The sequence below is a fragment of the Nelumbo nucifera genome, chromosome 4 (assembly GCF_055504915.1).
Source record: "Nelumbo nucifera cultivar China Antique chromosome 4, China Antique-T2T, whole genome shotgun sequence".
Taxonomy (NCBI): Eukaryota; Viridiplantae; Streptophyta; class Magnoliopsida; order Proteales; family Nelumbonaceae; genus Nelumbo; species Nelumbo nucifera.
Genome location: NC_142652.1, coordinates 5,799,116 through 5,937,538, shown reverse-complemented (window position 1 = coordinate 5,937,538; position 138,423 = coordinate 5,799,116). Strand labels below are relative to the sequence as shown.

At 40.8% G+C, this 138,423-nt stretch overlaps 9 protein-coding genes across 26 annotated transcripts; 6 read left to right on the top strand and 3 right to left on the bottom strand.

Annotated features, from left to right (window-relative positions):
- The first annotated feature begins 6,953 nt into the window (after positions 1-6,953).
- On the top strand, positions 6,954-14,103 carry LOC104591673 (putative inactive leucine-rich repeat receptor-like protein kinase At3g03770). 4 transcript variants are annotated; one of them, XM_088902968.1, is made up of 8 exons: positions 6,960-7,311; positions 7,603-9,445; positions 9,626-9,759; positions 10,156-10,399; positions 11,395-11,606; positions 11,703-11,725; positions 12,779-12,890; positions 13,477-14,103. In XM_088902968.1, exons 2-8 carry the CDS (start codon positions 8,095-8,097, stop codon positions 13,705-13,707), a joined length of 2,307 nt encoding a protein of 768 aa, XP_088759094.1. In that variant the 5' UTR covers positions 6,960-7,311; positions 7,603-8,094; the 3' UTR covers positions 13,708-14,103. The 4 variants fall into 4 exon arrangements, with proteins under 4 accessions (XP_088759096.1, XP_088759095.1, XP_088759094.1 ...); XM_088902969.1 differs by having other exon boundaries at positions 6,955-9,445; positions 11,398-11,606; XM_010250627.3 differs by having other exon boundaries at positions 6,960-9,445.
- Positions 14,104-16,869: 2,766 nt separating this feature from the next.
- On the top strand, positions 16,870-24,664 carry LOC104591674 (NADH dehydrogenase [ubiquinone] flavoprotein 1, mitochondrial). 2 transcript variants are annotated; one of them, XR_734295.3, is made up of 4 exons: positions 16,870-17,102; positions 19,893-21,366; positions 24,090-24,145; positions 24,320-24,664. XR_734295.3 is itself a non-coding variant. In XM_010250628.3 (3 exons), exons 1-2 carry the CDS (start codon positions 17,100-17,102, stop codon positions 21,351-21,353), a joined length of 1,464 nt encoding a protein of 487 aa, XP_010248930.1. In that variant the 5' UTR covers positions 16,870-17,099; the 3' UTR covers positions 21,354-21,366; positions 24,320-24,664. The 2 variants fall into 2 exon arrangements, 1 of the variants encoding a protein (XP_010248930.1); XM_010250628.3 differs by lacking the exon at positions 24,090-24,145.
- Positions 24,665-41,079: 16,415 nt separating this feature from the next.
- Positions 41,080-49,041, top strand: LOC104591675 (uncharacterized). Of its 7 annotated transcripts, none has more exons than XM_088886391.1 (10): positions 41,080-41,348; positions 41,453-41,556; positions 43,032-43,820; positions 44,213-45,381; positions 45,707-46,001; positions 46,116-46,319; positions 47,171-47,344; positions 47,854-48,051; positions 48,158-48,271; positions 48,500-49,041. In XM_088886391.1, exons 3-10 carry the CDS (start codon positions 43,107-43,109, stop codon positions 48,836-48,838), a joined length of 3,207 nt encoding a protein of 1,068 aa, XP_088742517.1. In that variant the 5' UTR covers positions 41,080-41,348; positions 41,453-41,556; positions 43,032-43,106; the 3' UTR covers positions 48,839-49,041. The 7 variants fall into 7 exon arrangements, with proteins under 7 accessions (XP_088742517.1, XP_088742520.1, XP_010248938.1 ...); XM_088886394.1 differs by lacking the exon at positions 43,032-43,820 and having other exon boundaries at positions 41,083-41,348; positions 44,213-44,299; positions 44,426-45,381; XM_088886393.1 differs by lacking the exon at positions 41,080-41,348 and having other exon boundaries at positions 41,548-41,688; positions 44,213-44,299; positions 44,426-45,381.
- A 2,447-nt stretch (positions 49,042-51,488) lies between these two features.
- LOC104591677 (P-loop containing nucleoside triphosphate hydrolases superfamily protein) lies at positions 51,489-54,088 on the bottom strand. The gene is made up of 4 exons (XM_010250637.3): positions 53,613-54,088; positions 52,688-52,828; positions 52,286-52,501; positions 51,489-51,967 (listed from the first exon to the last, which is right to left on the bottom strand). The coding sequence occupies exons 1-4, from the start codon at positions 53,967-53,969 to the stop codon at positions 51,815-51,817; spliced, it is 867 nt and encodes a 288-aa protein (XP_010248939.1). The 5' UTR covers positions 53,970-54,088; the 3' UTR covers positions 51,489-51,814.
- Positions 54,089-56,554: 2,466 nt separating this feature from the next.
- Positions 56,555-67,461, bottom strand: LOC104591678 (protein ROOT INITIATION DEFECTIVE 3-like). 2 transcript variants are annotated; one of them, XM_088902719.1, is made up of 8 exons: positions 67,264-67,461; positions 59,522-59,635; positions 59,071-59,204; positions 58,814-58,955; positions 58,490-58,695; positions 57,805-57,932; positions 57,420-57,652; positions 56,555-57,065 (listed from the first exon to the last, which is right to left on the bottom strand). In XM_088902719.1, the coding sequence occupies exons 1-8, from the start codon at positions 67,369-67,371 to the stop codon at positions 56,832-56,834; spliced, it is 1,299 nt and encodes a 432-aa protein (XP_088758845.1). In that variant the 5' UTR covers positions 67,372-67,461; the 3' UTR covers positions 56,555-56,831. The 2 variants fall into 2 exon arrangements, with proteins under 2 accessions (XP_088758845.1, XP_010248940.1); XM_010250638.3 differs by lacking the exon at positions 67,264-67,461 and adding an exon at positions 60,338-60,818.
- A 2,753-nt stretch (positions 67,462-70,214) lies between these two features.
- On the top strand, positions 70,215-71,684 carry LOC104591679 (uncharacterized). Of its 2 annotated transcripts, none has more exons than XM_010250639.3 (3): positions 70,215-70,354; positions 70,445-70,518; positions 70,617-71,684. In XM_010250639.3, exons 2-3 carry the CDS (start codon positions 70,489-70,491, stop codon positions 71,400-71,402), a joined length of 816 nt encoding a protein of 271 aa, XP_010248941.1. In that variant the 5' UTR covers positions 70,215-70,354; positions 70,445-70,488; the 3' UTR covers positions 71,403-71,684. The 2 variants fall into 2 exon arrangements, with proteins under 2 accessions (XP_010248941.1, XP_010248943.1); XM_010250641.3 differs by having other exon boundaries at positions 70,463-70,518; positions 70,617-71,547.
- A 7,537-nt stretch (positions 71,685-79,221) lies between these two features.
- LOC104591681 (U-box domain-containing protein 6) lies at positions 79,222-86,699 on the bottom strand. Of its 4 annotated transcripts, none has more exons than XM_010250643.3 (6): positions 86,383-86,699; positions 85,660-85,748; positions 85,139-85,324; positions 84,058-84,165; positions 81,245-82,416; positions 79,222-80,594 (listed from the first exon to the last, which is right to left on the bottom strand). In XM_010250643.3, the coding sequence occupies exons 2-6, from the start codon at positions 85,708-85,710 to the stop codon at positions 79,481-79,483; spliced, it is 2,631 nt and encodes an 876-aa protein (XP_010248945.2). In that variant the 5' UTR covers positions 85,711-85,748; positions 86,383-86,699; the 3' UTR covers positions 79,222-79,480. The 4 variants fall into 4 exon arrangements, with proteins under 4 accessions (XP_010248945.2, XP_010248944.2, XP_088760601.1 ...); XM_010250642.3 differs by having other exon boundaries at positions 85,660-85,745; positions 86,383-86,620; XM_088904475.1 differs by lacking the exon at positions 85,139-85,324 and having other exon boundaries at positions 86,383-86,520.
- Positions 86,700-110,078: 23,379 nt separating this feature from the next.
- CPI1 (cyclopropyl isomerase) lies at positions 110,079-123,570 on the top strand. Of its 3 annotated transcripts, XM_010250646.3 has the most exons (8): positions 110,079-110,217; positions 110,298-110,437; positions 114,654-114,737; positions 115,135-115,176; positions 116,258-116,368; positions 117,816-118,007; positions 122,201-122,298; positions 123,070-123,570. In XM_010250646.3, exons 1-8 carry the CDS (start codon positions 110,211-110,213, stop codon positions 123,242-123,244), a joined length of 849 nt encoding a protein of 282 aa, XP_010248948.1. In that variant the 5' UTR covers positions 110,079-110,210; the 3' UTR covers positions 123,245-123,570. The 3 variants fall into 3 exon arrangements, with proteins under 3 accessions (XP_010248948.1, XP_010248950.1, XP_010248949.1); XM_010250648.3 differs by lacking the exon at positions 114,654-114,737; XM_010250647.3 differs by lacking the exon at positions 115,135-115,176.
- Positions 123,571-130,477: 6,907 nt separating this feature from the next.
- LOC104591684 (Leucine-rich repeat protein kinase family protein) lies at positions 130,478-136,492 on the top strand. Its single transcript, XM_010250650.3, has 2 exons — positions 130,478-133,057; positions 135,563-136,492. Exons 1-2 carry the CDS (start codon positions 131,548-131,550, stop codon positions 136,210-136,212), a joined length of 2,160 nt encoding a protein of 719 aa, XP_010248952.1. The 5' UTR covers positions 130,478-131,547; the 3' UTR covers positions 136,213-136,492.
- The last annotated feature ends 1,931 nt before the right edge of the window (positions 136,493-138,423 follow it).

Sequence of the window (138,423 nt, the reverse complement as noted above, 5' to 3'; positions counted from 1 at the left end):
AATGTTGCCACATATTTCCAAAAGATACCAACAGAACCAAACACCCTATATGATTGCCAATTTATGATATTTATGGAATAATAGAAATATCTTAAACGGATTTATAATATTTTTATAATAACAATACTTTATATTGCTACCAAGGATGGGTTGAGGGCAACAATGTAATTATACTTTTGTAGATAAGGGCTAGCTGAGTCCGAGGGCTGATAGATTTGAGGGATTCAAGGTCCAACTTGAGCAAGATAACACATCAGAGGCCCTGGGTGTTATCTCAGGGGTGGAGACTCCGACATTCAAGTTAGTAAGTGCGTAACAAGGGGTCGGACAAGACCTAAGTAGAGAAGGCTTAGACGAGGTCACCAGCAAGTTGGGGAGCTTAGAATAGTAAAAGCCAAGATAGCTTACCTAGGGAGTGACGCTGCTTATTTATACTTGAACTCACCTGGAGGTTGTTAGCAATGGACGGGTAGGATGCAATCCGGTCCATGCCACGTATCACCATCCTGGGCCTGCCATGTGCGCCTACATCACTTTCCACCATAACCAAGCCGCTGGAGTTGCATTGCACCCTAATCAAAACCATTTTTTTTATTTTCTACTTCGTGGTTGATACTGCTTTTCAATCCAATCAAAACCCTCACGAGGCTTAATTCCGAGATTTTTTTTTTGGTAATAGGATTAATCCAAGCTTGAGTTCATATTTTTGGGCATTTCATTGCCTTTGCTTCCAAATATCCTCTCTAAGAGCCATAGAGGATGACTGTTCAGCCTATTCAGAATTCTTAGCCCCATCGTATAGGGGATGAATCTCGCCCATGGATCATTGCTAAATTCACGGGCAGGATGCGGTTTATAGGGAAGGGCTAATAATAGACTTTGGGGGGCTGTAATTTCAGATTTCTGCCGTGAAGTACAGTCTACTTCACCGAAAAACTTATTATCCCTTTCAACCAGCTTCCTTAGACGCTCTGTTCACACCATCGGAGAAGTCTTATCAAATCAGATAGAAGAACTCTCCGGCCTCATTTTCTCGAAAACTGTAAGTTTAAAGTTCCTCACTTTCTCTAAGACTTCGAAGTTCAATATTTTTTGTTTTAAGTTTGATTTTTGTGGTGTTGATAGGGAAACATGCTGGAGTTCACCCTATTCTCGCCATACTTCTAAATTAGGGCGAAAATGGAACCGGGGACCAAAACTCATCCCCCAGTTAACAGAGTTACGCATAGTTTGAAAAGGAGAAATTGGACTCAAAAGGGTGTCACTAATTTGAATTCTGGGATATTCACGCAATCACGCAGAGGCAAAAGCTTGTTTTCATTTCCCATGAATTGTTTGCCACTTTATGAAGTCCTAAGGAGTACATGAAATCTCCTCAAAGCAAAAATTGTGTGCACACTAAGGCAGCGTTTTATGTTCACGGGGAACTGACTCAAGATCAAGAGATGAATTTTTCTCAAAGGATAATGCTCTGCTCGCCGGGAGGGCTGAATGGGTAAGGACAATTTTTAGGACAAGTAATTAGGGATGGCAATTTTTACCATATCCTGTGGGTATTTGCCCCTATCCTCTCCGATGGGGTGGGTTTTTTTACTTGAAGGATGGGTTATGGAATTCTACAACCCTTACAGGTGGTACGAATAGGGTAAGGTGTTAGGCTAAACCCAATCATCCCGAACCTCATATTGCTGGAAAGCATATAAATTTTATGTGCTAAGTGTTAAATTTAATAATATTTTGAATTTTATATGACGGATAATTGATAGTTTATGTGTTTTCTACATATCTTAATCAAATAATTGGAAAATTTGTTGCTTATTTGTGTTATTTTACTTATTTATTGCTTATATTTTACAATAAATAATAGGAAATTATATGTAAAGTCTAAACCTAACCCGCCCCTACCCTTAATGTGAGGAGGGTAGGGTCGGAAGGGTTTTGCATATTCATATACGAAGAGGGTTTGGATTATCAAAATCAAACCTGTTTAGGGTTTGGGGAGGGCACCGGTTGGGATGTTTAGGAAGATAGGTAGGGTTTAGAATTTACAAAACCCTTCCCGAACCTGCCCCATTGACCAAACTGCTGATGTTCATTGCGTTTGAACTCTTTTATCAACTGAACTAATTTGAATGGCTTACTAGTTAGTAGTTATTAATTGCCAAGTACAAAAAACAAAGGCGATCCATTTAATTAAGGATGGTCCCACATTTGTTGTTTCATGGAAGTGAAGGTGTTTGGTTGTTCTCTTGCTACATCTTGTGGTGTCTATTTCTCAAAATCAGATTTGCTCCTCATAAAGCCCACCTCACACTAATCTCACATTACATTGTAGCCCTGGATTGAGAACATCTTCCCATGAATGGCAAAAATCAAGTATGAGAAATGTTCTTAATGCATGGCTGAAAGTGTTGTAAGATCAGTGTGAGGTGCTATATGTGAGGAGCAAATCTGGATTACTATTTTTCTCTTCTTCTTAATCTTATCTATGTATATTAATGAGAAACATTAAGCAATGCAGACTTCCTGGTACATACCATATTTTTGTGGAAAAAATCATGTGAAGGAATGAGAGATCCATCGTATGGACGCCCAAACCTCGCGGAATAAGGTGGGCGAATTTCAAAAAAATTTCTCTCCCTTCAACTGGGAATCGCATTCCCTATTTAGAAAATCATATTTTCAATGATCATTCTTGAACCATAAACTGAACCAGATCTGAACTAAAAGGAGTAGGAGAGGATTATACCTGATATGGAGAAATAGTATCCCCCAACGAAGGTGTTCACGCCCAAGGAAGGATCCAAAGACTGCTCTCACTAAAGATGGCGCAGTGCAGGATGGAGCAGAATCAACAGTATTCTTCTCAAAGAATTTTGTCCTTCGCAAGAAATAGTAGGATGGCACGTGAGCACAGCTTCCTATCAATTCTTTCTCAAAGAACTGATGTCAAGATCGAATCTTGACTTCTCCCACAACTGGAGATCGAACTGGATGTTTGGCGGCTACAAGAAGGAGGTAGCAAGAAAAGATCTTTGCAGGGATTGCAGAAATCTTTCTTCTCTAGTTTCTGCTCTAAAGAGGATCTGATTATTTCGATTCTTCTAAAGGTTGCCGCCCCCTCCTTCTTTTGTTAACCTAAAAGATCAGCTCCTAATCCAATTAGGAGCTGCTTATCCAAATCATATTTGGATAAGACCCCTTTTAAGTGATAGGGATAAATCCTTATCTTATCTGCAGATTATATTAGCTTTCTCCTAATCTCATTAGGAGGTTTCTAGATCTGAATCACATTCAGATCTGGACTCTATGAGTGGATAGGGTCAAGATCCTATCCTGTCTACTAATCCATCTCAGAATTCGCCCCATTATTAACTAATAAAATAGCCCAGTTCAAAATGGGCTTTAGGCCCATTAAGCTTATGTGCTCACTTAACCTTCCTAACTGCTGCCCAATTGGGTTTCCTTGTATGGCGTAGGATCCAAGCATTGATCTACACATCAGCCACATGGGTTCGGCCCAGCCTTTGTTACAAGGCTTGACCGAATACACTGTTATGGACAGTGCACCCCCTGAAACCCATCAAATGGGCTCTATGGGCCCAACGCTTACCCTAAGTGGTCCCTGGGCCAAGCCACCTTGTAACACCCAATGACTGTGGGCAGATGCAATATTAGCCCATCATGTATTATCCTCAATGGTCTTACACTCAACCTCTCAGCCCATAATGATCATACACTGCTCGACAAGAGAGGACCTCTCCCTCGGCTGCAAGGAACAATGTTGCACTTTCTACTTATATGGATCCCGGGAATTAAAACCTTATTGCAAACATTTTAGAAACCATAATATATATTTTTATATCTCATAAAATATACTTTGCAAAACAAATATCAACGGTTGAAATCGGCTGCTGACAGTCTTGGTTTCCATCAGTGAGAGTGCATCCCCGATAATTACCTTTGTCCGACAAAGGGGCTGATCCTGTCATTATGATCATCCACTCAGATGAATTCTCGGACTGTCCCAACATACCCAGATCTTGACCCCCGCTAAGGATCTCACTGAATGGTACATCAAAGACAGCCCAATCCGACACCTAGTGCAGTATCATAATCGAGTCTAGGGGTCGGGTGTAACTTTTCAGTTTTGCCCATCAATCTCCAAGGTCCAGGGCAATACTGGAAATCTGGGCCAGTTCATAGATTCAATTAATCCTACACTGTATGTGCCTAGGGTCTCACCCTGGCAGTTGAGACCGGCCACCCCAACCGACTTGGTGGCACCACAGTGTCAGCCTTGTCAGGATAGGTCTCCCCCAGACCGACCCACTGGCTGTAAACATTCTAAACTAACACGAATCTCAATAAGTGTCCAGTTTAAGGGTATTACACAGAAACATATTAAGGGAACATGAATCAAATATGCACTTTTATTCATTTACAATAAACTCATAAAGTACATCATTCTGATTAAAGCTAAGGGCATACAAAACTGTCTAACACCTGGTACAGACCATATTTTTGTGGAAAAAATCATGTGATTAAGAGAGGCATTTATCGGAGGAGTAGCTAAGGATGACAATTTATACCCTACCCAGTGGGTACCTGCCCCTACCATTCCCGATAGGGTAAGTTTTTTTGCTTGAAAGATAGGTTTTGGTGCAGGGATGAGTTTTGTGATTCTACAACCCATACGGGTACAAGTAGCATATGGTATTAGGTTAAACCTGACTCTCTCCAACCCGCTTATTATTGGAAAACATATAAACTTTATGTACTAGGTGTTGAGTTTAATAATATGTAAATGATAATTGATAATTTACGTGTTTTGTACATGTCTTAATCAAATAATTGAAATTTTTGTTTTATATTTGTGCTATTTTACTTATTTATTGCTTATATATGATAAAAAATCATATGAAATCAGATGTGGATTCTAAACCCAAATTGCTCTTCCCTAGAGAATAGGGCCGAAAAGGATTTTGCATTTTCATGTAAAAGAGGAGGGGAGAGGGGATTTAGATTCTCAAAATTCAATCCACTACAAGTTTTGGATAAAATACAAATTGAGAGGTTTAAGAAGATGAATAAAATCTAAAATTTACAAAACATCCCAAACTCGCCCAGTTGCCATCTCTAAAAATAGCCACGCTGCTTGTAATTTGTGGGCCAATATTGAAATCTATGCCTATGGAGACAAACGAATAAGCCAGCCCGGCACACTTGCGTATGGCCTATTCTCTCTTGTCAACATTTGGGTTCGTGATTTATTTGAAGAGAAAGATAATTCACACACATATTTTATTGTTTTTCCTCTATAGACATGTCAAATGGTTCGGCCAATCAGCCCCTCTTTACCCAATTACCACAGACACCTACTTTTGGAAGCCTAGAGCTTTTACATTTATGTATTAATGGGTAGGGCATGTATTGTAGTTTGTCCTTTGTTGCTTCATTGTCGGGGAAGGCTTCAGTACACAATGAATCAAACACATTCAATTATATAGGGTTTGGATCTGTATTGTGTCTCTATTATAAGTGAGCTTTGAGGTCTGTATATTTAATTATCGCATCAGGGCCTGGTCTACTAGAACCCGGTTCTAATCTAATCCGACACGCTGGACAGACAAAATAAAATGAAGTTATTTTTGTTTTTTATATTTTAGCCTCAATTGATCATTTGAAAATACGTGGTGAAGTAAGGAGTTGTGACTTATAGAGTAGAAAAGACAAACCAAATCCAAGTTGGTTCTCATTGATCTCTGAGTATTTTATTTGGTCACCATCCAGTCCTTCCTGAAGTTTCTTATTTTATTTTATTTTTTCACAACTGGTGGACAAAAATATTGCATTATTTTCCCAGAGCCTTCCTTCATCGTGTTAAGCCATAAAACACGAAGCTCTTCTCTATATGATTCTTTCACTTAAAAAACTGGAACAGCTGGTCCTCCATAAAATTTTGTTTTCTATTTATACCAGATATATTGTACTATCATACAAATCGGTTCAATACTCTTCGCTTGTTGTTTTTTCATTTTTTTCCTCCAAGTGATCGAAGATATTCGCCTCCCGATCTGCAAATACATGTGATGATTTGAATATCGAAGCAATTCATCCAATCAAAGGTTGTTTTGTCCGCGTATTTAGCTGATGATCATCTATCAGTTATTCCGGCCAAAAGGTTAGTTCCTCACCGTTGTATAGTCCTGACTCCTGAGTCCAAATTCCAAAACCGTTGTACTCAGAACAACGTAAAAATTTCCAAAAAAATAAAGAAATAAGAAAAAAAAAAAACTCATAAACGAGCAACAGTAGCTAAAAATCGCTAGAGGACATCGTTCTCATTGGACAAAAGGGCCATTGGGCCAACCCACAACGTGGTTTAGAAGTCGAAATAAGCTGTCAAATGGAGCCCACGAAAGGATACATGGCAACAAAATTCCTAAGAAGCCCTCCTGAAAATAAATGAATATCGAGACTCAATTTTTTGTACAAACGCCGATTCGGACTGTCGGAGATGTACGTGCCTCCACCTACTTCTCTTAATTGCCAATTGTCACATAATCACATTGAATGGGCCATGCTTTGAGTTTTGACCAAAAGTGAGGGAGTAAGAGAGGACCCCACAATCGCATCATCATCGAATCATTACGATTTACGACCAAGTCTAAGGTCCTGATTTATTGTTCACCTGTTAACGTACGACCCAGCGGAACCCCGCCCCACACCATTAAAGCAAATTTAAGCCTTGAGAGGCTGAGAGGGACTGGACTCCATTATTGTCTGCCGATCCACACTCGGATGGGCCATCTCTCACCGTCAATCGGATTGGGCTTTTGCCAATTGGACGGGAAGATGGACTGGATTGGTGGATATTTCCTCTTCCATTGGGATATAAAAGCCCTGAAACCAGGGGAATGTTGGCCATCTCCTCGGGACGGTAACTGAATATAAGAGAAACCAGTAAGGCATTTTCGTAATTAAGACTCAAAAGTAAGGGCAATTAAAGGTTTAACGACCGACTATTTTTCGTTTTCCTCTTTGCATACAGTGCCACTGGTCCTTCTACTACGAGTACAGATTCTACATTGAGATTTGAGAGAGAGGGAGAGAGAGAGAGAGAGAGTAGAAGCACTGAAGCAGAGTCTGTGTTGTTCTTCTACTACATTACATGAACCTACTTGGCTACTTGCATCAAAGTTAATAATAAGGAGCTCACAGTCTTCGATGCAGAAGGCCGCCATGTGCTTGCTGTAAATATCACTTCCTCAAATTCAAAGGTTACCGCCGCTTAGATCTCCTCTACAGGTTCGTTTTTTCTGTTGTTGAGATTTTCATCTGCTCTTCACGGATTGGTCTCTAACAGACGGACTACTGATCACAAACTCAGCGTCCTTTCTTCTTTCATGTCCTCTGTCCCCCTTCCTTTTTTTGTTTTATTTTTTGTTTGGTTTTTGGTATGCAAACTGCAGTCCCCTGTCTTTGTTTCATGGTGTTTCTGCTGAACTAGTTCGATAAGCAACTTTTCCGTGAACACGCTCTTTTGGGTATCCGAGGCGGGTCTTCGGCCATCTCTTACATTTTTTTCTTCTCCTACAGAGCTTCTGCTTCTTTTCTCCTCTGAATTTATGGACACCCAATGTTTTCTTGAGAACGAAAGCTCTCGGGATATTACTGAAGTATTTTGCTGCCTTTCATCTCCTGCTTCGTAGTTCTTGCCCAGCCTGATTAACGATCCAGTGGTGGGAACTGGGAACGGGCAACCACTCTTCCGAATGTATGAAGTAGTAAGACTATTTTCAGTTTGTTATCATGTGTTTCTTTCTTCAGCTTTCTCCCAGAATTCACGAAAAACAAAACACATCGGCTAAAAACCATTCTGTGGACCAAGAATCTTATCGATATTACTTGCAATATAATTCTTTCTGACACAGAACCCAGATTTCCCGTCTTCATGATGCTCCCACATCATTCATGTTTTTATTTCTAGGCTATTAGTTCTCTCGCCTTGTTTTTTTGGGTTCATTCTTACTTCCTAAGGCTGCTAAGCAAAACCAGAACTTCGTTGTTGCTGGACTTTTCCTTGGTCAAATGACACCTTATACCTTGTTTCTAACGGTATGTCTTCCATTGTTTTTCTTCATCCCTGCTACTCATCAATTGCAAACCTCCCAAATCGAAGTTCTACGGCAGCTTAGGAAACGCTTGGAATACCCAAAAGCAATGGAAGCTTGGAACAACAGCGGAGACCTATGCTACTTGCCGCCTTCTCCACAGTTGACGATTGTATGCCAAGACAATTCTGTCACCGAGCTCAAGATCATGGATGATAGGCCGGCCAATTTTAGTAACTTCCAAGGATTTGCAGTTGCTAATCAGACTCTATCTGAGGCTTTTTCTATGGATTCTTTTGTCACAACTCTGTCCAGGTTGACCAATTTGAGAGTTCTTTGCTTAGTATCTCTAGGGATTTGGGGCCCACTTCCGGACAAAATCCACCGCTTATATTCGCTTGAACTTCTTGATTTGAGTTCAAATTTTCTATTTGGTTCGATTCCTCCAAAGATTTCTGCCATGGTAAAGCTGCAAATTTTGACATTGGATGACAATTTTTTCAATGATACTGTTCCAGCTTGGTTTGATTCCTTGTCAAATCTGTCGATTTTGAGCTTGAAAAGCAACCAGTTGAAGGGTCAATTCCCTTATTCAATTTGCAGAATTAAGACACTCACTAGTCTTGCTTTGTCTCATAATGATATTTCCGGTAAATTGCCTGATATGGGTGGCCTAGAGAATCTGCGCATGTTGGATTTGCGGGAGAACCGGTTGGATTCCGAAATACCTGTGTTGCCCAGAGGATTGGTCACAATTTTACTAAGCAATAACTCCTTCTCCAGTAAGGTTCCTCTACAATTTGGTGAACTTCGTCAGCTTCAACATCTTGATCTGTCATTTAATTTGCTGGAAGGAACACCACCTGCAGAACTTTTTGCATTGCTGAATATCAGTTATCTGAATTTGGCATCCAACATGCTGAGCGGTTCACTTCCTTCCAGCCTAAGTTGCGGTAGCAAGCTTGGGTTTGTTGATATTTCCAATAATAGATTGACAGGTAGTTTACCTTCTTGCTTGAGCTCTTCATCGGATAAGAGAGTTGTTGAATTTGGTTGGAATTGCTTAGCTGTTGATCTTCGACACCAGCATCCAGAGTCACATTGTAAGGACATCCACGTGAAGGGGAAAGGGTCTGGGGGCCAAAATGTGGGAGTGTTGGTTGGTATTATTGGAGGGCCTGTAATTATTGTGTTAGTTTTGGCATTTGGGTTTTTCGTTTTGTGTAGAAGACACTGCCCAAGAGGGATATCAGAGCAGCACTTATTGCCAAAGGCAGTCCCAGATAGCACACCAGCAGGATTCTCCCCTGATCTCCTTGCAAACGCAAGTAATCACTAGTCTTGCTTTTCTTCATCCAAAACTCAGATATTGATGCATGATCTCATTCACAATTTCCAACATTTGAAAGTAGACTTCCATTATGAGTTTGTAAAAATGTTTCTTTGAATCTGGTGGAGTAACATAATTCTTTTTCTTTATTTTTCTCCTTTATTCTCTTGCTTTTCAGGACTTGTTTCTCAAACGGCAAAGCTAGGCACACAAGGTATACCGGTATATCGGGTCTTCTCTTTAGAAGAATTAAAGGAAGCCACCAACAATTTTGATCTTTCAACATTATTGGGTGAAGGTTCAACAGGAAAGGTACTACATTTATGTAACCCTCATGCTTCCAGTGTACTTTTTCTGTTATAGTACTTGTGTTTGTTGTTTGTTATAAGTTGCTTGATGGAGTATCAATCAGTAATTCCTTGCCTAAAAACAAAGTCAATTTTATAGAAGCTCATCTGTGAATAACTGCATGTGCACAATTCGTTCTCTTAGATGTATTAAATGACAAAAAAGGTCTTTTTGAAATAACTACACATGCTAGAAGCCAAAAAAAAAAAAAACTGCACATGAAAAAAATATCATTGATGACTTATAGGGTTCTCTTTTCTCAGCGACAATGATAAATGTGATTGTTGTTTGATTTAACTAGTTAGACTTTCAAATCTATCTCAAGAAAACCCTTTTGACTTATCACATTTTCTTTTCCAGGTCTACAAAGGAAGATTAGAGAATGGAGCCAATGTTGCTATTAGGTGTTTAACATTGTTTAAGAGATACCCAATTCGGAATCTTAAACTCCGGTTGGATTTAATTGCAAAGCTTCGACACCCACATTTGGTTTGCCTTTTGGGACACTGCATTGATTGTGCTGGACAAGATGATGGCTCAGTCAACAGAGTCTTTCTGATTTATGAGAATGTGGCTAATGGAAGTCTTTGCACTCATCTCTCAGGTCAGTCACTCTACAACCAGACATTGAATGCAGAATCTTTGGGGAAAATAAAACTCTTCCCAATAGATGGTAACCACCACCTATTTAATCGTGTAAAAGTACAAGGAAGCCTCCGTTTTGTATGTTACAGCAAGGTTCTCTTTAGTCAAATATCAAACCAGTTGAATTATTTAAGTTTACTCATCCTATATTTAATATTGGAATGACCGAATGAGAGAGGAACTAAAATTAGTCTAAGAGCCAGATGATTATCTGATCAGGTTGATGTTATGGGCCCGAGAATAGGATCTCGTCACGGGTCGGTCCATGGGGAAAATCTCCTGTTCTCCCTTGTTCCTCCCTTTTCTTGAAGAACCTATCTTGCCGCCCTAAAGGTGATTTGTTCAAGAGATCACCAACTCTCCTTTGCTCTCTTTCTTGACTGAAATTTTCGATGATCTTATTCAATGTTCTCAGCTCCTTAAATAGGAGATTACAAGAGATAAGAGTCCTACTTTTAGGAAGACTCCTTGCTAATTAAGAAGACTCCCTACTAATCTATCCTACTGAACTGATAAGATAAGATAAGACTCCCTTAATCTATCCTACTGAACTGATAAGATAAGATAAGACTCCCTACTAATCCATACTACTGAACTGATAAGATAAGAACACTGAATAGATAAGATTCCTACTAATCCCTACTACTGAAAGCAGATAAGGCAAGAATACTGAATAGATAAGATAGGATGAGAACACTAAATTGCTGCTGCTGAGAACACTAAATTACTGCTGCTGCTGCCGGCGTCCACATCAGTTGACCTTTACCTCATTTATCTTGACATCTTGACATCCTATATTTGTAGTCTATGTGAACCACAAATATAGATATCTGGTATTAAACTTTAAATTATGACTACAATCTTTTCAGCCTAAGGATACTAAGCATCCCTTTCTCCTAATTCTTTTATGTAGTGGGTCTACTTGATTCAATCTAACTATATCTATTTGTGCAGAAGATGATCCAGGGAAAGTTCTTAAATGGTCTGAGAGATTGGCGGTCCTAATTGGCATTGCAAAGGCAGTGCATTTCCTACACACGGGGATAATTCCTGGTTTTTTTAACAACCGATTAAAAACAAATAATATTTTGCTTGATGAGCACCAAATTGCAAAGCTAAGTGACTATGGCTTGTCCATTATCACAGAAGAAATTGACAAGCATGAGGTGAGAGCAATTAATGGTAGATGAATTGGTAATCATTGAACATAATTTTTAACAGCGAAAAACTTTTACTAAGACATAGTCTTCTTCGTTTTACAGGCGAAGGGAGAAGGCCAGAAATGGTAAGAATTGATACCCTAAAGAGATGTTATTTGTTATTCATGAAATGAGAAATCATCATGTCATAATTTTAGTTATTTTGGTTCAGAAGCAGAGAAAGAGATTTTTAAATGGATTATTTGCTTGTGTTTTTGGTTGGATCATTTGCTGTGCCATAAGGACAATGATTTCTATTGGGAAAAAAATGAGGAATTGATGAGTATTGAAACTGATGAAGATACAATGGATAATAGTTATTACAGTATGAATGTTTTTGTGTTAACTCCAGACAAACAATAACTAAGAAATTTAGGAAGAGAAAAGGAAAGGAGAGACATTCAGAATAAATATCTGATTCTAGGTTTGGATTCATTCATATTGTTGTTTTCAGTTATTTCCTGGACCAGAATTAATTTTGGCATTAAGAAGACGGTTATATATGAATCAGTTAAACACGCTTTGCATTGTAAAATCAAGAAATGGGGAACATATTTATCGCAATTTAGACATTAATCCCTTGATAAAACAAGAGAAAATATTAGAAACTTGAAAAGAAATAAATGAGAGTGTAAACACTTTCTTCCTCCCACTCCCCAATGAACATTCCAACTGAATTATTTTTTGTTTTACCCATAATAATAATAATAGTTCAAATATTAACAAAAGAACATATGTGACTGATAAAAATTTCAAAAATAACAATGTTTACATACAATACATGTCATGTGCTGAAGTAGTAGTGGTTCCTTGCGTGCATTCCATTTGAAGGAATCTAGAATGACTAAATATGAACTCTTAGTCGTACATGATTCGACATAATGTCTTCCCTTGTATATGGAATCTCCAAGTACCAGAAATATGATGGATTAATGTTTACTTGTATAATTTTTGGCATGTCTTTTTGACTGTTCAGAGAGTTGGATTACTGTGATCATCCAGTTGGATGTGCATGCTCAACTTTGACAAGATAAACATCCTTGCATTTTCTGTTTTGTGGGTTCTAAATGTTATAGGGAAGGTTGATTACATGATAACTATTTGACAATACCTAACTTTAGGGCTGCCCATTTTTTCAGTCATGGGACAAAGTTAGAGGATGATGTGTACAGTTTTGGGTTTATATTACTAGAAGCACTTGTGGGACCTTCAGTATCTGGAAGAGAAGAAGCATTTTCACTCAATGAAATGGTATTATGAAACTTTAATTTGAATGCTCTTTTTTCCTTCATTGCATATTGATATCGATATTGTTCGGTCAGCCCATTTCATGGATTTTGGATACATTGTGGTCAACCCCTTTATTGGAAGAGATAAAGGGGGCAACTGTCATGCAGGGAATACAGAGGGTCCAACTGCAACAGAACACATGTAATGTTGAACATGTTTTTTGAATGCATTAACCCCATTAGTAGTGACAACTAGATGGGGTTTTATTCAACTAGAGTCGATGGATCTAGTACCTTCTAATAAGTTACGAGGGAGAAAGGAGAGGCATTCAGGGAGAATAGCCAATTGGTCAATAAAACATGGGAGCTTTTATTTGATGGCTTATGCTTTACATTAATGACTAGACAAATGATAGTTCTCAGAACCCAGATAGTATACTGTCCATCAGATACTCTGCATATAAGAGAAGTTCCACATTGTTTGTTCCAAAAAAAGAATGGTGCTGCCACACTGGATATATACTAGCTTTTTACCTTTCTTGTAATTCTCCAGGCTATAAGAATTTAGATCTAGTGTTTATCCTGTCAGAGTGTTCCTTGTTTTGCAGGCATCATTTGGCAGCCAGGATGGTCGTAAAAGAATGGTGGACCCAGTTGTCCGCGCCACTTGTTCAGAAGAATCATTATCAATTGTTATCTCCATAACAAACAAATGCATATCCCCAGAATTGTCAAGCCGTCCCTCTTTTGAAGATGTCCTTTGGAACTTACAGTATGCAGCTCAGGTCCAAGCAACAGCAGATGGAGATCAAAGATCAGATGTTGCTTTGCAGACATAAATGTTTGTCCGCAGAGCTAGGCCTTAGCAACATCACCATTCATTTTAGAATCCCTATACCTATTTGGAGACTGAAGGTACATATATCATGTTTATGGGGTTCTACAAATATATAATTGTTCCCTGTATTTGAGCCTCTTATAGTACTTTGCCTTCTTATTATTTACCTCCTTTCTGGAATGTATCCTTGTTTATACCAAGTCTTCTTCTATACCAGCAATTTTCACTGTTGGGGCTTGTATTCACTATTGAAAATAATTAAGTCTTGGACTCTCCATGGTACCTTTTTTTTATCAGAAAAATGGTTAGTCCCTACTGTAATAGTCATTGATCATACAGTGACTCGATGTAAGTTTCAACTCTTATTAGTAAGATTAATAGAAATACGAAGTACATGTGAAAGTTTGATGCATGTGGGAAATTTTTATCTATGAAGGTGCCCAGAAAAAGGATATGTAAGCAAACAACATAATCAACACATGAATATGAAGGGATGCAAGAAATGAAAATTTAATAGAAGCACAATGTTATAATATTATATAATTTACTTGAAACTACATGGAATTTGTGTCTGCAATAACCCTTTTTATGAAAATCTCAGGATGCATAAAACTGGAGAACCCAACTCCGCAAAACTTGAAGCAATATCAAAGTATTTCACGGTGAACTAAAAATGAAAAGAAATCGATGTAATTCTGTTGGAAAAACTTTGACCAATCAAACAACCACGAACCACCTCAATACCACCTGACTGGTTACCACTCAACCCCTGTGTGGCAATTGTTTATTGTTTTTAAAAACAAAACCATACATATTGACCAACATTACTAAAAATTGTGGCTAAGAAATATAACACAATATATACACGAAACTAGGGATGCGGGTTGAGGTCAATTTTAATCCAATTCAAATAGACCTGTTATGGGTCGGCTTTTGTCTCTTTATGAGAGTCCAAGCCCGAGCCAAATTGGAAATTTGGTAGAAATACATATTGTATGCATATAGTTATGGGCAAATTTTTTAAAGTGCTTCTAAGGTTTAGGAAGTTGACAAATTCTATTGTCTTAAAATACCCTTAAATTTTTTAACAATTGTTATTATCGTTAGATCTTGACAGAAATGATAAAATGTCAGTTTTATCCTTCCATTAAATCCTGTCTAGAAAGGATATTTGTCGGTTTTATCTGTAATGGCTACCTCTACAACTTTCGACCGACTGTGGCAAACTGGCAATAGTGAACAAGCAATCAAAGAGAAAAAAGCTCGAATGGTGTATGACAGTGGCAATAGGAACTCCAAAAGTCAATCCTTGTCCAATCCCGATTGAATAAACCTGAAGTCAATCCTTTAGAACGGGTAGAGCCCTCTCCAAAGAAGCTTCATCTTCTTCTCCTCCCTCGCCACTTAAAACCCTTATAATTCCCCGCTAGGAGGAACTTTAGCAATGTCCAGAACTCCATCGCCCTCCACCTCGCTCACCAATCCATCATCCTCATTAATGTCATTGTCCTCCCTCAATAGGTTCGCAATTGGCATCACAATCTTCGAAGGCGAGAAACTCGAAGAACCCAAACCCAAAGCAGGTTGGACAAAAGGGACAAACACATCTTCCACTTCGCCATCCCTAATGAAAGAGATGCCGGTGCCTTCCCCTTCCATAGTCACTTATGTAGTTTCTTCATCTGGAACGCAAAAGATGTATGGCATTGGCAATAGGAACTTCGGATTTGGATTTTGAGTTGGTCAAGGCGAGTCAATGTGGAGAAAAGACATTGGCAAGACCAAAAAACCTTCAAGGATGAGATGCACCTCTTTTACCATCTACACATTTCATGCCCTGCCAGAAAGCAATACCGAGAGTGCTTCTCGACCAAAAATGGGAGCTTATTATCTACATCGGCTTTAGATTTGAATGCCATAAGTGAGAGGGCATCAGACGGAGGTACCGAGTTCAACATGAACTAAGTTGAGCAGAGAATGGGTGGGTAAGCCGTAGTAGATAGTAGTACTAGCACTACCTCGTTGTTTAGGTGGCGCCATCCCTCCACTCAATCAGTCCTCCATCCTGGTCTTCAAATGTTACTCGGAATAACCTCATCGACGTCATTTTGGTTACAACCACATTGTCTTTTTCGGCAGCTTCTCCTTTTCTTGGAACCTTGGGCTCTGTGAGATTGTAATGCCTTCCTTGTATACATTTTAAAAAATTGCCCATTAATCATTTGAGAATTCTTGAGCCCATTCCGAAAAATAATAAGGCCTAATGCTTGGAACCTAGGGTGGCCACGAGCCGAGCTTCTCATGGGCTATTTGAGTTCGGCTTGGCTCAGTTTAAACTGAGCTTCGAGTCAAAATCAAGCTGATATATAGGCTCAAGAACCTAATATAATAAATAAATATTTTTTATTATATAAATGCATACATATAGATAAACATATAAATATATAAAATATATATAATAAATAATTTTTATTATATATAATAATATTTTTATTTTTATGTATAATAGTAAATAATTTTTGTAGTTCCTATTTTTTTGTATGTAAAATGAAAACAATTTTTATATGTATAATAATAAATAATTTTTATAATTCTTAATTTTTTGTATGTAAAATAAAAAGTATTTTTCTATGTATAACTTTTTATTTTTAAAAAAAAAACATGACTTGTAGTCGAGTCAAGCCAAACCGAACTCAAACTTGTGAGCTTTGAACTGAGCTGAGCTCAAGCCTAACACAGTTTCAGCGAGCTGAACTTGAATAGCCAAGTATTCGACTTGAATCCACCCCTAAATATATTATGTCCAAATTATATATAATCTATCTGGCCCATAAAAATTAAAATCCCAACTCTAACCTTAACCCAACCTGACATTTTTGGAATTGAATTGGATTTAGATTTTTTATAGACTCCAAACCTAGAGTTCTAAAAGGGATTTAAAAAAAGCTGTTTTTATAGATGCTTTACTTCATTAATTTTGTAGTAAACAGTGATAGATATTATTCGGAAAACCAATAAAATTAAGAGTCCGGTAACTAAAGAGGGATTGCATTATTCAAAGACCAAGTCCGAAAAGGGCGAAGCACATAAGAGTTGCATACTCTTGTTGTTCCTTTTTGGGTAAGACATACTCTTTTTTATCAGAAGCATTTTTGTTGTTTACAGGGACAGAAAGGTAATTCGATTGTAACAAAGCACGCGAGCTCAACCAAAAACTATGCCCTCGTAGCCGTAGATGCCCCGGACGTTGGGAGCTGTTGTTTCGTTCTGGCATTCAGTCATTTTCTCTTTCTTTAGCCATTCTTGATCTGTAGGACGCTCACTAGAGCTCTTCCAAACGCTTGATTTTCGGAAAATTTATTTGCGAAGGTCGTCACTCCTCTTTGACGCTTCATGGTACGCAAATCTGCTATTGCTCTGCATCATCTGATTTTATCTTTTTCTTCAATATCCCTAGGGTTCCATTGTTACTATGACTTGATTTATTTCTCGAAATATATTTTGAATGCTCGTGGGCGTGTTGCATTTCTGATGGATCTGCTTTAGGGATAACCATCAGATAAAAAATTCGGGTTAAGGAATTGTCTTGTTTTGCAATAACAATTGATCGCTGACCTAGCACAAATAAAAACAGAATTTCTATGTGAATTATATGCAGGAGATTATTTCAGATGGATATCGGTGTTTTCTTTTCTTTTCTTTTTTCTTCCCTCTTTTGACTTTAACAGCTGCGGCCTTCCAATTTCCTTAGGCTCAGTTTGAGAAGGTTTTGAAATATGTACCGTAGTACAAATACAAGGTTTTTCACCGTACATATTTGTATTTGTACAGTTACCAAAGTGAGCCTTAGGTGGATGTTTCCAATTTTTTTCGCGGTCATAGGACATTACCACTGAGGCACTGGCCTTTTTTGCTTAGGTCTCACTGCATTAATTCATCTTCATTCAATTATTCAAATCACAATCCCCATTATCTAGATGCCTTTCTTCATTCTTAGAAGCTTTCAAGCTTACCCTGATCCTCATAATAATCTAATTATGTAAATGTGCATATAATGCTTAGATTGTAGCAGTGATCTAGAAAGTCAGCTTGGAGCATAACTAATAAGGAGATACTCTAAATGTTAACTAGATATGTCTAGGAATGCTTTGTGGAACAGATTATCAGAACCTTCTAAGTGTGTATACTGTCTATGCATTCATCGAAGGGACATGGTTTTGCATCTGTAGTGGTAAAGCTGCTTCACTTCCATCAATTCATTGAAGGAATACATACCTTCTTGTAATGTAGGCAGGTAGCTGTCTCATCTCTATTTGTAGATGTGACAAGGTATAAAGCATTTCTCAACTAAGGCTCAGTTTGGAAAGAGTACAAATACATACAAAATAACACAAAATACAAGGCTTTGCACCCTACATATTTGTATTTGTACTCCTTCCAAACTAAGCCTAAGCAACCAAGTAAAGGACATTTTCCTTTAAAGTTAAACCAAATAGATAAATAATTGACTGACTGACTGTACAAAAGTAAGCCTGTTCATTCACTTCAATATGCAGTTTATCCCTGCAATCAACAAAACTAAACCAAAGGGTCATTTGATCATCACTGAAGTGGCTGAACTGAATGACTTACTAATTTGTCTTTTAGTGAAGAAAACAATTAAATAATAAAATAATCAAGTATATGGTAATCAACCCAACTTCAGTTTCAGCCGTTAGTGAGCTCATATTAGTGGCTCCTATCCTGTTCTGCTATTCCACTTTTTTCAGTGCCATATGCATCGTTAAAATTTTTGTCTAACACTGATGAACATGAATCCTGAATTGTGTGTTTATTCCTTTCAATCAGATTGGTCAAAACTAAAATTGATTTCAACATTTAATTAAAGGGTAAAATAGGTATCAGATCATTCTACATGCTTTTGAAGGGCCAAAGTGACATGACAGTATACAATTACCTCCCCTCCCCCCCCCCCCTGTTTTGTGAAAATGTATGATTTTCATGGGGACAAGAGCAAGTGGAAGGATGGGCAGGTTTCAGATTCATGATAAAAATAAGTACATAAAAAATAACATCATGATTTAGAGTTGTTAGGTCTTTGAAATGTTGAAGAGAAAAGATATTGCATTTTCAGGATCACATTGACAATTTGATGGCATGGAGAGAGAAGGAGATCTTTCTGCAGATAAATTGTCCAGTAGAAGGACTTAAAAGTTTGAGTATGAGGCGACTTCAGGGAAGAAATAAACTGAAGAAAAAAATGAAAAAATGTCATCTGCTTGTGCACCAAAGGGAGGAGTGGGAGTTCAGATTTTTCTTTCATAGTTTGGGAAATGGAAGAAGGAAGAATTTTATAATAAAGCTTCTCATTAATGGAACTGAAACTTATTTGCAAGGTGAAATACACTGAGCTTTTTGTCTATCAATTTGAGTCTCCTCGACTCCTCATCACCTTTCCTCATTGTGATCATACATAAAGAAGTATTCATAACTTCAGGTCTCATAACCAAACAAAAGAAAGGAGAGGAGGGAAGACAAGATAAAGATATTCATTGCATTTGCATGTTTTTTCCCCTTTCTTTGCAACCAAATCCAAGATCAAGTTGCCTCTATCACATCTGATCTTCAGGAACTGCAAACACCTGAAATTAATGCTAAACAACTATATTCTTTCCACAAACCTGAACAAAAACAATATGAACCACCGCTAGCATGGCAACATCACCTTTGGATTAGTTGTCATTGATCTGATTTGGGGCATAATGTATGCTCTGGAAAAATTGACTGCTTTTTCTTATTTATGCTCTTGACATTGAAACAGATCTCTCAATCCCAAAAGGAGGCAAAAGTTATCCACTCTCAGAATTATAGCATTTTGAGTATTGCTTTCTTTAGATGATGTTTTTTTGAGTATCTATTGATTAGGTCATTGGTTTCCATTCAAGGGTCTTCCTCATTATTTATTATGTTGATTATAACATCATTATATTTATGGGTGACTACAATTTGACAGAAAACATGTCTCTTCATAGAGCACAATGGCGAGACAGGATTCATATAACTGATCCTAAATAGTTGGAATTAAGGGGCATTATCTTCCTTTTAACCTCAATGGCGAATAACCAAAATTTAACTGATATGGAATTTTCCCTCTACCCTGGATGTCCACTGTCCAATTTTTTGCAGGCTCCCTTCAAGAGCATTCTCTCCCTTCCTAGGGTGGCTCTAGTCCGTCGCTCCAGTGAGAAGTGGGACTCAATCTGCAGATCATTCAGTACTCAATTTGCAACTACCTCAAGCACTCCACAACCTCCACCTCCACCCCCACCTCCTGAGAAAACCCATTTCGGCGGCCTGAAAGATGAGGACCGCATCTTCACAAACCTCTATGGGTTGCATGACCCATTCCTGAAGGGTGCTATGAAGCGAGGTGACTGGTACAGAACCAAAGATTTGGTGCTTAAGGGCTCCGATTGGATTGTAAATGAGATGAAGAAATCTGGTCTCCGTGGCCGTGGTGGAGCCGGTTTTCCATCTGGCCTCAAGTGGTCTTTCATGCCGAAGGTGTCTGATGGCCGCCCTTCTTATCTTGTTGTGAATGCTGATGAGAGTGAACCAGGAACATGCAAGGACAGGGAAATAATGCGCCATGACCCACATAAATTACTTGAAGGTTGCCTGATTGCGGGTGTAGGTATGCGGGCTACTGCTGCTTATATCTATATAAGGGGAGAATATGTAAATGAGCGTAAAAACCTTGAGAAAGCAAGGAAAGAAGCTTATCAAGCTGGATTGTTGGGAAAGAATGCATGTGGGTCTGGCTATGATTTTGATGTTTATATCCACTATGGAGCTGGGGCTTACATTTGTGGTGAAGAGACAGCATTGTTGGAGAGCCTTGAAGGAAAACAAGGGAAGCCGAGGTTGAAACCTCCTTTCCCAGCTAATGCAGGGCTATATGGTTGTCCAACAACGGTTACAAATGTGGAAACTGTGGCTGTTTCTCCAACCATTTTGAGGCGGGGACCTGAATGGTTTGCTAGTTTTGGTAGGAAGAACAATTCTGGGACAAAGCTATTCTGTATCTCAGGTCATGTGAATAAGCCTTGTACTGTTGAAGAGGAGATGAGCATTCCATTGAAAGAATTGATAGAGAGGCACTGTGGAGGGGTTAGAGGTGGATGGGACAATCTGCTTGCAGTGATACCAGGGGGTTCTTCTGTTCCATTGATTCCTAAGCACATATGTGATGATGTATTGATGGATTATGATGCACTCAAGGCTGTTCAATCAGGTTTAGGGACAGCTGCTGTTATCGTGATGGACAAGTCAACTGATGTTGTGAATGCAATTGCTCGGCTCTCTTACTTCTACAAGCACGAAAGCTGTGGGCAGTGCACACCCTGCAGGGAGGGAACAGGATGGCTGTGGATGATCATGGAGAGGCTGAAAGTTGGGAATGCAAAGCTGGAGGAAATAGACATGCTTCAAGAGATCACAAAGCAGATTGAGGGACACACTATCTGTGCATTGGGTGATGCTGCTGCTTGGCCTGTGCAGGGTCTTATCAGACATTTCAGACCAGAACTGGAAAGGAGGATCCGGGAGCGTGCAGAAAGGGAGTTGCTGGAAGCTGCTGCGGCTTGAATTATTCACTGAGGTTGGTTTTGGACATATTGCATTTTGCATTAACAAGACAACTAGCTCTCATTTTCCTCACTGGATAGGTTGAATAACTGAACCAGTCTACATTTCCTTGCATGGGTGTTAGTGGTACATACAGGTAATAGCATATTATATGGTTTGTCTTGGATGTAAGCCATAAGCTGAAATGGTTTGTGATTGAAACCTCTCTGTTCTATCACAATTCCTTGGACCACCAGGGAAAGAGTGGAGTGAAAATGGTCCAAAACATGCCTGGGTGATGGATAGTATGTTGCCAATATTTGCAATTGGCCTGTGAGCTATTTAGAGGTTATTCCTCTTCTTGGAAAATGCCATGGACCTGAAAACCTTCATCCTATCCCAAGTAGTAGAGAAGGTTGAATTGAATCGTTAATCTTATAATAAATTCTAAGATCATTTCTACTTTTTTTTTTTCAGAAACTTCCAAAAAATTGAAAATATATAACTAAAAACTTAAACCAACAGAAAATGATTTTATCCCATTTTCAGTTCATACCCATCATTTAGGTCCAACCTACCACCAAGTTTATCAATCATACACTAGAAGCAGTAGTTGATATAACCAATTTTTATTCCAAAACCTATTAATTCACCTATAATGCTTTTTCCTTCAATACACACATGATGGAGAAAACAAACCCAAAATGATCTTGAAATTGGTCTTAAATAATCCAAACTAGTAAAGTTCTTAAAACAACACAATGTCAATAATCACATTAAATGCAATTATCCTAAAGTTTGAGAAATAGTCCATAAAGGTTTTCAGGGAAGGATTCAATGATTTGAGTTAAAGATCCTAGAGGGTTTGTGATTTGAATTGTGAATCATATTGTAAATTATAAGATTTTGACAACTTTTTTGATCTCCTGATTGGAATTTCTTCAAAATCTATTCTACATGCTTCTCAAGCTTAGTATGCCATGGGTTTCCATACCAGACATCTGCGGTACATCTGGTGCTTCTAAGCTGTTGACACCTTTGGAAGTTGGAATAACATGGATGGATAGCACAGGGAATCTGTTTTAAGTCCTTATTAAGCCTCAGTCAAAGTATATGCTTCAGTCAGGGACATTTCTTAAATGGCAATGCATCCACATAATTTACCTTTTTGTGGTTATTGTTTATGACTTTATGGGTGTAAATATGTGTGCAAAGCATATGTTGCTTATCATCATCGTCAACATTATCTAAGCCTTATCCCCAACCATATGCGGTCAGCTACATTAATCCACTTTTGTTATTCCATTCTGTTTAATGCCATAGCCAACATCACTTTTTGGGAATGCTCTAGCATATCCTTTCCCATATGACAAAGTATGTGTTGCAAAGCATACCTAGTATATAATAAGATAGTGTCCTGGATTTTGTTGGTGAGAGTGACAATGGTATTGTCCTTGTAGATACAAGATGATTGCATATAGGATCAGTTGCCATTGGATGAGATGCTTCTGTAAAATCAAGGATCATCATAAAGCATTGATTTGGAAAAAGGGACATTCTCATACTAGTTGGTCATACATAACCAGTACTTTACCCTAATCATTGACTGTTTCCACATATATTTTGGAGATTCTTGCCATGTAAGATGGCATGATTACCAAAAGGTCCAAAACATCCCATGTTAAGAAACACAAACACCAGTGTCATTCTCATGATAGTTGGTCATACATAACCAGTAGTTTACCCTACTCATTGTCTGTTTCCACTTATATTTTGGAGATTCTTGGCATGTAAGATGGAACAATTACGAAAAGATCTCTAAGCTTACTTGTTAGAGTATGATTAGTTTGCCTCATCTAACCACTAAATGCAAATATTCAAATACAGCATTAAGGCTTCGAGGTAAATAAGTAGCAGGCATATCCTTAAAGGCAATATTTTATATAATTATCCTCTGTAGCAGAGTCTGAAACTGGTATATTCATCAAATCAGAATTTAAATGATGAAAGGGGTTTGCAAGATTGTGATTCAGTATTGTTGGCCAGGGCATCAGGGCCATGCGTTCTTAGTCACCGCATAAGAAAAGCAAGGTTATTAAGATCTAGTCTGAACAGCTTGTTCAGATGGATCTCAAGATCAGGAAAAAAAAATCTGGCTGATGCTCTTGCAAGGAGAGGGTTATGTAGGGCTGATTTAGTGTGAGGAATATTAGCTATTTGAAACTTTTGTCCCTTCCAAGATTGTTGTCATTTCTAATTCTCTGCCAAACCAACTAGCAGGGCCCCACCTTTTGCTAATGAGATCTTGGACATACAGACACATCAGGAGGGAGTCAATGGAATAGCTAGGGAGTTAATAACAACTTTCTCATGGACTAGAAGATACGCCAACTGCCTGGTGGATGCTCTAGAATGGGACCGACAGAACCAAATTATGGGGGGTGCGGGTTGGGTAGGGCAGTTCTAAGTTCTAACATGTAAACTGTAAGAATAAGGGTAGAAGAAAGGTTGGGGTAGCAGAGGAAACATTGTAGAGGTTCTTGGTACAAACATAACTTATATGCTATTCTTTTCTACAAATTAATAAAATCAGTATCAGTTATTGATGTAAAAAAAAAGGCTTTTTGAGCCTTGGCACTATGTTTCTTTATGTGAAATTTTCGTCTAAGTTCTGTTTCCCTTCTTTTATCAACTTGTCTCTAAAGGACATTGCTATTTTTCCTTTATTAATTATTCCATGACCTTGTTTTTGGGCAGCTATTTTCTCCCTCAAGTTGATCTCGTAATGTAAACATCTAAAAGCACGAGTCTAGGTTAGTCAGGTTCACCCTTGGCAAAACTTTGCAGTCTTTGCATTTTGGTTGCCCTGGCTCTATGGTGCATTTCTGGTCTTTCCTTATCTGAGGGTTATCTGGACATCTTTTTTGGATAATAGCTTCCAAATTCCAATTGGCTTTTCTAACAAATTATTGTTATCCTTTGTGTAGGGAAGTAATAGATGTGTCGGACACTGGAATAAAGTTGAAAGAAACCGTTCTTTCAAGAAAAAGTTAATGTAGATTTCTGAATATTTGAAGATACCGATATTATGCTGGATGATTCATCTAAATCTTAGCTGTGATTGTGTTTATTATATCTCAAAGCTGGGAGCTACATTTGATCTGCGCTAGCTGAGAATTAACCAGTGATCTCATTTCTTGTTTGAGTATTAACCACCTGAACCTGGTAAATAGGAGGGTTTGAAAATGAATGTAACAACATTTTGAAAACCTTGGTACATTTTGTGTCTTCTCCCTGTAATAAAATCGTCTTAGCTCCAGTATTCGAACCAAGTGGTTGGGTTAAATCATGAAGTTGCAGTAAAACATTCTTTAATACACAATCTTCGATACCAAGGATTATCTGATTTGGTCAATTTTGGACCCATAAAGTTGCAAGCTTAAAGCACGAAGAGCTATTAAGAGGATCTGCCGATGACCTAGTAGTCGAGATGGTCACATGTACCCACCTTCGATTAGGAGGTGTGGGCCTCATGTGACCCTGCACCGACTCACCCGCGATTCCTCTATACCAGGCTTTGGGCTCGGTCCATGAACATTTTACACTTTCGGGCTTTAGCTTTGGGTTGGGCCCATTCAAATTTTGGCAAAAGTTCAATCTTAGCTGGCCATCAACAGGTGGTGGAGTTTGACCTGAAGAACCATGGTTTTTATTTAAGTCGATTTTGAGAAATTGACAATGATTTTTTTTTTGTTTTTTTTTTCATTGGATCCAAATCTTCACTTGACACGTTGGATGTCATGTCATCCTTTAGCGTCTGTTTTGTATTGATGCTGTTGCTCCAGAAAATGGTGACACATTAATGCCATGTCGTAAAAAATGGTGCTCTAAGAAATGACAATATGTTTGGAATTGTTTTTCTATAAAAAATGGTGTTCTAAGCCATGCTCTCGAAATTGAGGTGTGGTCTGGAGTAATGTCGAATTTGACGTTTTCTCAAATGGAGTTTGCTGCCAACAAGGATGTGATATAACAGTGACATTGACTTCTTATAATGGGTATCAGTGCTGAAAACAGATATAAAGCATTGGTATCAAACAGAAAGTGTTGTTGTTGTTGCTCTAAGAAATGTTCTACCTGGCGGCAACGTTTCCAAACAAACAAACAAACAAACAAAAAAGATATTGTTTTTTTAGAAAACGTTACTTCCAACTCACACATGGTGTTATATCTGCAGCATCAATGCCTATATACTTAAAAAAGTGAATCGGCCAAGAATTGGGGAATCACCGAAAATGCTGATTCCTCATTCAAGCCTAATTCCAATGATTTTTGAGAAATTATTGAAATTGGCCAACCAAACGGCTTTCTCTCTCATCATTGATGCTTGAGATGCTAATTGCTAATTTGGCTTTGACGTGGAGCCTGAAAAATTGGCAATGTTGCCAAACATCACCTTGAAATAAAATATTAATATTATAAGTTTAAATCTTTGCATTCTCCTTGTGTATAATACAACCCTATATAAAAAGGGGAAAGTACGAATACACATGATGCAGAATTCTGAATTCCAGCCACCCCCTACACTAGCCCTCTTCCCCTATAAACCACATCCTGCCCGTGAATTTGGTATAAATTCACGGTCAGGATGCATTCCCCCTGTACTTCGTGGCTAGTAAATTCTGGGCTGATCGGTACTTCTCAATGGTGTGGCAGGTATTACTATTGTGCACTGGGGGTGTACCTTGTTTTGAAGTTAGAGAGTATTTATTTGTTGATGGCGGCTTGAGGCTATTGCAAACTAGCTAAGCATTTGGGTTAGGTGGTTCTTTTATCTTCAAATATGTGGCGGGAAAGATATTATATTGAGGGGTAAGTTACAAAAAACCACATTGTACCATGGGGTCAGCGATAAATACCCCTTATACTTACATTTGAGATAAAGACCTTATTAACTTTTACATTGCACAAAATTCCTTCATTAGCATTCCATTATATTTGGATAGACCTTTATTTTTATACTTTTAATAGTATGTGATGGTGCGCAATCCGGCAGGTTCTAGCTGTCAAAGATCTTGCCTTGGGCTGGAGCAGAAGGTGCCTGAAACGAAGGGGAAAGAGAGTAATCCCGAGGAAGGACCCGGTGAGTATGCTCCGAAGCTCAAGTTAGTATTTTCTCAAAGGCAAAATAAAACCAGATGGCGCAAAGTTCACCTACCTTGTTCTTGGGGGGTAGAGAGTCTTTTATAACCACTTCACGCACTCACTCCTAAGCTTCTGTCAATTCGGGTATGATCACCTCTGCTAGGGCAGAACCGCCACTGCTCTCTTTGTTGGAGCCGTCTCTGTAACTGGAGATGGCGGTGGTAGGTGGCAGTGGCAGGTGGCCGTTGAAGTGCGGCTGTCAAGCGTCAGATCCCAAGTCAGTTAGGTGCGCCGCCCCTGGATACGGACTCTTTTGGTGTCAGGTACGGTGCAGTTTGTTTAGTTCGGCATCCTGGAGGCGAAGTGCTGGAGTGGTGTGCGAGGTTAAGTCTTGAGTTCGGATAGAGGTGTGGCCCGAACTGCCATGGGGTAGGCCAGTTCGGGTTGTTGTCCTTTGTGTTGGTAAGGCTCGAGGTCTAAGGGAGAGCTCGGGTTCCTTACGAGGAGTTCAGGCTCCTTGTAGGGAGTTCGGACCGCTGGTTCCTCCTTTCGGAGCTCGCGCCTTGGGCGTGCTGTTGTGCCGAGCTGTTGCCTTTGCCACGTGTTGAGTGGTTACGAGGTCGGGCCAAATCTTTCTTCATCAATTGCCCCCCACTCCTCGCGCAAAGGGACTTGCCCTGGTGCCGGGAGTTCGCGAGGCGGCGGGTGGATTTGTCCCGTACTTCGAATTGGTTGACTGATAGCGCGAAGTGTGCGTCCGTCAGGATTCTTCCGGGTTTTTTGAACGCCAAAAAGTTGGGAAAACGTGCCAATCCGTCTATAAATGTTGACAGACGTGACAGCGCGCGCTTATTTCAAAATTTAAAAAGCGCGCCGCTGGGAGACGTGACAACGGGCATCTTTTCAAATTTGAAAAAACGTGTCGCTGCCGCCTTAAATGCGAGGCGACGTGTGCTGGCGCTCTTTCAGTTTCAAAAGACGTGCAGCCAGTCACGTCTCGGTCTCAGGAGACATGCGGCCAGTTACGTCTCGGTCTCAGGAAACGTGCGGTCGGCGTGACTGCGGGCCGTTGGATTTTCTTTGATCAAAACTGTTGATTTTTGACTACTGTGGGTATAAATAGTGGGGGACCCCAGTCGCTTTGTCACTCCTACGTTTTGCTCCTTGAGCTCGCGTCCAAGCCTTTAGCTCGCATTCAAGCCTTTAGCTCGCGTTCAAGTTCCCGTAGTCCGTTGAAGCCTTTCTCCGGGTGAGTACTTTCCTAGAATCCATCTTCTCCTCCCGATGTCTAGCTCGGATAGCTCAGACAGTTCTTCAAAGGGGTTAGATGCAGGTTCTACGAACCGAGTTGCATCCCCTGACAGTCCTAGCGAACCTGAAGTAGAGCTCGAGGAAGAGTTCGAACCCATAGGCCGAGTCGCCTCGGGTAGTTTGGCATCCTCCTCTCGTCGAGGTCGGACGTTAGACAAGTTTGGGCCCTCGGCCATGACGCCTGAGGGGCTTCACTCCCTCATTACCCAGTTTAACTTGCCTAGGGAGTACACCTATTTTATACCCTCGGGCAGTTTCCCTTGGGAACACGGTCCTGATGAGATCGTGATATTCCGGGAGCAGCTCACTGCTGGGTTGCGCCTTCCTTTCCACCCCCTCATTGTCGAGGTCATGAACCACTTTGGCGTTACTCTCGGCCAGCTTCACCCGAATTCTATTCGTAACTTGGTGGGGACAATCTCCCTATTTTGCGAACAGATCTTGCCCTTAGACTTGGAGATTTTTTCTTCCATTCTGATGCTTAAGAAGCAAGCGGGTTCCGTTCCTGGGCGTAGGCGGGCGTATTACCTGTCTCCTCGCCCGAGTTTTAAGCTTTTGCACGATCTTCCCAACAAGGTCCCGGCGTGGAAACGGGACTACTTCGGGGTGCGAAGTGCATTGGGGTGGCCGTTCCAAACCAGGTGGGGGATGGCTGCCCCTGATGCCGGTGTTACGCTTGATAAGGAGACGGCGAAGGGCCTTCGGGAATGGGCACGACTTGGGCTAAAATGCCACCATTATCTGACGGAGGCCAAGCTCATTGAGGCCGGTCTGAGTTCGGGTAGGTTTCTTACTCAGAGGCTTACCTTTTGTTTTGCTTTGTTCTTTCGTTTTCCTGATGCTGAGCTGTTTTTGCAGGTGTGATGGACTCAGAGAAGACTCGTTGTGGGAATCTGTTTCACGCCATGAAGAGGAGGAAGCGAGTCACCAAGCGAACTCGTGCCGAGCTGCCCCGGGATGCGGAGCCCGAGGTACCAGACTATCCGTCAGTGGATCCGCCCAGGGAGCCCGAGATGGCCTCTCCAGTACAAGAAGCAGTAGGGGCCCCTTATGCCGAGGCTACTTACACGGGGGCTCCCGCTTACTCTGAGTCTGCTTATACCCGAGCTGGGCCTTCAGGCTCGGGATACCAAGGCGAGTTCAGGAGTGTGTTGTCGCCGAACTACGCTCTTCAGAAGAGTAGGGAGGCCATTTATCCTGAGGAGGTCGCGGCATGGACCGAGCTCCCTCTGAACCAGGTGGCTTGTCGTGCTGCCACTCATGCCATGGTGGTAAGTCAGCGATTTTCTTGTCGGGCTCTTTGCTTTTATCTTTCTTGCTATCGTTTTTTTGATCATTTGTTATATTTCCTTTTGGTAGGTGAATTCTTCTATCCATGCCTTGGCGGCCCAAGTGGAAAGGAGCTCGAGGCAGGCGCGAGTTGCCGAAGAGGCTTCCCGTGCTGCCGAGGCGGCTTCTCGAGCTGCTGAGGCGGCTTCTCGCGCTGCTCAGGCCAGGCTGGCGAGGTCTTAGAGAAATACCGAGGCCATGGGAGTTGTGGTGAAGTATATGGCGGACCTGAGGCTGGATTTGCAGCATCAGGTTGAATACCTTCAAGAGGACATTAGGGAGAAGACACAGATATTTTCTCAAGGCATCGATGATGCCAAGAAGAAGGCCGTTGATGAATACATCGCCTCGTCGCACTTTGACGACCTGATGGTGGGCTCGTACAGAAGGTGCTTTAAACTAAGCCGGTGGATGATCCGGAATATGTACCCCGAGCTCGATATCAGCGCTATAAACACTTCGCGCATTACTCAAGAGATGGCCAACGCTACAAATGCTGAACCGGACTCTGAGGATGAGGCATGTCCTTCGGGTGTTGTTGAAGTGGCTTCTGATGATGACGAAGTTCCTTCGGGCCTGTGAGCTCGATATGTATATATATTTATATATATATATATATATATATATTTTTGGAAATGTACACTCCCTTATTTTGCAAAGGAATGAATTTCTTTTGGTTAAGTGTTGGTAGCTCTTTCTCCCGAACTGACCATATGCCCAATCTGTTTTTTTTTTTGCTTGGGTTACTGCACTCGTGTGGCCTGTTTTGGTGTTAATACTTAGCCTCTAAGATGCCGATGCCCCTATTAGTTCGTTGTCAGCACTTTGCTTGAGCCTTTGGTTGGCACTTTTTGCCTTTGCTTGCCTATGCCGAGGTTCTTTGTTAGCTCGGCATCCTAGCCCTTAGGCTCTGGTAGCGACTTTGTCCACTTCGCTTGGTGGTCTATAGGTAGTATCGCCTTAAGTTAACGATGTTCCACGCTCGGGGTACTTGTTTGCCCTCTAAGGTTTCGAGCTCGTATGCCCCCCCCGAGTGCTCTCTTTACTCTGTAGGGCCCTTCCCAATTTGGTCCAAGTTTGCCCACGCCGGGTTCGGGTGCCATGATCTTACGGAGAACTAGGTCGCCGACGCGGAAGTTCTGGTTCTTTACTTTGGCATTGTACTACTGAGCTACTTTTTGCTGGTAAGTTGCTGTCCGGATGTACGCGAGGTCTCTTACCTCGTCCAGTAGGTCGAGGTTGGTACGTAACTCGTCTCCGTTTGTCTGATCGTCATATGCTTCTAGTCGTAGTGTAGGTACTTCGATCTCCGCCGGGATTACCGCTTCAGTGCCGTAGGTGAGGTTAAAGGGGGTCTCTCCCATGGCGGTTTTTTCCGTAGTTCGGTGAGCCCATAGAACACTTGGTAGCTCGTCCGCCCACAACCCTTTAGCTTGGTCTAGTCGCGCTTTCAGTCCGTGGAGGATAGTTCTGTTCATTACTTCTGTCTGACCATTTGCCTGCGGGTGTGCGACTGATGTGAAGTTCTGCCGAATTTCCATTTCTTGGCACCATTCCTGTAACTTGATATCCTCGAACTGCTTGCCATTGTCGGAGATTAGTACCTGAGGTAACCCGGAGCGACATACTATGTTCTTCCAAAAGAAGTTTTGTACGTTTCGGGATGTAACTGTTGCCAGAGGTTCAACTTCTATCCACTTTGTGAAGTAATCTACCGACACCACTAGGAACTTCCTCCCACCTGTTGTCGGCGGGAATGGCCCCAGGAGGTCGATGCCCCATTGCGCAAAGGACCATGGACCGGTGAGATACTTGAGGTCGGCAGCGGGCTGATGGTGGATATTGGCATGCTTCTAACACTTGTCGCATTTCCTGACGAGCTCGACGACCTCTACCTTCACCGTTGGCTAGTAGTACCCTTGTCGAAGTGCCTTTTGGGCGAGGGCCCTGCCCCCCAAGTGTCCACCGCATAGGCCTTCATGAGTGTCACGGGGTACGAGCTTGGCTTCGGTAGGTCGCAAGCAACGCAGATAGGGGAGCGTGTAGGACCGTCGGTACATCCGTTCGTCTATTATGACGTATTTGGCTGTCTGGCGCTGCACCCTCCTGGCTGCATTGCAGTCCGCAGGGAGAGTTCCATCTAGCAAGAAGCTTGCGAGTGGGTCGATCCAGCTCGGCTCTGCTTCAAGGATGGGAGCGACCTCCTCTGCCCCACCGAGAATGCTAGGCCGAGGTAAGTCCTCTATGTACACGGTTCTCATGGTGTTGTGACTCGTGTTGGCTAACCGGGATAGGGCGTCGGCCTCAGTGTTCTCTGACCTCGGTATTTGCCTAATGAAGTATGACTGGAAGTTGAGCAGAGCCTTCTTTACTTTTGCCATTTAGGTGATCATAGTCAGCTTGCGTGCTTCGTATTCGCCCGTAAACTGGTTGACCACAAGTTGGGAATCGCTGCAGATAACTATATGTTTTGCTCTTACCTTTTGCGCTAGGTTCAGCCCGACTATCAATGCCTCATACTCCGCCTCGTTGTTGGATGCCGCGAAAACTCAAAGCGTAGCGCGTATTCCAATTTCGTGCCACCCGGGCCGCGCAACACTATTCCAGCCCCGTTGCCCTGCTGGTTCGAGGAGCCATCTATGTGAAGGATCCAGGGCTCCTCATCCCAGTTCGCGTTTGGCCTAACTAGGAGAGATGCCACATTGACTGCTACTTCACGGGGTTCAGACTCTATTGGCTTGGGAGCTCCGGGCTCACCCGAACTGGGGATCTCAGGCTCAACCGGCCTAGGGACTTCGAGGCTGAACGTGCACTCGGCGATAAAATCCGCTAAGGCTTGGGCCTTAATAACAGTTCATGGCTTATACTGGAAGTCGTACTCGCTGAGCTCGATAGCCCACTTCATCAGCCGACCGGAAACCTCGGGCTTGAGTAAGACTTGCCTCAGAGGTTTGTTAGTTAAGACGATGACAGTGTGAGCCTGGAAATATGGGCGGAGTTTCCGAGCTGCAATTACCAGTGCGTATGCTAGCTTTTCTATCTACGGGTATCTCGTGTCTACTCCCTGCAGAATTTTACTAACAAAATAGATGGGTCGTTGGACCCGATCTACTTCTTTTATTAGTACCGAACTGACCACCTCGTCGCTTGCCGAGAGGTACAGTTCTAAGACCTCGCCCTCCTCGGGCCGGGTTAAGATTGGCACACTAGCGAGGTAGTTTTTTAGCTCGTCGAACGCGAGCTGGCAGTCTCGGGTCCATTCGAACCCTTTGCCTTTGATTGCTTTAAAGAAAGGCAGACAACAGTCTGCCGATTTGGACATGAAGCGGCTCAGAGTGGCTATGCGGTCGTTTAGTCTCTGAACCTCTTTTATTTTTCGGGGTGGTCTCATATCTAGGATGGCCTTTATTTTGTCCGGGTTGGCCTCAATACCGCGCCGGTTGACAATGTACCCTAGGAACTTACCCGAGGTGACACCAAAGACACACTTGTTTGGGTTTAGTTTTATGCTAAATTGACGCTGAATTTGGAAGACAGCGTACCCTGTGAAAACTGCGTTTTGATGACCATGTCGTCTATATAACATTCTATTTTCGTGCCAATTAAGGGCCGAAACAGCTTATTCACAAGTCTTTGGAAGGTCGCCCCAGCATTCTTCAGTCCGAAGGGCATGACCTTGTAGCAGTACAGGTCGAACTCGGTTATGAAGCTGGTTTTTTCCTCATCGGACTAGTCCATCCTGATTTGGTTATAGCCCGAGTAGGCGTCCAAGAAGGTTAGCAACTCATGTCCCGAGGTCGCGTCCACTAGGCGGTCAATTCTGGGGAGGGGAAAGCAATCTTTCGGGCAAGCTCGGTTCAGGTCGGTGTAGTCGACGCACATGCGCCACTTGTTGTTTGCCTTTTTCACCAGCACTGGGTTGGCTACCCAGCTAGGGTAATGAACTTCCCTTATGAAGTCTGCTGCGAGGAGCTTTTCGACCTCCTCGTCGACCGCCCTCCAGCGCTTCGGGGCTAAGTTGCGTTTCTTCTGTCTAATGGGTCTAACTACAGGGTCAGTATTAAGAAACTCACCAGTTCGATTCGTAGAGGTTCCTTGACGGAAGCACCGATCTGTAGTGTTCGAGCCAGGTCCGTAGCCGAAGTTGGGATTGCGACCGTTTCCTCTGTGGGCGAAGCTCGTTCCTCGCCTTGCTCCGCAGGCCGCTCCAATTCGAGGTCGTCGGCCGCCTTGGTTTTTCCCTTCAGGGCGACAACATAACACTTGCGGGACTCAAACTGGTCGCCCCGTGCTACCCCCACACCGAAGTCTGTAGGGAACTTCATTGCCAAATAGTAGGTGGAGACCACTGCCCGTAGGATATGCATAACTGGCCGCCCTATTATGGCATTGTATGGGGAAGGGGTCGCGACCACCAGGAAATCATGGCTGAGTCTGACCGCACAAGGCCATGTGCCGACTTCCACAGGTATTGTTATTTTCCCAAGGGGCCTGACTTCCTCTCCGCTGAAGCCCACCAGAGGAGTGTTCGCGGGCTTCAACTCGCTTCTCTGCAACTGCAGCTGGTCAAACGCCGACTTGAAGAGGATGTCTGCCGAGCTACCCGAATCCACAAGTACGCGCCTGACCTTGAAGTCGCTGATCCTTAGTTTTATGACAAGCGCGTCATCGTGGGGGTAGTGGACCCCTCGCACATCGTCTTCCATGAAGAAGATCGGTTCTTCAGTCTTCGACCTCTTTGGAGGGTTCTGTTCTTCTCGGGCTGCTTCGCGAACTAACGTCCGGGCCGCTGTCGAGGTACAACCTGCTACCACCGAACCTCCCACTATCACATGGATGGTTCCCCGAACTGGCCTCTCTTCCGGAGGCTGTCGTTGCAACGGTTCGGTTGGCCTGCTGCTGGATTCGGGGGCATCCCTTCCGTGCTCCCCTTGCCGACCTGCCTTATTGTTATTATTATTATTATGCTGTACGAAATTTCTCAAGTATCCGCGATGGATGAGTCCTTCTATCTCGTCCCGGAGATTATTACACTGTTCGGTACTATGACCGTGATCTCTATGGAAACTACATTACAAGTTTTTATTTCTCTCGTTTGGGTTCCCCTTTAGGCGAGGTGGCTATTTTACGTATGGGGCGTCTTTGATCGTCATCAAGATCTCGGTCCGCCTCGTGTTTAACGGTGTGTAGTTCGTTCGAGCTGCTAAGAGAGCTCGAAACGGCTGGCTCGGCTTCGTCTCCCGGGCCGGGTTTTTTCTTCTGTCAACTGGGTTGGAGGGCTCGCCTTCCCTCTTCTTTTCTCGATCCCGCTTTCGGTCCTTTGGTTGATCTCTTCCTCTGTTCTCATGAACTTATCTGTGAGCTTGAGGAATTCGGCCACGGTCGCGGGTTGGTTAGCTACCATGTGCCATTTGAACTTCTTGTGTGTTACTCCTCTCTTGGCCGCCGTGAGATGCACCGCGGGGTCCAATCGCGGTATCTGCAAGCACGCGTCATTGAACCGCTTGATGTAGCCCCGGATGGACTCTCCTTCCCTCTGGACTACTCCGAAGATGCTTTCCTCGGTTCTGGGGCACCTCTTGCTGGTAACGAAGTGTGCGGTGAAAACCTGCACGAACTGGGTCCAGCTTCTTATTGACTCGGGGGCCAGGTTCCTGTACCAAGTGCGGGCCACCCCCTTGAAGGTGGTGGTGAAGGCCACACACATGCACGATTCACTGGCCTTGGCTAGGTGCATTTGGGACTGGAAGGCATCGACGTGGTCGTTGGGGTCGAAGGACCCATCATACTTGTCTAGAGGGGGGAGCTTGACGTCTCTGGGCATAGGGACTGCAAGGAGTTCTGATGAGAGGGGGGAAGGAACTGAGAGAATAGGGGCAGCTTTTACCTCGTTCGAGCTTGTCTTTTCTTTACCTCTGAGCTCGGGCAGGACACGGGTGGCAGTTCGGTGACTTCGCCGGCGCCTTCATTGCTGTGGGCCTGGTACTGGCGCTGCTGGCCTCTGTGTTGCCGAGCTCGATGGGCCCAGACTGTTGGTAGTCTGCTACTAGGACGCTGATTTGATTTTCTGTCAGCGGGAGCTCAGACTTGGAGTGCCGAGATACTGACTTGGCGGGCGAGGTTCCCGACCCACCGGCGAGCTGCGAGGCGGGGGTGATTTTTCTTTCTCCTAGGCCCGGGGATGAGGCCTGGCTCTTTTGGGGGTTCTGAAGTTGGGAGGCTTCTCCTCGGTGATGGCGTCCACCCTGAGGGGAGGGCTTAACCGGCTTTGGAGCAGGGTGCCGAGGGGGAAGCAGTGGTTTGTTCAGAGGCAGTTGGGGGAACTGCTGCTGATAGTGATACTGAGAGATGTGGTGCAGTACTTGGTGCTGCTGGAGCTGATGTTGCTGGAATTGTTGCATTTGGGCTTGCATTGCCCGCATGCATTGCATCAGGTCATCCAACTGGTTTTGGCTGGTCGCCAGGGGGACATCAGTTGGTTCAGTAGGTTTTTTCGACAGGGAGAGGAAAGGGGACGTTCATGGCGGGGAGGTTTACGGCCGCCACTGTTCGTGGCGCATTCAGGCTGGGGATCCCATCCACTGGAAGGGGGATGGTGAACTGTCCGATGCACACCACGGGGACTTGAAGTTGTTCCCCGGTAGTGTTCATCTCCGTGCCACGTCCGGCATTGCTGGAAGAAGCCATGAGTGTTTGGGTTTTTTTGAAAAAAGAGGTTATGAGAGTTTTAGAGGGAGGCCTTTAGAAGCGTTCCCACAGACGACGCCAATTGATGGTGCGCAATCCGGCGGGTCCTAGCTGTCAAAGATCTTGCCTCGGGCTGGAGCAGAAGGTGCCTGAAACAAAGGGGAAAGAGAGTAATCTCCGGGGAAGGACCTAGTGAGTATGCTCCGAAGCTCAAGTTAGTATTTTCATAAAGGCAAAATAAAACCAGATGGCGCAAAGTTCACCTACCTTGTTCTTGGGGGGTAGAGAGCCTTTTATAACCATTTTGCGCACTCACTCCTAAGCTTCTGTCAGGTCGGGTATGATCACCTCTGCTGGGGCAGAACCGCCACTGCTCTCTTTGTCAGAGCCGTCTCTGTAACTGGAGATGGCGGTGGCAGGTGGCAGTGGCAGGTGGCCATTGAAGTCTGGCTGTGAAGCGTCAGATCCCAAGTTAGTCAGGTGCGCCGCCCCTAGATACGGACTCCTTCGGTGTCAGGTACGACGCGGTTTGTTTAGTTCGGCGTCCTGGAGGCGAAGTGCTGGAGTGGTGTGCGAGGGTTAAGCCTTGAGTTCGGATAGAGGTGTGGCCCGAACTGCCATGGGGCAGGCCAGTTTGGGTTGTTGCCCTTTGTGTTGGTAAGGCTCGGGGTCTAAGGGAGAGCTCGGGCTCTTTACGGGGAGTTCGGGCTCCTTGTAGGGAGTTCGGACCGCTGGTTCCTCCTTTCGGAGCTTGCGCCTTGGGCGTGCTATTGTGCCGAGCTATTGCCTTTGCCACGTGTTGAATGGTTACGAGGTCGGGCCAAATCTTCCTTCATCAGTATGAAAGTACAAAATACATAAGTTTTTACTTTGATATTTGTGATTTAAAAACTGTTTGAGTAAAAAATTTGTAAAATATGCTTTTTAAATTGAATAATCATATCCCGTTTGGCAAAAACACACTATTAGTCATGTGATTCATTTGATCTTACAGGTGACAAATATCACATTACCCATGATCTGCATACATTGAATATGCATACATGCCACAATTCGTCAACAGAGACGGTTGATGAACAAGCAATAAACATTCAATTATACTAGTATTATAGTTATAACACTCTAGTTCATGACTAATTTTGTACATGTAGAATGCTATTTATAACCTTACATTAAACAAGCAATAAATATTCCATTAAACTTGAAGAATAGTTTGGAATGGAGAAGTCAACAATAATGATTCCAAATGGCGGTAAACATGCAGTAAACATGTCATTAAGCTTGCAGATAGTGCATGAAATGGAGAAAAACATTAAGGGGGGGATATGAAATTAGGATCCATACTTACGATTCCGGTAAGGATTGTGCTTCCAACGACAATTTCCAATAGCAATGATGGTCGAAAATGGGCGACGACAAAGCAAGAACCCATGGCGACAAAGAGGTTAGGGCTTAAAGACGATAGGCGAATGAATGAGTCTTAATCAAGGGGTTTTTTGAAAGGGTGGGTCAGTTGCTTTTGTACTTTTGCACTAAATGGAAGCAAAACTTTCCCAAAAGCACAAAGTAATAAAAGTCAACATCGTGCTTTTGGGGGCTTCATGTGTTTTAAAAATATGAAAATCAAAATGCCATCCAAACAAGATGTGGTTTTTGTACTTTTCTACCTATCCAAACAGGGCCTTAACTTTAAAAAAGATTTTCATTTTGCTGTTTAAATTATATTAAATCCCAAACCAAAACTGTTATAGGATTTTTACCTTATCATTTACACTTTGATAACCCATCAATTGATTAAAATAGCTGATGTGACATATGTGCACGTTGTTTCCCCTAATAGCATAAAAGGTGCATATCATGCTTTAAAAAAAAAGAAAATTCCCGATAGGTATCCTATACTTATAGACTGATGCCAATTTAGTACCTAAACTTTAAAATGCGACAATCTAATACCTGAACTTTCAAAATGCGACAATTTAATACCTATCGTTATAGGACCGTCAGTAACCTCATGTGCGATTTAAGACTTTTGAAAATGTCAAAATTACACTTAAAAATAAAACACATTGTTTGTAATCTTCTTGAAACAGATCCCAAACTCTCAATAGTCCATACGATACGTTAAATGATAGATATTGTTGTGAGCGTTGCATCCCTTTTATTATCGTCAGTAATGGCTCCAATTGTCTTTTCGATGGTCCTTGGTTTGAAGGTTGTGTTATTCTGAACCGGATTGACTTCCTAGAGAGGATCGAACCAGCGTCTATAGAGTGGGAAGTGGTTACCAGTAGACCTGTTCATGGGTCGGGCCGGGCTGGGCTCAAGCCGGGCTTTCACTCTGTATTAACAGATTTTTTTAAGGCTAGAGCCCGAGCCCGGCCGACCATCGGGCCTACAACTTGGGCCCGAGCCCAAAATTTAGCCCATGTTGTTACTATGTTGAAGCAGCTGAATAGAGAGAGAGAGAGAGAGTGAGAGAGAAATTATAAAGAAAAAAATAAAAAGTGTATATATTAAATTATAAATATATATATATATATATATTTCAATAAATATTATATTATTGATATATTTTATATAATATATAAGATACATATTATGTATTTTATAAAATATATAATGTTGTCAGGTCGGGCCGGGCTTTTTTGACAAATCACGAGCTCGACCCGTAACATAGTCGGGCTTACTGTGTTAGGGCTGAGGTCAGGCCCGCGGGCCTAATTACATGACCAAGCCCGACCAGGGTGCGGGCCGGGCCGGGCTGGGCCATCGGACTACCCGGCCCATGAACAGGTCTACTTACCAATTCAATCGATTAGGCGTGCAGTGCACACTAATGAAGGATTTTATGGTCTTGAATTTGCTTCTAGGATTCCTGGGACCGTAGGTGGAGCTGCTTACATGAACGTTGGAGCCAATGGACAGGTAATCGTGCTTCTACCTTCTTGGAATTGTTTGTCAAGAGACCACACCAGTGAGGGTCTATGATCTTTTATATGATTATTATATATGAGACTGTTTGAGACTGTCGATGCCATTAATACAATTGAGATCGTTACAGTGGATGGGAAACATCAAATTTTGTACAGAAGTGATCTCGCCTTTGGGTACCGCATGTCACCCTTTCAAGCGATGCAAGATTTGGCAGCAATTGTGGCTCTAACATTTCGTCTGTTGCCTTCAATATCAGCAAAGGAGCGTCAACAAGCATACTTGAGAAGGTAACAAGGATTTCAAATTTTGGTTCTTAAATTCTTCATTGTTCTCCTCAGAGATGCCAATGGGATATAGTTTTATTTACAGGAGGCGATGGTCTCAGCTTGTGCGGGAACGAACTGCTGGATCGGTGTTCAGAAATCCTTTTGGCATGGGAGTTTTAGTAGGGGAGCTTTTTGAGAACGCTGGACTGAAAGGTTTCAGAGTTGGCAGTGCTGAGGTTTCCAAAGTTCATGCTAACTTCTTCATCAATACCGGCAGCTCAAATTCCCGAGAGATGCTTGAACTCATTGACTTGTGATGATGCACGATCCGATCGGTCCTAGTTGCTGGTAATCTTGCCTCTGACGGAGCGGGAGATGCCTGAAACAGGGAGGGAACAAGAGATTCCTGGGGGAGGAACCCGATGGGAATGCTCTGACGCTCACGTTAGCACTCTTGAGAAAGCAAGGAAGATGAGAAATTCTCTTAGACCAGAAGGCGCAAAGTATCACTTACTTTTACTCTGGGGGGAAGAGGGCCTTTTATAACTGCCCTGGTGCACTCACTCCCAAGCCTCTGCCAGATCAGGTGTAACCGCCTCTGCGGGGGGCAGACATAACCGCCACTATCTTCCCTGTCGGAGCCGTCTTTGCAACGACTGAGATGGCGGTAGCAGATGGTTGTTGGAGTGTGGCTGTCATGTGTCAGATCCCTGGTCAGTCAGACGCGCCGCCTCAAAGTACAAACTTCTTTGGTGTCAGGTACGGTCGTTCAGTCATGCGACCTGGAGGCGAGGTACCGGAGTGGTGCACGAGATAAAGTCTTGAGCTCGGACAGGAGCGTGGCCCGGACTTACCCGAGGTGGATTAGTCCGGGCTTTGCCTTTCGTGGTGTTCCTTGCAGGGCTCGGGATTTCTAAGGAAAGCTCGGGTTCTACCTCCCGGGAAGCGCGGGTTCTCTTTTGGAGAGCTCGGGGCCTCTCCTTGGGCTATGGCTATGTCACTGTGCCGAGCTGATGCTCTTGTCAGGTCATACCCAATTGCCTCCACGTGTCGCACGGCCAAGGGGTCGGGCCAAATCTCCCTCCATCAGCTTAGTTAAGGCAAAAGTTAAAAAGGAATTTGGAATACAACTCAGAAAGCTTACCAACTCAGCTTTAGGTGCCAGAACCATGAGGGTATAAAATGGCAAAACGGCAAATGTTCCCATAGAGAGGAGAAAAAAAGAAAGGAAGAATAATGGCCGCGGGGGGCGCTATGCACCGTCGCTGTTCGAGAGCTTGAAAAAGATGAATAGTGGCGGTGAACGATAGTTTAGTGAAACAAAAAACATTAAGTCATCAGTCTTTGAGTTAAATGCATATCAGTGCTTATCAGTCTTCGAAAGAAAACTGGGAAGGGCATTTTTTATACAGTTATTGCTGGATAAAAAAATTAAATGACACTTGAAAAGTATTTGTATCTTTTCCATTATACTTAAAGGCTAGTTAACCATCACGTTAATTAGCACTCAGCCTGAAGTTCAGGTACCAATCAGAAATTTAAAAAAAAAATGCAGATCATTTGTTTAGTATTGTCGAAAGATTATTCTATATCCGCCACAGCGTACTAGACTGCTATTCACTGTGTTGCAAATAAAATTACATAGGTATTTGCTTGTAATTTACTATTCGGAGCCCCGGACTGCTGCACATCGGAAATATCTCCTGTATATGTTAAATTGATGAAAATGTGCGGATTTCGTGATTTGAGACTGCAAAATTATTGCAACAGGAATCTCATCACTTATTACATTCATCTTTCCTAAATTTCAGAATTTATAACCTCTCTATATCTCTCTCTAAAAAAGAACTATTAATTAATTAAATGAAATACAGCTTTTATCACTTACCGTTTCCGATGCTCACACCGTCCCAATAGTCTTGCATAGAGAATATCTCTTATCAAATAAATCACATAACTACGGAGATATTCCTGATATAAGGCTGCTCGAATGGGCGATGCCTGGAGGAAGACTCTGACTGAGAATCATCGGAAGGGACAGGGTTGTGTCCGAACTACGAAAGAAGAAAAAACTAGAAAAAGAGAGGAGAAAGAGTGCGTGTGGGAGTGCGCGCGCGCGAACAGTTACAGAGAACAAGAGATGGTGGTGGCCTACTACCTACTAGCCTGGTGGGGGAGTGGAGTGGAGTGGGGAGTGCTATTTGACGGACTCTTTAATCAAGAAAGAAAGAAAGAAGAACGCGTTGGAGAATTGTCCTGCAGGCGAATACATCCAAGCATTAGCCTAGAATAATAATAAAATCGATTCTATTTAAGTTTACCACCTTCACTGTCACTTACACAGGTGCCCCTCTCTCTCATTCAAAATTTCTTTAATAAAATAATCTGTTTGGACTCTACAGATAAAATTATCTGTTTGGCTGAGTCAGAATCTCTCTCTCTCTGCAGTAGTGAACCAGTGATACCGAATATCATCATTCGACACGGAAATGCGATTATTCTTGCTCCTACACTGCATCTCTATTCCGCTTTCTCTGCCTTCATTTGCTTCTGTAAGTCTCTCTATTTCTACTTCCATTTCCTTGGCCCTTTACCCTTATTTTTCTTTCTTCATTTTACTTTCAAGTTGGAGGTTTGATTCGGAGATAGATATCTTTGCTTCATTGCTTCTGTCCCTCATTGCAGTAAGTTGTAGCTTGTAAAAGTCTATTGCATTGTAGTCGTTAGTCGATTTTTCAGTGGTTTCAGCTTCCCACCCTCTGGTTTCTCGATCTCATAGACATTCTCACTTACCTCCACTGTTTATTTATTTTTAACAACTGTATTATCCGGTGCATTTCCTTCTTTTGTAATCCTTGTATGTTGATGACCCACTTTTTTTCCTAAGAATTTCTGTGTGGAAATGTGCTCATAATCTGAGGAATTGGTTCATGGTTTCAGTATTAGAAGGGGGAGGAAAATGGAGAAAAGAGAGGTGGCCGGACCCAAAGGGGTTGCCTATATACTCTCTGGCGAGGGCACCAGATCATGCCACTGTTGGCCGGAGACAGAATTCCGGCAACCGAAGGTAAAGAAATCTGCTGGTTGCAGAGGGAGGGAGAGGAGGGAGAAAGGAAACAGAAGAATGGTGAGAGAAGAAATGGGCCAGACGGCCAGCATAGGAGTAATGGATCAAGAGGTCCAAAAATGTCCCCAAAATAGGCATGGAGAATTCGATACCCCTATTTATAGAGTTTGGGTGGGCTGGAATATGGAAGTTTTCTTAATCTAGATCATTCTTAATTTTTTTTTTCCAATTTTGCCTCTTCATTGGAATGGAATGTTCTTCATTCCATTTAATGCACATGTTTATTTACCTTTATAGAATAATCACAGCTTAACTGGATGCTTTTCTCTTCTAGAATGTCCATTATTTAATTAAAACACATGCCGATTTATTAATGTGCTGAAATGTTAAGCACTTAAACCTTTTAATTAATTTGTGTTAAAGTGAACCAGTCTGACCTGGGTTCAGACCTGAGTCAGCTGGGCCTATGTACTTGTACAGCGCCACCATCTTACACCAGGATGTGTAATTTTTGTTGCTTTAAGAAAAAGATAGAAAAGAGCAAGTAAGAGAAGAGAATGAACGGAAAATACTCTTTCCATCTCTTAAGGATTTCAATTAAAATTTCCCTGAAGCTTCTCTTCTTTTTCTTGGCGGGGTTATTGAATCTTAAAATTAGCCAAATTGTGGTGTATTCTATCCTTCATTTATATCAAGTGCATGTTCATACTGCTAGAGTTTTAGTTCTTATAAAGCTTCTCTTCTTTATAAGTTTATTCTTTTTTGCCATCCTCTAGTAGTCTCTGCTCTAACATCATCTTACACGTTGTTCACTTTCTAACTGAAAAATAAGTTCATGTCTCCTGAAAGAATTTTAATTCTTCCTCTTAATACAAACACTCAATTGCGGATTATATATCATATTCTCATTTCCCTACAATTTTGCACAATATGCCATTGGATTTTGCTTTCTGGACTTAGGCTTCATGATGGAGGGTGTCTACACAATTTAACGCTGCATACCCACTTGGAGGTATACCAAAACTTTCTTCAACCATGCTTCTAGGATTGAGGACAAAGAACAGAAAAGGCACTTCAGTTCAGGTGGATTATTTCATACATATACAGGAAATCGAACCTTGGCCTCCATCACAGTCTCTCAGATCCCTTCGGTCTGTATTACTTCAATGGGAAAATGGTGACCGGAATTCTGGGTCTACCAAGCCTGTAATCCCCTCACTGGGGTCTGGTGTTGGGGATGGGAAAATTGAGTTCAATGAGTCTTTCAGGCTTCCTGTTACTCTTTCCCGGGAGGTCCCCATAAAAAGTGGGGATGTTGAATCATTTCAGAAGAACTGCTTGGAATTCACCTTGTATGAGCCTCGGAGGGATAAGACAGTGAAAGGTCTGCTCTTGGGAACTGTCATGATAGACCTAGCAGAGTATGGGATTGTTCAAGAAACTATATGCATAAGTGCTCCAATGAACTGTAAGAGAAACTTTAGGAACACAGCTCAACCAGCTCTATTTGTTAAAATCCAGCCATTTGAAAAAAATTGCTCCAGTTCCTTACAGAGGGAGCGGTTGTCAAAAGTAGTGCCGCGAGACAAAGATGGGAAGGACTCAGTTTCTGTTTTGATGACTGAAGAATATGCCGAGGAAGCTGAAACTGCGTCCTTCACTGATGATGATGTTTCATCTCATTCTTCCTTGACCATTTCCTCATCTGTTTTTGAGGCATCTGGAAGTTCTCCAGCCCAGAATAAGGAGGTATTCTTACTTCTAATGCCTTTTGGTCCTTATTTTTTTATTTATCTACTCCCTTAAAAATTGTTGCAGTTCAGCCTTTTTCTGTGGAATATGCATGAGAACTATAACAGGATAGGTTCTCAACTTGCTCCTCAATGCTATTTGTAATTCTGGTCTTATTCCATGAGCCATAGGCTTTCTTTGAGACACACACATGCCCATGTACTTATCTGCTTCATAGCTGTCATGATTACATGATTTACGATTTGAATTGTGAAATCCAAAGCCCTTTTCTGAGGAAACCTTACAATTACTGTTTGAATTTTATGATTTGATTTGTGAATCTTATAGTTCATATGATCCATGTCATTCAAACTAATTCCTAAGCTCTTTTCTGATGCATGCAATTGCAGAATGCATCAGAAGCAGTGAGGAATGGAGCAGGAAGTCAGGATGGGGTATCTGCTATATCTCTGGAAAAGGTTCCTGAAAGATCAGAGGTAAGAGCAGTGACTACACCATACAAACATTTGAATAGGAGCTCATCTCATTCATCACCAGTAGACTTATCCTCTGAAGTGGGGAGCCCAGAAGATGACCATTCTTCCTTGACCAACTTCTGGCAGAGAAGTTCAGAACAAATCACCAAGGTACCTGTCACTGATAGTGTTGAAGCTTCTTCAGCTGTTAAAGGAAGTAGAAAAAGTGAGGATAATGCTCAACAATCCATTAAAAAAGATAATACAGATGGTGTTTCCACCAGAGGTGCACCTTCAAATCCAAATTTGCAGATGGATGGGATAGCTGGACTTGTAAGTACTACTGACTCTCAAATCAATGACAGGGATTATGGAGAAAGTAGGGAACAGATTGGGAATGGGGAAGAAGGTGCTTCAACAAATAATGGTCGACCTGCCAGTCATATGGAGGAGAAAGATGAAGAGCAATTGGGAAAAAATAGACAAGAAAAAAAAGCAGGAGAAAAAATTCATTCTAAAGAAGATAAGTCTTCCAAAATATCTTCACAAGATGCTATGAGGAAGCAAGTGGCATTTGGGACCAGTCCAATTGCTTTTGACAGCAGAGATCTTGGAGTGAGGGATAATTCTCTTACCGTCAGTCGATTAAAGCATGTGAAGTCTGTCCGGTCACCAGTAGACACATCCAGGAACAATGAATTGCTATATGGAAATCAGTTAACAGAAGTAAAAGAAGTTGATGTTTCAGAAGATATTGTTAGTAGTTCTAGGAGTTCTATAACAGCAGAAAGCAATGATGCTCAGGATGCTTGTACAGTGAAACTGAACTGCCACTATAATGTCAAAGTGCAACAACTGGAGCATAGAGTTGAGAGCCTTGAAAGAGAGTTGAGAGAAGCTGCTGCAGTTGAGGTGGGGCTTTATTCTGTTGTAGCTGAGCATGGTAGTTCTGCAAATAAGGTCCATGCTCCTGCTCGGCGTCTTTCTAGGCTATACCATCATGCTTGCAGAAAGCAGTCCCCAGGACATAGGGCAACTGCAGCTAGAAGTGCTGTTTCAGGATTAGTTTTGGTAGCAAAAGCATGTGGAAATGATATTCCCAGGTTTGTACAATAAGTAAACAATCTTTACTGGTTCGCTGATTTAAACTATCCAATCTATCAAGTTACCTTCTGATAGATTGGAATTTATATGATGCAATCCTATTAAAAACTGTTAAACAATCCTCATAACAATTTAACTGATTAGATAGTGAGATCTTCTAATTGACATGAATATAGGGAATTCATGCCTTTGCCCAGACTTTATGAATGTAAATCTTGAACTTGTTTGCAGAGTCTGCAACTCTCTTTAACTGTTTGATACAGTTAAAGAGAGTTGATTATTTCCTCTCACGCTCCACCTGATTGTGCTTTCCTTTGAATGCAGGTTAACTTTTTGGTTGTCAAATTCAGTTGTTTTAAGGGAAATTATTAGCCAGGTTGTTGGGGAATCTCAACTATCAATTTGTGCTGGCCCCCAAATTGAAGCTAATGGTGGCAAAATGGGAAACGAAAAGAAATATTCCCCATTAAAATGGAATGAAAGTTCTCTGAACAAGAAAGAGAAGTTTGTTTTTTCTAATGATTTTGATGAATGGGAGGATCCGCAGACATTTGTAACTGCACTGGAAAAGGTTGAAGCCTGGATTTTCTCCCGAATAATTGAATCTGTGTGGTGGCAGGTCAATTCCAAGTGTTTTCCACCTATCCCCTAATTTAACGTTTCAGATTTTTCTAGATTAAACATCCTGAATTACTGCTAGCTTTCTGACATGGCTTTCTGTTTGTTTCTCCAGACTCTAACGCCATATATGCAGTCTGCCACCAGGATAGGAAATGATAAAGTAATGGTGTCAAACTCAGGGAGTTTGGGTGACCAAGAACAGGGGAACTTTTCTTTACACCTTTGGAAAGAAGCTTTCAGGGATGCTTGTGAAAAGCTTTGCCCTGTTCGAGCTGGAGGCCATGAGTGTGGTTGTTTGCCTGTGCTGGCTAGACTGGTAGTCTATATTTTCATTATCTGTTACTAATGTACTTGCACCAATCAAGTGCCCCAGCTGCCATTTGTATATTGGCTAGAGGACATAGGGAATATCTATCTGTATTTTTGTGGCAACAAAATGCATAGACAAGTGTCTATGCACTTATGATTATGAGTAAACTAGCTGGTGGAAATTATAACAGAGTGGTGGATGTGCACCTATTGCATGTCTGTAAGACCAACAGAAAGTCCCTACATAAAGCCTGAAATTGTTTCTTGAGAAAAAATTGTTCCTTCCAGTGCTATGTACCATTAACATAATCTTCATACAAATGGTATGATAATGCAATATAGTTATTACCAACTATACACATGATATGCATAAAGTGCTCTCTGCCTGCCCTGCCCCAACCTAGAAAATTTTCCTTCTCAAAAATTGACTTGACTAGAATTCTCATAAATGTATATTTTGCTCAACTGTGGTGCTTTTTTTATTTGATTTCTTTTGAAGGCTACACAACGGGGGGGTAGACCATCCCCACTACTTCTTAAGAATCAGGTTGTAATTGGCCTTTATTATCCGGTGCTAATCTGGGTGTATAAGCATTAACCATTGTATGGATTGAACATTGCATGGATGCTGTTAAGTGATAGTTTAAGCATGGACCCTTTTACATGTAGAGTGAACATGGAATTCCTTTATATGTAGCCCCTTTTTTTATATGTTTCTAGAGTTCACTTCCTATATCATACTCAGGTATCAGTCTTTCTGCAATGATATTCTAGTAGCTGTTCTCCTTTGTCCTATCGATAAATAGTCAGGTCTAAGTTCTAAATATGACATGGCAATCTTTTTTTCTCGATATTCAGGTGATGGAGCAATGCATGAATAGATTAGATGTGGCCTTGTTTAATGCTATTCTTCGTGAATCAGCTGATGAGATTCCAACAGATCCTGTCTCTGACCCTATTAGTGATTCCAAAGTTCTTCCTATCCCAGCTGGAAAATCAAGCTTTGGTAATGGTGCGCAACTGAAAAATGCTGTAAGTAATTCACATGTTGCACAAGTTCATGTTCTATGAATGGACATTACATGTTCTTGCTTATATAGACTAGATTCACAAGACACCTTCTATGCATTCATGGTATTTCTTCTACCTATATGCGGTGGCTGTTGGGTTATTTTACTTGCATACATGAATCCGCAAATAGTTGCCCTGAGAAAACACCAGGTATTAACCTAAGACCCAGAATAAAAGGTCCACCTTAAAAATAAAAATATCTATTATGCCTTTATGAATTCATTGCCATACTCAAATTGTCGAACATAATAGATAAGAAAGTTATGATCATTCGATTGGAATTCCTTTCATTGTTATACTCAGTATTTTCTTTTTTTTCCCCTTTTAAGGCACCTTTGGCTATCCTTGAACCACTAAATAATGTTGAAACTCGAGGAGTAAAACAAACAAGTGTTCCTCAGTTGTGAAATCAAAAAGATAACAGCTGACGCTTGATGGATTGTCTTTTTTCTTTTTCTCTTGAATATCAGATTGGAAACTGGTCAAGATGCCTAATTGATCTATTCGGCATGGATGAAGATGGCTCATTCAAAGATGAGAATGGACTCTATGATGAAGATAGACAGGAGCCTGAAACATCATTCAAGACTTTTCATTTGCTTAATGCATTGAGTGATCTTATGATGCTTCCAAAGGACATGATTTTGAATAGGGCCATCAGGAAAGAGGTTCACCTGCAAAACTCCCTTTTACTTGATTAATGAAAGTCCTTTCCAAGTATTTATTCATTTATTTAGTTATTTTTGTTATTCAACTTCATTTCTGTTTTGGAAGGTATGCCCTACACTTAGTGTGCCATTGATCAGGAGGGTCCTTAGCAATTTTGTCCCAGATGAGTTTTGTTCAGATCCAGTTCCGGAGTTTGTGCTTGAGACCCTGAGTTCTGAGGTTAGGCTGCCAAAAATTCTCCCCTTATTTTTCTGCTTGGTTTTATAATTTATATGCAGTGTTGCATGTTTTCTTAAACAAACAGAAAAATAGGGAATTTTAAGAAAAAGGAGGAGACCACTTCTGTCCTCCTAAAACAGAATCTGTTCTTTTCTTTTGTATCGATTCTCACACAGAAGATCAGATATTGCATTTTAGTTTACCTTGATATGTGAGTATTCTTTACAGGACCCTGTTGAGGCTGAGGAAGAGTCTCTGAGGACCTTCCCATGCAATGCAGCACCTATTGTGTATAAACCACCTACAACAGCTACCATTGTAGGTGTTGTAGGAGACGTCGAGAGCCAATTACAGTTACGACGGAGTGGTTCCTCAATGCTCCGGAAATCTTACACCAGTGATGACGAGCTTGATGAGTTGGATTCATCCCTAGTTTCAATAATCACAGATGGCTTATGGGCCAGGGCTTCTTCTACGAGAGTTCCCAGTTGGAATTTGAAGGAAAATGGCGGCCAGAAAGCTCAAAGATATGAGCTCCTCCGCGAGGTATGGAGGGATGGTGATTAGCTACTACTTATACAAAAATATGTATCATGAGTCAGAAATATATAAATTAATGCGTAGTTATCTTTTTTGCTTCATACTTGGAAATCTTGATTCCCCATTTTGAGTTAAAGAGACGGAAGTGATTATATGTGGGCATAAGGCAGGTCAAAACGAGGGTGCCTTAAATCAGAAGATTCAGAACTGCAACAAAGTCTCTTTGTATCCATTGCCATGCGTCCTATGTATGATGATCTACACCCATTGGGCAGTGATGCTCGTGATGCCCACTGGCATAGTGCAAGGCGGAGAGCAACCTCCCCCGGTTCCCACTCACCCCTCTCCCCAATCCCCATAGCAAAACCAACTGATGCTGCTACCTGCAGCCTGCAAGTTCCATATCATTGGACCTTTTATCGTAGGATGCGCATTTGGAAACGATGCAAATGGAGTGTAATCCCAGTTCAGGGTAAATTCACACTCTGGTTCACTTTTGCCTATGTTTGGTAACATTACATTTATGTATTGACAAATACAGACCAATGCATATTTACATTGATAATAAGATGTAAAAGTACATCAATAAAAAAGAAGTAAATTTGCATTCAAGTGGGCTTTTGATAAAAAAAGCATATGATTTATTGGAATTCATATTTGCAACTATTACATCTAAAAGTCTATTTGGTAAGAAGGTGAATTTGTTGGTGCAAAACTAACCCAATTTTGCAATTTATATGAATCGTTTTACACTCTACATATTTACATTCACACTTATTTGCATCATTTTCAAACACAGCCTTAGTCTTGAGTTTTTCGGCACATGCCCGGAAACCTCAAAACTTACTTCACTCATCATCCTATTTTTCAAGTTCTTGGGAGTCATTCTTGTCTTGTCCTTAACTTATTGACAACAAAAGTCCAATGTTAAGGTAGGTAGTGATCTTTGTTTTCGAATACAAAAACTAATTACAACGCCAAAAAACCACCTAAAGATAGTGAAGAGAACTTTTTGAATTAATTTCCCTCATTTCAAAAGCTATTCCCTAGTCCCCACTAGTCTTAAATCCTTTGAATTAAAATTCACAATCAATCAACTAATATCATAAAAGAGGTGATCAATCAGACGGTATATAGTATTAGATCAACTCTTGTAGAATTCTATGTTGTTCTAAATTCAAATAGGCAAATGATTAATTAAATGAAATAGATATGCAAATATAAATAAAAAATTATATTTTTAACTTTATAAAAAAGTACACAAATGAGGAAAGCTAAGGGCCCGTTTGGTGTGTCTTTTTGGGAAGATCTTCTAGTAATTTTGACAGTCAAAAGACGCATTAAGCTTTTGCATGAAGATCTGAGTAGCCCGAAGTTAGTTTGGCAGTATCACATCTTTCTATGCGTCTTTTCATGTCTTTTCGCATGAGAATAAAACGCAAAAGATGTGAAAAGCTTCATTTGGAGCTTCCCGAAATCAGCCCAAAATGGGCTTTTTGTGTCTTTCCGGTGCTCTGGCTTTTAACGGCTAGGTCTTCCATGAACCAAACGGGAATAGACCGAAAATTCATTCACTCGGCTTGTAAACTACCGAAAGACCACACAAAAAGACATGCCAAACGAGCCCTAAATCTAATGCTTTGTTTGGGAGTGCTTAAAAATAAATTTTTATTCAAAATAAGTGCTTATTTGGGATATTAGCACTTATTGGTATTTGGGAAATAAGCCTGAAATAAGTGCTTATTTTTTAAGTCCAAATTTTCAATTTTTTAAGTGCTTATACAATAAGCACTTATTTAATTTTTTTCTTCCAAAATTATCCTTAGTTGAATTTTAAAATACCACTTATAAAATTATGCCTAGTTGAATTTTATGGAAGTACTCTCACCAAAGTGATTTGCTTTCACAAAAGTGCTTTTATAAAAGTGCTTTCGTAAAAGTATTTTTATAAAATTGCTTTTACAAAAGTGTTTTTATAAAAGTAATTTAATAAAAGTGCTTTCGTAAGGGTATATTTTAAAAATTTGAAAGAAAATGAAGGACAGAGTAGTCATAAATGCTTATTGGAGAAAAAGATTACCAAACATGCCTAATGCAAATAAGTGCGTATTCGAATAAGCACTTGTTTTGAAGCACTTATTTTTAACTTAAGCACCCACAAACATAGTCTAAGTCTAACATTGTTTTTTGTTTTTTTTTTTTTTCTTACAAAATTATTGGACGTGTGACCTGACTATGTTCACCAGTTGTACATTAGGTTCAGTTTGGAAGGAGTAGAAATATAAATATATAGAGTGCAAAACCTTATATTTTATATGTTTTTACACTATACATATTTGCATTTGTACTCCAAACTAAGTATTAAGAATATCAATTATATTTTACATCGCTGATATTCCCGATGTGCAGTTGGATGAACGTTGCCAGTAATATGTTGTGGTCAGCAGATCCAGATTCGTTGGTAAGGGTAGAAGTTTGAATATAAAAATGACCCGATCGGCACAAGAAAAAATGTTGTTTCACATTCTTTGATTGTAAGCAAAAATTTCGAAGTGACTGTATGTTGATACTGTTGTTATCACCTTTTTAATGAATGCCCTTTATCCAAAAAATATAAAAAAATGCCTGCTATATTGCTTAGTAAATTTGTATGAAATTAAAATGCCGTGGGAAACAGTAAAAAACAAACCTTCATCTCTCAAATGAAATAATATATGGAAAATTTCATCTCAAATCAAAATATAACAGAAAAAGCTTTAGCCTTTTCAACTCAAAGAGACCAGTTTCTCTTTATATCTCATCTCGCCAGAACTAAATTACAAGCTTGCAAACTCAAAATTAAGTCGCGCTCACTGTGGGAGGATCCTCAGCATACAAAATCTACGAATTCGCATAGAAATATTTGACAGAGAAATCCAACTCTACATTTCTCACTTTGCTTATATTTACTACAACAATAAACCTATAATGGTACGGGACTGTTGGAGTCAAAACTGATTTGAATCATACTGTCAATTTGTATGAAGAGTGGCTTGCATTGATGTGCTTGAGATGTAATGCGGCCAAAAGCCCTTGCCACGTTTCCCCAGGTCCATTAGCAACCTCAAAATCAAGAAGCTTCTTCTGTTTCCTGTAGTAATCTTCCAATGGCTTGCTCTGGAGGAAAGATCATTTTCCAGTTAGAAATATTAACCCAGAAGTTCAGCTCATAATTTAAGAAGATGATCATGAAGACAAGAATTTCAGCTTCTTTTTCTCCCTCCCCTTTAGTTTTGGTGTAAAGATAGCAGGAAAATGCAAGGAAAAGCTTGAAGCCTTGAACCATACTAATCCTTCCATTTTAGTTCTTCCTTATTCAAAAAAGTGAAGGATATGAATACAGAAAATGGAAACAGGAAGAAACTATTAGCTGAAAACCCATTACCATTACCATTTGTCATCAAACTTGATAGCCTGAACAAGAATGTAAAATACCTGTTCTGCATGGATCCGGAGTTTTTCTTTCCGGACATCTTCTGTATCAGGGGAGGATGGTTTCAGTATACTTGTTGACCCCAAACCGCTCTCATGAAGGGAGGATTCTCGACAGTGAGAACAGATTCCACTTCCCAGGTGCTTTTTAACCAGGCAATCCTCTGAGCATTTGAAATTCACCACCAGGTCGATATCAGCAATTTGATCAAGGATCTCCTGTGAAGTATTTAAGAAGCCATGGTGGAACATCCCCCAGACATAAAACATGTCAATTATCATGATCGTGCAATTAAAAGTGAAATTTATATATGCTTGGAAAGAAACAACCAATCCAGCATGAGAATTTAAATTAAACACAAGCTTACGAAGAATTTGACTGAAAGAGAGAGGGTTACAACTTACAGCTTGAATTCGGGTTCGAGGAATGCCATCGAGAATGAATCCGGTTTCACCTCTGTAATATCCTTCTTCCAGCCTCTTTGACAAAAGCCCAAATATAATATCTTCTGGAACCAGCTTCCCTTGGTTCACTGCATTTGCAATCTAAAATATAAATTGGAGAAAAAAATAGTGAGTACGCCATGCGAATGAACTTAACCAGAATACAGAAAATTTGCTTGTTCAGTGTAAAATATATAACTGGAATTTCAAATGAATTATAATCAGCTCTTCCGATGGTCCACCATTGATATCATGGAAATTTGACTTAAAAACGACGATATCAGATAAAAGTACACTGCACTCAATCGCAGAATTCTAAATTTCACATATCTACAACAATTCAAAATGTCAAACACCCCACGCTAAACACCACCCGCATCAATTCTGAATGGGCAACTACCCAACGGTAGGGTGGAGTAAGAATTCTTGGGGGTGGGCTGAACAGTCATTCTCCCGTACTTTTTTGCACACGAGTAGACCCTATGTAAGAAGACAGAAATGTCCTTGATCCTTTGCGTTAACTACGGACGATGCCAGCTAGGGTTTCTCTGAATCAAGAGAGTGAGCGACCACCTATTCCCCGCCAAATGACAGAAACACCCTCAGAATGAAATCAAATTTACCACCCGAGGTATCAAACCTGGCAGGTGGCCCGTCAAGGAACTCTGGCCAATTGGCCATAACTGAGGCGAAAGTCACCTTCGCTAATGTTAACTGATCAATTTACGAGAAGGAGAGAGGAAAAAAAAAAGGAACCGAGCTCTAACAAGAAAGAAAGATGTTGGTAAAGATTGAGACAATCTAAATCAATTCAAAGTAAAACTCGAAAGAAAATGAAGGAAAAACTAAATTGAAGAAGAAGAAGAAGAAGAAATAGATTGTGGACCTGTTTGTAGAGGGAGGAACGAGGATTAAGCTCCTGACGGACGAGGCCGCCCATGGAAATGTGAGGGACTTGAAGAATCTTGGAGAGCCTATCGGCATAGAGATGCTTCCTTGCGCTGGGATTGCCTATGAACACCCACTGCACTCCTCTCCCCTTGATCGAGCCTTCGGAATCTGCCATCGGTCCCGCTGAGCGCTGATCCCGGCCAGACCCGTAGTCCTCCTCCTCCTCCTCCTCCTCGTAGTAGTCGTAATCGTATTGAAGTGCGGCGGATGCTCCGTAGGATCGGCTCATTACGAGCCTCAACCACTTTGTTAAATGTGGAGCCACAGCCTTTCTGCAGCAGATTCCAGCCATGGCGGCGAAGGTTGAGTTGAACTATCGAGCGAGAGGTTTTAGAGAGAGAAGCAAACGCGAAAGAGGGTTTAGGCGTTTAGGGTGGAGGTTCGACTTTTTAAGGAGAGTGGGGCTTGTTTGGACTTTGGGAAATTAACGCTGCCTCGGGTAACATCAACTATTAACTTTGGGCCACCACCTCCACAGCTCCACTCCACTCCTTGCGAGTTGCGTCGGTACCCAGGAAGATAGCGGTGAAAGCCAAAAGCCAATCACATTCACATGTGAGATGAGAATCGAAAGAGCCCTGATTGGCTGGCTGGCAGCTGGCTCATCGTCCGTTATCTTTTATGGCTTATTAATGACAGCGTGGCAGATCACAACCGTTCATATTATGAAAATTTTGGTGGACCAAATTTTTTTGGACAAGTGGCAAGGAGAAGTGTGGAAAGGAGGAGTGAGATATGTTTGGGTAAAAATGGAAGAACAATCAATCAATCTCATCCGTTGTTCACTCCTTTTGTTTTGGTTGTACCCAGAACCAGAAGGCCTGAAGGATTCCCAATTGGAATTGAGTTCATCAGTTCACCCCAATCGAAGAGGATCTTTACCAGTTCAAGCGGCCCAAGATTACGCTCGCTCTACTCTCCACACCACACGCCGTGGAAACAATTTACGGTTATTTGAACGACACGTGGACATATTGCCTTAACTTATATTTTAAAGTCAGAAAGATTCTCGTGAACAGCCAGCTGGCAACTGGTTCGTGTCCAAAGCATGCTAGCACTTATTATCCCAAAGATTAAATTGCTTACAAGTCCCCTGGATTTCGGTTAAATACTGAGACTTTCCCCACAATTTTACCTATTAACTTATAACTACTTTTAATTTTTGGTAACAGAAACGAGCCATTGAATTTTAGGGTCCGTTTGGTTCATACTCGAAATTAAAATCGAAATCTTCCAAAATCGGAATCAGAATGCTCCATTCCTATAGTCGGTTTGATTTGAAAAGGAATGAGAATGAGAATTAAAACCAATAGGAATGAGAACTCATTCCCAAGGGAGAGGCAGGGAATGGCCATTCCTTCAAATGGAGGAATGTCATTCCAGCACGAATGAGAATGGGATTCCGATTCCACCCAACCAAATAATTGGAATCAGAATAGCCCACTCCAATTCCGATTCCAAACCTTTATTCCTGTAAACCAAACGGAGCCTTAATTTGATTTACTTAAATTTTATTTTATTTCATCAGCGCTGGCTGAAAATAGACAAAAACAGAGTAAAACCTGAAGCAAAAAAAAAAGAAATACTCGATTCATTTGCACTACTTATCTACAATACTTTTGCACTGGTGCAAATTGAAATTGCACTTCACAAAACAAGCCATGTGTGTCTGTCAAATGAAACATTTCAAGTGGGTCCTGCAACTTGCCAACTTTCGGTAGCATAGATTAATTGAATTCCACTATCCTAAACTGAATTTTGTGGCAAAGCATTTTGGAGCTGAAATATCAAATATGTCTCATTTCCAATTAGGAAACTCAAGAAAATGATCAAAGCTCCATTATATCTTCTTGCTATAATGTAATAATGGAATGGAATTCTCAAGATTCAAGGTCATTTGGAAAGTTGCAGGCGTTTCTCTACGTCATATTAATAAAACCTATAATCAAGTAGCAAATTAGTAGTTCTCGGTCTCCTTTTTGGCTTGTCCATGTTGGAGAATAAAAATCCATTCAAGGACCTCACTTTAAGTTTAAACTTTTTGGCTTCCCACCAATCCAACTTAAAGCGCAATTCAATTCCTATTAGAAGTGTGATTGGACGGACCAACAAGATATATTAAATTGGATCAATCCAGATTTAATGATCCAAAGTATTTATTAGATTGGATTAGACCTGGTCCATCCGTAATAAATTTATATTGGATTGGGCTGGATGGAATCAACATCTGGTTCATTGATATAAGATTAGAATATAGGTGTCAATGAACCAGGTTTTTGGTTATAATTAATCTAAATCAAAACACATTTGAAGAGATTGAACGGTCCAGACATTGAATTGGACGGAATTTGGTCCACACCCCTAATCCCAGGTCTTTGGAAACAACCATCCGCTGACCACCACTGTGTTTACATTTTACATCATGAGAATAAGATTAGGGCTACCTTCGGCTCATGGAAAATGGTGAGAAAATTCTTTATGATTTGGTCCACACCCCTAATCCCAGGTCTTCGGAAACAACCATCCGCTGACTACCACTGTGTTTACATTTTACATCATGAGAATAAGATTAGGGCTACCCTCGGTTCATGGAAAATGGTGAGAAAATTCTTTATGCCAAACGCAGCCCAACTCTTATTTGCTCCTTGTAATCACGACCCAGTTATAGTTGAGATGTATACCATTCCATCAAATTTGAAAGCAATTGCAGTCCAATTTTGTTTTGCTATATTCAATTATATCTTTAGAACGCAGAAAGCCTAGCTTACTGCCTGGTGTTGCTACTTGGAATTTTACTGGTGGCCATTCTTTGGATGTTTTGAATTTGATAGCACAATTCTGCTGAAGTTTTCATGGTGATATCTGAAGGAGCTAAGGAAACCTCACTTTAGAACTGCATATCTTCCAAGCTAAATCAAGAAATATTTTTCTCAAGAGCTCTTTAATGGCAGATGTTTGGAGCTAGCTTTCTCTGGGAATCACAATACAACAAAACAGAACAAGAAATTCCTAATGCCCTTTTGGCCTTTCCCTGTAGTAATTCCTATTGTCCTGATAATGACCATATATTTATCCATGTTGTTTTGTCCTTCCCATCATTGAGCTTTTTCATTCAACCGTTATTTTGTCCTCATCATGGGATTGGCTCAAGTGATTAATTGTTCCTCCTCAGGTGATTGTGGACTGTAAGCTTGAGCTTCTTTCTCCTTTCGGTTGTAGAAAAATCAGGATCTGAAGATAATGATAACCTGTATTGTACCAAGTCTAATAAACGTGACTGCAAGTGCCTGTTCATCTCTGTCACGTGTTTCGCCATTCTCGTTGCCCACATTCGGTTCTCAACACTCATCTCCACCTTCATTTGTAGTGCTTCAGGTGTTCGCCCTTGCTAAAATTACGAAAAAAAAGGGTTCAGAAGGCTGCTCCTTGCATATATAACTCGTGCATAAGTCAATTCATATATACATGACATTACGGAGGTCAGATGATACATGACATGGTGTAGTAGATGGAAGTACTCTACTATTTCAATCTCACGGAGAGATGATGTGGGCAATCCCGACCACCCATTGGAAGAGGAGCACTCGATCAACCATGTCTTACCTCCAAAGTCAATGTTAACTATACACTTCCACATGATATTAACCATTGAAATAATCGAGTTTTAATTTTACATGTCAGAGGCCTGTTCGGCCTTTTCCTTTCCTTCTGTATGTGTGTGTATGAGAGAGAGAGAGAGAACCTCCAAGTCAAGGATCTGCTGGTTAAGAGAATGAGTACTTCGAAAAGTTGTCATGTTACCATCTTCAATTGAACAATATGTGGGTAGCAGAGTGACGGTTCCACTGGAGCTGTTTACTGGCTGAGGATACTTGTCCAGCACAGGAACACGAAGCCCATAACAAACTCTCTGATGGTTTTCCACAACAGAAACCAATGATGACTGGGGGATCACCACTAGATTAGTTATCCGCCCTGCATGAAAAAGTAGGAGACGTATAAACTTTATTCTGTTCACTTTTGCCAGAACTGTACACCAAACCAAATCTCAAATTTTGTATACTTGGTTAAATATTCAACTCACTAGAAAGAAGAAAGCAGCACAGCAAAACTGAATAAAAAATTACCTTTCTGATAGTTGAATCTTCGAGTGATTACCCAATCCGAGACATCCCAAAGGCAGACAGTACAGTCCTCTGATGCAGATATCAACAATGATCCACTAAAACTGAAGGTCAATGCGGTTATGGATCCCCTGAAGAGCCATTCAAAAGGATCCTCAGTTCCATAACTCATATGATGGCTTGAGAATCAGCACATTTATTCATATATTGATTTACCAATGAAAGGCCATTACCCAATGTTGGTTCTGGCTATACATGAACTACAGTTCTAATTAAGGTGGTACAACTTGATTTGGTTATTGGCTTATACATGAATTTTCTTATTGAAAGTATTTAATCTGTAAAAACCAATTCCTATTTCAATTATCAAAAAACTGATTCCTATTTTTCAAAATATATGCATAAATATATTAGTTTTGTTAATTCCCTTGTGGAGTTTGTGGTATCCATGCATAACCAACTCATTTAATGTTAGTTTTTCATGGCATTTGAACCCATAAGTTCATCATCTATAAAAGAATAGCTAGCAAAGTTCTAATGGAAGATGGACATTGTTTTCTTTTATCAGTAAGATGGACATTAGTTCAACAGGCACCATCAAGGAATGCTATTACTCGGTTGATTCAAGTCTCTAATTCAAGTAAAACCTCCAATGTGTTTTTAGAAACTTGAGACCATCATACATTACTTGTGTCCTCTTAGCACCATTGAGGGGCCTTCTGAAATGACAGCAGAGTTTTCAAGTCCAAGTCCAACATTGAGTATGTTGACAAATATCCTACCATCTGCAATTCCAGAAAACAATATCTGCTTTTCAGAATCAAGAGCAATTGCAGTCACAGATGTTGGAAAAGCTTGCGTATGACAAAGCCTTCCTGAGATCAAGTCCCAGACCTATAAAATACCAAATAATTCTCTTAGAGTAAGAAGAGTCAGATTTACCCAAAAATAAACAATAAGAGGCAGACTAGAACTACTACAGCAAAGTGTACATAAAATTTGTTTTATGGACCTTGCATGTGCCATCCATAGAGCTCGATACCAAAACTGAGCTTGAGCTGCCTGTAGTTAAAAAACCAGTTATGGAGGAGTGGTGCTCAGACCAGCAATGGATAAAAGAAGGCAAGCTTCCACTATCTGTCACGTCCAGCAAACTTCCATATGGATGGATTAAGCAACATATTAACACACGAGTGGGAGAGAATTTAATTCCTTAAAACTGAACTGCACAAGCTGTAAACTAATGAAGTGTGCATATTTGGTCCTTACCTGATCATAGACCATATACGGATCACACCATCACAAGAACCAGAAATAAGAAGAGAATCATCACCAGAAAAGGCCAGACAGTTCAAAGCTTTCGGATGAGCACGCCAAGTCTTTAGCAGTCTTCCACTCATAATCTAAAAAAGAATTCAACAATGTCATGGATTCTAGCATAGAAAGACAGAACCTTTAGATTAAAATTTCCATCAATGAGCCCATCGTTAAACAGATACAACATCAATGGGGCCAAATAACAACTTATTGTAAGTTGAAACCATTTCATCAAGTACATTCTTTTGGATTATTATAAAACCCTTGCAAAGATATCCCGGAAAACAAATTAGAATATAGAATATAGACAGGATCAGAGTAACAGCTTATGATGTAGAAGATCTCCTTTTAATAGACCCGTAAAGAAGCTAAACCAACTAAACGAGGAGACATTCTTACTTACCTCCCAAACATACGCATTTCCAGAAAGAGCTCCGCCAACAAGATAAAGCCCATCCTTCGTGGAGGAAATTGGCCCAATGGCCTCTATAGGATAACTTCGGAGAGGAGATTGAGGCTGAAACCCATAACAAGATAGAAACCATATTACAACAGAACAATGCAAGGGAACCTCGTAAATTAAATATTCATATCATATAAGAAATGTTCTTAAGTGATTATGTAATTCTGCCATTCTTTGCTCGATCTTTTTTTTTTTGGAAATTGATTATTGAGAAGGGAATAATTGGATGAAGGTATGAGATTGGTATTGACTCTTGAACAAGAAAACAATAAGGGGAAAAAGAGAACCCAAAATAAACCAGAGAGGATATACGTATAAAAAAGTAGAAATGACTGATGAATGGATAAGCAACGCAATCGTTTTTACAAAAAAAAATGCAATAAACCGGGAAGAATTCCTACCACGTTATCAAGTAGCAACTGAAAAAAACAATGAAGGATCCGTTGATGATTAAAAAAAAAAAGCGAATTGCATGTAAACGCTGAAACTGATAAGGACACACAAAGAGATGATCAATCAGATCTGAATAATCTACAAGCAAATGTAGAACCAAACAAAATAAATACATGAAAAGAATTGATGCAAAACAAACAAGCAAATAAGCAAATAAATGGAGTTTTGCAAGAATTAAACAAATAAACGTAAACCAAAACTTTTTACAAGCACATACGTAAATTGATTTGTGACCACAAATATAAAAATAAATCTGATGTATGCATATATTGTTTCAATAATGAAGGGAGATAGACTAATGACCTTGTTCAAGGGCCAGAGGAAAATGGCACCACCACCAAAAGACCCATGTTTATGCGCTTGAGAGGCCACAAGAAACTGGTTCCTCAAGCAAAGCAGTCCATGAAAAGGAGAAGCACAAGTGGGTATGTGGAGTAGCCGATCACCAGTATTCATGTCCCACACGGTTATTCCTAAACTCATGCTCCTATCGCTGCAAGCCACCAAAACCTCTCTCACCATCTCCAGCTTCTCTCTCGCTCACTGTAACTTACGCTCACAGATGCGGGCAAGCAACGTCCACAGCCTCACAGCCACAAAGGTTTGGTGAACAGAAGATTTGTATTACCAAAGAAAACAGCAAGTCCACACCATGCACGCAGGCACCGTTCAATTGCAGTGGGCGGCTGCGGCTGGTTCACTTCGCTCCTCCGTTGCAATTGCAACCAAAATGGCCGTTCAGAGGGTTCTCGGAAGGACGCAAGCGTCCTTAATAGAAGGAGCTAAGAAAAACTCGGTGTTTTTCTGGTATTAATAAAAAACTCAGTTTATTTTTGGTATAGAAATTAAACTTCATTGAAAACAGAAACAAAAGGGTTACGGATCGAATTGTTGGGTTCAACCTAGTAGCCCAATGGCCCAGCCATCTTGGCATCGCCTGTAAGAATTCCCCATCATCATTCAAACCTCTTTTGGCTAACATATGAGCTATTCCACTGGATTTATTAAACTAAAAAAGGGTCATTTTATTAAAATATTTTTTATATTTTTATTGATTTATTAAAATTTACTATATAGTTAGCATTTTACTAAAAAATCATTTTATAATTTGTAATGGATTTAATCAATTTTTTATTCAATAATAGTATTGACCCTAATGTTTATTTTAATAAATTTAATCAAAAGAAAAAAAATAAAAATACCATTTTTGCCCTTAATAAGACAAAGGCAACCACTCTATTGGTTATATTTGGTCAATTTTGTTTTCTGTACAAAAAAGTGCTGAGGGTATTTTCGAAATAAAAAATCATGGGCCTAATGGCAAAATAAACACTCCTTAATGAAAGGTTGATTAAGTAAATAAGTTGTAAAATATATGTGATGTTTTAGTAAAATGAAAACTATAAGGTAGGTTTAAGTAAATATGTAAAACTATAAGGCGTGTTCTATTAAATGACCCTAATAGAAACACATAAGAGTATACAATTGTTTTATATTTTCAACTTTTTAAATAATTAATAATTATTCATATTTTATATACTATTTTTAATAAATTTGTTATAATACAAAAATAACAATAGTTAATTTCAGTTAGTTTATTCATCAAACTGATGAAATTGACCAACTCGATCAACTCGGCTCGAGTTTATCAGTTTTCTAGTATTTTAGATTCGCTTTGATTCAAAAATTTCCCAATTTGACCAAGTCGAATCAGTTTCACTTTGGCCATTTGTAAACCAACCAAAATCTAACGACCTAACCATGGATATATATTAATATTTTCTATTTTAAATATAATTTTTAATATGAAAAAGTTGGGAAATTTCCCATATTTCTACTTTGAAGAAACTTTTTTAATTTATTACATAATTTCATTATCTTAACTATTTAAAATCTAGTTATGATAAATATTTAGTTATTTAAATATTTAAATAATCTATAAAATATTTTTTTAGTTATCTGAATTTTATTTATTTAAAGATATTACATATTATTAAATAATTGAAAAATATTTAAATTGTTAGTACATAATTTCGTGATATATTTTGTAAAAATATAAAATTATATTTTGTGTTTTTAATAAATATTTTAAAGTTGTTATATAATTTTGTTAGAATATTTAAATAATTCATAAGTTTTTTTTATCCAAACTTTCTTTAGATAGATATAATAAAAAGTAAGGGAGATAGTAAATAGGAATTATAGATAATTTAAAAGAGAAACTCACTACTAAATTAGAGATAATTTTGGAAATAAATAGGAATTAGAGATAATTTTGGAGAAAGTGGGGGAGGTAGTTTAGGAGAAGAGATTATTTAAGTTATTGGGAAAGTGCATCTCATTAATTGTTTCAAAAATGACATGAAATTAAAAAAATAAAAAATTCAAAAAAAAAGAGAAAATTTATAGACTTCTTTGTTTATATATATAAGGGCTCAACCCCATTACAAAAAAAGAGAATATCCTTGCATAAGAAGTGAGCTTCATTGACAGACGCCAAATCCTTAGGTTTCAAGGCTTGAACCAGAGTCAAGTTATCACTTTCCAAAATGAAATTTCTAGCAAAGAGTCGATGCATCAGTTGGATTCCTTTTAAGCAAGCCACAACTTTTGCTTGAAGTGGAGAAGAACTTGGTGTAGGACCGAAAGAGATTGTCAGAATGTGACCACAATGATCGCAATTCCAAAACTAGCTACCCCAGGATCTTTAAAACCCCCGTCCACATTTACTTTAATATAGCTTTTTAGGGGAACTTGCCAAAAACATTGGTTGGACGATCTAACTTGACCTTGCAAAGTATTTTGCCATCATGGCAGCAAAGTCTTCATCCTCTCCTTCCAAAGCCCTGTTACAATTCTAGAGGGTTATGTAAGGATCAGGTTTGGAGTTTTCAAAGATGGAGGTATTCCTAGTTTTCCAAATTGACCAAATTAACAAAGTAAAGAAACTCAAAAGCTCTTCTTTCCTTACTAAAATTTGAGAACATTTTTCTATTCAGTGACTCAACAAAGCCCCAGAAGATTGGAAATTATCTGCCATGTCAATGTTGTAGCTAATAGACCCAAACCAGGTTAGTTTTGCATGTTCATCTCAACAACGCATGCAAAATTGATTCCTCCTCCTTGCCACAAATTTGGCATACTGGAGAATCAATGATACCTTTTGAAGCAATATTTTCTCCTACAGCTACACACCATTCCAACAACACTTCCAAACAAACATTTTAATTTTTGAATCGATTTTTATTTTCCAGATTTCTTTCCAAAGCTTATTGTTTAGGCTATTTTGACTCTCTTGAGAAGAGTCTAGATCTTGAATTATGTAATTCTTAGCCAAAAAGTAAGTTGACTTGATTGAGGATTTGTTAGAGGAGCTTCATTTCCAGGTTAGTCTATCTTCCCAGTTACCTTGAGCTAGATTAATCTTTAGAATAACAACTCCGAGAAAGTATTTCTGATCAAGTTCACATTCCAATATCTCCTATCTTGATCGAAGAGATCACTAACAAAGATTGGGTTGGGTCTTGGAGGTTTCGGGTTCATTAGCTTGGAGCTTGGGATATCCCCTAACCATGGATCTTTCTAATTCTTGATTTTTTTTTTCACTTGTATTAACATCCTAGCAAGCTCCCAGTCTGAGAATTTCCCTTCCTACAAGCAAATTTTGCTAACCCCAAGAGCCTCTCTTTGGAAGATTATCATTCAAAAATTCATTGCCTCTAAGATACTTTGCTCTAATTAATCTAACCCATAGGTTATTGTCTTCCACATAACCTCCAAGCTTGTTTGGACAAAAGTGCCAAATTGAAGTTGTATGGGTCTCTGAAACCTAAGCCCCATCATTTTTATTCCTACTTATTTTCTTCCAACTCACCTAATTGATATTTTTTTCTAGTTTTATGAAGCACCCTACCAGAATTTCCTATGTACCTTGGCTAGCTCATCACACACTTTTTTGGCAGTAAGAAGCAAGTCATTGTATATAAAGGGATGGTGGTTAGGATTTACTTTATAAGAACTTCTTTGCCCCCCAAGATAGCAATTGCTTATGTTAGTTAGAGGTTTTTGCCTCTTCAATAAGGAAATGGAAAAGATCCCTTTTCGACTTACCAAAAGCAGTTGGGAGACCTAGATAGATATCAAGCTTTTCAATTCTTTTTATGCCTAGACTTCTAGCCATCATCTTTTGGAGTATTGGATGCAGATTTTTTTTGGAAATAAAAAAAGAAAAAGATCAGACTTTGACAGGTTTACCTGTTGAACAAAAGATCTTTTTAAAAGAATTTGACCTTCTTGGGGAGTAGCCCTAGTGAAGAAGAAACTATCATCTATAAAGAAAATGTGAGAAATTATAGGGCAAAATATATTTAGCTTGATTCTAGGATTTTTTTTTTCTGAGCAGATAAAGCTTCAGAACAAAAAAGGAATAAGCAGGGAGATAAAGGATCTCCCCGTCCAAGGCCTCTTCTTGGCCATATTTTTTTCCCCGGGGCTCCATTGACTAGGGTTTGATATGGCAATATAGTGACACAATCCATAACCTCTTTTATCCATTTTCTTCCAAAACCCAGTTTTCCCATTACTTTTTCCAAAAAAAAAATCCATTCCACTCTATCATAAGCCTTCCTTATGTCCAACTTTAGAGTCATCCAAGACTTTTTTTCCTTTTGATTTTTTCATAAAGTTGATCACTTCATGAGCCACTAAAATGTTATCTTGGATTAGTCTTCCTGGAGTGAAAGCACTTTGATTTTCACTTATGATTTTATTGCACAAAGGTTTGACTTTGTTAACAAGGACTTTTGATATAACTTTGTAAATTGTATTGCAAAGACTGATGGGCCTTAAATGGATGACATTGGTTGGGTTTTTGGTTTTCGAAATTAGAGCAATGTAGGTTTGATTGAAGTCACTTGGCAATTTGTTTCCATTGAAGAAATCCTTGGTAGCATTGATAAGGCCTCTGCCCATCACATTCTAGAATTTTTGAAAAAAATAGGTTTTGAAAGCCATTAGGACCAAGAGCTTTTAGAGGAGCCATTTGAAACAAGATTGTTTTGATTTTCCTCCAGATTACTAAGAATTTTTTCACTTCCTTGGGGGTGTGAAAATTTGAAAATTCCTCCCAAATGTTGATAAATAGTTTCTTCTATTTGCTCCTCAATATCTACCCATATTCCAGGTTCCTTTTCCAAATGATGAATTATGTTTCTACTTTTCATTGTTAAGGAATGAAAAAACTTTGTATTTTTATCCCCACATTGAAGCCAATTTATCCTTGATTTTTGGGCTCACATCTACTCCTCTCTTTTTAGCCAAACTCCTAGATTTGCCTCTAGTCTATTCAGATTTTCTTTGTCCTTAAGATCTTTCTTGTTTAATTATGTCTCTATTTCCAACTTGAGCCTATCAATGTTTCTTCTCAAATTTCCAAAGATTTCTTTATTCCAAACTTTTAAGCTTTTCTTAAGATTAACAATTTTTTTTTTCTAAAATTGATCCTGAATTGGTCCCGATTGAGATCTAGATCAATTCCTCTCCATTGTCTCTTGAAAATTCTCATGATCCAACCACATTGCTTTCATTATGAACAGTCTCCTCCTCCACTTACCAATTCTTTCATTACTAACCAAAATCGGTAAATGATCTAACCCAAGGGATATGAAAACCTTAACTATAATTTTTGCAAATAGATCTTTCCACTATTGATTATACAAAGCTCTGCCTAGTTTTGCTCTTATGTTTCTACTACCTTCCCTTTTATTTGACGAAGTGTAATTGAAGCCATGACTATGAATCTCCATCAAACCCCAATCACTCAACAGATTTTTATTTTCCCTTACATAAGCTGGACTACAAGGCCTTCCCCCTACTTTTTCTTAAGGATCAAAGACTAAATTTAAATCTCCATAGCACATCCAGGACCCTTAACTAACTCTTCCAACTTCCTCCACTTTTGAACAAAAGCTTTTCTCTACTGTCTTTTGGGTTCTCCATAAATGAAAGAACAATACCAGACTTGCTCCCAGCCTCTTTTAATTTTGCATGGATAGAATTTTGGTCAGCATACAAGATCTTGCTTATTACATCATCTTTCCAGAATAGAGCTAAACCACCCTTATGACCCTTTGCATCACAACCCCAACAATTCCAATTTTTTAGAAAAGTTATTTTTTTTTACAACCTAGTAGAGAATGCTTAGTTTCCATAAGAAAAATGATGTCTGGATTTTTTTTTGGATCTCTTTTAGAGCTTGAATTGTTAGGGTAGATCCAATTCCCTGGCAATTCTAACTTAAAATTTTGTGACCCCGGGCCTGTTGCAGGACAGGACCCCTAACCCACTTATTTCTTGACTCTAAAAGGAATAGGAGCATGGAATCACTTGTGAGTAGGGGTGGCCACGAGCTGAGCTCTTCACTAGCTATTCGAGCTCGGCTTGTCTCGGTTTCAACCGGGCTTTGAACCGAGCTTGAGCCTAATAAAGCTTGGTTCATGGGGCTTGCAAGATGTGCTTGAATAGATACATATAATAATAATAATAATAATAATAATAATAATAATAATAATATAAAATAATTCTTATTTTTTAAATATCAAATAAAAATATTTTTTATATTTATAAAACATTTTTCTAAAGTCAAGCTTGAACCGAGCCGAGCTCGAGCTTAAGGTTCTAGCTCAAACCGAACTCGAGTTCGTATTGCCTTGACTAGTTATTCGGCTCGGCTAGGCTCAAATCCACCCCTACTTGTGAGTTCTTTCAACAAGTTAACTTGACACTCTCCTACTCCACAATCAATTAATCTTTTGGAATATTTCTTTTGTTTTAGTTTAACCAATGAAGCATTCATTACAAAAAGAAAACTTTCCTTCCTATTCTCAATCTCATTCTGTTTTTTATCAATAACCTTGACTAGAGAAAACTTCTTGAAATTATTCAAAATTTTCTTAATCTTCATCTCTTATAGGAGATCTGTTGTAAGTTCTAAAAAACCTCTAAGACCAACAAAAACTCTTTTTAGTTTCCTTATTTTTTTCCCTTAGAGTCCTTTTTCGGAGTTTCAAACACAAAGCTTTTCCTTTTTTTTTTCTTTGTTTTTTCCAACTAACAGATTTGAACTTTCCGTAGTTAATAGCTGTGAAATTGCACAAAAAACGAACTCTATGATGGGTAGTGCAAGTTGGAATTGAACGTCGTGAATTAAAAGCCTGATTTATAGAACATACCTCCTCTTCCTGGATTATGCTGGATGAGTCTTGAGAAATTTGTTGGAGTTGGAAGTTGGTCACTGTTCCTTCAAACTGCACTCCTTCCATCTGTGAATCATTGCTCATATCATCTTCGATCAGTTCAAAATCCACTTCTGTATTCTTGTTGCTATGGTTCAAAATCTCCTCCAAGAAAAATTCAGTTAAGTTCTATGTTTGGTAAACAAATAAATGCTTTAGTCATTTAAAGCACGTTCTCTTATTGAGTAAACCATAAGTGCCCACTCGTTGGCTCAAAGATTCATTCATTCAAAAAGAATGGTTTATCGAATTACAACACATACACTGGGAGTCTGATTTGGGTTCAATGCAACGTATCCCCAACATGGAAATCCCAACCAGAGCTTTTGAACGAGTCCGAATCTACTCTTCACACCGGTCACACAGCATGTAATAACCGCACATCGGGAACATCTCCCTAGTTATATTTATTATTCATGGGGAGACATTTGAATCCGGTTGTTAGGGATGCAAACGGATCGGATATTTGAATCCGATCTGACATTGTTTATGTCGGATCCGGTTTGATCCAAATATCCAATCGAAATCCTATTGGTAAGTCAGATCTTTATATCTGATTTAATTTGATTTTTTTTATTAATAAATTATTAAAAGAAAAGAAAATATATTAATTTAAATAAAGAAAAATTCTCAATTACTATCTTGTACTTTGGGCCTAGTGTAATTTTGATCCCCAAACTTTAAAATGTGACAATTAAGTACCTTAACTTTCAAAACGTGTCAATTCATTACCAATCGTTAACCAATTGTTAACCAGCCGTTTAGTGGCATTTGAAAAAGACAAAAGTGCCCTTCGAATGTCATCTAATTTTTTTATCAACCATCCAAACGTTGATAAAAAATTAACAATCTCAAATCCTTGCTTATTCTATTCAAAAAAGTTGGGGTCACGTCTCAATGGGCATTCTAGACCTCAACTTTTTTGAATAAAAGCTGTAAGGATTTAGGTTTGCTAATTTTTTTGTCAATGTTTGGATGGTTGATAAAGAAAAATAGATAACACCCGAAGGGCATTTGTGTCTTTTTCAAAGGCATTTAATGACTGGTTAACAACTAGTTAATGGTAAGTACTGGATTGACACGTTTTGAAAGTTCAGGTACTGAATCGTCACATTTTAAAGTTTAGGGACCAAAGTGACACTAGGCCCAAAGTACATGATACTAATCGGGAATTTTCCCTTTAAATAATGTAAAAAATTACAAGTATTTTTTAATTATTTTCGTCATATATATACATGTTTTTTTATAAATAATATAACATATATATATATATCGAATCAAATCTTCTCAAATCGGATAGGGGTGATCCGAATCCAATCTGAAGATCTAAACAGGGATGATTCGAATTTGACCAAATAAGATCGGATCATAATCCGATCTTTTTGCACCCCTAGGCTGTTAGATGGGTTTAAGAACAAATCTCAATTCTTTTGAATGGGGATTTAGACTTTTTGAATATAGGCCCAACATGTATTTAAGGGTGTCAATGGTATTTGAAAATCTCATTTTGAATTTGAGATTTGATATAATTATTAAATTTGGATAATTCAAATATTACAATCAGTCAATTCAAAAATGGTATTCATGCTGTTTAAGTAATTAGATCGAATTCAGATATGACCTAATTTAATTCGATAAATATTTGAATTCGATCAATTATTTAATTCTTATATATAATATATAAAATATATAAATATTTTATATAATTTATATAAATAACATATTTATTTTATATATTTATTAATTATCTAAAATAATTAACCAATCAAATTAAATATTTGATTTTTTAATTGAAATTTAAATTTGAATATTGATTTTTAATATCCATTTAAATTTGAAATATAAATTATCCATTTACACCCATGAACTTTAACTCCAGATTAGATTAGTTAGACTTGTATTGAGGCATGCATCCAACAATGTAAGCTGGCCCCAAGCCCACCAAAATTTCTAACACAATATGTTATCTCATTCCATGTATAACATTAATATTTGTATAATGTATTTTATGTACAAGCTTTTTTGCTGTCTTTGTTACAAATGTTTCATTTTTTTTTTCTAAAATATAAATATATTTTAGTATAAATTGTATATTAATACATTGTAATTTGGGAGTAGTTTCACGTTAGTCCAACACCAATAATAGAATGGGCGTTAATATGCCCTTAGCTGTCATGAACAATCAAATATGTTGATAAAACACAATGCCAGTAAAATCATGACCAAAGTTCGCACCACAGGTGGTTTGGACGGCAATCTTTGTACCACCGAGCCAGCTCTGACTCGGTGTCAAAATGGGCAGGGCCCGGATTAAGGTTAAGATCTTATGTTTGGGCCTGGGTTGGCTCTAACACGCACCCTGTCAATGTCAATTAAGCCAATTAAACTTGACGTATGGGATCGACGTATACTTACGAGTGTCAATTGGACTGGAATTGGTCCAATTCCATCCAATTCAATGTGATTCCATTACAAATAGACCACTAAATCAGGTCTAATCCAATCAAATAAATATTTTTGATCATTTTGAATTAGTCTTATTCAATGTTTGGATTGTTCAAATTTATTTTAATTTAGATTAATTCTAACCCAAACTTAATCTATTGACACATATATTTTTATTCTTCTTTCAATGGACTAGATATGGCTCAATCCAACCCAATCCAATATAAATTTATTACCCATGAACCAAGTCCAATTCAATCCAATAAATATTTTGGACCATTAAATCAACTGGTCCAATTCAATATATCTTGTTGGTCCGTCCAATTCGTCAATCGTCAATCCTCATTCCTCAACTCAACAGAACCCTAACCATCAAATCAAGGTCCACCACACCTATTTGAAGCGGCGAAACCGTTGTTCAATAAATTTTCGACTGGAGGGCATCTGGGCATAGTGAAAACCGATTTCCCTCCGCTCGTTTCATTTGTCCAGCCTTTCGCGTCGGAGGACGTCCATCCATCGTTATTCCCTGTCTTACCTGCTAACAGAGGTTCCTTTTGCAGAAACTGAAATCTGGCTACAGGTATCAATTTCTAAGGAGTTTTTCTTATTGTTGATTTTCTTGTTAATTTTGAATTTCTGCATTTCTCATTATTTATGCACACACACAAAGATTATCAATTTTTTACAGGTTCATGTTTGTCTGCGAAAGAAGCGATGGAATCTGGGACGTCTTCTCTGTCAAGGGTACATTACATTACAATTTTTTTCCTCTCTCTCTCTCTCTAGAAGAGAAAATCTGAAAATGTTTACAACCTATAATACGTTTGACATGACATTCTTAGGTATCTCCACCGGCCAGCACTGGGAAAGAAAGATGTCGTTTCTTGCACACGTTTGCAGTTTCGATGCTATCCATAGCTCACAGAGCTTACATAAAAGCGGAGGAATTCGGTGGCCCAATAGGCTCCTTGACACACAAACTAGCTGGACTGACTGCCCCAATTGCCTACATATTGCAATGCCAATGGCTAGTAATCCTAGGCTTCTTGGACGACCATATCCTGGCAGTCGAGAACAGAGTAGAGACTCTCTTCCCCCCATCGGCCTACTTGTTCGACCAGATTGATGCACTCGCCCAAAGTACAGTGTGCCTACCCGAGAAATTCGATGCTGTCGCCGACCAATTACCAGCAATGCTCCATCGCTTACCGTTTCTAGATTGCGCATTGTCCCAGATGAAATGGGGATTCAATTTTGTGATGTCCACATTGACGGATTGGGGGAATGACAAAGTAAAAGAAAAGGAGATCAGGGTTGACATCAACTGCATGGATAGGGCGAGTGAAGCGGCACCATCGTATGACAAAACACAGACCACCACAATAGATGCCAGCAGCAATGCGAAAGATGAGAATGAGGTGATCCATGTTAAACACAAAGAGCAGACTAGTTCAACCGAAGAATTCCCTTCAATTGTTAAGACCCAACAAACCAAAAGCAAGAGCAGCTCTGCAATAGACAAAATGGTGGTTCATGGTGGTGAGAACGGTAAGAAACAAGTGAAGAGCACTTACAAGGATATTCTGGAAATGGGGAAGCAAGGAAATGAGGAGCAGAAGAAGGAATAAGGTAGGAAGGAGATAAAGAAACAGAAAAAGATGATTGGCAAGGACACGGAAGGGAGGGAAGGAATGAAAGGCAACGAGTGTCCAATATTCGAGCTGTTTGAGGAAGGGTGGCTCATGCCATTGTCAGGAATGGGTATTGGTTAAAGAATTAATGTCATAGTTGGGGCTGGGGCCTTAATGCCAATTGGCAATTGCCAAGCTTGCTTGTAAATTCAATTGTTATTCATTAGTGTACATAATTACATAAATGTTATATTCTGATTCAACTTTTTATAGCCTGTACGTGAAGCCGAGGCAAGAGTAAAGATCTCTGTGAAATTAGAGAATTGGGTTTCAATTCCAAATACATGTCATCCGAATAAAGGTAAGAGCTCTTACCAAAAGTAAAGAACAGTTTTTTTTTTGGTAATAAAATGAAACTTATTGAAAGAAGAAGAAACTGATACAAGAAAGGTAACCGGTGATCAGTCAAGAGGAAGAAAAACTATAGACCCAACTGATGCCATCGAAAAGTGGTGAAGTCTTTGGATGAGCTCGGCCGTATCCTGTATGAGAAAATAAGGTCAGAGGGCCGGAGGTGATATCCCGTGCTTGTAACTCTAACGGTCAAGTCAATACTGAGTAATCCGGAGGTGGTGGAGAATTCAGATATTCATAATCAATTGAATGCTCACCTGCCCCTTAAATAAGCTTTGGTATAGTATACCTGTTAGGATGCATACGTGTTGGGCAGATGTAGGACACCTGTCATAGCTTGAGACACCTTATTTTGCCTTGGTGGAGCTTGGGTAAGATACCTGGGGCTCTGCCAAGACACCTGTTATTCGAGCTCAGTCACATAATGCTGGGTCCGAACACCTATGGCCTGGTTCAGGCCAGCTGGTATCTGCTTGAGACACCTGGGATCCGACTCAAGCACCTGGAGCTTAATCAGTGCTACCTGTTTTGCCACCTACAACATGCATTAGCCACCTGGTGTATAGTTGTGACATGTAGTGGTGATCTGTATTCCATGTCTTCAGTGCATGTAGTGGGCCCGAGATCGGTTACCTGGCAGATTCACCTTACGTGTTGATGGCCTTGTTACATGTACCGTCAGGTGGTCACTTGATGGCCAAGTGTCAGAGTGTGGAGATCTCCTGAAAGGGAGCTCATCTCACTAGGGAAGAACTCTCCCAGGTGGAACCTCGTCTCGATAGGGAGATCTCTTCAGGGGTCGGAGGTCGATGAAGCCCATATGTACGAGTTGAGCTGAGGAGTCCGAGGTGATTGTCATCCTTTGAGACAAAGGCAAGACGATGTTCTTCGAGTTGAAGGCTAGGTCGTCGGTTCACCCAAACATGCCACATGTTCGATAATTCTTAGGTCGGATTCACACTCATCAACCCAATAAACCAAGAGAATCTGATATTCATGTTCATATTCCTTTTACATACTCTAGTAGCAATTGCATATTTAGTTATTTACATGGACTAGAGTATTAGAACATCTATTTACATGAACAAAAAGATAGATAACAAAACCAGTCAACAGATCATGTATTGCTCCCAAATATTTCGTCTGCCCATGTTATATCAGAAAGTAGTAACTTATAATATATCCACTATAGCTCTTGCATCAGAAAACAGAACAGCTTCTGGTGTTCCCACTTGTGCAGAAACTAGACCCTGAAGCATAGCCTGTTATTCAGCTTGTCTAGCATTCATAGCTTTGCATAACTGTTCCGGAGCTGCAATCATCCTATCAGTACTATCCAATAAGATAAGCCCACCAGCAGCTCTATTTAACAGCAATCAACTCCTCAGGCTTCAGCATTTTGTTTTTATATAATTTAAGATTTCTGGCAGCCCAAATAAGCATTACTGCCTTAAGAGTGATTGCCATATATTCCATTTACCTTCTCTACTGAGACTTAGTCATGGACTGCAGTAACTGTTGTTGCCACTAAGCAACAATTCCGGGGAGCAGTTCCTTTTGTGCCATGTTTGGTTTGAAGGAAAAGGTAGGGAAATGTAGGGAAACTTAGGAAATCTTCCTGGGTAAGTCCCATTGTCATTGTCCTAACTAGAGACCCAACGGTATTGCTCTGGAGTAAGAACAAGAGAAGAGATTATTGAAATCTTCCTTTTTCTGTTCCACAAAATAGACAGAGCTGACCTTGCAATTTGAGATACTTCATCTTATCTTTTGTCTAAACAGTTCCCCACCAATTTGTCCTCCACAGAAATACCTGAAACCTGGGGGGAATTTTTAAATTCCGTATTTCCTCCAGTTAATGTTTGTGGAGGGGGACGCTGAAGGCCCAGCTCATGAGAACACTTCATATCTCAATTTGACAGTGTATTTATGAGACCTTGCATGTTTCCGTAGCAGTTGCTTTATCCGGAATTACTTTACTGGCATGATACCATCGGCAGATTCACTGTCAAACAGATTCTAAATAATAAATAGTGTCTTCATTCCATTACCTGAACCCCCCGGAGATTCTGTGTTCATGCTGGGAGAAGGTTTTACCTTATTCTCTTGGACATCAAATCAGCCCCCCACAAGATTGCCCCCGATAATATATCTTCGCCGTGTATTGAGAACATCTGTCAATGATAATTTCACAAATGATAATGTCATCATTGGCCCCCTGTCCGCAAGTCTTCCTGTAACTTTTCTATTTTAGTGTTTATGCTTTTGGGTCAAATTATTGCTCCCGTTGGATTAGGCCTTTCTTCTAGGAGAAAAAGTAAAAACGCCGGCCTCGAACCCACGACCACAAGGTTAAGAGCCTTCCGCTCTACCGACTGACTTAGACGGGCTTTACAAACAACCTCAACAAACTTATATATGCCAAGCCGTACAAAGTTGCAAAAGGGTGCCAAAGGATCGATAATTGACAAATTACCTCCTGATATACCTAACGGGTCTGCGACACGTGGGGAGGGATGGAAGATAGGCCTGAATTCTAATAAATCTGGATTGGGCCATAAGGCCTATAATCCTCAATACGAAGGCAGAATCCAGAACTAAATTGAGAGCTCAATAATATTAGGTTGACTAAGAGGTTGGAAAAGAGAGCTTGCATCAAGCATCAGCATTGACCATTTGTTATGTACCTCTTCTCGTTGAGGCTAGGGTTTCCCCGAGCAATGGTGGAAAATACCGCTCAAAGGGAAAGATGTCGTTAGCCATCGAGGAAACGAGACCCAGGTAATTTGAATTCAAGATAGGGAAACTGTTTAAAATTTATCATAAGTTTTTAATATTTCTCTTAAATTCATCACAACTTTTCAAAATGTCTAAAATTCACCATGTCACTAACTTGACGTTAAACACACTAACGGGTGTTAATATATTACCATTTTAATCTTCATACAAAAATATAAAATATATACAAATAAAATTAACGGGTGTTAATATATTACCACTTTAATATTTAGACATGAAAAAAGGAAAAAAGTTCAAAAAAATATTTTCAAATATAAAATACATAAAAACATAGAAATTACAAAAAATATAAAAAATTATAGAAATTGCAAACAAAATAAAAAAATATTTTCAAATTATAGAAACTATAGAAATTGAAAAACAAAAATAGAAAATAAAAATTGTAGAAAAAACACCAAAATTATAGAAAAACACATAAATTGTAAATAAATAACAAAAATACAGGAAAATTTATAGATTGTAGAAAATAGAAAAATGTAAAAAATAGAAATTATAAAAAAAAACATAGGAAATTATAACAAAATACTAAAAATGCAAAAAAAAAAAAAAGAAAATTGAAAACTGAAAAAGACAAATTTTCCTCTAACTCACCATTCAAAGATAATTTGGTCATAAAAATTGTTATTTACGATGACATGGACACCTCTGTTAAGAAGCATTACCGATGCATTAAAGAAAGATGAGTTGTGAAAAATAAAAACTTGGTGAGTTTTATAGATTTTGAAAAGTTATGATTTAAGAGAAATATTAAAAACTCATAATGAGTTTTAAACAATTTTTATGACCAAAGTTTGACACGTTAGCACAAATCATAACAGAATGGATGGGACCTGATCGCCCATGATTGAAGTGGTTGTCTGGAGGTCAGGTGCTAATTGTTGGAATATTCCCCTGTGCCAGGCGGTTACGTGACATCCCCCGTTCTTGACCACGGGCTCGTCCTCGAAATTGAAGTCCGGAAATTGTTGCTGAAGCTGGGACAGAGGTTCCCAGGTTGCGTCTTCCTTACACATGCCTTCCCACTGAATCAGAGCCTCAGTGACTGTTCGATTCCCACATTTAACCATGTGTTGGTCCAGAATCTTACAGGGTTGAGGAAGGAAGGTTCCGTCTGCTGCCACTGGTGGAAGAGTTGGTTGGCTTCGGATGAGAGCACCCATCGCTTTCTTAAGCCACGAAACATGCACTATAGGGTGAATCTTGCATCCGTCTGGTAACTCCAATCGGTACGCAACCGACACGACCCGATCCAAGATTTTAAAGGGCTCGTAGAAGCGGGCGGCTAGCTTTTGGGATCGTCAAGCAGCAACGGTCATCTGACGGTACGACTGATGTCAAAGGAAGACGAAATCCCCTGTTTGAAACTCCCTCTCTGTGTTTCCGATCGGCAAACTTTTTCATTCGTTCTCTGGCTCAATTCAAATTTTCCTTCAAGAGTTGCAATGTCTTCTCTCTAGCTTTTAATTCATCTTCAACGCTCTGGACTAAGGTGGTTCCCAGAACATAAGACAAAAGGGTCGGAGGGGGGTAGCCGTAAACAATCTCAAAAGGAGTGACCTTGGTGGTTGAATTTTGGGAGGTGTTGTAGCACCATTCCGCCAGCAGTAACCAGCGACACCATTGTTAAGGTTGGTCCCCAGCGAAACACCGCAGATAAGCTGTGAAAGTCTTGTTCATGATCTCGATTTGCCCATCCGTTTGCGGGTGGTAGGAAGAGCTTAAATTAAGTTGGGTTCCTTGCAAACGAAAGAGTTCCTTCCAAAACAACCTTGTAAACACTGCATCGCGATCACTGACGATGCGTTTCGGCATCCCATGAAGTCGAAATATCTCTGCCTTGAATATCTTAGCTACGTCCCTGGCGGTGTATGGGTGTTGTAATGCTAGTAAGCGGCTATATTTGGACAGGCGGTCAACTACTACCATGATCACTGTCTTATGGTTCGAAGGCGGCAACCCCTTGATAAAACCCATGTTGATCTCGGTCCAAATTTGTTCTAGAATAGGTAACGGTTGCAGAAGACCGGGCAGCGGCAAATTTTCTATCTTGTTCCTTTGACAAACTTCACAGTGTTTAATCCATTATCTAACTTGTTTTCTACACCCATGCCAATAGCAAACATGTTTAATCCTATGCATTGTCTTGTGGTATCCTTCATGCCCGCCTCTTGGAGAGTTATGCAGCTCATCAAATAGTCGTCATCTGAGAGCGGACTCCTGTGGTATCACCACTCTACCATCCTTCCAAATCAATCCATCCCTGAGCTTATATTTTCCCTTATTTTCTCCCCTGTTTTCGATTTTCTTCCTCAAAGCCTGCATTTCCAGGTCAACCTCTACTTCTCTTTGCAAGTCAACAACCCAATCTGCCACAAGCCCAGAGATAGCCGCCAATTCTCCATGAATGCGTCGAGATAAGGCATCGGCAACCAAGTTGTCCCGCCCCTTCTGGTATTGAATTTCGAAATCATAACCAATAAGCTTACTCGATAATTTTTGTTGGAGGGGTGTGGTTGCTCGCTGCCCTAGAAGGAACCTCAGACTCTGATGATCGGAGCGAACAACGAATTTTTGACCGAGTAGGTAAGGGCACCACTTCTGTACAGTTGTTACCACTGCCAAGAGCTCTTTGTCATAAGTGGACATGGCTAAATTTCGGGGGCTGAGAGCCTGGATGAAGTAAGCGACTGGCCGTCCTGCTTGGGATAACACCGCCCCGATGCCTATCCCGCTGGCATCACAGCTTATGATGAAAGGTAGATCAAAATTGGGTAGTGCCAAAACTGGAGTAGTGATTACTGCTCTTTTAAGGGCGAGGAAAGCCCTTTCTACCTGCTTGCCCCATCCCCACGCTCCTTTCTTCAACAAATCAGTTAGCGGCTTGGCAATCTTTCTGCAGTTCTGGACGAACTTTTGGTAATATCTTGTCAACCCCAAGAATCCCATAAGCTCCGTGATGTTAGTCAGTCGCGGCTAGGACTGCATACACCCTACTTTCTCAGGGTCCACCTCCACCCCTGCACCAGATATCACATGGCCTAAATAATTTACTCTATTTTCTCCAAATGAACACTTACTCAGCTTGGCATACAACTAATGGCGCTGCAGTCACTCCAAGACCTCCTTTAGGTGTCCCCAGTGTTCTGCTTCAGTCTTACTGTAAACAAGAATGTCGTCCAAAAACACTAACACAGACCTCCTCAGTAATCCCCAGAATACGTCATTCATTAATGCTTGAAAGGTGGAAGGGGCATTAGTAAGCCCAAAAGGCATAACTAAGAACTCATAGTGGCCTCTGTGTGTTTGGAAGGCTGTTTTGGCAACATCCTCTTCCTTGATATGGATCTGATGATACCCGGAGCGGAGGTCCAGCTTGTCACTTGGTTCATCGATGACGGGCATGGGATACTTATCTTTGATTGTCACTTGGTTCAACCGTCGGTAATTAATGCACAATCTCCATCCCCCGTCCTTCTTCTTAACCTGCAAGACCGGAGACGCAAAAGGGCTGTTATTGGGTCTTATAGACCCTCGCTCTAGCAATTCCCGAACTAACCTTTTGATTTCCCATTTCTGGTAGTGGGGGTATCGATACCGCTTTTAGCAAACTGGCCCAAACCCTTCTACAAGTGGTATTGCATGGTCGTATCTCCTGCGTGGGGGAAGGTTCTGTGGATCGGTGAAAACATCTGCATAATCTCGGAGTAATTGTTGGATACCTGGCTCGACTGGCCTGACCGGAAATTCAGTTTTCCCAATCAAATCCTTCACTACCTGCAACAAGTATAATTGGCTAGCTTTAGCTATGTGTTTTTGTATCCTCCTTTCGTCGGTCAGTGTTGCCCCTCCTTTCTTCAGCCCTTGTAACCGGTGAGTTCCCTACTCATTCTGAAAGCTAAGGGTCATCGTTGAGAAGTTCCAAGTGACCTCCCCCAAAGTCTACAACCATTGCGCCCCCATTATCGCATCGACCCCTGGTAAGGGCAGCAGATAAAAGTCTACTTGCAACATAATACCCTGAGTTTTGATCGGAACTTCATCGCACCTTCCTACTCCTCTCAACTTTTCCCCGCTAGCCAGTCACAGCAAATCCAGTGTCCACTGTCAAAGGCACTCTAGCCTTCTCGGCTACCCTCGGATCTAAGAAATTGTGGGTAGACCCACTGTCAATCAGTATAGTAACAGGGTGAATGCCGAGAGTACCTTGAATTCGCATGGTTTGCGGCGACTCCATCCCGTTAATGGCGTTCAGGGATATCTCTGTTTCAAGTTTGGATGGGTGAAATCAATGCTGAGTTCCTCAAACGATTGAGTTCAGGGATAGGAAAAGAGGGTAAAGAGATAAGAATGGAAAAAGATGATATTTCAACATGGGTATTTCAATAAAAATAGGTACAAACTAATTTGCAAAAAGTATTTGAAAAATAAATTGATTCATCGATTTAATATTTTCCATCTTGGTTAAAGAAAGGTTTTTGTCGAATTCTTTAAAAAATTAGGGAAAGTTTTTATTGAAGTAAAATATAGGGGAAATTTTTCATGTATGTCCGAAACTTCAGGAGAGGTTATTTGTATTTTACCCAAAACAAAATTAATGTATGTATTACACTACAAATTTACTTTTGTACTCCTTCCAAACTGAGCATTAAGCACGTTCATTTTTTACCGTTTTTTTTTCTCTACAGTTATAAAAGACTAGAAAGTTGAAAATGACTATTGATTGGACTGTACATTTTTTCTTTTCTTCCAAGACAATAAATAATGCCCCTAGGAAAAAAAGAGAAGGAAAAGAAAATATGAATAAAAAGAAAAAAAAAGAGAGGAATACAACATAAATATACATTGATGGCAAGAACAGAACTCTAACACTGGTGGATAGAAGACATGTTCTTGCTCTTCCATATGATGGCTGACAAAACCCTCCCCACCCTCCTTGAAGCCGTTTTATGGAGTGGGCCGAGTGGCCTTGACGCATGTACAGGTACAGGTGCAATGGCTAGGGCTGGTGGGGCCGGTGGCGGTTGGGACCCTGAGTTGGGACCACATCTGGATTCCTTTGACTCTGGAGGCTTGGGGTGCGTCCTGGATTCCTTGGACTCTGGAGTCTTGGGGGGCGTCCTGGACTCCTTTGGCTCTGGAGGCTTTGGGGGCGGCGTCCTGGGGCTGGGGCGCGTCGTCCTGAACTCCTTTGGCTCTGGAGGCTTGGGGGGCGGGGTCCTGGGGCTGGGGCGCGTCATCCTGGACTCCTTTGGCTCTGGAGGCTTGGGGGGCGGCGTCCTGGACTCCTTTGGGTCTGGAGGTGGAGGGTTCGGGACCGGGGGTTGCGCTTGAGTGTGAATGGGAGGTGGGTCCCGCTGTCGCTGCTCCCGAAAGAGCATTAGCAGTTTCTGTGCCTTATCTTTCCCTCTGGCAGTTCCATTCACTGATAGTGACACCAGCGCAGGTATTACCCCCTCTCGAAGCACTAGTTCAGTGCATTTATCACTTCCGTTGCATAAAATTAAAAGACATGCGACGGCTTGCTCCTGCACGATAGGCTCACCGCTGTCCAAAATAGACGCAAGCCCGCTGATAAGCCCTGTTGTTAATATGATTTCTCTTTTTCCCGATTTACTTGAGGCTAGATTTGCAAGTACAGCGATTGACTTTTCTATCCATGTCCTGTCAGCGGTATCTGTGAGGGTTGATTGCAGCCCTTGAAGGACGCCAGCTGAAAGGAGAACGGGGATGTTGGGGGGGTGACTAGAGAGATTGTAGAGGGTATGGATGGCGTCAAGCTTGCATTGGGGTTCAGTATCTTCCTGGAGGAGACGAATAAGGAAGGGAACAGCCTGGCTTGAACCAATGATTGGCTTTGCTTGATCCAGGCAGGAGATATTGAGATAGAGAGCTGTTGCTGGTCCGCATGAGTTGGGCATGGGGATCATTTCTTCTAATAGCGGAATTAATCCTGCAGATAGCATCAACTCCTTGTTCCTGCAACACATTGACAACACAAAATGGTAAGAACTAATTCATGCCAAACCTTCTTAACACTACTGGACGGAGTGGAAGATAAAAGCTTCCAATTATATTTTTAGAAAGAGGGACCTCGGCCTTTTTTTTATCAGAAAGACATCATTGCAATTACGGAAGGAGGAAACTTGCGTAACTTGTTATAGCCACAGTCAACCAACTGGACGAAGAGTTTCAAATCAAAAGTTCAAAATAGCGGCCACCAATCCTTGGTTTTTCTTTTAATTGTGAAGCAATATTTTGTTATTTAGATGATTACAAGGTTTAAAACGGTGCATAATTGTAGAGCCACAAAATCATACAGATAAAAGTGAACAATGATAAAAAACAATCGCTTGACTTGAAGAGAATTTAGTGCTGGCAAGCCCAATAATATCAAAAGCATGTCATTACCATGGTAAGAACATCCTCCTTTGTAACAATATACACATGGTATTCCCCAGAGGGATTAACTTAAAATCTATTTTCAAACAAATTTTACTGATAAAGCATATTGTTAACAGCAATTCATGCTGCTATTCTAGTCTTTTACTCTTTCATGTATGCATTTGATGGCTAATGGCCATGACAGACATTTTAAAAAACCAGAGAAATATTGAATGAGTACAGACCTGTTATTGTTAACGGCAAGGTTGAAAAGTGCCATCGCTCCAATTTCCAGAGCCTTCTCGTTTTTCTCATGGATAACCAAGCCCAAAAACCGAACAAGGGCATCAACAAACCCATTGGCCCCCATATAAATCCTAGCTTCTTCATCATCCTTCAGTAAGTGTCGTATTTGTTCCACCACTTTCCACTGCCTCCCCAAGTCTTCCCCCTCACGCAAGACAGATAGGAAATTCCCATACATTTGAAACACGTCCGGTTCAGAGTTCTCCTGGCCAGACACATCTTCCACCTTATTTCCTTCAGCTTCATCAACAGTCCCACTCTCGTCAAGGGGTACTACCTTCACTCCCTTCAACTTGCAGGAGTCAACACTCTCGACCGACCTTGAATTAGTTGATTCAGACTCAGATAATGCAAGCCTCCAGTAATTTAGATCAAGAGACTCCGGAGGCCCATCAGGAACAGGAACTCCATTATGTTCACACCAACTAGCAATAAGACCCTTCACACAGTAATTTGGAGTTAAACAAAGATGAGAGAGCTCTTGCTGAGTCTTTGGACAGGTGTTATGCCCATCACTGAACCATTTCTCAATGCAGATTCGCTCATAGGTCTGTCCGGATGAGATGATGACTGGGTCATACATGAGCTGCAATGAAATTGGACACCTCAACTCCTCAGGAGGCACTGGAATTTGCCCTGACTTCCAACCACTTGGCTTGAAATTGAAAGAACTCAATTTCAAGAACTGTTGATCGAAGGCATGGAAATTCCCCCCATGCCCACTACCATCCTCAAAGGAGCACTGAACAGTTGGAGAACAAGGACCAGATCCCTGTGAATCATTGTCATCTGAGAATTTGAAAAACTTGGAATATTTTCTCATGAGATGTAAAAGGTAAGCCACAATGGATTCCTTTCGCTTGTCTTCCTCAGCACGGGCTCTTTCAATCAGCTTTTTGAGAGCTCTCCTCTCAGTCAGAGCTGCTCTTGAAGAAGTAATGCCAAGCTTTATGACAGCCTGGTGAAAGGTTTCAAGCTCATTATTGTCATTACAATTGCGATTAAATTTTCTCTCCTGCTGAAGCAAAGTAATCACTTCATCACCAACTTGCTTCTCTGATGGATTAAGTGAGAACACTGTGCCCTGAAGTTCAGTTACAATCTCTGAAATCTGCAATGGACATGATGACAACAGAAGGTCATATTTCTACTTGGGAAACAAATGGCTAAATGGAACTAGAACCATTTGGCAGATCAATGTTGCCAATCACTTGCTATGTATTGACACTTTTTTTTTTGAAAAAGGTAATGTGTAATTGTATTAATATCAAACATTACACACATAAATGAAGGACCCCCCAAAAAAGTCTATCTTCAAAAAGGTGATGACATATCATCTCCTCTAAAACAACTAAGAGTAGATACACCTTCTAATCATCCCTACTGCAAGATTAATCACCACCTCCTCTGGATTAGTCTTTTGGTCTAAAATTCTACCATTCCTTTTTGAGCCAAATGGCCCAAAGATAAAGGCACAACTGCCCAACAGACTTTTCCTTTTGTAGACATATCTTGAACTTTCCACCCAGCTTGAAGAGCCTTAACAGAGGCAGGACAGTGTCAGTATACAAGAACAACCTTGCAGAAGAAAGCCAAAAGCCACAGGAGGGGAAGATAAAAAGAGGGAACCAAAAACATTTTGCTACGATGATCTTCTTATTGTTATTTTGCATAAAGTAAATATGACTATTTTGAGTAATGGTTGTTTATTCTTATGACTAATGATGGAACATTTTACCATTAAAAAGGTATAACCCAGGTTTCCAGCACCTGCCACCCAATATGGATGATCTATCCCTACTTCCTTTATTGCTTCTAGTTTCCTTTGTTTGCACTTGAAGTAAATAGTATGTTTACAAAGTTTTTTCCTGGGAAAATTATAATGGGCTCAAGGGCTTTTCAAAAGCCTAGAAATAATAAAATGAAGTAGCATTCTGTCTCAGAAGAATCAAACTACTACTCAGAGTCAATTCCACAGCTCAATTGGTAAACATACTAGACCATAGCCATACCATCTGAATCCTACTTATCCAGCAACAGAATGACTAATGACCATTTATACTTTTTATACAGGTTAACATAATGCTTTCTAGATAGATAAGTTTGTCAAAATCAAGACGGCACTAGCATAGCATGGTAAGAAGTACTCTATCTCCTGCTTGTGGCAGTGGAAGAGTACAATCACTTAAAACAAAAAGATTCAATTGATAAAAGGATCAGTTAAGCCATGATACCAGTTCCAATGGCCAATTCCCATTTAGCAAGTGGAAAAAGAACCACCTACCATTAACATGGATTTTTTTTTCTTTATTTCAAGGATTAATGTTTGGAAATGTAGTCAAATGCAGCAAAACATGTGAAAATTATCATGACAATTTAGAAATCTACAGAATTTGAAAATCCTTTTGTTTAATAGTTCAACAAAGAATCCAGTACAAATATTGTCAGATTTCTTAGAAATCACACAAGAATACCCCTAACTGGAACTTCTTTATAGAAAGCAAACTGTTACAGTCAAATGGAATTGATCGCCAATGTTTCAATTTTCAACCAATTCAATACATTTCTAAATATTCCAATGAAAAACCACCTAATAACTATGTAAAGTTGCTTAAAGATGAACTAGAGATAGATTTATATTATTCAGGTCAATCAAAAGGGAATCACAAGTAGAGCATTGAACAGACAAAATCACAATTAAAGAAAAGAAGATTGGGGGAAAAGAAAAACAAAAAAACTGAATAATATTTACCTGAGAACCAATTGCTTGTGGGACAATCTCTTCAATACGCCTAAGGCTATCCACAAGAGCAGACCTTACTTTCTCAAATTTTAAGAGGATAGAATCTCCGGTTATAGCCTATATGATGAGAAGAGAGGTCATCAGCAAAGTTCAAAATGATCTAAAATGAGTTGAAAAGATGGGGAAATGTACAGTTATTATGCCCTTAAAGATGTAACTTTGTGGAAGACGTACACAGCATAACAACTCAAAGCTAGTAATATGATAAAGAAACTGAATTATGCAGATATTTATGAAGGGAAAATCTATGATGCGGGAAAGACATGGTATTGGAAGAGTCTTGACCAATCAAAATCCACCCATGAATTTTGATAAATAACACCAGATTGGCTACCATGTTTATGATTCTAGTTGATTGGTCAGACGTTTTTCAGATATCACATCTTTTCCATATCATAGTCGAACCCATTTATGAATGGGTTAGATCTCAAACATCCAAACTGCTCTCTTACAGGGAGTGCCAAAAGAACAACTATACAACAAATTAGTTACACTTCTACCCAATAAAAAAAAGCACTGTTCATAGTTCCAGCTAAAGCCCAATGGATAACACATATATAAAATACAACAAAAAGTTAAAACAATACTGTTCAAAGATATAACAAGACAAGACAAGAGTCATAGAGATTGAAAAAAAAAATATTGTTGGAATATAAGTACATTGGTACAACAATTAGAGCCTGTCCATAGTAATATTTGAAATAGCACTGTCCATAGTTCCATCTAAAAGCCCAATGAATAAAACATATATAAAATACATCAAGAAAGTTAAAACAATTTGTTCAAAGATATAAGAGCGGTGGAGATTGAAAAGAAAAAAAAAATATTGTTGGAAATATAAGTACACTGTTACAACAATCAGAGCCTTGAACCTAGGAAATTCTAAGTAAATCGGTGATAATTTGAGACAAAATCAAATACTGGCAAATCTACCAAGTAATAGCCCTTTCATCAGAGAACCACTAGTTAATGTTATAGTAGTGAGCAAATATTGCATAAAAATGATCATGCAACAGGGAAGCAATTGTACCAAATAAAGTTTACTACACTCCGAGCAATGCTGAAGAAGAATCTTGGCCTTCTCAAGTACTATGTGCAATGAACATAATGCCTGTATACCCGACCTGCTCCTTGGCCGTGTAGCTTCTAATTCTGGAAAAATTTCCAACACTTTACAAAGAATTGAAGAGAGATGTTTACACATCTCTCCATATAACTGCATGTGCAGACAGAAATTTATTAACCATTCACCTTCAGCAAATGAAACTCTAAAGCATCGTATTTTTGGAAGTTAGAGTGTTAGTGAGTCCAAGATTCAAATTTGACAAAGCTTACCAAGAACCCTAAGAATCATTAATCGAACATAAGCCATCAAAGCACATTGTTTAACGACCAAAAACCCTAACCTCCCCAAGAATTAGCACCTTTAAAAAGAATGCTTTAACTTTCATGAAACCCGAGGAAAATAAATAGAGGATTGGAGAAAGAAAGATATGCTAAGGAACTGTACATCATCGTTTGGCAACTTGAAATTTATATAGGCGTAGATACCTTAGCATCGCTGGCTACGAAAAGACTTTCCTCAACCTCGGCAACATCCATATTTCCCGATCAACGATACTTCTACAGGTTTATACCTGCTGATACGAAAGCAATTTTTAAAATTAGTAAACACAAAAGAAATATCCTGTTCCACTAATTATTTAATGATGAATCAGATTCCAAACTCTATAAATCAACAAGAAACCAACAAAAACTAGCATAAGGTTGTGGTTTATAAGCAAAAATGGTCAACTTAGGGATTGAAAGTTCCCTTGTTCCTGATGAAGAATAAAAAGAAGTAACGTGTTAATAACCCGTTACCTCTCTCTCTCTCTCTCTCTCTCTCTCAAATGCCGAGAAAGATTAGGCACAACCATTTGCAGCATTTCAAGTTTCAACGAAAGGAATTCATTTTGATTTAAGCATTTTAGCGAGTCAAATGATTACAAAAGGACAACAATATAGGAAAAAAGAATACACGATCACCTGCTGACATCTCGAAATTTATGAATAAGGAGACTGAAATGCTACATTAATTAAAAAAGCGAGCAAGTGAAAGAAAAGCTTATTAACTATAGTAGCGATTTGGAATCGAAATAATATGTTTATAACTCGGAAGACATTAGAGCAACAAAAAACTAGGAAGAAAAGAAAAACAGAAAAAAGGTAACAAACAGAATGAATTTTCGGACGGGAAGAAAAAGAGCCCAGGGTTTATAAGAGAAAACTTACCCGAAAAACCATAAACATATATTTCCAAGGAGGCTTCATGGCAAAAGTTCATGGAGATCACGTAAGAAATACCAAGCAGTGTTTTTAGTCATCCGTCCTGCTGTCATCCCATCTTCTCTGTAATCTTGTAATTGGGAGTTAGGGTTTCGATCGGTTGTTTCAGAGGAGAAAATCTGTTGCAATGGTGAAAACGAGGGAATGGAGAAGAGGCATGTCACTGATTTTTTTTGGATTTTCTATCTAAGTGCTGCTGACATGTCTATATGGGCGCAAGGAATAACCAAATTAAAATAATCAAACGAAATAAACAGACGCTTGCAACTGATTTTGGTTTTAATCTTCTTTTTCAGTTATTTTACCACCGTATATTGTTTGTTTTCCTGTTTATTTATTGTTTATATTGTTCGAATCGCATATTGGAATTTTCGCCGCTTTTATCTCCCGGTTTATCGGCTGACAACTGCCGACTTCCGCTTTTTGTCAATTAGCAGTTTCGTCATGTGTGATGACCAAAATGCCCTTCTTCAGGGATGCAAATGCTTTCATTTAACTAAAAAAATCATGCTGACATTTTTTTTACTGATCGACTAGTTATGAACACGTATAATTGTTCATACCTATTGTATAATCAGAGCCGTCCAACCCAATAAGGACCATCATAGCTTTTTGTATAGTATAGAGATGCATTGCTTCATCAAATCCAGTGTATAAATGAGGCTAATGAGGACCATGCAGTGCCGAGTCGGGGTCGGGGATCTCCTTCCACTAAAAATCCGCTCCATCATCTATATCGCATGCATGATGTGTCCCAGTTTTATGATGGATCCCAATCCTCTGATCAAACGACACATGATGTGCCAACACCGGAAATGTTGGAACGTGTTGGCAGGAGATCCCGACTCCTACCTGTCACATTGGTTTGGTTTGGAAATTCGTTCGAGGTTCTGCGTTGGAATCGATAAACAGAAATTACAGAAACAGATATGGGAGGCAAAACAGCGCTTTTGTAGGGAAAACATCCTGTTCGCATAAAATTGTGAAATCATTAAAATATTGCAAAATGATAAGGACGATTTCATCATTTGACGTCAAATTTTCGTTTCCAAATACGCACGCTAGCTTCTGGGAGCTTTTTTTTTTTTGATTTTCAGCTTCTCTAGACTAGTTCTTTTTCTCGTCTCACCAATTTAATGGCATTACATGAAAATAAATGAACCATAGAGGTTCTTTTGAATTTAAAAGAATAATCTGATTTCCTCGGCAGCGGATGTGCCTTCTGCATAGTGCATACATACAAGATGGGTACGAAATCGGGGAATCTCAAAATCTGTTTGACCAATTAATGACCTTTGAGTTTGACAGGGGTGTATCAAAGCCATATCCCATTCCTTAAATAGGAACAAAAATCCAATATATATACTCGTCTGCCGGAAAAACCATACAACTACAATTTATTATTATTTTTTTTTTAACGAGATGGGATTCTCTGAAAGCAAAAACTCTACACACTGTGAAAATGTGAGAATCCCGCCCTACACTGATAAATGGCAAACATCTCCCAAGTGAATATAACAGAAATGATCAAATGAATGTTAATGTGAGTAAAATTTGTTTGCAGGAGATTCGGTTTCCTTCTTAGGAGACCACATCTCCGCCCCACAATGCCCCACACCCCACAGCATATCCCCGCCGTGTATGGGAAACATAGACGGGAGATGCTATACACGGCGGGATGTGCTGTAGGACGTTGTGGGGCGGAGATGTAAACTCCCTTCCTGAGCAAATGAGCATCCTGGCAGGATGTACAAACAGTCGCAAGTCCCACGTGGCCCATGTCCAAATCTAGATTTACTCCTCACAAACCCATTTGCATCAAATTCAGATTTACTCCTCACAAAGACGAGTGCGCGTTCTGGCACGGGTGCACTGGACGCGTTAACCCGCCAATCACAGGTGACCGTGTCAGCATATTAAAAAATGCTTAATGTTAACAAAACCTAAGGTAAAAAACCTAAAACACATTTTTAATTAACTTAGATGTTCAATCTCCCTCACCCAGAAGCATCCACTAGCGTTCTCACTGCACATCAGCAACGGTAAGTAAGGAGACCGGGAATCTTCATCGATCGAAGTGATTTGGGAACACCCGAAGCCAGTCTAGACGCGATCGCCGAGTGGTACATGATGTCTTGCATGAAGCAGCCGAGAGCGAATCGAGGCCTCGGTCGTGCCATTGCCGACGTGGAATCAGATTTTTCCCTTGTCTTAGCATATACTCTGCAAAAACACTTGGATTGAAATCCCTCTCAACCATCCTATCCTGAAATATTTCCAACACCTTAGACCTTGCTACTCCACCCCTTATTGATTCCAAGAATGGCCTCAAATTGAGTCTTGCTTGTTCATTTAACACCAATCCTTCTCTCAATCCGAATAACTTCGAACTAACCTTTATCTGGTTTGCAAGCTTACAGCTCTGCCCACATCCAGCCTCGCCCACATACGTTGACCTCCCCACAATTTCAAGCAATGGGGACAACCAATTCACCACTATGTCATCCCCATCGGCGAATATGGCCAGTTTCTCCTTCCACCTTTTCTTTTTCTTTTTCAGTTTTTTCTATAAAGTTTCACGAGGCCGTTCCTAGTGATTCTTGACTCCATTTCAGCAAACCGATATATTGGTAACAAAGTTGGTGTTTGCAGACAAAAATATATACTTCTTTTTCCCTTCCCTCTCCAATCTCCACTCAAACTCCATTCACCTGATACGGTCATAACAATAGGAGTGAGTTGGTATGGTCTCCCCATCTCTCTCTCTCTCTCATCAATCAATGGTTATTAATTAGTTTAACCTTAGATCTAGTTCTTTGTTTTTCTTCATTTTGAAGTTTTTCTATTTAAGTTGTTAGATCACCTCTTGATCTACGTTTTGATACAAGTTCTTTTCCTCAATGTCTAGTTTGTGTTACATTCAGTGGTGCATTTGTAGATAAAATGTGTCACCGGTATCATTGCGATCCTTTGTGGTGGAGGATGATTTGACCCGACCTACTGAGACGATGATGCATGGACCTGACTCAGCACGAGCAACAACTCAGCATTATGGTCTGACCACGACTAAGTAACGAGCCTGTAAAGCAGCGCGCTACGTCATAACTCGCTATGAGGGGAGCTCGCTACAACGCGAGCTCCAGGTCCCCCGAGCTACTGAGAAGGGAATACTCCAAGACCATTTTAGCCCGCGAGCTAAGGAAACCAGCTCGCTCCAGCACTTAGGCAGAAAAACTGCCCCAAGGACCGACCTTGATAAGGATCATCTCGAAGTACCCCTAAGAGCTTGCTACAAAGTAGCCTACGGCAAGGATAGCTCGCTACGAAGTAGCTTGCGACTGAGCAACGCGACGTTCTCAGGAAGCTTCTATCTGACAAGACCGTACCGGTCAGACTGCGCCACGTCTCTCGACTGACAGCGCAACCCTTGTCCTTTCGACAGCCTGCACTCACGTCTCTCGACAGATAGAGGCGTGTCTACCCCTTTCAGACGTGTCACTCATCCAAGCGAATAGTACACTTTAACTATCACCTGCGCAGACCTGGCAGGTAACGGCTGCGACAAGAGCCCAGTGGCGGTTACGCCCGATTTGACAAGAACGCCCCTATAAAAGCCTTTTAGGCGAAGGGGAGAGGATACTCTCATACTCACCCTAACACTATCGAATTTTATCTGAACTCGAATTCTTACTTGCTCACGAACACAGTGATTTAGCGCGACCTACACTCTTAGCTTTTTACACTCTTTTCTTCCTCCCCAACGTTCTAACTTAAGCTTTGGAGTATTCCCGCCGGGAAAATCCCCGGGAATCCTTCTTCTTCCTCTTCTCAGGTGTCGTCTATTGCCAGCAAGGAGCCAATCCGCAGTTAGGTAGGAGTGCCTGGATCGTGCCGCATCACTTTGTTTTAAATTTGTTACACCTTACTTTCCAAGTTTCTCTAGTGTCGCCTCACTTTATTTCCTCCAATTTCATCATTTCTCTTCTACCTTTTTTCCCATATCTTTTTATTGTTTTGTCTTTTAGTGGCTGGTTCAACTAATTGGATCACCGTTAACACTGCAACCCCATTAAATCCTTGTTAAATTTATTAAAGTGACATGTTCAATTTTTATTTGTAGGTTCACGGGTTCAATGCACCCACATGTAAACAGAATTTCTCAAAGAGAGAGTAGAGAGTAAGAGTGTTGAAAGTGCTTAAGCTTCAATACCTTTTTCTTGGGGGAGTTAGAGTTCTTTTATGTTGGAGCCCAGTCATACCTGGCATAACCGTCACCGCCCTAGTCGTTACTGCCAGGACAAGCGTGGCAGGTGCAGGTGGTCGCCACACACTACCATCGCCAGGTACGGGCTTGAAAGACGTGTCATGCTTCCCAAAGGCAGCAAACAGAATGCCGCCTAGCAGGCGAAAAGCCACCTGGCAAGGGATCAGAGCCCTGCCACCTAGTCCGGCGGGTACGGATGTTAGGTAGGGCTCCCCACAGCCTATCGGGCTACCGAGCACCGGACTGTCAAGGGCAGGCCTGTCCTGGTACCGAGGTGCTGAGGTGCCGACACCAGGGGCGGGGCTGCCCCGAGGTGCCCGGGGTGCTTCTTCCTCGGGAGGGAAGAGCTCCGGACCCCTTAGGGGGAGTTCGGGCCCTTGGGATAGCTCGGGACCTTCCACACTTGGTGGGAGTCAAAAATTGGCCAAGTTCAGTCCCCGGCAAGTCGCTTAACTCCCCGAGTGGCCAGCGTTGGACTCGGCGTGTCTCTCCCGTCGAGTCGCGGTCGTGCTGTCAGGTTGAGTTGTTCATTGGGCCAGGTCACGTACACGTGTCCCCGGACTACAAGGTCGGGCCAAATCACCCTTCATCAATTGCCCCCCACTCCCCGTGGTGGGGGTGGTGACCCAGCGCGGGGAGTTCATGACGTGTCGGGTGGATTTGGCTTGGTACTTATGCCACCCTATCGGGCGACTCGCTGATCGGACCGGTCTGGCGTTTAGTTCGTTTGGAGAGAAAACCTGAGTCGTGTACGGCTTACGCGCGGATGTCACGCGATCTGGACTTCGCGGACACCAAAAAATGCGCTAAACTGATTTTGCCTTGAGAATCTCGCAGTCGGTTTTCTTGAGGACCGTCAGATTGCCTTGATCCTGGCCGTTGGCGTCCGAGCCCATCGACTATAAATAAAGGGGCACCCTGGCCATTTTCCTTCGCCACTAAGTACCTTTCATCTACCGTGAGCTCGCATCTGGAGTCTTCAGCTCGGTCTTCTAGTCCAGTTGCATCTTTTTTCCCGGTGAGTCCTCGAGTAAGGCTGATAAGCCTTCCAAATAGTTGTTTGCTCCATGTATTCTTTTTCTTGTTTCTTTGTACTTGGGGTTGTGTAATGAAATTGCATTTGGTAGTGTGTGTGTGTGTGTGTATTATGTTAAGTGCTTGCCTTATCCGAGCTATTGAGTTAGGGAATTTAGTCCTTGATGCGAACAACCCTTTATCCCTGTCACCCCGAATTGTCTTTCTGCACTTAGTAGGGGTGATCATCAGATTTTAGCAGCGTATGCCGGAGTAGGCATAGTAAAGCGCATGCCCGACCTACCTGCTTGGCTATTTAGGTTGGCGTTTACTTCTAGCAGCGTATACCGGGTTAGGCTAGGAGTCAGGAAGCCCTTTCTCGGGACGCCTTTGGCCTCTAGCATGCTAGGCCTATGCTGGCGAGGCGGTAGAGTTATGCATAGCGCTGAAGTCTTCAGTTAACCTAGCGCGTTGACCCTTAGGCTGGAGGGAGTGATTTGTGGTCACTCATAACTATTTTCCTGGAGTCTGCCCCTGTGAGGGGGTGACTGGACCCCGTGTTGTCGAGGTCATCGCCAGTTCGGCGAATTGGTTCTAAGGCTAGAGGGGAGTAACTCGTGGTTCACTCAGTTCGGTGGTTCACGGGTAATATAGTCTTAGGTTGACGATGTTCCACGTCCGAGGCACTTGTTGCCCTTCTAAGGTTTCGAGTTCGTATGTTCCTTCCCCGAGTACTCGCTTTACTCGGTAGGGTCCTTCCCAGTTCGGACCGAGCTTGCCAACGCCGGGCTCAGGCACCATAACCTTGCGGAGAACCAGGTCGCCAACGCGGAGAATTCACTTTTTGACCTTGGCATTATAGTATCGAGCTATCCTTTGCTGATAGGCCGCGGTCCTGATGTATGCGAGGTCCCGTACTTCGTCCAACAGGTCGAGGTTGGTACGTAGCTCGTCTTTGTTTGTTCTATCTTCATATGCTTATAGTCTCAGCGAGGGGACTTCAATCTCGGCTGGGATGACTGCTTCAGTGCCGTATGTAAGGTTAAAGGGAGTTTCTCCCATGGCAGTCCTTTCCGTGGTACGGTAGGCCCAAAGTACACTAGGCAGCTCATCCATCCACAGTCCCTTAGCTCGGTCCAGACGCGCTTTTAGTCCATGAAGGATAGCCCTATTCGGAACTTCTGTTTGGCCATTCGCCTGAGGGTGCACCACCGAGGTGAAGTTCTGTTGAATTCCCATGTCCCGGCACCAGTTTTGGAACTTGATGTCTTTGAACTGCTTACCATTATCGGAGATCAGTACCCGAGGTAATCCGAAATGACACACTATGTTCTTCCAAAAGAAGTTTTGCACGTTCTAAGCTGTGATTGCCGTGAGAGGTTCAACTTCGACCCATTTTGTGAAATAGTCCACTACCACCACTAGGAACCTTCTTTGCCCAGTTGCTGGCGGGAATGGTCTGAGTAGGTCAATCCCCCATTATGCAAATGGCCATGGGATAGTGAGGTATTTCAGGTAGCCGGCAGGCCGGTGGTGGATGTTAGCGTGCTTCTGGCACTTGTCGCATTTTTTGATAAGCTCGATCGCATCTGCTTTCAGGGTTGGTCAGTAGTACCCCTGTCGTAGTGCTTTCTGAGCGAGGGCCCTGCCCCCCAAATGTCCACCGCACAGGCCTCCATGAGTGTCATGGAGGACGAGCTCGGCTACTGAGGGTCAGAGGCAGCGCAGGTTGGGGAGCGTGTATGACCATTGGTACAGCCGCCGCCCGTCTATCATGACGTATTTGGCTGCCTGACGCTCTACCCTCCTGGTGGCATTACGATTTGCGGGGAGGGCCCCGGGTAGCAAAAAGCTCATGAGTGGATCAATCCAGCTCGACTATGCTTGAACGACGGGAGTGACCTCCTTTGCCCCCCTGAGTATGCAAGGCCGAGGTAAGTTTTCTATATACACAGTCCTCATGGTGTTGTCTCCCGTACCATGACAGGGCGTCGGCCTCAGCATTCTCTGATATCGGGATTTGCTGGATGAAGTGTGACCGGAAGTTGAGCAGAGTCTCTCTTACTTTGGCTAAGTATGCTACCATAGTTGGTTCGCGAGCTTCGTACTCACCCAGTACTTGATTTACCACGAGCTGGAAGTCACTGCAGATGACGATGTGTTTGGCCTTCACTTCCTTTGCAAGGTCCAACCTAGCAGCGCCTCGTATTCTACTTTGTTGTTGGATGTCGCGAACTCAAAGCGTAGCGCGTACTCCAATTTCACATCGCTTGGTCCGTACAGAACGATCCCAGCTCCGCTGCCCTGCCGGTTTGACGAGCCATCTACGTGAAGGATCCAGGGTTCATCATCCCAGTTCGGGCTTGGCCTAACTAGGAGAGATGTCGCGCTGGGTGCTACTTCACGGTGCTCGAGTTCAACCGGTCCAGGAACTCCGAGCTCTCCCATCTGGGGGCCTCGTGTTTTACCGGCCTAGGGACTTCAGAGCTAAAGGTGCATTATGCGATAAAATCTGCCAAGGCTTGGGCCATGATAGCGGTTTATGGTTTGTATTGGAGCTCATACTCGCTGAGCTCGATGGCCCATTTTGTCAACCTTCCCGAGACCTCGAGCCTGAGCAAAACTTGCCTCAAAGGTTTATTGGTAAGGACAATGATGGTGTGAGCTTGGAATTATGAGCGGAGCTTTTGGGCTGTTATAACCTGTGCATAGGCTAACTTTTCTATCTCAGGGTACCTCGTCTCTGCTCCCTGCAACACTTTGCTAACATAATAGATGGGCCACTGGACCCGATCTACTTCTCTTATTAGTACCGAGCTTACCATCTCGTCACTCGCCGAGAGGTATAGCTCTAAAACATCACCTACTTCGGGTCGGGTTAAGACTGGGATGTTGGCGATGTGCCTTTTGAGCTCGTCGAACGTAAGCTGGCACTCTTCAGTCCATTCAAAGACTTTGCCCTTTATGGCTTTAAAGAAAGGCAGACAACGGTCTGCGGATTTGGATAAAAAGCGACTTAAGGTGGCCAACCGGCCATTCAGCTTCTGGACCTCTTTTAACTTTTGAGGTGGTCTCATTTCTAGGATGGCCTTAATTTTGTCCAGATTGGCCTCAATGCCTTGCCAGTTAACGATGAACCCCAAGAATTTACCCGAGGTGACACCGAAGGCGCACTTATTCGGGTTTAACTTCATATTAAATCTACGCAAGATTTCAAAGACTATGTGTAAATCTCGTATTAATTCATTTGAAAGTTGGGTTTTGACGACCATGTCGTCTACATAACACTCTACTTTTGTGCCAACAAGTGGCTCAAATAGCTTATTTACAAGTCTCTGAAAAGTAGCCCCAGCGTTCTTCAGCCCGAAGGGCATGACCTTGTAGCAGTACAAGCCGAACTCGGTTATGAAGGCGGTCTTCTCCTCGTCAGTTGGGTCCATTTTTATTTGGTTATGGCCCGAATAGGCGTCCAAGAAGCTCAGCAACTCGTGCCCCGAGGTCGCGTCCACTAGGCGGTCGATCCTGGAAAGCGGGAAGAAGTCCTTTGGGCAAGCCCGGTTCAGGTCGATATAGTCGACGCACATGCGCCACTTACCGTTTGCCTTTTTCACCAGAACGGGGTTGGCCACCCAGCTCGGGTAATGGACTTCCCTGATAAAATCGGTTGCAAGGAGTTTCCCAACCTCCTCGTCGACTGCCCTCCATTGTTTCGGGGCTAGGTTGCGCTTCTTTTGTCTAACGGGCCTAACTGAAGGATCAGTATTGAGTCTGTGAGTGATAATGTTGGGGTCTATGCTGGGCATTTCTACTGCCGACCATGCAAAAACATCTAGGTTTTCAAGTAAGAAGCGTCGATCTGAAGTACCCGCGCTGGATCATCCGTCGAGGTCGGGACGGGGATGGTCTCCTCAGTAGGTGTGGCCCGCTCTGTGAACTGCTCTGTGGGTCATCCCAGCTCAAGGCCGTCAGCTGCCTTGGCCTTTCCTTTGAGGGTGGCTACGTAACATTTGCGGGGCTCGAGCTGATTGCCTCGCGCCACTCCGACTCTAAAGTCTGTAGGGAACTTCATCGCTAGGTGGTAGGTGGAGACTACCGCTCGCAGGATGTGGGCGATGGGCCAGCCTGCTATCGCGTTGTATGGAGAGGGGGTCGTGACCACTAAGAACTCATGACTAAGCCTCACCACACTGGGCCAGGTATCGACCTGCACCGGCAAAGTGACCTTCCCCAGAGGCTTGACCTCCTCACCGCTGAATCCCACCAGTGGAGTGCTTGCGGGCTTCAGGTCACCCTCTGGGATCTAAAGCTGATCGAAGGCTGCCTTGAAAAGGATGTCTGTCGAACTGCCCGAATCTACCAGGACACGCTTGACTTCGAGGTCGTTGATCTTGATCTTGATGACGAGCGCGTCGTCGTGGGGGTAGTGGACTCCTCGCACGTCGTCTTCAGTGAAGAAGATCGGCTCCTCCACCCTTGGCCACTTCGGGGGGTTTAGCTCTTCTCTGGCAGCTTCACGAGTTGATGATCGAGCTACTGCCGAGGTGCAGCTCGCGACAATTGATCCTCCGATAATTACGTTGATGGTCCCTCGGACTGGTCTCTCGTCTAGAGGCTGCCTCTGCGGTTGCTCCACCTATCTAGTGGACTCGGGGGTTTCTTTATTCTGTTCCCCGTGCCGACCTGCCTTATTATTATTATTGTCGTGATGTACAAAATTTCTCAAATACCCGCAACGGATGAGCTCTTCTATCTCATCGCGAAGGTTATTACAATTTTCGGTGCTATGACCATGATCTCTATGGAAACTACAGTACAAGTTCTTGTTCCTAACATTAGGGTCGGCCTTTAGCCGAGGTGACCACTTTACATACGGGGCGTCCTTGATTGCCATGAGGATCTCGGCCCGCTTCCTGTTGAGGGGTGTAAACACCCTTTCTGCTGCTGGAGCTCGGAAAGGCTGAACTGGGTTTGCCCCCCGAGCTTGATCTTTCTTCTTCTTGTAGTCATTAGGAGCCGGGGGTTCCGGTTCCCTTTTTTCTTTTTTCGGGGGCGTGCTTGCCTTTCTGGTTGATCTCCTCCTCTGTTCCTATGAACTGATTGACGATCTCGAGGAACTCGGTCATGGTTTTGGGCTAGTTGACGACCACGTGCCATCTGAACTCTTTGTGGGTGATGCCTCGTTTGGCCGCCGTAAGACGGACTGCAGGGTCCAGGTCGGGTATCTGTAGGCAAGCGTCATTAAACCGCTTGACATAGTTCCAGATGGACTCCCCATCTCTCTGGACTATGCTGAGGAGGCTTTCTTGAGTCCTCGGGCACCTCTTGCTAGTGACGAAGTGGGAGGTGAAGACCTTCACGAACTGCGCCCAGCTCCTTATCGAGCCCGACGATAGGTTTTGGTACCAAGTACGGGCCACTCATTTGAACGTAGTAGAGAAGGCCATGCACATGCAAGATTCACTCGCCCTGGCCAGATGCATCTAGGACTAGAAGACGTCGACGTGGTCATTGGGGTCGAAGGACCCATCGTATTTGTCCAACGGAGGGAGCTCGAAGTCCTTGGACATGGGGACCGCGAGGAGCTCTCGGGACAGAGGAAAGGGGACCGAGAGAAGTGGTGCAACTCTTATCTCTCCCGAGCTTATTTCTATTTTGCCCTTGAGCTCGAGTAGGTTGAGGGCGGTGGTGGTTCGGCGAGCCCGATAACGTTTTCACTGCTTCTTGGCTGGCTCGGCGTTGGTGCTGCTCGATTCTGTATTGCTGAGCTCGATGGGCCCAAGGGGAGGCATGGATGGCAGCCGGTAGCTGCGGACAGAAGGGCCTTGTTCCAGGTTGTCAGTTAGCACCTCGAACCTGTTCTCCGCGAGCAGAGGCTCGAATTGCGAGTGTTGGGGTGACGTCGGCCTAACCGGCTGGGAAGTCCCCGACCTGACCGCGGGCAGTACGGCGGGGGTAGGGAGTCTTCCCTTCCTTCCGTGAGACGATGCTGAAGTCTCTCCCCGATGGGAAGGGAGTTCACTGCGGCGCTGAGGCTTAGCTAGCTACGCCACCGGATGTCGGGGGGGAGTGAAGGGAACTGTTGCTGGTATTGGTATTGGGATACTTGGTGCAGCACTTGCTGCTGGTGGAACTGGAGTTGTTGAAACTGCTGCATCTAGGCCTGCATGGCCCACATGCACTGCATCAAGTCTTCAAGTTGGCCTTGGCCGGCCACTAGAGGGAGAATGGTGGGTTCGGTGGAGGTCATCCTGACTGCAGGGGGCAGTGAGATAGTTATGGGTGCCACTGTTGCAGGCACGTTCAGGCTAGGAACCCCGTCCGCAGAGAGGGGGACGGGGAACTGCCTGATGCAAACGATAGGTAGTTGGAGTTGCTCCTCTGGGGTGTTCCGGTGTTCGGAGTTGCTAGAAGAATCCATGGGTGTCGGTGGTGCTAGTGGGTGAAAGAAGGAAGTTTCGCGGAGACTAAAGTGAAGCTTTTCGAAGCGATTCCCACAGACGGCACCAAATGATGTTGCACAATCTGGGCACTCCTAGCTAGTTGTGACCTGGCTTCCTGTTGGAACGAACGGCGCCTGGGAGGAAGGAGAAAGTGAAGGGTTCCCGGGGAGATATCCCGGTGGGAACACTCCGACGGGTAAGTTAGAACTGGAGAAAATCTCAAAGAGAGAGTAGAGAGTAAGAGTGTTGAAAGTGCTTAAGCTTCAATACCTTCTTCTTGGGGGAGTTGGAGTTCTTTTATGTTGGAGCTTGGTCATACCTGGCATAACAGCCACCGCCATAGCCGTTACTGCCAGGACAGGCGTTCCAGGTGCAGGTGGCCGCCACACACTGCCATCGCCAGGTATGGGCTTGACAGACGTGTCATGCTTCCCAGAGGTGGCAAACAGAATGCCGCCTAGCAAGGGATCATAGCCCTGCCACTTGGTCCGGCAGGTACGGATGTCAGGCAGGGCTCCCCACAGCTACCGGGCTGTCTGGGGCAGGCCTGTCCCGGCACCGAGGTGCCGGTACCGGGGCCGAGGCTGCCCCGAGTTGCCCGGGGTACTTAGCCAAGAACCGGGGTGCTTCTTCCTCAGGAGGGAAGAACTTCAGGCCCCTTAGGGGGAGTTCGGGCCCTTGGGATAGCTCGGTGTCTTCCACACTTGGTGGGAGTAAAAAATTGGTCAGGTTCAGTCCCCGGCGAGCCGCTTAACTCCCCGAGTGGCCAGCGTTGGACTCGGCGTGTCTCTCCCGTCGAGTTGTAGTTGTGCTGTCAGGCTGAGCTGTTCATTGGGCCAGGTCACGTACACGTGTCCCCGGACTACAAGGTCGGGCCAAATCACCCTTCATCAGGGTCCATTTGGTTTACAATTGGAATTGTAACTAAAATCCCTTAGAATCAGATCAGAACGATCTATTTCCATAATTTGTTTAGTTCATAGAAGAATGGAAATGAAAATTGAAATCAGTAAAAATGAGATTTCATTCCTAAAAGAGAGGCGGGGAATGGCCATTCCTTTAAATGAGAGAATGCCAAATGGACTTTCAATTCTATCCAACCAAACAGTTAAAATCAGAATAACCCATTCCAATTCCAATTCCATACCCTATTCCACCAAACCAAACGAGACCTTAATACAATGAATTTGAGACATCAACCATCAGTCACGTGACTCAGTGACTCCCTTCAGGATCGATTGTAGTTGGATAAGGGCGAGGATACGCCCGTAATTTGACATATAAGCAGGACCCACCCAATGCGGTATTGGCTACAGGGAACCGTGGAAACATATCCATCACGTTTTTCAGGTCCAAATTCTCACTTACCTGTTTGGGTTTGTTGGGGTTGATTTCCTTCCTACTTTAATTATTATCAAAGCAAAGAATGTGCAAGGAATTATTATATAGAGCCGCAGAGGATTAGGTGATTAAAGAGGTAATAACATTCGGACCAATAATTGATTGCAATTAAAGATTGGTTTTGAAATGGACATTAGAATATAAGAGTTTAACAAATAAATATCGATTCGAGAAAGGGACCAATCCAGTTAGCTGGTATTCAATCAATTCTTGGTGAACCCTATCAGCAGTTTAACTAATAAAATATCAATTGAATCAAGAAACAAAGTTCATTCTGACTACCTCATTAACCTACCACAAATTCGTTTGGTCACAAGTCGCAACTTCACATTATCCAATCCAATCAGAAGCTTCTTTCGATCATACATTTCAACTAAATTTTTCATTAGGCTCAGATTGAAAGGAGTATAAATATTTTATATAGAGTGCAAAACCATGCATTTTGTATTTTGTATTATATTGTATTTATTTGTGATGAGGGGTCTTTAGTGACGTGACGATACGTGGTTCCTTAAAACAATCATTTGACACCTCAGCATTACGTAAGAAAACCTTGGAAGTGCTTCGGATACTTCATATCCGTCATGGCTATTAGAGGTATAAATCGGGCCATGCCGTCTGTGGTTCGGTACGATGGCATGTGGGCCATGCCAGGCTCGACATAATGATCCGGGTCGTGCTAGGCCTAGGATTTTAGGTCTGTGGGTCAAGTCGAGCGATTGTGTCACTCACGGCCGAGCCTGCAACCCGGCCCAACACGGCCCATATATATTATTTATATGAGATATAATATAATATATAATACATTATATAAATCATAATTATATAATAATATATAATATATTAACAAAATAAACAGTTGTTTTCAATTTTATTATACTAATTTATTTAATTATTGTATATATAAGCAATTGTATACATTAAAAGTTTAAGTTTTTTCAATTTTTTAAATAAATAGCTTTGGCCCAGTCCACGACCTAGCTTGGCCCACAGACCAGTTTGGTCCGCGGCACAACACAACATGGCATAGGCTTGCACGGGCTTGGGTTGTGGGTCGTGTCGGGCCGATCCCCCAAGTTATCATAAGGGAGGGCAGCACGGCCCAGGATGACACGACACGGCCCGCACTTTGTGCGAGCTGCCATGACTCGTTTTACACCTCTACTAGTGACCTCGGCAAACCGAACTACGAACGGCCCGGCAAGACGTCAAATCGGCGTAAAAGGCGAGTGACCTCCTCCACGAGCGAGATATCGTCTTCGACTTCCCCGGAATCATGATGCCACGTTAAAAGAGTCGATTATCACTCCGCTCGCTTCAGACGTACATTACCCGCTTACGCGGAGTCCATTTTTGGGCGTGGAATCACCTCCAAACCAGGCGGGTCGGAGATCTCGGACGCATTTCGTGAGCCTCACAACAACTAGCCTATATAAAGGCATCCCCATTCATAGAAAAGTTTCGCGCGATTTAGCTCTCTAAGCACTAGCTTTTTGCTTTCTTACAAACAATTACTAGGTCGCTGACTTAAGCATTGGAGTGCCCACCCCGGATCAAGCAACCCAGACACTCTGATCAATTCTTTTTTGTAGCTCAACAAGGCGACCTACTCAATTCAACATCCAACCTATTTGCCAGCATGGAGAGTCAGATCGTGCACCACCAATTGGCGCCGTTTGTGGGAATACGCTACACAAAAGCTAAGTTCTCACTCATTCCCTGAGCCTCAAGTAATGACATACTTAAGCAACTACAACAACACTTGGATCAAAGGAACCCCTACATGGGGCAAAATCAGAATGATCAGCCCAAACAAGTTCCAGCGGTCTCGCCTGGACAAAATCTCCTAGCCCTAATTGTGAGGCCACCCCCGCAAGTCGAGCCCTCCATGATTCCCGTGGGAGTTGACGGCCAACAGACTATGGAGCTACCCCCGCAAGTCAAAAACCTTCCATGGTTCCCGTGGGAGTTGAGACTAACAAACTATGCAGCTACCCTCATAGGTTAACCCTATCGAGGTGATGAGGTGTCCATAGGTTGAGGTGCTAAGAGCGAATTGGCCTGTTAAAAGTTCGGCGACCTGATTGAGACCATCCGCCCTGGCGACCTAGTTACGCTATGAGCACTTCAACTAAGTTATACACAAGGGGAAGCTAAGCCGCTTTCAGCTCTAAGGCCCCCTATGCCAAACTCAGAAAATGTTGGTAGCTCAACAGCTCGACAATATTTTGACTTAGTCGAGAAGATATATAGTTCGACAATGTTTTGACTTATCCAAGAGGATATATAGTTCGGTAGCGTTTCAACTTAACCGAAATTGCAAGTCCAATCGTTTCAAGACCCAGACATAAGCGCATTTTGACAATCCCAATTCGTGTTTAATACTTAATCTATTTCCTAGTAGTGGAAAATAAAGGGACACATAGACACAGTAAAAAAAGGAAAGAAACAATGAAGAGCACACAAGCTACTCCCCACCCACGCGTTAGCCTGCCCTTGACCCAAGTTGGGAGGACAAGTCGAGCGATTTGTGAATTGACCGAATGAGTCACCACGGGCCAAAGATTGACAGCGAGCTACTCCCTTCACCAAATCAGCATCAACTCGGGAGTGGGGGGCAATTGATGAGGGGCGATTTGGCCCTCTTGTGATGTGATGACATGTGGCACCTCAAAACAATCAGCTGACACCTCAACACCATGTAAGAAAACCTCGGGAGCGCCTCAAACACTTTGTACCTGCCTTGGTGACCTTGGAACCACCTCGGCATACCAAACTGTGAACGGCCTGCCAAGACGTCAAGTCGGCGTAAAAGGTGACCTACTTCTGTCAACCTGACTCAAGTTCAACTAGAGACTTGCCTAACGTGTTGAGTGACCTCCTCCATGAGCGAGATACCGTCTCCCACTTTCCTAGGATCACGACACCTCGTTGGAAGAGTCGGTTATCACCCCACCAGCTTCGGACGCGACTGGATAGATATTACCCGCTTATGTGGAGTCCACCTTTGGGCATGGAACTGCCTCTGAACTAGACTGGTCAGAGATCTCGGACACGCTTCATGGCCTCACAGCAACTAGCCTGTATAAAGGCATCCCCATTCACAAAAAGGTACATGTGATTTAGCTTTCTAAGCACTCTAGCTTTTTGCTTTGTTATGAATAATTACTAGTTCGCTAACTTAAGCATCAAAGTGCCCACCCTGGGTCAAGCAACCCAGACACTGTGATCAACTCTTTTCTGTAGCTCAACAAGGTGACCTACTCAATTCTGCATCCAAGTTGTCTGCCAACAAAGAACGTCAAATCACACACCATCAATTTGTATTGTACATATTTGTATTTATACTATTTCTAAACTGAGTCTTAACATCAATCAGTTCGGTTGAACCAATTTTCAGTATTCCCACATGAACTGTGCACAGGAGAGGAAGATAAAAAATGTAATGGTCAAATTGATGACATCAGGAGGTATTTTCTAAAATTTAACTAATATATGCCTCACTTTTATATATGTTAGTTCATTTGTTTTCTCTTTCATCTTATTGGTGTAACGAAATCCCTAAGACTGTGCTCGTTTATAGTGTAAACTTCATCAATGTACAAATACATCGACGGAGTCCAACGTCAATGGGTTTAAAATTTTTGTGAACAGTTGTAACTTTTTTAAAGTGATAATCAATGTAAAACTCAATCAATGGGGAGGTTTACATTGACTTCAATGCAAATCTTACATTGAAAATAAACGTGTGAGAATGTGAAGAGGAGTGGAGTTTTACATCAGTCCGTATTTATACCTAAAACAAACATGAACAAATGCAAACCAATGATGAAATTTTATGTCAATTCACACTTACATCACAATCAAGTGCAACCTAATATACTATATGTTATAAAGACCTTAAATTTGAATAAACACAGTAGATGATCCATTAGCTTATTAGCACCCCTCCAAATATGGAAGTGAGAGATCAAGACACCTTTAATCCTAATATATAATATCAAAAAATAAAATTTGAATGGCCTTCACTCGTCTTTATCCAAAGCGGATTTAGATAAGGTGAAAAGGAAATGGTGTGGGCACGCCATTAAACATGAGCCAACTCCATTACATGCCCTAATGGAAATGGGTTAATTTGTGTTCAATAACATTTATATCTCTACTACTTTTAAGTAAGGTTTAAAGTATCGATATGTATCATTTTGGGACCCCTTCGATATGCCTTTATAATAAATGTATCAGGAGTCTGACCGATTTAGGAGGTGGAAGAATTTTAAGCCAAACCCTCTGAACTAATTGCTAAAAAGTAAAAATAAAATAAAGTATCAATTCACTCAATACGTCCGAGCGTATCGATATTTTCAACCTTGCTTTTAAGCATGTACAAGTCAAATGCCCTACAATAAAGAAAATGTATTAAATTAATATATTCAAATTATCCATCCCGAATAAATACTCAATCCCTTGTTAACTAGTTTGAATCATCAAAGACTTCCGTATGCCAAATCGTGTCCGGGTATTCTATTTTAATTAAGATGTGATTTAAGGCTTTTCAACCCAAGAATGAAATAAAATAAAGAAAAATGGGATGTGACAAACTGATAAATTAATTCAAAAAATATTTCAGAAAACAACTACAGCAATAGCGGTAGTAACAACTACCCCGGAGTAAACCCTTTGATATGGAATATTCTTCTTAAGCCATTTTGATTTATTAAAAATTGATGACTTAATTAATTATAAATTTCAAATTATTCAATGCATAGCAAAGGTGGAGTTGGGATTAAGGGTGTCAATGGACCGGTTTTGGATTGGACTCATCCAGTCCAAAATCAATTTGGATGGATTGGACGGACCAATAAGATATATTGAATTGGACCAATTCGGTTCAAAATATTTGTTAGATTATATTGAATCTGGTCCATCCGTAATAAATTTATATTGGATTGGGTTGGATTAAGCCAATATCTGGTTCATTGACATAAGATAAGAAAATTGGTGTCAATGGACCAGGTTTGGATTGAAATCAATCTAAATCAAAATGAATTTGAACAGATTGGATGGTCCATACATTGAATTAAACCAGTCCAAAACATTCATTGGACTGGATTGAACCTGGTTCATTTATAATGGACTCACATTGGACTGGATCGAATTGGACCAAATCCAATCCGATCGACACCCCTAGTTGGGATCTCCACACATCTCACCAGGAGACCGGAATCCACCATAAAAGTGAGACTCGTCATTAGACCTGTTAATGGCCGGGTAGTGCAACGGCCTAGCCCGATATTTTTTGGGCTTGGACAAAATTTTAGGTCTGTGGGGGGTTCAGGCTTTAAATACCAGGCCCAACTATTTTTTTAGGTTGGACTTAGGCTTTTTGAAATTAGTCTAATCCGGGTCCGAACTCAGTTCGATACTCTTACATATAATAGAAATATACATTATTTATATATAATAAATATATATAATTTGTATTTATTTATAAAGTCATGATCAATCATGAATTTTCTATTCAAGAAATATGAATTAATTTATTAAATTATTATCAAATTAATATAATATTACTTGATTAAACTAGCGGAGGGGCCCTGCTTCGCAGGGGCTAGAATGGAACTGTCGATCTATCAACCCGTTGATCCGGTCCTTAGCCAAAAATCGTTGAATCAGTCAATGACCCATTGATCTAAGTAGTCAAACCATTGACCCGTTGTCCTGTTCAATGGTTTTTGGTTGTTTTTTATAATCGGCCATCTAGGCAACCAATTCCGTTTTATCCTAATCTTGGTTTTTAGCCAAAAATCGCTGAATCGGTCAACGACCCATTGACTCAGGTGGTTGAACCGCTGACTCATTCAATGGTTTTTTGTTATTTTTTTAATTTTTATTATGAGAATGGGCCATCCGTTCAAATTGAAAAATCGAACCGTTGACCCAAAAACTAGTGTCCAAAACGGTTTCGTTTTCAGGTTGTATAAGTCACACGCTCCAATGACATAACACATATTGGTAATGCTTAATGGACCTCACACACTCAATATTTTGCATGTAATTTTTGTTGTCAAAATGGGTCGTCTGTTTTTTTTGTTTTTTTTTTTTAATGGAAACTGTCCAGGCAACCAGTTCCGTTTTACCCCAATCCTGGTCCCTGGGCAAAAACCATTGAATCGGTCAATGTCCCATTGACCTGAATAGTTGAATCGTCAACCCATTGACCCATTCAATGGTTTTTCGCTATTATTTATTTATTTATTTATTTTTGTTGTCAGAACAAATCATTCATTCAAACCGGATGATTGAATCGTCGACCCAAAAATCAGTGGCCAGAACGATTCCAATTTTGGGTCATATGAGTCACATGCTCGAATGACATAACATGTATGATACTACTCAATGAACCTCACGCACTCAAATTTTTTGTTGTAATCTTTGTTGGTCAGAATGGACTGTCCATTTGAACTGGACGATCGAATCGCTAACCTGAAAACTAGTGGCCAAAACGGTTTCGTAAATTTTTGCTTATAATTTTTTGTTGTCAGAATGGGCCGTCCATTCGAACTGAATGATCGAACCATCGATCCAATAACTGGTGGCCAGAACGCTTCCGTTTTCGGGTCGTATGAGTCACACGCTCAAATGACATAACACGTATGATACTACTTAATGGACCTCACAAAATCAATTTTTTGCCTATAATTTTTGTTGTTAGAACGGATTGTTCGTTCGAACCGGATGATCGAACCGTCAACCCGAAAACCGACGGCCATAATGGTTCCGTAATTTTTTATTTGTAATTTTTGTTGTCAAAACGGGCCATCCGTTTGAACCGAATGGTCGAACCGTCGATTGTCAGAACATTATTAACAACATTTATCAATAATAGTAAGTAACTATACTATTTAATTAAATAATCATTAATGATAGTTTTAATAATATTATTTATTTAATTTTAATATAACAGTAATTATTAAATTTATGAATAGGATTTATTAACAATATTCATTAAATTAATAATTACCAAAATTAAATTAAATTAACAGCATTTATTAATAATATTCAGTAATTATAATATTTTATTAAATAATCAATAACAATATTTTTAATAACATTTTTATTATTTTGAATATAACAATAATTACTATATTTATTAATAGTATTTATAATTTTAATTTAAAGTAAGATTTAAGTAAATATCTATTTATTAATAATATTTACAATAACAGTAATTATTAATTATAATCACTAATTATATATTTATTAAATTACTGTAATAACCAGTAATTATTATTATAGTAATTAACTACTGTAATTAGTTAGTAATTATTGATATTAATTAATAATTAATCAGTAATTAATTACTGGAAATGGGTGCATGTTATTACACTATTAATTACTGTAATTAATTAATAATTAATATTATTAGTTAATAACTAATTAGTAATTATTGTTATTAATTGATAATTATATAGTAATAAATTACTGTAATTAATTACTAGAAATGGGTGCTCGCACGTGGGATCTACTCGCACGAGTAGATTCCATTTCCTGTTGGGGTCAATACGAGTGAGCAATGGACTGAGTGTTTTGCCACTCTTTACAGTGGCCAGGTGGGACTGGAATGAGTTTACATTTGCTGTTGGGGTCCAACAGTATGGGTTGTTGAAAGTCTTGAGACAGTTTTTGGGCTGGACACGTTTTGGGCAGTTTATTTATTCATGCCCATGTTTTAGGTTTTAGTTAAAATAAATTAAGATGTAATTATTAATTTATCTATATATGATAACATAACATTTCTAAAAATTCTCTCAACAGTCCATCTTGAATGCAGCATTTCAAAACTCGCTTCGTACACGTGAACAAACTTTGAATATGGGTTCTTTGGAGAGTACAATGGAATGGATCCAGTTAACATCGGCACCACCATCCGATCTCCACATACCTTGTTTTGGATGGTCAATAACAATTAACCAAGTTTGGGCATGGGCGGGACAAATTTTGATGGATGTGGGACAGTTGGGATTATACCGTTTTATAGAATCTAAGGCCCTGTTTGTTTGCTCGTATTTTACGTTTGAGGTTGGTCAATTGAATAATTGTCCATGATCTCCCATTATATTGGGTTTTACAATAATTGAATTTTTCGGAGAGTATCAGCCACTTGACTAGTCGATACCCTAGTGTGGGTAAGTTGCTTATTTGGTCGCCGATAATATTCTTTCCCTCTCATCTCTCTCTTTATCAAGATAAATTACACTGAATAAGAATGTTGGAATTGAACTTACTCAGACAATTTTTGCTTCTGAAATACTTATTCAGATAAACTCACTTGCCCAAGTAAATTAAAAAGAACAGGGCCTAATTATATAAGCATTTGTCCTCTTGCTTTATTTCCTTCCTTTTTTATTGGATTTGGATGACTATAGGTTATTGTTTGATTGCAATGCAATTTTATTTGCATTACTACAAATATATGGGAGTGTAAATAAAAAGAATGCAAATTCTGGCATAATTTTATTTTGGATTCACATTATTCTACTTCAGGTCTTGTTTTCCTTCACTGTAAAATTAAAATAAAATTTAAAAAATATCAAGATTTACATTCAAATCATTTGCACTACCTTAAGTTTACATGAGTATATATAAATTTGCACTGCAACCAAATGCAGTCTAAAGTTTCAAATTTACATCATTTTCAACGCTAATGAGGATTTAAGGGATTATGAAGACAAAAATTAAAGTTAATGAAAATACGCTTTATGTACCCGACTAAACACGGATACACGAGTGATGGGAATGTTTAGAATTCAAAATCACCATGTGATCTGTTTTTATTTCCTTTGGATGGTCAGCTAATTAATTTTTCATTTCCTTTCATTTATTAGTTTCTCTTATTATCTGTTCGATTTATCATCTAACTTGATTATTTTATATTTGAATGATGTATTTATGTAATTAGATCGGTTGCACTGTTTATACAATTAATCAAATTTCAGATTGGAGTCGGATGCCGATTCATTGAATTGAAATCGGATCTGAGCCCAATACGACTTACGCTCAACTAACGGTGATATAACGGAAGGTAAGTTTTAGATAAAAATTGCATCTGACAGCGATGTCTATGGAGGTATAAAAAATTGAAGGTGATTTTAAGATTATATGCCGAAAGTGAGGGGAGTTTAAGATAATAATAAAAAATAATGTGAGGGGCATTTTAGATAAAAACACCTCCATTCAGCTGGATGAGGCATGGCAACAAGTGGAAGCGTCACCTCAGCCCTCCATTACCTGTCGAAGCTGGTTCTGAAGGGCATGGATTTGTGCTTGAATGCCTTTGAGGCACTGTCAATGTAGGGCATAATTGCTCTAGAATGATCCAAGTTCTCTTGTATGCGGGAGGGGCCTGGCTTGTTCCCATAGTGCTCAAACGCTGATACGTCATGTGCCTTGAGAATGTAGAGATCATTGAAGAGGTCACGAAGGTCAAAGATTGGTGGGGGAGAGGCGTGGTGTTGGCCTCCCGCCCTTGGAGGGGGGCTATGGTGGCTTGAACGCCTGCTATTGTCCTAGTTGGTCGCAATGTGACAGTGCTGTAGTTGTGATTCTTGCGATTGGCATGGGATTCTATGGGGTCGGCCCACTCAGTTGGGGAGTCGAGGGGTCTTGGAAGGGGGCTTGTTAGCTCGTCGGCTATTGCTATCAGAGTTCGAGGGATCGTCCCCTTCCAGGCCCCCCAAACGTTGGCATAGCATAGTATGGGCATATCGTCCACTACGTTGTACATGGCTTCTAGCGGGGTGGCTACTCTATTGGTGGCTTTTTGTCAGGCGCCCTATGTTGTCTAATTGATGGGCCAGGTTGTCTAGCTTGCTTAGGACTAGCTCGAACTAGTTTATTGTGACTAAGTTTCGAATGTTAGGGACACTAGTCGATTAAGTTAGATTAGTTTTTTCTTGAGGGAAAGGTTTGAAGGCATTTCCCACAGACGACGCCAATTTATTGCTATCAAATATGGAACTAAGGGCAACAACATAATTTTCAGCATTCAAGGCTAACTGATCCAACATGTTTAGGGAAAGGTGTCAGAGGCCCCAAAAATTATCCCAGGAGCAAAGTCTCCTATAATCAAGTTAGTTGAAAACTGTGAGGGATTGGACTAAGCAAAAGAAGAGAGCTTATATTTTAGACTTCTAATGTGTATTACCTCAATGTCGGAGCCCTATTTTATAGTCGAAATTGCTTAAAAGGAATAGTAATTGAGAGCATATGGCGAACCGACATCACTTGTTAAGATGTATAAATTGGCCAGGATGAGACCAAATGAACTCCCCACAAGATTGCCCTCGCAACGTCGCAGATCACATTCCTGGTGTGTATTGAAAACATCTCTCTACGATAATCCCAAAAATTGTCATCGTGGGGAGATGTTATCAATGCACGGCGGAGGTGTGCTGTGGGACCGGGGGGGTCTGATTTGAACTCGGCCGGGATGCATCTGGCCCTCGAAGTGCTAAGTCTGCTGACGTGTCAAGATCTACAGGTCGAATACCACTGTATCAGTGGAGCTTAAAAGGGCTTTTTGTATTCACAGCTGTTCCGCCGAGATCCACTGCTCGAAGTGCTAAGTCTGCTGACGGCCAGATCATCAGAGTACAATGGGCGGTAAACTTTATCCTAAAATTTTTAGCTTAATCCTTATAGGGTTTATAGAAGTTGGCATCTTTTGATGGGATTATGCGCAGGTTTAGAAGTAGCTCCGTCTTCGGATCTCTGGTTCTCTCCTAATCCGAGCAAGAGATGGGGGGAGATATTTTTCCTTTTGTACACTCCTTTCTGGCTCACACTCTGTCTTGGGATCGTTGTTCCGTACAAACTATACGAGGCATGTTCTGAATGTGTTTTCTCTCTAGTTAGCTTGATAGTTGTTTTTTCTTTATTTTAGTTACAAAAGAATTTAGTTATCCATTTGCAGTATGTAAAGAGGAATTTGCGTTTGTTTTAATTATCTAGAAATTATAATGCAAGTACATGTACACTTTATCTAAGATTATGGCTTCAATTTCGAGAGACTTTGATTGTTTTAAATGTTTAGTTTATAAATTGTACTATTGTAGTGAGACTTACCTGCTTTCATCGAAGCTGATATTTGCCGTGATTTTCAAATGGTACCTAGGAATTATTATGAATGGACCTTGGATTGCCTTCATTTCAAATCTGCATATTGGGTCTTTCAGGGAATAGTTTTAATATTGTTTTTTGTTGTAGAAATTGATTAGGGTTCTTTGGTTTGACTGCTGAGTATTGTTATACTTGAAGTTGACCTGGATTTGTGCATTATAGATAGCTTCTCATATTAAACTAAGAATAGTTACTTGTTGATTGAGAGAAATGCAAAGCTTATCCCTTTGACCTTGGTGAGCTCATGTTTATTCCCCTTTGTATTATAAATGGATATAGGTGCACATGAAGGAGTTGAGATAGAATGGTATATACATACTATGGCCTAGCAACAAGCTTACTATTTCTCATTTTTCTTTCCTTATGTTATTTTCTTTATTTTCATGAGATCAGTATTTCTTATGAAATTCAGAGAGTGGATGTTGCAAAATGCTTATGATTTTTTTCTTCATTTAATGGGGATTAGCATTCCTTAATCCTTATGAAATTCAAAGAGAGGGTATTGATGGTGCGCGATCTGACTATTCCTAGTTGGAGGGCGATCCGGACTCCAAATGGACGGCGAGATGGATCGATCTGCAAAACAGTCTATCAGAGAACCCGGGGTAGCTAACCCGGCGAGGTCGCTTCGATGCTTAAGTTAGTAAGTATATTGTAAATGCGAGTTGAATGCTTGAGAGCTTGAGTGCTAGAGAGTAGAGTAATCACACGTACCTTTGCCTTGAGATTCTGAGTCCTTATATACTGGAGTAGCCGTGGGCTTCATGAAAGAGCTCCGGGTTCTTCGGGCTATAGAGATAAGGTTGGTTCCGCTTTTGGTGGAGGGCGGTACGTGGATGAGGCTTATCGTCCAGCTCCGTTTCAGGCGGAACCGGGATGAGTTCTTATCGTGACCTCGGGAGATTCGGGATCTGTTGTCTCATCGTGATCCCAAGAGATTCGGGATCTGTTGGGAAGGTCTTCGGAGTTGGTTATACGACGCTTCGGCCCATTAGCTCTGAGCTGAAACTTCGATTCTTCAGTCCCAAACTGGACTGGACACCCGAGGTGCCTCTACGCCGAGGCGGGTTTGGAGCCGAGGTGGCTGGGTACCTGAATGGCAAATGTTGCGAACTGGGCTTGCCTGGCTGAGTTGTCATCCTTTAATCAGATCGCGCCCATGTGTCCCCTTCCTCTTAGGTCGTGCCAAATCACCCTTCATCAATTGCCCTCCACTCCTCGTGCCAGGGGTCCCAACCGATTTCGTCATGTTGTTTATAGATTCCGCGGATGTCACAGAGCGCGCTCAACCGTTTTCATCCTCAGGTGTCGTGCAACCAGTTTTCATGGGAGCCGTTGGATCGCACAGGTCTCGGTCGTTGATCGCCATGCGGTGAACTATAAATAGGGGGCCGAAGGGCCCCTTTCCTTTGCCAAAAATCTTGTGATTGAGCTCTCTCGAGGTCGTGTCTGAGTCTTTTAGCTCACCACTCTTTACTTTGTGTTCCGAGGTTGTTTTCGTCCTTTTGGCGAGTTTGTCTTCTTTCATTAGTTTGTTCTCCTTTCCTTTTCCTATTCCAGTATGTCTAGTGCTAGTATAGATAGGCTTCTTAGTGATTCTAGTGAGCTTGAGGGTGCCGAGGTGTAGTCCTCGGCTCCCGCTGGCGAGGTCAGCTCTTCGCCAGATAGTTCCTCTCCTCACCTCTTAGGAGAAACACCTTTTCCCGAAGTCGGGCCATCTCGGCCTGAGGAACCTGAAGCTCGGGTGGAAGGACCGACCTCCAGAGAAGGGGTCCCATCTTCTTCTCGGGGTCGGGATCTGGATGACTTTGGGCCTTCCACTATGACCTCGGACAGGTTACTGTCCTTGGTAGCCCGTTATCGTCTTCCTGACAACCTTACTTTTAGTATTCCTTTGGGTCAGTACCCTTGGGTTCATGGTCACCATGATCTCGTGGTTTTTGAGGAGCAGCTCGTAGCCGGGTTGCGCTTTCCACTCCACCCTTTCATTATAGAAATTATTAAGTTCTTTGATATTACCATCGACCAATTACACCCGAACGCCATTCGAACCATAGTTGGCACGATCTCTTTGTTCCACGAGTATAACCGACCTCTTTCCTTAGACACCTTTAGTTCAATCTGTTTGATCAAGAAGAATTCTGCGTAGAGATACTCGACAGAGTTACTACATCTCCCCCCGCTCTGGATTCAAAATCCTGTTCGGCAGCCCGAACAAAGTACCGACTTGGAAGAGGAGGTACTTCTTCGTCTGGAACCCTGAGGGGTGGCCCTTCCCGACTCACTGGCGAGTGGCCATCAAGGACCTCGGGGTGAGGCTAGATACGGAGACCAGGGTGGTCGTTAACTCCTGGAGGGACCTCGGCCTGGAAATGAAAGATTTCTTGGCCGAGGAGAAGATTTTACGAGCTGGGCTAAGTCCTCCTGGTAGGCCTCCACCTCAACGCTCATATTACTCTTTCTCATTTTGTACCCACGTCAAGTCGTGACTAACTGCTTCCTTTTTCTCTTGCAAAAGCTATGCCGGACGTCGATGCAGAAAACCTTCTGAGGAGCTTTCAGAGGGGGAAGAAAGGGAAGGCCTCAAAGAAGTCACGTCGGGAGGCCGGTCCTTTAGTTCCCGCCCCACCCGAGGTCGCTGCGTAGGAGCCGATCTCGGTCGAGCTTCCGGAGGAGGAGATCCGTCCCCAACCTCCTGTTGTGGACCTGGACGAAGACTAGGATGAGGGAGCTTCGCCTCGTGAGCCCGAGAGTGCTTCAGTGCCCGAGCCTCAGTTCTCGAAGGAGAGCATAATGACCCCGCGGCTCGGACTCCTCAAAAGTAAAGACGACGTTTTTCCTGCTAAAGTCGCGGAATGGGCTGACATGCCCACAAGTCAGCTCGAGGGCGGGGCTGCCAGTTACTGCATGGTGGTGAGTACCTCAGTGGTGTTCATCTCGACGCTTTTCCTGGTGTGGCTGGAGGATGCCATTGAAGTTGAAGTTGAGCTTGAAGCTGCAAAGAGATAGGAATGACCTTTCGATCGAATTCCCACAGACGGCGCCAATTGATGGTGCATGATCTGACTACTCCTAGCCGGAGGGCGATCTGGACTCCAGATGGACGGCGAGCTAGATCGATCTGCAAAACAATCTATCAGAGAACCCAGGGTAGCTAACCCGGCGAGGTCGCTCCGATGCTTAAGTCAGTGAGTATGCTGTAAATGCGAGTTGAATGCTTGAGTGCTAGAGAGTAGAGTAATCACGCGTACCTTTGCCTTGAAATTTCGAGTCCTTATATACTGGAGTAGCCGTGGGCTTCACGAAAGAGCTCCGGGTTCTCCGAGCTGTAGAGATAAGGTTGGTTCCACTTTTGTAGGAGGGCGGTACGTGGATGAGGCTTATTGTCCATCTCCGATTAAGGCGGAACCGGGATGAGTTCTTATCGTGACCTCGGGAGATTCAGGATCTGTTGGCTCATCGTGATCCCAAGAGATTCGGGATCTGTTGGGAAGGTCTTCGGAGTTGGTTATATGACGCTTCGGCCCGTTAGCTCCGAGCTGGAACTTTGATTCTTCAGTCCCGAATTGGATTGGATACCGAGGTGCCTCTACGCCGAGGCGGGTTTGGAGCCGAGGTGGCTGGGTACTCGAAATGCGAATGTTGCGAACAGGGCCTGCCTGGCTGAGTTGTCATCCTTTAATCAGATCGCGCTTACGTGTCCCCTTCCTGTTAGGTCGTGCCAAATCACCCTTCATCAGGTATAATTGAGTTTTCAACATTTTTTATGGTATCAGGATGACAAGTACTTTCTTTCCCAGATAACTTTTTTGGATAAATTCTTGCGCAGATAACTTGAAAGATACATGATTGCCCCTTTTATTTTTAATTCTCTTGTTAATAATCATACTGTAATGACATATTTCTATGTTAATAAACAGAACTTTACTGAATTGGAATACCTGCTACTTGGACTGGTGTCTGCAGTTCCGTCTTTCTTAATACCACTTTTATTTGTTGGGAAGGTCAGCCTTTCATTTATCTTACTCATGCAACTTTGATTTTCTTGTTTATCAATACTATTTTCTGCTGTCTTCTCATGGTATGTTTATTATTCACTTTCTTGATTTGGAACAACTCATTATTCCCTTATTACTACTTCCACTGTCTTTCAGATTTTAATCCTCTAGATACTGAAACTGATTTTGAGTTTCAAATTCTAAAAATTTCTATATTTTTGGTTAGGTTTAATGTCTTATTCACTTTATTTATTCATTGAATAGGAACATCCATTTTTTTTTTTGAATAGGAAAATCCATTATGTCTTCTTTTATTAGTTGATGGAATGATGAGTCCATGCAGTAGTTTACTTGTTATTGTTTTCCAATTTTCTTAAATTTCATGGAGCATTTTGTCCCACAGGTTGATAGGGGTGTGTGTTGGAAGGAACGCTACTGGGTAAAGGTATGTATTTTAGATTGCCTAATTCTTACTACACGCAAATATAAACATGGCATGTTCCCAATGAAAAGACAAAACATACCATATATGTAATGATAAAATTTGTCCTTAAATAATTTGTTTCTTCAAACAAGTACTTTTTGTCCGTTAGTTGGGGAAATGGGATGTAACTGAATCACCACCTGAATGGAACATTATGAAAATGAGTAAATAAATGTAAAGATAATTAACCTGTCAATATAAACATTTCATTTGTACTTTCCAAGAGCCTTTTTATATATAAAGTAGAAGACATTGACTAGGAAACGGTCTACTGTTTACCCAGTCTGTTTTGATAATATTGATGGTCCAAATGATGGTCTAAATGCTTCTACTGTTTTTATCTGGTTTCCTAAGAACTGGGATGAACAGTAAGTTTAAGGCTTTGACCTTGGTAGCTGATTTGATCATTTTTTATATTCCTGGCAATCTGAAACTCTTCTCTTCCAATTGGAAAGTGAATATATGTAAATAATGATAGCTTCATTTTAACTTCACAACATAGATATAACTTAGTGGAAAGATGGGCACACTTGGGCTTAAAACTGTTGTGCCTGATGATTAGGCCTGGGGCCGGCCAGCAGCTTAAGTCTGTTGCTAGAATCATGCCAATGGTATGGACTATGGATATCTATTTTCTTTTACTTTACAGGTGTTGTTTTGATTTTTTTTTTTTCAATGAATTTGTTTCAGTTTGTTCATCAACTGTGTTTATGTGCTGACTGATATGCAATGCCCAATCCAGGATAGCTATGCTAATAACAAATTATATTTTGAATTAATAGTAATAAAATTTCATGCAAATTTGTGATCTTTGATTTCTTTTAGTTATGATTGACACATAAAAGGAGCTTTTTTGTATTCAATTTGTATATACAGAAGTTTTTTCTGATCTATTTGCTAGTTATATCTGTTGACATTAGTTATCCCTTGTCCAGTTACAGATGTTCCACTCACCAATCTAGTGGCTTTGGTTCTCAACTTCTTTACCAAGTGAGGTTTCCTAGTAAATTACCAGTGACAATGACTATGTTTATTCTGGCAGGCCAGTATCTGGATTGTAATCTTCAGTTATGTTGGAAACTATTTTTGGACACATTATTTCTTCTCGGTTTTGGGAGCTTCATATACCTTTCCATCGTGGAAGATGAACAATGTAAGCCACAAAATTGTTTAACTTTGTTGCTAGTTCCTTTTATTGGAGTATTTTTTTTCCTTTCTTGTTACAATTTTAGTAATGTTTCATGATGTGGCTCTTCTTGTAAACAAGACAAAAATAATTTCTATTTCTGCAGTCATTCTTTCAATGCATTTGATGGAGGGTTTTGTAACCTTCTGTATATCTAGGCCCTGATTCTAGGGTGAAAAAAAGAGACAATGAAGGTGCTAGCTAGCCTGCTGGTAAGATCTCTGGCTGGTTGTAGCGGAGACCTGGGATCAAGTCCTGCCTTCACTAAGGTTGGGGGTCTAGGGTTTGGGGGAGGGATACCCCCATTATGTAGTCCATTACCAATGCATACAAATAAGGATGTTGGAGAGAAATAACATACAGTCTAGCAGGTGGCTTTTGGACTTCGCATTTAATTCTTACAAAGAACATGTAAATGTCTAGTTAGGTAACTTCTATCTGATGACCTTATTGGACTTCCTGGCTTCCACAAGCTAATTTACTTTTTGGAGATTTGAACACATGAAATGTATCTCTCCAAGTTTGTTTACAATTCAAGTGAGGTTTCTTCATTATATGGTGTCAGTATTTGGAAGGGGATCATGTGTTTTCTGTTTTCAGCAGTCTTTTCTGGGGTTTACTAAGTTCAAGGTAGGGGAGAGTTCAAGAAATAGATTTTTAGAAGATGATTGGAGTGATGCTGAAAAGTTATGTGATGCACATCCCAGGCCAGAGGTTGAGTTCTAAAGACATTACCATTGATTAATTCTTTGAATTTAGGGGTAACAGGGTTGTTTAGTTTCTTTCTTATGGAAGACTTTTGCTGGAGCAGCTGGACAAGGAGTGCATTTTCTACTAAGCTTGAATCTGAACAATTTTCTCCTTAGGACCCTGACTCAAGTTGGTGGAAGGAATGCACCAATGGTTGCTTTATAGTTAAATTTTATTACATGTGCAATGGCATTTAATTGTGATGGTAATGTACAATTGTAATGAAGAGGATTTTAGATGTTTGTTTATCTCACGCAGAGTTGCTGAAATTTTTTGGGGCGGCTGCTTTTCATTGTATAGATTACAAGCGTTTTGGCTTGTTCATCCCCATGAAACCTTTTCTTCTTGGCCATATCTCCAAGGAAGTACGAAGGCAAAAGTTTTTGTGTTCCTTTTTCTATATGCAGAGCTATTTGAAGAAGAAAAAAAAAGCAATGGAATACTTTTCAATGGGAAGAGGAATCATGGAAGATTATGTGCTGATATTAGAAATTGGATTTTGGTGTAGTTTTTAGTTTGCTCTTGATTTTAATTGTTTCAGTTGGGATATCAGCTCATCACCCCCTCCTTGCTATGCATTCTCATTTTTTATTAATGAAATTTCTTTTGATTATTATCAAAATGGAAAAGTTTACTTATATACATTTCTTCCTATGCTGCGCAGGTTCCACACACAACATTCCTTCTCACTCATGTTTGCTTCCTATTTTACCATGTGACATCAAATATAACACTTCGCAGGCTACGGTATTCTATTGCAGACCTACCAGAGCAAATTCAGTGGGTTACTGAGGCTGCCTGGATTTTGGCTCTTTCTTATTTCATAGCGTACTTGGAGACTTTAGCAATTTCTAATGTAAGTGATACTGTAATACTATGATTTTCCCACATCATTATCATTTCCATCATATTTGGCATTGCTGTTATCATCCCCATCATCATCAAAGTTCTCAATTCTGGTTTTGAGGAAACCTTTTTTGCTTCAGAAGTGAAAACACTTTATGAGAAATTTAGGAAGAAACTACCAAACGGAGTAGGAATTTTCAACTTGATGATGGAAACAATTACAAAATGAAATCATGTAGTAAAACCACCAAAATGTTAATGCAATGCATTATCAATACTAAAAGACTGAGATACCACATAAAATGAAAATGTCAAGGTTAAGGAATGGAAGTATTCATTATAGCCATGTAGATACATTGACATGCAAATTATATCAGTGCAACTATGAGTTTATCAAAATATCTCTCATTTCCACCAACATTTGGTAAAGCTTGTAATGCAAATAATTAGTTCTTAACTACTTGAAGCAATGCAAATAAGGAAAAAAAGAGAGTGTGGGTTTTACATGCTTGAAAATGCTTTATATGTTTGCTTTTATTTTTAAATTTTCATTTGAATACACTTTACATGTTATGTTTATGTATTTTAATTTTAGATAATAGGTTTTTTAAATCATTTATTTTAAAATATAAGTTTATATTTTTATTAACATTATGTTTAATATTTTTTAATATTTTTGCATTTTTTATTTTTTTTTTGGAATTCTCTGACTTTTTTATTTTTATTTTTTAGCTTTTTTTTTTGTAATTTTGTGCCTTTCATAAAAAGGCTTGCGCCTCAGGCGCAAATTGGCCCTTGCGCTTTTAAAACACTGGGTAACTTTCATTTCAAGGCAAAAAGGGGGGAGGGGAATGTACATGAGAGAATGTAGAACCAAGAAACAAAAAGGCCTCTAGTGACATCAAGAATTACATAGACAATGTATTTGCACTAACAAAAAATCCCTATCCACCCCAGATTTGGCTAGAGCATCAGCAACTGAATTCATTGCCCTTGGATCCATCTAAAAGAGAAGTTCAAGGAGGCTGAAAGGTTGCAAATCTCTTATAGGAAGCCAACAAGTCTCCAAGGGCCAAGGCCCATCCAATAGTGTTCCTAGAATCACCACTGCAATCACTATTAGCTTTTCTTATAATTTCATTCTTCATTGGTTGGATCTATTGCCCATTGGAAACATTAAATATAGACTTGTGAGGTATGTAGCTGTGGGTATGCTGCTGACCTGTTGAAAGTTTGAAACTGCAGTAAGGGGACATGGAGAACTTGAACATTGAGATCATCATCATCATCATCCTCCAAGCCTTGTCCCAACTCTATGGGGTCAGCTACATGAATCCTGTTTCACCAAGGAATCAACATAACTAGTATTGAGATGGACAAGTGGCAGGGATAGGAAGCAAATATATGTACTTGATTCAAGCCCTCTAATCCCTGGAAAGGCATCACCCACATCTACAACTATTTTATTGATTTAACTAGATTTTAGGTGGAAATGGAATAGAATTAAATTCTGGACTGACCTTTGGTGGGGTGAAAAGGCCTTTTGCTGAACCTTTCCTCCTTTATTTGGTGTGTCTCAGAATAAGAGTGCCACTCGATCCTTTTGTCTAAACAAGGAACCACGTGGAATTTGTCTCCTAGAAGGCCTCTTAGTGAAGCTGAGATTTCTGAAGTTGTGGAGCTCTTGGATTCTCTTAAGAGGTCTAAATGTCCCCCTTTGCTTGTGACCATATCTGGAAAGTCCACCCATCTAGTAAGTTCTCTACTAATTCCTTTTTTTTAATTCCCTAAGACACCTATTTTCCCACTAAGAAGGTGTGGAAAATCAGCTGATCAGCTTCTCATCCATTGCCAGTAGCAAGACGTTTGTGGCATGCTTTTTTCTTTATGGCCAAGACTTAGAGGTAGCAAGATGGCCAGGTAGATTTGGAACTGTATTCCATTTGCCATCTGCTGGAATATTTGGAAGGAAAGGAATAGAAGATTATTTGAAGACAAGGCCTGGTGGCAGCTGTTGGTAATCTGTCTCACACTGGGTTTTGGTGTTGCCTGAATTTGCACAAGTCAAGAAAGAAGATCTTGGAGACAGACTTTGGGAGGTGTTGGGATTACAAATATGTAATTTGGACGACTGGTCATGATCTATCTTTCTTTTTTTTTTCCATTGTTGCATTGTATCTAGGTGTTGCCTTAAAACCTAATCAGACGAATTTTTTCCTTTTAATGAAAGTTTTACTCTTACTATAAAATAATGCTTTTTTAAATCTGATGAGATATAATAGTTGGGCTACTCTTGAGAATATCCAAGATGTGCTATGTTAGTGGCAAGTGAGAGGTTTAGGCAACAGAGGAAAAATATACTGTGGTACAATCACACATGCAATCATGTGGGAGGTGTGGGAAGAGGGAAGCAGGAGAAATTTTCATAATAAGGTTGGTTCTTATCAAGAGCAGGAAGCACACATTTTTCATTTGTATAACTTGTAGGTTATGAATTCTGAGGCTTTTAGCGGCATCTCTTTGGGAGACCTCCAAAGGAAGTTTGTGGAGATTTTTCAGTTACTCTGATGTCCCTATCCTTGGTTCGGAGTCTGTGGACCTCAATCAGGGTGTAGGTGGTAGAGCTAAGGCTTAATTTTGATTGCATTTATGTGGGCAACCATGGTGAGGCTGGCACTGGAGGTGTGTTCTTGATGGGTGGCAGCATTTGCTGGGCCTTTAGTGGGCCAATTGGGATTGCTGATTCTTCTGAAGCTGAAATCTTAGCTGCTCTAACAGGGCTAAGGACTGCTAAACAGCTGGTCATGTTGTCCTTATCTGTATAAGGTGATTCAACAAATAAAATCAAATGGTTAGAAAGAGGACAGTGGTCCTTGGAGGTTGGCTCATTTTTTGACTGAAGCCAGGGATATGGTGGCATTGATGCAAGTTGGGCTAAGATGGATTCTGAAGGAGCTTAATGAGGTGGCCGATTTGTTAGCTAAGGTGAGTGTGCATAGGGAAAATCTGCCTCTAAAGGTTTATGGGATTTTTTTTGGCCTTTTGTGTTTGATTTGTGCATTTCCTCTCATGTACAACTTGCCTTATTCTTTTTGAATATATATCAGTTATCTTTCTCAAAAAAAAAAAAAAAAAGATTCATCCAAAGCCTAAAGGAACTTATAGGTTATAGCGCTAGGTATAAGAGGTGACTGAACAGGTAAAAGTTTTAACTCTTTCAAGTTTCAAGGTGATTAGGTCTTCTGCAAAAAACTTCAGTTATGGTATCCATAGGAATAGGTAAATTTGATAGGAGTTGGAAGGATGTCATGTTAAGGTAGTGATATAAGAATTGAAGATTCATTTTTATAGAAGGTATATCCCTTGATAGAGTTGAATGCCATTAACATGTTTTGTATAGCCTACTCCAAATGACATCAGCAAGAGATTGCTGATTTACTGACCAATGAGCATAAAGTGTGCAGAAAAAAATCAGAACTATGATTTATCCCCCAAATTCAGATATATTAAGTGTTCCCTTTCATCCAGTTCTCTCATGTAGAAGATCATGGATTTGGAAACTATGAAGATTTGATACTAAATAGTTTGTTTTGGGAAAGAATGAGCGATCCTAAATATCCTTGCCCTTTTATGCATAACAGAAAACTTTATTTGAATGAGTGTCTGGGCTATGAACCAAGGCATGGGAGATTGGGAGCACCGGAGAGGAAGTCCAAAGTTACATCTTTTTTCTCTTTTGGGATCCTTGTTGTACCTTTTTCTCTGATCAGTTCGACTCTCCAAATTTGCAACACTTCTTGTATCTGAATAAATTGCCTGATTTAACCTAGCTCTCTAAGTTACTAAAATAATATGAATCTCACCTAATCATGGATGTCTAGATGTGATGGCCATTCATTCCATTCTACTCTACAAATCAAATCTTTTGTTGATAATGAATTCTTGTGAGAAATTGAGAATACTGTCAGAAAGAGAATTATGTATCTCATAGTAAACTCCCTTTTTTGGCTACTAAAGTGAACTCCCATTTGGTAAATGCATGATAGAGTATTAGCTTTGTTATTGAGGTAAAGTATTTTATTAAGGCAGTGCTTGCCTCAGCCAATGAAAGTCTGATAGAATTTTGTTTGAAATATTTATTGGCACAAGAAGCACTGAATCATATTGCTTGTTGGTAATACTTGTCTCCTCCCACATTTGCAGTTCCCTTATTATCAATTTGTGGACCGAGCATCAATGTACAAAGTAGGATCCTTATTTTATGCAATTTATTTTGTCGTAAGCTTCCCAATGTTTTTGAGGTAAGAATTTATCGTGCATTTTTTCTGCACTTCCCTTTTGTAGTTTACCAATTGTGTTCTAATATGACTAAAAAAGCTAGCATGGTATGCTTGTTGAACGGTGACCCCCTGTACTATGGGGTCAGTGACAATTACCCCCGTAACTTTCATTTGTGACAAAGGTCCCCTTGAACTTTCCTTGCTTTCTTTTCCTTGCCCATTTCTCTTAGGCTATGTTTGGTTTTAAGGAAAAAGTAAGGAAAGGAAAGGAAAGGAAAGGAAACCTTTATAAATATTGTATAGGTTTTCCTGCATTTCTCTTCCTTCAAACCAAACATGGCCTTAAAACTCTAATTGACCCAAAAATAACACACACACACACTATATTATTATTTCATGACTTATATTTAGAGGGATCTGGCATTTTATGTGTAAGAACCATTGTATGCATGGCAATTGTGCTTGAAAACCCAAACCATCCCAATATTAGATCAATCCGAGTGGCCTGTGAACGGTAGAAACATTGATTGGAAGATTGTTGCCATATGGCATTTGGACTTCTTCCCAGTCATTTTTCATGCTATTTTCTATTTATTCTGTTGTGCATATTTTATTTTTTGGATGTTCATTGATGAGTTCTTATAAATATGATTATGGATTCCGGATTTCCCAGCATGATGGTCCAAATTGATGATAAGTGCCACATGTACATCTAAAACATGTGGAGTAAATTCGTAGAGACCTTTTAAGTTGTTTTCTGAATTTCTTGAATGAAACCAAACTTTGTAACAGGATTGACGAAAAAGCTGGTGATACGTGGGACCTGCCTAGAGTGGCTGTTGATGCACTGGGTGCAGCAATGCTAGTGACGATAATACTTGATTTATGGCGTATCTTTCTGGGACCCATAGTTCTAGTTGCAGAAAATAAACGGTGTTCTCAGCAAGGACTCCCTTGGTTTTCTTGACATCCTGAAAGTTGCTTGAGAAGCTCTAAGTTTAAGTTTGCAACTGCAGAAAAATGGGGTTAATGGTTATCACTTTATCCTCATGTGCTGAAGTAGCATGCATGCAGAAAAATGGGACCGTTTCGGTTGCAAAATGATGACTGGGGACCAGCTGACGGAAGTAATTAGTCTTAGAATCAAGCCTTAGTTTTGCTTTTTGGTCTAAATACTGAACTGAAACACCCCTCTCTTGGGATAAGACCATCCTTGTCAGAAGCATCAAACGTTATCTCTAACAGAGGAAGTAAGAAGTTTAATATACCCATCACGGACAAATTAGGCTTTAATCAGATTGCTGGATTTCTTTAAAGTAAGGGTAAAAGACTTGAGGCTCCCTTAATATTTCATTTAAATACTGAAACATCCCCTCATTTTTCAAAATGGACTTAGACCTCCCTTCTCAAAAGATATCAGCAACAAAAACCTCCCATTTGTTAATTCTCTATTCATGTCTGTTAGAACGTGATGTCATGTGCAGTTTTAAAGTTTTTGTTCTTGAATTTCCAACTTTGCCCTCCATTACCTCTTTGCATATTTGATTGTCTTGTATGAATAAAAAAAAACACCTTTCACCGAGTAAAGGAAGACGATGTCTAATTCACCACCGCAATGGTGCTTCAAAGTGATATGAAACAAAAAGCCATCAGTCGCTGAGATGGCCAATGGATCAGATAAAGATCAAGATATTTGAGTTGTGGTTCTTTTAGAGTGTTGTTTAGAGCAGCTCTTACCTTGTTTGGCGACAAGTCAGAGCACCATGGAGCTTTGATGTGATGAAGAGATGCTTTCTGTCCACACCTGCTTGTATGCCCTTCTTGAGTGCATATCCAACTTCTTGAACTCCATACTCTGAAGATGTGTCCACGTGTCTATAACCAGCCTCAGCAATTGCAGTGAAGACAGAGTTAGAAGCTTCATAACCAAAACTCCAATTGTCCAATCCCACCGCAGGTATGGTGTGACCACTCAACAATCGAAATGATTGGGTCACATCTTGTTCAATGAACGTGGCTTGTGCCATAGTCTCTCACAATTTACTTTCCTTCTTTCCTCTGTGATTTGGTTAATTGATTCCAGCGTTTGGAACACAAGTTAGTTTTTTTTCCTTTTTCAGGAGCTGTATTTCGTTGATTTGATCATTTTCATCACAAGATGAGAATTGATTTTCGGAGTGAAGAAAAATGTGAGTTCGGCTTCAGTCGGGGCAAAGTCCATTCGAGCAGTTTTTATTGCTTTGCATTGAGAATACCTTCGTATTTGTGTGCTTTTTTTTCAAGGGGAGATATTCCCAATGCAAAATTGCGAAAAGCTGTTAGAATGGTGTGGACACACATTTGTCCTGATAGAAGTCGATCTCAAAAAATGCCCTTGTGTGAGATGTTATTAGAACTTCATTGGCAGAAATTGGATACAGCAGTGATATGAACAACCAAGTTCACTGTTCCAAGATTGAAGATGATGGTTTTTTTTCTTTGAATTAATTTCATGTCAATCTGATCCTAAAATTAAGAGAGAAGGTCCAAGTCCAATTTAAATAGTGAGGGGATGGTATAGTATTACTATTTAGGCGAAATATCAAGGGAGGTTTTAAGTATTCTACCCAAAAAAAAATCACTTTTCAGTTCAGCCAACTTGTTCAATAGATTCTGGTATCATCGCAGAAGATAGCATAAACTTGTTGGCGGCACTTTTAACGTCAGTTTGACATTTTAAAACATGATTAGGCCATTTGGATAGGAGATCGGCTTCTATGGGGCAAATCTGTGCCCACAAAAAATAAAAAATAGAGTTCTATTTTTATACTTTTAAAAATAACAAAGTACAAAATGTATACAATACTTTTCATTGGTTTTTTTTGCTTTAAAAACTGTTTGGGTAAAAATTTTTAGGAAGTATGTTTTTCAAAACACAAGTACCATTTTCTGCCTGGCAAAAACAAGTGCCACGTGTCATCTCTACGGCTGTCTTATCTTTTCGGCCACATCAACACCAAGTAGGAAGGATAAGCATGACCAAGAAATGAGAGCTTGCACGGATAAGGACAGCTCCATTGGGAATCAGGTCTTATCCCAAAGACCTCGGTGGATAACCTCATCCCGACAACCCCAAAAGCCTCATCCGAATCAGACATGGATTTTCAGCTATAAGTAGGTAACCTCCACTCAAGATAAGGGACTTTTTGACTCTTCAGACTCCATATCGTTATTCTGGTCAGACCAACACGTTTCTCTCAACTACTCAGCACGACCACCCATTCTTCTTATTGACTTGAGCATTGGAGTGTCTACCCGGGGAATAACTCCTTGGGCTTCTGATCACTTTCTTAGTTTCAGATCTTGCTGCGCGGTTTCGTCCTTCTACATTGGCTTCGCCAGTTGGCAGGATTATCTAACTTCAATGTTGGTTCAGGACACCTTGGATCAAACAACATCAGTTACCATTTTCATGTTTTATATGATGAATAAGGAGAAAAAATCAGTAACATATATCAATGTAATATTTTGGCAAAAACGCAAATGTAAAAAAAAAAAAAGAGTAGATGGAAGAGAGCAAAAAATGCACACATGTATACTGTTACTGGTGGTTACCGGAGATGGCCGGTGGTGGGTGAAACCTCTCCTTCTTTGTTTTGGATTGAAAAAAAAAAAGAACTTATCAAAAATAAATACATAGAACAGGTTGGGAAAAATACAAATAAAAAATAAGATGAGGAGGAAAAAAATGCACCTGTAGAATAGTCAAGTGCTCGTCGTGATCCTTTTGGTATTAAAAAAGTTAAAAAATAAAGAATATAAGAGAGAGATGAGATGAGAGGGGCGGGTTCGTACCTCTAGTGTTTCTGCCGCAACGGTAATTGGCGCTAGAGACGACCGGATAAGAGAAATGCAGGGTTGCATAGGTCCAGGTAGGGCTGTTCATAAGAAGACCCAATCCGATTAAACCGACCAATCCGAGTCGGCTGGGTTTTCTTCAGTACCAGTTGGTTTTGGGTTATAAAAAATCATAAACCGATGATTAGGTTTGGTTTCGATTTTCATACATGAAAATCGAAATCGACCCGATCCAAACCGATTTATTAGTTAGTTCCTAATTAGTAGTTACAACCTACTTAGTTCATCACTATCGAGTTCATCAGGAGGTATGTTGTAAACATTAAAGGTGACTCAAGACCCATCACTCCATCAGTGAATAAAAAAAGAGTACATGAATAAATGTTTGCCTTAAATTTCAGTATTTCACCACTACTTATCTACAGTAGCAGAGAGCATCTTCTTCGCTTTTGTTGGATCTGGCTGGTTTTGATAGTTTGATCCTTCCACTATATAGTTTCCTGCAAATTGAAATCTTACTCCAGCAAATAGTACTCTTAAACCCTGCTCCCTCCACAAAATCTGGATCCATAGATGGGTCACAAAACATTAAGGAAATGTCGGCTTCCTTTGGGAATGTAGAGCCATAAATGAACAGCAATTGAGTCACCACTACGTAGAGACGAAACTGACCCAAATTGACTCAAACCGATCAAGTCAGTTTTGCTTAACACAGGGTTGGTTTTGGTTTCAATTTTAGGTAACCTGACCAGGTCGGGTCGGTTGGAAAAACATCAGTAAACCGACCCAACCCAACCCGTGAACAGCCCTAGGTCCAAGTCGAGAGTTTGGTTTTGGGTGTAGATTTAGAGCTAACGGCTGTCCCATTAACTCTGCATGTACTGAGGGTAGAGTACCTGTGGGAGGACAGCTGGTGGCCTCTCATTGAGTGGGATGCTTTTGGGGCGCCAGGCAATAGGGAGACCGGATCTGCTCCTCACACCATTTCACGCGCACATCCTACTATGTAGTGGAAACATCTCTCGTACTTATAAATCATCATTAACAGGAGATGTTCCCAATGCATGGTAGATGTGACAGTGAGGCACCCACGTATGAGGAGTAGATAGGGGGTAGATTTGAATTCGTTAGTAGCACTGATATGCTGATGTGGCATCAAAAAGCACTTTGGTGACAGGAGGAAACCGGATCTGCTCTGCACGTATGGTGCCTCACACCGACCTCAAGATACATCCCACTGTGCATCAGTAACATCTCCCATATTTGTGTGATTATTTACGAGGGATATTCCCAATACAGTGGGATGTGCCTGTGAGGTGGTTGTGAGGCACCCTAAGTGAAAGCAGATCCCAATTCCCGAAGAGGCTTACGAGTGGCAGATTTTGGTTGTCCCATGTGCAGCAGAAGTAAGGAAACCACTGTCTTTGATTGAGTTGGGATTTTGTCTATTGGATTTGGAACAAAAGGCTGGATCCATTTGGTGTTAAGATGTGTTTCCCAGTTGATGTGAAGAGCTTTATGGGTGCTTGGTACCAGAGGGGTTTGAGTAAGGCTAATAAGGTGACTTGGAGCATTATTCCAGCAACAGTTTTTTGGGCAGTGTGAAAAAAAATGGTAGAATATTTGAGGGAAGGCAGAATGTAGGGGAGGTGGTTGTAAAGATGTTGGGATGGTGTTATCTTGGTTGGCGGATCACCCTTTTATGACTGGTTTTCTTTTTGTAAAGCTATAGAAGGTTATAATATTGGTTGTAATTTTGGTATAGGTTCAGATATGGTTATGTCCTTGTACAGGTACTTGTATAGGGGCTGGCTTTGTACTTTGTTTGTTTTAATTAATGAAACACTTTAACTTGCAGTTAAAAAAACTATAATACTGGATACTACACGAACACTTAGATGTAGTCTATAGCACCAACACTTGTGTCAAATTTAATTACATTTGGAAGGACATGAGTGAGAAATGATATTTAGTTTTAAAAACTAAGATATAGAAGCATGGTATAAGCATATTATATGGGAGACTAATTCCTGTATGGCTGTATGTATGTATGGCACTGAAGAGTAGGAAATAGTGAAACAGGATTCATATAGCTGATTCCATATAGTCGGGATAAGGCTTAGATGATGACGAAGAATAGTATCCCCATTTTCCATATTTGTGATTGTATTGATATCCATCTTTGGGCATTGTCCCACACGTATCATTATCATATTTCAACTCTCTCCCTCTCTCTTATACAGCATACACACATACACGCCCGTGTGCACTGTCTAAATGGATCGAACAAGCCATATTTTGGATACTGTGGAACAGAAAAAGGTTGAGGTAACAGGAGCTTGAGAGGAAGTTTGTTATTCGGAGATCTCGATTTCTCCTATTAGCTTGCAAGGTGAAAATTCTGTAGACCATTTATTAGTGAAGCTCCATGTTCAATTCAAAAGAAATTCCAATTTTGCTTTTTTCTCATGAGCAATGTACTAAGTGGTGCAGAATACATGTAACTACTAACTAGTTTATATTGTTATTCTTTGTCATCATCATGCTGATGATTGCTTAGGTTTTTTTTTTCACAACCTAGAACACATACACACAGATGCAATCAAGAACAAAGAAGACAAAATATAATGAGGGTCAAGTGCTATTGGTGTAAGAACACGGTTCGCCAATCTTTTAGATTGGAATAATTTCGACGGTGAGTCGCTGTCCTCGAGAAACAGGACATGTCTCCAAGTTATAGATATAGGACCTACACCTTCATATAGGAGCTGTAATTTTATTTATTCTAATCGTCTATAAATCCTACTCCTAATAGAGATAAGCCACATCAGTTCTCTTCACGCGAAGCTGATGTGGCATATCATGATTGGTCTTGCCCCATAATTGTTTCTATTGTTCTATGGCTAGAGATTATACAAAAATGAACAAACCCCAATATTGCTTCCATGCTACGCTGTCTCCTGGGTTTTTTCTCTTGTTTAATGGAGACACACAAAACAAAGAATCTTTTCTTAAAAGCTTGCAAAATAACGAGCCCAATTAATAATATATTCAAAACATACACAAGTCATTCCTATCTCTATTTACTCAAGATCAAGGAAGGATTGTTTTAACTTCAGGTTATAAATCAGCGTTATCAGGTTTTATTGAGTTGGAGTAAAATCGGATCTGCTGGTGAGCATTGTATGAGCTCAGCTTCTGGAAGACTGGAACAGCAACTTTGTAATATATTTGGGTTGAGGAAATGGTGGTGGACCCGGTACCGATTGAAGTGGTTATTACTTATTACTTGTTAGATGGTTGCTATTATTAGTAATTATATAAAACAACCATCACATGGTGGTGATATATATTTTGGAGTAATAGAGATAACTAGGGCTGTTTACGATTCGGGTTGAGTCGGTTTATTGGCGTTTTTTTAACTGATCTGACCTGGTCGGTTTACCTAGAAATAAAACCGAAATTGACTTAGTACTAAATAAAACTGACATAGTTGGTTTGAATCGATTTGGGTCGGTTTTGTGAATGATTCTCTCGGTGTGAGCAGTAAAGGATTCAAGTCTAACAAAACAAAGGCTGGATGCCTAAAAAATAAAAATGATTTGATGGATTAAAACTAATATTTTATATATAATATATATATTTCTGAAATAAAGCTGAAATATATATATTTCCACAAATATATATCTGAAATATATATTAAACTGAAATATATCAGATATATATATATATATATATATATATATATATAATATATCGAGTCGATTCAATTTCGATTTTCGTACATGAAAACCAAAACTGAACCGAACTATCAGTTTATATTTTTTTATAATCCAAAATCAATCGATACTAAAGAAAAACCGACCAACTCGAATTGGATCAGACCGGGTTAGTCAATTTGATCGGTTTAGGTCTTATTATGAACGAGCCTTAGAGATAACCAAACAAACAAAGACAGAAGAGTACCAGCAAGTGCTTCTCATACAAAGTCAAAAGGTGAGTGATAATGCACAAGGTGGACAAACAAAATATACAGCAACAATGCTTCTTTATTCTTCTACTTTTTTTTTTTATCAGTACTTCTTTATTCTTCTACTTTTGTAGCTTCTAAGCATATTTTTCATGATTGTTTGTGAGATTCCTTCCTCTCATGCCATCTTCTCTACGCTTACTTGCAATAATCAACAGTAAGAAATTAGCGATGAAGCAACTTTTAAGTCTTAAGATGCAATTTTCCAAAAGTTAGAAAGAAAAAATATATAGTGCTAGTGCTACGATGAGAAATAGAAATTATCAAATTAGTGAAAGTGATGCATGCCTCTCTGTAATTATTACTTGATTTGATTTGCTAATCCTCTCCATCCCCAACTGCCCCATAACCCATTTATTAATTTTAGGAAAATATATTGCCACTTGGCATTCCTTCCCATCTCCACGATATGCCCAGGGAAATACGATCTACGTTACCTGGAAAAACATTACATATCAACTACAGTCTCTCTCTCTCTCTCTTCGTAGTTCGTAGTCCATAGATGGGGGATAAGTTATTATAGTTCGAAAATCACAAGTGTAGCACATGGACCGATAACCGAGACTGATAGAAGTAAGATATAGTTCCGATGCGTCACATATCTCATGCTGTCATGCATATGGGGTTTCAGTGATTGGACGGTTAGTTCTTAGTCCTGCTGACAAGTAAGAGCCCCTGGATCTCATCTCCTTCTTCCATTTGGGCTTAGCTTCGGGTTCAGACCGACATATGGCCACATGGGTCCAACGGGACCAGTCGTAATGCGCCACATGGAAGGAGATTGGGCTACCGCTACTGAACAGAACAGGGCCGGCCCAACTCTTACTATTACGCGCTTAACCGTATGCATCCGTACGATGGAAAAGGAAAGCACGTTTGTTCTATACTTCTATTCTACCAAAACATACACCCATCTCCCCCTAAGGTGAAAATTTTTCTGTCTGTCTGTTTCCGGCTTCCGGCTTCCGGCTTCCGGTTCCAGTTTCACCTCCCCATTCCCAAACACAACACCACCGATGACCGAACCGGTTACAAACCGTTCCGCTACACTCAGTGACTCAACTCAACTCAACGGCTGTGATTTTTTTATTCAATTCCAAATTTTCTAACAATCGATCGATGTCTCCGTCATCATCATTTGAAGGCCTTGCTTTGCTTCTACTCCCTTTCCGTCGATCTCCTTTTGGCGGGAGGTGGATCGCGCAATCAAATCTCGCCCTCTCTCTCTCTCTAGTTCTTACCGTTTCTCTCTCTAGAGTCTAACGGGCAATAAATATTAAAGGGAAGGCCACCAACCCGCACACACTCCCCCTTCTTATTCGTGTGTAAACTCCCAACCTTCCACAATTACGAGCCATCCTTCCATTAATGATTTTCTGCGCAGATTGGGAATCCGGCACAAGATGAAGCTCTTTCTACTCTTCTTTCTTTTTCTGCTGCTCCAAAACCCTAATTTTGCCATCTCTCTGTCCCCCGACGGTCTCTCCCTTCTGGCTTTGAAGTCTGCCGTCGACCAGACGTCAGACGTCTCCGCATTCTCCACCTGGAACGAAAACGACACCGATCCATGCCACTGGTCCGGGATTTCCTGCATGAATGTCGCCGGATACTCCGACCCTCGCGTCGTCGCAATCGCCATCTCCGGACAGAATCTCCGCGGCTACATACCCTCCGAGCTCGGAGCTCTTATCTTTCTCCGCAGACTCAACCTCCACGGCAACCGCTTCTACGGTTCCATTCCTCTTCAGCTCTTCAACGCTACCTCTCTCCACAGTATCTTCCTCTACGGTAACAATCTATCTGGTCCGCTTCCGCCTTCGGTCTGCCATCTCCCCCGCCTTCAGAACCTTGATCTTTCGCAAAACTCGCTTTCCGGATCCCTCTCGAGTGACCTTGCGAATTGCCGTCAGCTGCAGAGGCTTGTTCTCTCCGGTAACAAATTCTCCGGCGAGATTCCCGACGGAATTTGGCCCAATCTCGACAACTTGGTTCAACTCGATTTATCGTCAAACGAATTCAACGGATCGATCCCAGCTGATCTCGGCGATTTGAAATCACTGTCCGGGACTCTAAACCTCTCTTTCAATCATTTTTCCGGCGAGATCCCAAGATCACTTGGCAGACTGCCGGTGACGGTAAGCTTCGATCTTAGACATAACAACCTCAGCGGACAAATCCCTCAGGCCGGCACTTTTGAAAATCAAGGGCCGACCGCATTCCTTAACAACCCTTCCTTGTGTGGATTTCCTCTCCAAACACCTTGCAGCGGGAATCCGCCAAAGAGTTCTCCAGTAGACCAGCAGAATCGGGAAACGGTACCTGATACCAATTCAAAGAAAGGGCTAAAACCAGGTTTCATAATATTAATCGCCGTTGCAGACGCCGCCGGAGTCGCGGTCATTGGCTTGCTCATCGTCTACATATACTGGAAGAGAAAAGATTCCGGCAGTTGCAGCTGCACCGGTAAAGGAAAATTCGGTGGCGGCGAGGGCAAAAAGTTCTGTTCTGGCGCATGTTGGAACTCGTTCCCGAGTAACGACTCAGAAGTGGAGTCTGATAAGGGAGGAAGTAGTAGTGGGGGAGGGGGAGGAGGAGAAGGTGAACTGGTTGCTATCGATAAGGGATTTACGTTCGAATTGGATGAGCTTTTGAGAGCGTCGGCGTATGTATTGGGGAAGAGCGGATTGGGAATTGTTTACAAGGTGGTGCTGAATAATGGAGTTCCCGTGGCGGTGAGGAGATTGGGTGAAGGTGATGGACAGAGGTATAAAGAATTTGCAGCGGAGATACAGGCGATCGGACGCGTTAAGCACCCCAATATTGTAAGGTTAAGGGCTTATTACTGGGCTGCTGATGAAAAGCTTCTCATATCTGATTTCATCTCAAATGGAAGCTTGGCTTCTGCTATTCGTGGTAAGTTTTTTGACCTTTTATTATTTTGCTCTCAAATTCTGAACTCTCTGTCTCTCTCTCTGTGGACTAGTGGAGTAAGGGAGTAAGGAGAACTCAAGAAATTCAATTAATGAGCCCATGTGATAGACTCGTAGATATGATCTACATCTGCTGTCGAAGCAAAAATGGATTCCATAGAACGATAGTGACCGTTGGTTGGACGTTGGCTATATTACAAGCCAAGGTCGGGTTCTGAAATATTTTGATCGGTGGGCCAACTACGCGGTTGTCGACGACAACAATGACCATTGGATACTATTTAAACGGTCGGATAGTATCGTCATAAATGATCTATTCGTTGTCGTCATTCCATGCTTGGTGCGGAGAACGACAGATGGGATCTTACAGAGAGAAGATCACCACATCACACCAGCTGGTTTTGTGTGGCATTCTGTCATTGATCTTTTATTGGACCCGTTAAGGTTGACCCACAAGGAAAAAAAGGGTTGATCCACCATCAAAAGCACTCTTCCCTCTTTTTAACTTTAAGGAAACCAAAGCGAACTCGAAAGTTAAGCATCTATCAAAGAGAAGAAAGTTAGGCATCTATCTGTACCCACGCAAATTTATAGAGTCTAGAATCTTTAGATAGATTTCTCACTTTTACATTGTTTTTTTGGTTAAATTACAAAGACCCCACCATAATATGGGTATGGGGTCTGTAACAAAGTCCCCCCTGTTGTTTTGTGACAAAGACCCCCTGTATTATGACCGTGAGGTAAAAACCCCCTTCCGTTAGCCTTTCATCCAAAAATACCGTTACACCCCATACTACCTTTTTGACGAAAAAACACTGTTTATCTTCCCCGATACACTAACAGCAGAGGCGGATGGGCGATAATCCCCTCTACTACAGATTCCTTCACATTTCTATCCCTCTCCCTCTCTTGATCTTTCTTCTTCCCCTTCCCCTTCCCCTTAATAGCATCGGGATTGAACCCATTTAATTCAATCCCGATCTCTCTCTTCATTTACTGTTTCTTCAGATCCGGCTCAGGTCCCCCTTTCTCCCTTTCAAAGCAGTCCTATACATACTGATTTCCCAATACTTGGCATCCAACATGTCCTTGTCCGTTGAATCCAACAAATCTGTCGGGTTGGTGGTTTCGACGGTCGTAGTCTCAAATGCACCATCATGGACACCCAGCGGTGGTTTCCCTGGGGTGGAAGGATTCAAAACCAGATCGATGTCTTGCATGATCTTGGCAATGAACCCCTGGACAAACTGTGTCATGCTTCCATCCGTGTCGGACTTCCCTACGGACCGGGGACTGAACTGTCCGGTTCAGCATCGTCGGGAGTAGAAGAAAACTTTTCGGGAGAAGCTAACGATTACAAATTTGCATTCATAAACTAGCTTGGAGTGTTTCCTCCAGGAACAATTCTTGATGATCTTCTCTAGAGCTGGAGTAATTACCAGACTCAAACGGGAATCGACTTTCGAAGAAGCCATTCCCGACCTAGCCAAGCAGAATTTCTGAAGAAGTGGAAACTAGGGCTTTTTTCCGTTTTCTATATGAAGCGAGCTAACTTACACGGTACGTCAACGGCGATAGCTGAATTGAACCGTCAGCAGGGCGAGGTAGAGGGGATTACCGCCCATCCGCCGCTGCTGTTAGTGTATCGCGAGGTTGGAAAGGTGAACAGTGTTTTTCTCGTCAGAAGGGTAATATAGAGATTAAAAGATACTGTAATCTTTGTCTCGGGGAGTTTTTGTCGTAAAACAAAATAAGGGGGGTCTTTGTCACAGACCCCATAGTACAGGGGTCTTTATAATCTACCTTTTTTTTTTATCTCCTACGTCCTAAGTTTTCGTTTGAATGATTGAATCGATTTGATCAACCCTCCTGAAACCCGGTGAGCGAATTGATCTGATGGAAATTGAAAAAGAAAAAACAAAACAAGAAATTGGATCATTCTTGGCCGATCCATAACCATTTTTCATTTTGTCATGGGTAAGTGCTACTTGCTCCTCTAGTTCACTCGCGAATGTGGATAGATTTTTTTTTTTTTTTTTCTTTAGTGGTGAGTAGGTGGGGGTTAAGAGAGGGAGGGAGGGGGGACAAGCAATCAACAATTATAATAGTGCTAGGTTCTGGGGCTGCATGACATGTATGAACACTTATACACAACCCGCAAACGCCAACCATTATAAATGGCCCACCTGCACATTATAAAACTTGATTAAATTGGAGGCTATGCATCTTTATTGTGTCAACGGTCAACCCAGTTATTTACTATTGAACAGCAGAAAATTAATATTTATAGATCTCTTCTCAATTCTCATTTCCTGTTGAGTTGGTGGTAAGCACATTAAAATGGTCGAATCGATTTGTTTAACATTATATTTTTTAACCCACCTGCATGTGCCTGTGTACGAGAGTGAGAGCGAACGATCGAGAGAGAGAGAGGTATTTTAAATCTTTTTTCATGCAGAACCCACCTAACTCAGCAGAACTGTTTCAGGGAAGAGTGGCCAACCGTCTACGACTTTGCCCTGGTCGACCCGATTGAAGATTGCCAAGGGAACGGCTCGGGGCTTGGCTTACCTCCACGAATGCAACCCACGGAAATTCGTCCACGGAGACATTAAGCCCTCCAACATCCTCCTTGACACAGATTTCCAACCATACATTTCCGATTTTGGACTCAACCGATTGATCAGCATCGCCGGCGATGGTGCCACTTCATCTGGTCCCGGGGGCCTTATGGGTGGAGCTCTCCCTTATATCAAACCTTCCCCAGCGGAGCGAGTCAACAATTACAAGGCCCCCGAGGCTCGGCTGGCAGGTAGCCGACCCACCCAGAAGTGGGATGTATACTCGTTTGGTGTCGTATTGCTCGAAATGCTGACCGGGAAGGCTCCGGAATTCTCATCTCCGACCACATCAACAGCGACCGGTGCGACCTCGGATCTGGTGAGATGGGTGAGGAAGGGATTTGAAGAGGAGAACCTGTTGTCGGAGATGGTGGACCCCATGCTGCTCAAGGAAGTGCATGCAAAGAAGGAAGTGCTCGCGGTGTTTCATGCGGCTCTCGCATGCACGGAACCAGATCCGGAGGTGAGACCAAGGATGAAAACCGTGTCGGAAAATCTCGATAGGATCGGCACGTGAAGAAAATGAAGATTTATTAATTCTTGTCACTTCCAGCCAGCGGATTCCTGATCAGATCGTCCGAAAGACGAAAACATGTGTTGATCTTGTTTCGTAGGTTGGTATATTTTTTTCTTTCTTTCATCTTTTATGGGGCATTTTTTTCATATGATTCATCAAAGTGGTTTTTTTTTTCTTTCTTTTTTTCCTACTAATTCAAGAGAAGAATGCAAATTTTAACAAAAAGGCATTACAGAAGTTAGATCGCATGTCATTTGAATTAAAATGAAAGGCATTGCAGAAGTTAGTAGCAGTCAAGCGAGCTTTTCTTTTCCATGTTTTTGTTTGCAATATTCAATTTGAAAATGAACCGAGAACTGTAATAGGAATTGAATTGGGATCTGCCCCTTACGGACCGACCTCACATGCACAATTCATTATACATTGAGAACATCTCCCGTGGTAGGAAAATGTTCTTAATCATGTTGTAATGTGCCTGTAAGGTCGGGTTTTTTTGGTAATAGCCCGTAAGGTCGTTGGGGGCGCCCACAGCAAAAAAAAAAAAACAAATAAATAAATGCCTTGCAAAGGTACTTACCGCCTAACCGGGAAGGCTTTGACTTTGAGTCTTGACCAATCAACCCCCTCAGTCAACCGGGAACTTGGCCCATGGGCCTCGGCCAAATTACATTGACACTGGTCCACTTGAAAAATCAATATTACCTCAGACCAGGTATTCGTGACGCTCCTCTTAACAGATTGACAGGCGATAATAGTTCAGCATTCTAAAATCGAGCAATAACATTTGCTTCAATTTTAATGATCAAAACATGAATATTAGTTCTGTCAACGGGTCGGGTCTGGGTGTGGTTTAGGTAGAACCATAACAGACCCGATAAGAAATATTAAGACCCGGAACCAAATCAGACCCATTAAGGTCTGTAGTTTTAGATCTAAAGTTGAATTATTCTTGAAACAATTGGGTATCATTCGATGGACCTTTTATATATATATATATCGGAATAATATATCAAGAATTAAACTGGCCTAATCAATTCGGGTACTGCCCAACCCATTGATGAGCCTACAAACATCGGTGATGCATCAATCAAGAACATATGTTGTAGCTTTTACAAACTACTACATTCATAAAGCCATTAATATGTTATTATTTAATTTATTACTAGTTAATAATTTTAGAAATATATAATTAATCTAAAAATCTATTATTATTTAGTTAATTACTGAGAATGTGGAATGCAACTATTATATTTTAATTAATATATCAATTATTTTATATTTTTTATAACAAAAGGCCAACTTAGTATTAAATTCTTAATATGCTAGCTAATAACTATACAACTTCTAGAAAGTTACTAATACAAATATAAAATTACTATATTACCAATGCAAGCATTTGCTTTAAATAGTATAGATGAATTACTTATATTAGTTACTAATTTAATGATCACACTAGTTACTGAAATAAATTTAGTTGATTTTGTAAATAACAAATATTTTGCTATTTGTTACTTATATTAGTTACTAATTTAATGATCACACTAGTTACTGAAATAAATTTAGTTGATTTTGTAAATAACAAATATTTTGCTATTTGTTATAAATTAAAGTATTAATTAATCATTTATAGAAAAAATATAATATTAATTTAAATCATATCAGATCCATTGGAATTTCTGAAATACATATCATACGTAAATTCATATTTTTTAATTATTAAGATATATAACGTACTTTTAAGATTTTATTCTGTAAATTAACATCCTAGTGTTGCGTGGCCATACCTTTAATTTGAGATATGAAGGTTTAAAGCTCATTATAAGTGTTATACTTGATTTTTATAATGTGTATTTAATGAGAGTAATGGTGGAGTTAATTGTGAAATAATGTATTTACATCCCTCAATTGGCAATTTGGTACTCTTCAATACAATATAATACTAAATGGTACATCACCAAAACAAACAATAAAAATATCCCATTATTAGACATTGATGAATTAATGGGAATTACACAACATATGGGTCCCGTGTGTACAAAGCATTGGCACGTTCACTCGTGATTGGTCACAAAATCAGATTTGGATACTTGTATTCTTAGCGAATCCTGTGCTACAAAAGAAAGGGTTAATTTGACCCATCATTACAGGTCATGAAACCAAAACCAGCGCAATTGGTTTAGGTAAATCAGGACAAGCTCGATCCATTGACAA

What these genes read in the sequence shown, in the direction of transcription:
- LOC104591673 (XM_088902968.1), top strand. Translation starts at nt 8,095, where the DNA reads ATGACACCTTATACCTTGTTTCTAACGGTATGTCTTCCATTGTTTTTC. An exon ending in TGATCTCCTTGCAAACGCAA is followed by an intron (nt 9,446 to 9,625) that starts GTAATCACTAGT and finishes CTTGCTTTTCAG; the next exon opens with GACTTGTTTCTCAAACGGCA. An exon ending in CATTTTCACTCAATGAAATG is followed by an intron (nt 12,891 to 13,476) that starts GTATTATGAAAC and finishes CTTGTTTTGCAG; the next exon opens with GCATCATTTGGCAGCCAGGA.
- LOC104591675 (XM_088886391.1), top strand. Translation starts at nt 43,107, where the DNA reads ATGCTTCTAGGATTGAGGACAAAGAACAGAAAAGGCACTTCAGTTCAG. An exon ending in TTGAATCTGTGTGGTGGCAG is followed by an intron (nt 46,002 to 46,115) that starts GTCAATTCCAAG and finishes TTGTTTCTCCAG; the next exon opens with ACTCTAACGCCATATATGCA. An exon ending in TGCCTGTGCTGGCTAGACTG is followed by an intron (nt 46,320 to 47,170) that starts GTAGTCTATATT and finishes CTCGATATTCAG; the next exon opens with GTGATGGAGCAATGCATGAA.
- LOC104591677 (XM_010250637.3), bottom strand. Translation starts at nt 53,969, where the DNA reads ATGGCTGGAATCTGCTGCAGAAAGGCTGTGGCTCCACATTTAACAAAG. An exon ending in GTTCCTCCCTCTACAAACAG is followed by an intron (nt 52,829 to 53,612) that starts GTCCACAATCTA and finishes TTTATATTTTAG; the next exon opens with ATTGCAAATGCAGTGAACCA. An exon ending in CTCGAACCCGAATTCAAGCT is followed by an intron (nt 52,502 to 52,687) that starts GTAAGTTGTAAC and finishes AATACTTCACAG; the next exon opens with GAGATCCTTGATCAAATTGC.
- LOC104591678 (XM_010250638.3), bottom strand. Translation starts at nt 60,556, where the DNA reads ATGGTGAGAGAGGTTTTGGTGGCTTGCAGCGATAGGAGCATGAGTTTA. An exon ending in TCCTCTGGCCCTTGAACAAG is followed by an intron (nt 59,636 to 60,337) that starts GTCATTAGTCTA and finishes TATGGGTTTCAG; the next exon opens with CCTCAATCTCCTCTCCGAAG. An exon ending in GAAATGCGTATGTTTGGGAG is followed by an intron (nt 59,205 to 59,521) that starts GTAAGTAAGAAT and finishes ATTCTTTTTTAG; the next exon opens with ATTATGAGTGGAAGACTGCT.
- LOC104591679 (XM_010250639.3), top strand. Translation starts at nt 70,489, where the DNA reads ATGGAATCTGGGACGTCTTCTCTGTCAAGG. An exon ending in GGACGTCTTCTCTGTCAAGG is followed by an intron (nt 70,519 to 70,616) that starts GTACATTACATT and finishes TGACATTCTTAG; the next exon opens with GTATCTCCACCGGCCAGCAC.
- LOC104591681 (XM_010250643.3), bottom strand. Translation starts at nt 85,710, where the DNA reads ATGGATGTTGCCGAGGTTGAGGAAAGTCTTTTCGTAGCCAGCGATGCT. An exon ending in AGTGTAGTAAACTTTATTTG is followed by an intron (nt 84,166 to 85,138) that starts GTACAATTGCTT and finishes CTCATCATATAG; the next exon opens with GCTATAACCGGAGATTCTAT. An exon ending in CTTGCCGTTAACAATAACAG is followed by an intron (nt 80,595 to 81,244) that starts GTCTGTACTCAT and finishes AATGTGTTGCAG; the next exon opens with GAACAAGGAGTTGATGCTAT.
- CPI1 (XM_010250646.3), top strand. An exon ending in CATCGTGGAAGATGAACAAT is followed by an intron (nt 116,369 to 117,815) that starts GTAAGCCACAAA and finishes TATGCTGCGCAG; the next exon opens with GTTCCACACACAACATTCCT. An exon ending in AGACTTTAGCAATTTCTAAT is followed by an intron (nt 118,008 to 122,200) that starts GTAAGTGATACT and finishes CCACATTTGCAG; the next exon opens with TTCCCTTATTATCAATTTGT.
- LOC104591684 (XM_010250650.3), top strand. Translation starts at nt 131,548, where the DNA reads ATGAAGCTCTTTCTACTCTTCTTTCTTTTTCTGCTGCTCCAAAACCCT. An exon ending in CTTGGCTTCTGCTATTCGTG is followed by an intron (nt 133,058 to 135,562) that starts GTAAGTTTTTTG and finishes GAACTGTTTCAG; the next exon opens with GGAAGAGTGGCCAACCGTCT.